This window comes from Canis lupus, chromosome 18 (assembly GCF_003254725.2).
Source record: "Canis lupus dingo isolate Sandy chromosome 18, ASM325472v2, whole genome shotgun sequence".
Classification (NCBI taxonomy): domain Eukaryota; kingdom Metazoa; phylum Chordata; class Mammalia; order Carnivora; family Canidae; genus Canis; species Canis lupus.
The window spans coordinates 40,985,803-41,129,981 of NC_064260.1; the positions used below are offsets into that span (position 1 = coordinate 40,985,803).

General features: G+C 37.0%; 11 protein-coding genes and 3 pseudogenes across 14 annotated transcripts in view; 5 read left to right on the top strand and 9 right to left on the bottom strand.

Annotated features, from left to right (window-relative positions):
• Positions 1-1,602: 1,602 nt before the first annotated feature.
• Positions 1,603-2,520, bottom strand: LOC112663608 (olfactory receptor 4A15-like). Its single transcript, XM_025452679.3, has one exon. It carries the CDS (start codon positions 2,518-2,520, stop codon positions 1,603-1,605), a length of 918 nt encoding a protein of 305 aa, XP_025308464.3.
• A 12,641-nt stretch (positions 2,521-15,161) lies between these two features.
• LOC112663606 (olfactory receptor 4A47-like) lies at positions 15,162-16,073 on the bottom strand. The gene has a single exon (XM_025452678.3). It carries the CDS (start codon positions 15,996-15,998, stop codon positions 15,162-15,164), a length of 837 nt encoding a protein of 278 aa, XP_025308463.3. The 5' UTR covers positions 15,999-16,073.
• Positions 16,074-27,527: 11,454 nt separating this feature from the next.
• On the bottom strand, positions 27,528-28,587 carry LOC112663605 (olfactory receptor 4A47-like). The gene has a single exon (XM_049096710.1). The coding sequence runs from the start codon at positions 28,455-28,457 to the stop codon at positions 27,528-27,530; it is 930 nt and encodes a 309-aa protein (XP_048952667.1). The 5' UTR covers positions 28,458-28,587.
• A 7,940-nt stretch (positions 28,588-36,527) lies between these two features.
• LOC112663348 (patr class I histocompatibility antigen, A-2 alpha chain-like) lies at positions 36,528-64,298 on the top strand. 4 transcript variants are annotated; one of them, XM_049096611.1, is made up of 8 exons: positions 36,635-36,908; positions 37,116-37,388; positions 37,595-37,870; positions 38,463-38,738; positions 38,839-38,952; positions 39,583-39,630; positions 39,755-39,796; positions 39,955-40,329. In XM_049096611.1, the coding sequence occupies exons 1-8, from the start codon at positions 36,821-36,823 to the stop codon at positions 39,981-39,983; spliced, it is 1,146 nt and encodes a 381-aa protein (XP_048952568.1). In that variant the 5' UTR covers positions 36,635-36,820; the 3' UTR covers positions 39,984-40,329. The 4 variants fall into 4 exon arrangements, with proteins under 4 accessions (XP_048952567.1, XP_048952565.1, XP_048952568.1 ...); XM_049096609.1 differs by lacking the exon at positions 39,583-39,630 and having other exon boundaries at positions 36,646-36,908; positions 39,955-40,446; XM_049096610.1 differs by lacking the exons at positions 39,583-39,630; positions 39,755-39,796 and having other exon boundaries at positions 36,528-36,908.
• On the bottom strand, positions 46,986-47,915 carry LOC112663349 (olfactory receptor 4A47-like). The gene has a single exon (XM_025452195.1). It carries the CDS (start codon positions 47,913-47,915, stop codon positions 46,986-46,988), a length of 930 nt encoding a protein of 309 aa, XP_025307980.1.
• A 1,930-nt stretch (positions 64,299-66,228) lies between the features above and the next one.
• LOC112663105 (POU domain, class 5, transcription factor 1-like) lies at positions 66,229-70,443 on the bottom strand (annotated as a pseudogene).
• Positions 70,444-72,475: 2,032 nt separating this feature from the next.
• LOC112663604 (olfactory receptor 4A47-like) lies at positions 72,476-73,405 on the bottom strand (annotated as a pseudogene).
• Positions 73,406-83,933: 10,528 nt separating this feature from the next.
• Positions 83,934-84,839, bottom strand: LOC112663104 (olfactory receptor 4C12-like). The gene has a single exon (XM_035701850.2). The coding sequence runs from the start codon at positions 84,837-84,839 to the stop codon at positions 83,934-83,936; it is 906 nt and encodes a 301-aa protein (XP_035557743.1).
• A 3,446-nt stretch (positions 84,840-88,285) lies between these two features.
• Positions 88,286-91,015, top strand: LOC112663103 (60S acidic ribosomal protein P1-like; annotated as a pseudogene).
• A 7,796-nt stretch (positions 91,016-98,811) lies between these two features.
• LOC112663603 (olfactory receptor 4C46-like) lies at positions 98,812-99,780 on the top strand. The gene has a single exon (XM_049096620.1). The coding sequence runs from the start codon at positions 98,820-98,822 to the stop codon at positions 99,747-99,749; it is 930 nt and encodes a 309-aa protein (XP_048952577.1). The 5' UTR covers positions 98,812-98,819; the 3' UTR covers positions 99,750-99,780.
• A 4,065-nt stretch (positions 99,781-103,845) lies between these two features.
• Positions 103,846-104,775, bottom strand: LOC112663602 (olfactory receptor 4C12). The gene has a single exon (XM_025452675.1). It carries the CDS (start codon positions 104,773-104,775, stop codon positions 103,846-103,848), a length of 930 nt encoding a protein of 309 aa, XP_025308460.1.
• An 18,933-nt stretch (positions 104,776-123,708) lies between these two features.
• Positions 123,709-124,656, top strand: LOC112663601 (olfactory receptor 4C5). Its single transcript, XM_025452674.3, has one exon. The coding sequence runs from the start codon at positions 123,724-123,726 to the stop codon at positions 124,654-124,656; it is 933 nt and encodes a 310-aa protein (XP_025308459.1). The 5' UTR covers positions 123,709-123,723.
• An 11,174-nt stretch (positions 124,657-135,830) lies between these two features.
• Positions 135,831-136,760, top strand: LOC112663600 (olfactory receptor 4C45-like). The gene has a single exon (XM_025452673.3). It carries the CDS (start codon positions 135,831-135,833, stop codon positions 136,758-136,760), a length of 930 nt encoding a protein of 309 aa, XP_025308458.3.
• Positions 136,761-143,352: 6,592 nt separating this feature from the next.
• The window catches only part of LOC112663599 (olfactory receptor 4C3-like), a 909-nt gene continuing 82 nt past the window's right edge, over positions 143,353-144,179 (bottom strand). Inside the window, exon 1 of the mRNA XM_025452671.2 lies at positions 143,353-144,179. This exon is cut by the window's right edge and continues 82 nt beyond it. Within this exon, the coding sequence (XP_025308456.1) occupies positions 143,353-144,179 (827 nt within the window).

The following is a 144,179-nucleotide window of genomic DNA, read 5'->3' on the forward strand; positions in this document are numbered from 1 at the left end:
TCTCACAGCTCTGGGGTCTGGGAAGTCCAAGATCAAGACTTGCAGACTCCACATCTGGTGAGAACCTACTTCCTAGTTCATCCACAACTGTCTTTGCACTGCATCCTCACATGGCAGAAAAATCAAGTAAGGTTGTGAGATTTCTTTTTTAAAGAGACATTAGTTCTACTCAGGAGAGTTCTACTTTCATCACCTAATCATCTCGCAAACACTCCATCTCCAAATACAACATATGATATAGAGTTTAACTCATGAATTTGGGGGAAAACAGATACTCACTCTATAGCAACATCCAAACGTAAATAACTTTTATCATATAATCCTTGATAAAATCAAATATTTACTATTATTTAATGAAAGTGTATGTTTGGGAAGACTTTGAGATGACATAAGAAATTTCCATGTAATAATAATTGGGATAAAAATCGGGATATAAAGTTTCTCATACAGTGTGATTTACCAATGAAAACCCTCTGTTCCCCTTATCCCTGGCACTTCATGATTCCAGACTGAATAAAGAAGGTGGAACCATGCATTTCTTTACTATTTGTTTCCTACCATTTCGGAGACTTAGTATCTTCTTTCAAGCCTCATTCAGAAAGAGAGAGGCCTATGAAAGAGGTCCCTGTTAAAGAAATCAATATATGTTATGACCTCTTTATTACCTAATAATATGCATTCCATTAAAAGCAGAGGTAAGAATGGCATGCCATATTGTCAGCATGATTCTTATCAATTATATCAAAAATATCTAATGTCAGGTTCTATATTGGATATATAAAGCTCATGAATTATGGATTATAGTATTTCAAATATGAGGAGCCTAGTTCCCTAAAGAAGGTTATGAAACACTGTAAGTAAAAGAAGAAATGAGGATACTAAAAAATGGCAAAGATATTATCAGACATTCTAAATTATTGGGAAGATCAATGGATCATCCAATGAAAATATACCATGAAACAAAGCTAACCTACTTGGAAGATAATAGGATTCTGCACTCAAAAAAGTAAGTAAATCTTACTTATTATATCTACGTCTTTTGTTCAGATATTTTTCTATACTTCACTTCTTTATGATTAATATTATAACTTAGAAGCAGCATTTCAATCTCATATTCTAAGCAATATGAACAAAATTATAGACTTAAATATTTTGCAGATACAAAAATAAGAAATATACTTCAAGTATTAATATGGATTGTCTTTGTATGGGAGGAGTGAACCAGGTTATTATGCCCCACTTATTAATTTCCCTCTCTGAAATATATAAGGAGCACTATTAATTCTGAAAAGAACAATTCTGAGAGAGAGAAAAATGTGAAATTGCACTCTAATGAAAAAGGCACAGTATTAACTATAGTATAAGTCACATAAAACACAGTTTCAACAGATACATTTTATACCTAAAAGCTAAACATCTATTTTCCTAAGATTTATGAAAATCTTAAAAGTTTATTTTGATTATTGGAAATACTTACATCTTCAATGCTTTTCATCATGTACAAGTTTATTAAACCTGAGGGGAAATTTACTACAGAAAAATAATCCTTTCCTGGAGGGAGCAACTCTTCATTGAAAAGAGGCGACACATTTTTCTTCTGCTTCATTTTCTTCTTCTGGTCCACAACTTTTTCATGGCATTTTTCATCTCTCCATTTCTCAGAGTATAGATTAGGGGATTTAACATAGGGGTGATAACTGTGTAAAACACAGTCAATGATTTATCAATGGGTAAGGTAGAAGGAGGTCTCACATACATAAAAATGCAGGGGACAAAGAAGAGGACCACCACTGTAATGTGGGAGCCACAGGTGGATAAGGCTTTGTGCCTCCCTTCCTGACTAAGATTCTTCAGGGAGTGGAGAATAACTCCATAGGAGATGAGTAAGACCGTAAAAATGACGACACAGATTGCCCCATCATTAGCAACCACGGTGAGGCCAATAACATAAGTGTCAGTACAGGCAAGTTTTAGTAATGGGTACATGTCACAGATGAAGTGGTCGATGACATTGGGACCACAGAAAGGAAGGTTGTAAACAAAGAGAAGTTGAACTACAGCATGCAAAAACCCTCCAAACCAAGCCAACAACAGCAACAGAACACACACTCGTTGATTCATGATTGTCAAATAATGCAAGGGTTTGCAGATGGCCACGTAGCGGTCATAGGCCATGACCACCAGGAGTAAAATCTCAGCACCACCAAATAAGTGCCCTATAAAGAGCTGGGACATGCAAGCTTGGAAGGAAATGGTTTTCTTCTCATAGAGTAAGTCTATGATCATATTTGGAGTAACTGTAGTAGAATACACAGCATCCATAAATGATAAGTAACCAAGAAAGAAGTACATAGGGGCATCCAGGCTTGGACTGACCACCACAGTTACCACAATGAGTAGGTTGCCCACCATTGTCACGATGTAGATGAGCAAGAACACAACAAATAATATTTTCTGACCTTGGATGCTCTGGGTGAGCCCCAAGAGGACAAACTCAGTCACATTGTTCCTGTGTTCCATATGTTCTTTTGCATGTCCTTATTTCAGAGTTCAGACAAAATTAGCTATAAATATAACTATTCCTGCTAACTTCCTGAAATCTTAACACAATCTGTTTATTCATTCAACACATAGGCATTATCATTTCTTATGTCCCGGGACTTTGAGAAATTACAATACAAGACTTGATTAAAACATGTTCCCTACCCTCACCAATCTTGCAGGTTAAGGGAGAGAAAAGTTATTAAAGACATCCTGAGAAAAGGACACATTAACAAACAAATGGGGTGCCACAACCAGCTTTCCACCTGGAAGCTAGTAAAATTGTACATAAAACAAATTATTCTTATAAAAAATTTTAAATGCATTGTTTTAATGAAAAATTAAAGCAAGACTTATATTTACTTCCCAGGTAATAAAAGAGATGACATTCCAACTTATAGACTTCTCTTATCTAATAAATGAAATTCATATATTTTACAATACTGGAATATCTTAAGGAGTCAAAAAAGATACCATATCATCAATAAATTAGATGGAAGAAAAAAATCTACATTTTAGGGAATATATACAGAGTTAATATCAAGATAGACACAGATATCTAAGCAATTAAATAAAAGACAACCAAACCAATGACAACATGAGTGAATCATATAAACAAGCAACTAAAGGATGGCCACCACACATATGCTATGATGCTGAAACTCACCTGTGGACAGAAACATAGGAAATGAAGTAACAGCCTCATTATGAAAATGAGAATTTGGATTCTTCAAAATCACTCATTCAAGTTCTGTGGACGATATGCCATCCTTAAAACTTTCACAGATGGCAAACAATGCTCAGAAAACATACCAATTGAAGCCACCATTAGGGATAGAAGTATCTGCCCATTAAAATATCCCTAAACCAGAAACTAGTTTCTAAAAACTTGATATTAGAGAAAGTAAATTTATTCTGGGTCTTTAAATATGAAAATAGCCAAAAAGAATACTACAGAACTGAGCAATGCCCATGTATTCTGGTTACTGTAAAGAATCCCTAACATGGCTGATTCTCAGAACCACACAGAACTTTTAAAAGACTGTGAATTCCCACACCACCAAAAGGTAAAATGTAGAGCCTACTTTGAAATCTTACATCTAATTTCACTTCCTGGATTACCTGAATACTGAGACAAGCATTCAATACAAGCTCTGGGTTGTAGTCCCTTCTCTGTTTTCTTTTGTACACTGATGCCATCTGTCTGCATGAACACGCAGCAAGAAAACACAGGCACCATCATTAAAGCTTAAACAGTTTCCATGTGAACAATGCTCTCCATGCTTACAGAAAGTCTCGCTGGTTTCAGTCTTTTAAAAAAAGGTTTCCTTTTAAATTGTTCAGATTTTTCAAAATGAATACAAAAGTCCTGTAACCTAAACAAGTCTAAATCTTCACTCTGAACAGAGATCCAAAATCTTCATTGTTGGTAGAATTTGCCCTAATAACAAACAAATGTTAAATCATCACTTTGAGGTTTAAAAAAAAAAAAAAGGCAAATTTGTGGGATAGAAAATTCTGAATTGTTTAAATAAAGATTGTGTGGTGTATTTTTAATGTTAATATAAGTCAAATAGTGAAACAGCCTTTACAACAGTCAATTCTCAACAAATTATACTGGTCTGTCTTTACAAAGCATAGTTAATCTTAGGATTCCCTGTATGGGGAATAATTTCATAAACATACTTCATTGTGTTGAGTCCTTCATTTCAATTTCTGCACAAGATAGTCATTGAACACTGATCCAAATACTTTCTGAGGTCAAGACAAGGGTCTGTAAAGACTTTATCTGTATTTGAAATACAACACATATTGTTGAGTCATTCAACTGGTACATCTCCAAGAGTGATTCTTCCCTAATTAAATTCACTGGGACCTTCATCATAATTTTGAGAGTAGACCTACATCTCCAGAGATGACAGCAGGAAAATTGCCATGTACAACAGAATTTGAGAAACTTGTCCTCTTAAGGGAAATCACAAAAGACCAACTTGAGTGAATCACCAAAAGAGAAATGTCAACGTGGATGGAACTGGAGGGTATTATCTGAGTGAAGTAAGTCAGTCGGAGAAGGACAAACATTATATGTTCTCATTCATTTGGGGAATATAAATAATAGTGAAAGGGAATATAAGGGAAGGGAGAAGAAATGTGTGGGAAATATCAGAAAGGGAGACAGAATGTAAAGACTGCTAACTCTGGGAAACGAACTAGGGGTGGTAGAAGGGGAGGAGGGCTGGGGGTGGGAGTGAATGGGTGACGGGCACTGGGGGTTATTCTGTATGTTAGTAAATTGAACACCAATAAAAAATAAATTTAAAAAAAATAAAGAAAGAAATAAAGAAAAAAAAAGAGAAATGTCCAGCATGGACAGAAATAAAATATGTTTTTTTTTTTTAAAAAAAACCTCTCTTCTTTAAAGCATGAATTTCAAAATATTCAAAGCTGGTTCAGTTAGGCTTAAGCTATGTCTTTGCACGAAGACACCTGAATTGACTTCCAGAAGACCATGAAACAAATTTCAGAACAAGCCATTTAAAACTTGTCTCAAATGTAGGAGCAGATTGCTCCCCTAAGGGAAGAGTCTTGAGTTTGTCACATAGGGGCACACAGGCAAGTTGTAAGAAACTGTGTTAAAATGGGAGTGGGGACAGAGAAAAGACTGTGGGAAAATTCCACTTAGAGTGCTTGGGAAACATTCACCAAAATAGACACGGGGCTGGGCCAGAAAACAAGTGCAATGCATTTCAAAGGACTTAAATTATACAGAATATATATAATTAAGTTCAACATAAATATAACAATGGGAAACAATGTTTCCCAATTATTTACAAATTAACAACATAAATTTAATTACCATGGATTAAAGAAGAAATATCAGTGAATAGCTTTTAAAATAAAGTTTCAACATAAAAATAATGAAACATGGTGTGTGTGTGTGGGTGTGTGTGTCTATGTGTGTGTGTGTATACGGGATGTAGTTAAAGGAGTGCTTAGAAAGAAATGTATAGCTTTAAATAGAAGTATTAGGAAAAGAGGTATTACAAATAAAGTAAACCTCCATCCTAAGAACCTAATAAAAGGAAAAGCAAAATTTAGCCGGAGAACATTGTAGAATTGAAATAGTAAAAAAAAGACAAAACTCATGGAAAGAAAAATTAATTGAATAAGAATTAGAATACAAAATAAAATAGAGAAAATATATAAATCCAGGAAGTGATTCTTTCAAAGATTCATAAAACTGAAAAGTTCCTAGCAAAATGGATTAAGAAATGCTAAGAGAAAGTACAAAGGATGAGAATCAAGAATGAAGAGAGTACCATTACTCCAGTCTACTGATCTGAAAATGATAATAAAAGAACATCATAAATGAATCCATAGCAGCATACATGCCATCTAAGAAAGTGGAGCTCTGTTATAAAAGATACAACTCTCTAAAGACACACAGAACAATAGTTAAATACTGGAATAATTTAGGGTGCCTGGTGGCTCAGTGGTGGAGCACGTGAGTATTGATCTCAGGGTCGTGAATTTGAGCCCCGTGTTGGGTATAGAGATTATTTTAAAAACTAATAATATTTTTAAACTAGAATAGTCCAATACTGTTAAATAAATTAATTCTTTAAAATCTTTCCTCTTTCAAAAAAAAAATCTTTCCTCTTCCAACATAAAATTTCACTCCCATATAGCTTTTTCACTAATCCTATATAAAAATTAATCAAAACATAGTACCAATCTTACATAAACATGTTCAAGGATGAAGGGAAATTAAAATACATCCTGACTCATTTTATGCACCTAGCATAACCCTTATGCCAGAATGAAATAAGAGCATCACAAGAATAATCAGACCAATCTAGAAAACCTCCCTATTCACAAACAAAATAGTTTCATACGTAAGAAATCCCAAAGAATCTACAAAAATAGCTACTAGAATTAATTAGTGGGTTAGTAAGGTCATAGGATACATACATGGTCAAAAAATTAATCTTATATCTACAAACAAACAAATACAACTTGAAAATGAAATTTTTTTAATGTACCATTTAAACTAACTATAAAAATCATGAACTCCTTAGGCATAAAATGCTTAAATATATGCTATAATATGCTTAAACTAAAAAATATTGATGAAAAATGTCAAAGGAAAACAAAACATGTGGAGAGATATACCATAGTCAGGAATTAGAAGGCTCATTATTGCTAACATCTCAAATCTCAAAATGATTGAATCTGTAGGTTCCTTGCAATTCTCAACAAAATCCCACTAAGTTTTTGTGTGTGTGTAAAAATACATTGATTCAAAAATTTATATAGAAATATAAAATAACTATAATAGCCAAAATTAATTTTGAAAAGAACAAGTTCAAGAACTTAAACTACTTGCTTTCTAAACTTAATATACATCAGCCATTAGAAACAATGAATACCCACCATTTGCTTTGATGTCAATAGAACTGGCGGGTGTTATGCTGGGTGACGTAAGTCAGTCGGAGAAGGACAAACATTATATGGTTTCACTCATATGGGGAATATAAAAAAATAGCAAAAAGGGAATATAGGGGAAAAGAGAGACAATGAGTGGAAAAAATCAGAGAGGGTGACAGAACATGAGAGACTCCTAACTCTGGGAAATGAACAAGGGGTAGTGGAAAGGGAAGTGGGTGGGTGTTGGGGTGACTGGGTAATGGGCATTGAGGGAGGCACTTGACGGGATGAGCACTGGGTGTTATATTATATGTTGGCAAATTAAACTCCAATAAAAAATAACAAAACAATAAAAATAAAAAAATAAACTTAATATAAAGTATTGGAGACAGGGTACATATGTAGATCAATGAAAATGAATGGATTAGAGACAGACCCTTATTATATGACTTACAATAAATGTGTAGAGGCAATTCAATATAGAAATGGTCATCTTTTCAACAAATGGTGCTGAAATAAAAGGATATCTATTTGCAAAACATGAATTTTAATCAATGCCTCTAGCCATAAATAAAAGTTAATCCAAAATGGCTCAAATAGCTAAATGTAAGACCTCAAACTACAAAACTGGGGATGCCTGGGTGGCTCAGCGGTTTAGCACCTGCCTTCAGCCCAGAGTGTGATCCTGGAATCCCGGGATCGAGTCTCACATCGGGCTGCCTGCATGGAGCCTGCTTCTCCCTCTGCCTGCCCCCCCATTCTCTGTGTCTCTCATGAGTAAATAAATAAAATCTCAAAATAAAATAAAATAAAATAAAATAAAACTACAAAACTTCTCAGTGAGAACATCAGGAGATCTTTGTGACCTTGAATTAGGCAAAGATTTCCTAGGTATGACAAAAAAAATAAGCATGATCAATTAAAATAATAATAAATTTGACTCTTTAACACAGAAATTCTGCTCTTTAGAGGATATTTTAAGAAAATGAAAAGATAAGACATAGACGGTGAGAAAACATTTGCAAACTATACATCTGATAAAGAGCTTGTTTTCAAAATAAATAAAGAACTTTCAACTTTCCATAATAATAAACAAGTCAGTATACAATGGTCAAAGGAACTGAACAGACATTTCACCAGAGAGGAAACATAAATGGCAAAAAAGCACATGAAAATTCGCCAACATCATTAGCTATTCAGGAAATGCAAATTAATTTTTATTTATTTATGATAGTCACACAAAGAGAGGGAGAGGCAGAGACACAGGCAGAGGGAGAAGCAGGCTCCATGCACCAGGAGCCCGACGTGGGATTCGATCCCCGGTCTCCAGGATCGCGCCCTGGGCCAAAGGCAGGCGCTAAACCGCTGCGCCACCCAGGGATCCCAGGAAATGCAGGTAAAGCCAAATGATATCATTATTTGGACACCTGGGTGGCTCAGCGGTTGAGCATCTGCCTTTGGCTCAGGGCCTGATCCCGGATTCCCAGATCGAGTCCCACATAGGGCTCCTTGCATGGAGCCTGCTTCTCCACCCTCTGCCTGTGTCTCTGTCTCTCATGAATAAATAATAAAATCTTAAAAAAAAAAAAGTAATCATTAATGACTTATCCAAAGGACAAAATTAAAAACTTGACAATACCAAGTTCTGACAGAGATAGAGAAAACCTAGAAATGTCATTCATTGCTAGTAATATGCTGCACCTTGGAAAACAGTTTAATAATGTTTTATGAAATCATGCACCTATCATAAAACCCATCTCTTCTGCTCCTAGGATTTTATCTAATTTAAATGGGAACTTACATTCATGCAAAAATTTATACATGAATATTTATAGTAGTTGCACTCATAATTCTGAATATCTGGGAACAATCAAAATATCTCTTAATTAAAGAAGGGATACATTTACATTTTACCCAAAACCATAGGATATCTAGGAAAAACCTAACCAAAAGGTAAAGGATCTGTACTTTAAAAATGGCTGAACATTTATGGAAGAAATTGAGACACAAAGAAATGGAAAAATATCCCATGCTCATGAATTAAAAGAATAAATATTGTGAAAATGTCTATGGTAATGCAATCTTTACCAAAATACCATGGGCTTTATTCATAAAGCTGGAACAAATAAGCCTAAGATTTGATGGAATCAGAAAAGATCTCAAATAGCCAGAGGAAGGTTGAAAAAGAAAACCACAGCTGGGGGCATCACAATGATTGATTTCAAGTTGTATTACAAAGCTGTAATCATCAAGACTGTATAGCAGTGGCACAAAAATAGGCACATAGATCAATGGAACAGAATAGAGAATCCAGAAATGGGCCCTCAACTCTATGGTCAACTAATATTCGACAAAGCAGGAAAGGCTATCCACTGGGAAAAGGACAGTCTCTTCAATAAATGGTGCTGGGAAAATTGGACATCCACATGCAGAAGAATTAAATTAGACAATTCTCTTACACCAGGCACAAAGATAAACTCAAAATGGTTGAAAGATCTAAATATGAGACAAGAATCCATCAGAATACTAGAGGAGAACGTAGGCAACACCCTTTTTGAACTTGGCCACAACAACTTCTTGCAAGATACATCTATGAAGGCAAGGGAAACAAAAGCAAAGATGAACTATTGGGACTTCATCAAGATAAAAAGTCTACACAGTGAAGGAAACAATCAACAAAACTAAAAGACAACCTACAGAATGGGAGAAGATATTCGCAAATGATGTATCAGATAAAGGGCTAGTATCCAAGATCTATAAAGAGCATATCAAACTCAACACCAAAGAAACAAATAATCCAATCATGAAATGGGCAGAGGACATAAACAGACATTTCTCCAAAGAAGACTTACACTTAGCCAACAAGGACATGAAAGGACATGAAAAGATGTTCCATATCACTTGTCATCAGGGAAATACAAATCAAAACCACAATAAAATACCACTTCACACCAGTGAGAATGGCTAAAATTAACAAGATAGGAAACAACAAATGTTGGAGAGGATGTGAAGAAAGGAGAGCCCTCTTGCACTGTTGGTGGGAATGTGAACTGGTGCAGCCACTCTGGAAAATAAGTGTGGAAGTTCCTCAAGAAGTTAAAAATAGAGCTACACTACAACCCAGCCATTGCACTGGTATTTATCCCAATGATAGAAGTAGTGAAACAGGGATCCCTGGGTGGTGCAGCAGTTTGGCACCTGCCTTTGGCCCAGGGCGCGATCCTGGAGACCCGGGATCGAATCCCACCTCAGGCTCCTGGTGCATGGAGCCTGCTTCTCCCTCTGCCTGTGTCTCTGGCTCTCTCTCTCTCTCTCTCTCTCTCTGTGACTATCATAAATAAATTTTTTTTAAAAAGTAGTGAAACACCAGGACACCTGCATCCCAATTTTCACAGCAGTAATGTCCACAATAGCCAAACTGGATGGAGCCATGATGTCCTTCAACAGATGAATAGATGGAACTGGAGGGTATTATGCTGAGTGAAGTAAGCCAGTCGGAGAAGGACAAACATTATATGTTCTCATTCATTTGGGGAATATAAATAATAGTGAAAGGGAATATAAGGGAAGGGGGAAGAAATGTGTGGGAAATATCAGAAAGGGAGACAGAACGTAAAGACTGCTAACTCTGGGAAACGAACTAGGGGTGGTAGAAGGGGAGGAGGACGGGGGGTGGGAGTGAATGGGTGACGGGCACTGGGGGTTATTCTGTATGTTAGTAAATTGAACACCAATAAAAAATAAAAAAAATAAAAAAAAGAATATGTGGTTTATATATACAATGGAATATTAATCAGCCATCAGAAGAGAGAGATATCCACCATTTGTTTCAACATGGGTGGAACTGGAGGTTATTATGCTGAGTGAAATAAGTCAATCAGAGGACAATCATCATATGGTTTCACTCATATGTGGAATAGAAGAAATAGTGAAAGGGACCATAAGGGAATGGGGGGAAACTGAGTTGGGAAAAATCAGAGAGGAAGACAAATCATGAGGGACACCCAACTCTGGGAAACAAACTAAGGTTTGCAGAAGGTGAGGTGGGTGGGAGAATAGGGTAACTGGGTGATGAGCATGAAGGAAGGTGCCTGATGAGATGAGATAATGAAAAAAAATTGAAGGGATTAACAAATTCTCATATAACCATAGGATGGAATAGTACTCAGCAATAAAAATAAATGAACTATTGTTAAACACAATATGCATAAATTTCAAATGCATTATAGTAGGATAAGCCAGATTTAAAATACTACATTTTGGACACTATCTTATATTTAAAAAACCCCAACATCTCCACCAAAAACTGTTAAAATTAATAAACAATCTCAACAAACTTGCAACATACAAAATCAACATACAAAAACCAGTTGTATTTATACATACTAACAACAAACTACCCAAAAAAGAAATTAAGAAAATAATCTCATTTACAATACCATCAAAAGAATAAAATATTTAAGATTAAATTTAACTAAGTAAATGAAAGATTTGCACCCTTAAAATAATATGACACTAATGAAGGAAATTAAATATACAGACAAAGGGAAAGATATCCTATATTCATGGATTGAAAGAATATATGTTAAAATTTCCATGCTATCGAAAGTAATCTACAGATTCAATACAATCCCTTTCAAAACTCCAAAGGCATTTCTCACAGAAATTAAAAAAAAATCATAAAATTCATATGAAACCATGAAAGACCCCAAACAGCCAAAAAATCTTGAAAAAGAACAAAGCTAGAGACATCACAAAATACATTACAAAATTAGAGTAATCAAAAGGCTATTATTGACATAAAAAGAGGTATGAAAAAATAAAAATAGGTATGCAGACCAATGGAATTGAATAGAAATCTCAGAAATAATTCTATGTATATGTGGTCAATTTATCTTTGAAAAGGGGGCCAAGAATAAACTACGGAGAAAGGAAAGTCACTTTGTTGTGCTGAGAAAACTGAATATCAATAAGTAAAAGAATGAAATTAGACCTGAGTTATTGTTTGAATGTTTGCATTCCCCAAAATTCATATTTTCAAATCCTAGTGTCCAATGTAATGGTATTATGTGTGCCTTTGGAAGTTGATTAGATCATGAGGTCAGAACCCTCATGAATGAAATAAATACCCTGATAAAAGCAGCATGTTGGTGAGGACATAGAAAAGGTGAAACCCTTCTACACTGTTGGACAGAATGTAAACTGGTGTAACCACTATGAAAAACAGTATGGAAATTCCTGAAATAGTTAAAATAGTTAAAATGATAGGAGTACTCTCCTATCATACAGCAATCATACATCTAGGTATTTATACAAAGGAAATGATATAAGTATCTTGAAGAGATATCTGAATCCTCGTGTTCATTGAAGTGTTATTCACAATAGCCAAAATAGAAAAACAATCTGTCTACTGATGGATGAATGGACCAAAAATGGGACATATATAAGTAATGGAATATTATTCAACCACAAAAACAGAGGAAATTCTGCTTTTTAGATATGGATGAACCTGGTGGACATTAAATGAAATAAGCCAGATACAGAAAAGGAAATACTATATGATCTCATTTATATGTGGAAGCTAAAAAAAAAAGTTGTATATATAGAAGCAGTGAAGAGAATGATGATTGCCAGGGACTAGGGGTTGGGGGAAATGTTCAAAAACTACAAACTTTCAGTTATAGTATGAGTAAGTTTTGAGGATCCAATATACAGCATGGTGGCTCTAGTTAATAATCCTGTATTGTTTACTTGAAATATGCTAAAAGTACATTTTAAGTGATCTTACCATAAAAAAAAGAAAAAGATTATGTGACATAATAGATGTGTTCATTAGCTTGATTGTGCTAACCACTTCACAATGAATACATGTATCAAATTATCATATGTCACATCTTAAGTATATGCAATTTCAATTAGTCAACTATATCTCAATAAAGCTAGAAGAAAAAAACTTTATCCTGAGGATTCAATTTATAAAAAATTCTGGAAAAGATAGAATTATGGACCAGAATTTGCCAACTCCTAGAAGCTAGAATAAAAGGGACTACAAAGATGCATGGGGAATTATTTTTGGTGATAAAACATTTGTACATCTGTTGTAACAGTGGTTACATAACCACAAATACATAATAGTATGTATTTGTCAAAACTTGGAAAACTTAGACTTAAAAGGATGAATGATGCACTGTGAAAATTATATCTTATTTAAAAGTGGAAAAGGACAGATTTTATACATTGAAACAAAAGACATCTGGAAAATACAATAGAAGGTAAGATTCTATTGGCAAAACAGCATAAAATAAATTTACTCAAAAAGACTAAATTTACAAAGAAACCTACTAGGTCTATATGAACATCAAAGAAAGCTTGTTAGGTGAAAAGACTTACCCAGTTTTTGGATAAGAATTCTCAATTCTCTAAAGATATTAGCTCTTACTAATTCAAATAATACGTAAATATTAATTAAACATAGTTTTTACTAGAGTAGCCTATTAAAAGATTTTAAAACATAAATACAAAACAATAGATATAGTTCTGATAAGAAATTACTGGATATGAAAATGTCCCATAAATTAAGTGCAATTACAATATGTCTTAAATGGCATACAAATATTTTAAAAAGTGGAAAATAACAGAGGTCTGAATTGGATCCAAGCATATGCAATATTTTTTAATACAAACTTAAGATATCAAAGCAGTGGGGAAAATAAGTACACATTTCTATAAATGCCCACCCAGAAAAATAAATAAAATTTAATCCTTAATTAAGTCTTTACATCAAAGTGTAGATGGATCCAAAATTCAACATAAAATGTAAAACCACGAAACTATTAAACAAATGTTGGAAACATGTGGAAGAATATTTTGTTAACATTGAAATAAGGAAGACTTTCTAAGCAAGATTAGAAAGTCAAAAAATGAATAGATTTAATTATGTATATGTAAAAATATTTCCAAACGGCCAAAAATATTTTGCATGATATAAAAACATCCAAACTTGTTGGCTGGAAAAATAATACACATACAAAGATGAAAAGGGATAGCTTCTTTAGTGTATGATGAAATCATAAAAATTCATATGAAAAAGATCAACAATCAAACAAAACAGGTAAAAGTCAATAAAAGATCATGCACAAAAGACAATAATTTTAAACCTGTAAATCAAATTAAATTATATTTGTTAAATTTCAATCAAACAAATGAAATATAATTTCTTTAACAATCAGATGCTCAAATATCATAAATATTCATCAAGCACTGGTTATTGAGAATGTGCACAAATGGGTATTTGTATAAACTGAGGAAAGTAGCACAGTATGGTATAAGCCCATGGATGGCATTTGGACAATTACTGTGAACACTGACAATTTTAAATACATGTACCAATTGATTGAACAGTTCCACTGATAAAAGCTCATATTTGGAAAATTTCAGAAAGACTGCACTGCAGAGCTATTTATCATAGAAAAATATTTTAAAAAAACCATGATGAAAATTGGAAACGCTAATTTTACCATATCTTTATAAAGAAGTTTTGGGCAGTACAAGGAACCTAAAAATGAGTTGTATCTGTGTATTGGTATAGAAAGATGTTTAGAAGGCTGACTAGTAAATATGAAAGTTATACACAGACACAAAGACAAAAACACATATATGAAAATATGATTTTATTCCCAAAGATTATTAATTGAACAGTCTTAGAAACAATAACAAACTTTATATAATGATACTAATAGAAGAACAGGGAGACTCTGGTGAGGGACAAGTAGGATGTTCATTCCACACCATTTCCACTTTGTAAGGATTCTATATTTATATTTATTATTATCTACTATGCTTTCAAATATATTCTAAAAAGTAAAATGTTACACAAAAAATTTAATATGAAAACAAATTAAAGAGAAGGTAGTCTATATAGCAACAAATATTTTAACAAGGACAGGAATGAAAATACAAGAGGAGAAACTGACCAGAAATAAAAATAAGAATGAGAGAAAACTTACAAAAGCAAATGCAGCAATTACGATTTAGTGTAACTCTATAAATATTTCATTGACTATTTCTTTGCACATTACTTATTGACTCTGACTAGAAATGCATTTACAGTAAAATAGACTTTAACATTTGAGGAGATTGGCCCTAATGTTAAATTACTTCCTTCATGACGGATGAAGCACTGATTTACTACTTCATGTGACATTTCTCCTCCAGAGCTTCTTTATAGCATTTGTCATCTCAGAATTTCTCAGAGTGTAGATCAGTGGGTTCAGCATGGGGGTTATGACTGTATAAAACACACTCAGGGATTTGTCAATGTAGAAGGTCTTAGCAGGTCTTGCATACATGAAAATACATGGAACAAAGAAGAAGACCACCACAGTGATGTGGGAGCCACACGTCTGGAGGGCTTTCCGCTTCCCCTCTGGACTAAGGTTCTTTAGAGAGTGCAAGATGACACCATAAGAGATGAGCAAGAACACAAACACAATAGTGCAGATCATCCCTCCATTGGCTACAACTAACAGCCCAATGACATGGGTGCTAGTGCAGACCAATTCTAGTAAGGGGTACATGTCACAGGAAAAATGATCAATGACATTGGGACCACAAAATGGGAGCCCATAAATGGTGCTAACTTGAATTACTGAATGCAGAAAACCTCCAATCCAGGATACCACCAGCAGCACAACACACACCCATTGCCTCATGATAACCAAATAATGCAAAGGCTTACAGATGGCCACATAGCGGTCATAGGCCATCACCAGCAGAAGAAAGACCTCTGATCCACCAAAAAGGTGCTCCATAAATAACTGTGTCATACAAGAATGGAAGGATATGGTATTTTCCCCAAAGAACAAGGTTGAAATCAATCTGGGGGAAATGCAAGAGGAATAAGTGACATCCATAAATGATAGGTTAGCAAGAAACAAGTACATAGGTGAGCCCAGGGTCTTACTGAGAGCTATAGTCAACACAATGAGCAAGTTGCCCACCACTGTCAAAATATAGAAGAGCAAGAACATAACACAAAGGACCTTCTGTTCCTTAGGATCCTGTGTGAGGCCCAAGAGGACAAAGTAAGTTACGTTGTTTCTTGGTTCCACCTAGTCTGGATAGGAGCTGACTTCTCATATAAGAAGCAGGTGATCTACAAAACAAGGGGGGAAACCTTTACATGTATTATTAAATCATGCTTTTATTGACCAATTCAATTAAAAGACTGTCGAAGGAGCACCTGTTTGTGTCACATGTGTAATGGACATTAAGATTCTCAAGTTGAATAGGCCATGGTTTCCAACAATCAGTAATAGTATACATAATAATTATCAATGTAATACGTGTAATTATAAAAAAAGTCACACAATGCAAAGGCCAGGGATAGGAAAATATCAACCAAAACAATCAAAGAAAGCTTCCCAAAGGAAGCATACTTCTTGAGTTTTAAAGGAAAAGTGCAAGGACAGAGGGCAAGGAAATTCCATGAAAAAGTATACAGCTTATAAAGTCACAAAAGTGAAATATTTGACCCTCAAGGTAATCGACATCAAAAGTGAGTAAATTAAACTAGGAATAGAAGGTCACTGACCTGGATTGTCTCTTCCCTCATAAAACCTCTTTCTTAGGATCTTTGGTCAGATATGTCACATTTCCTGAACAATAAATTCATTCAAAGCACTCCAGAGTTTTCTGTCTCTTAATTTTTAAACTTCATATGCACAACATCTCAACTATGAACATCTCCAAATGGGATATCAGTTCAGTTGTTATGAAACTAAATTTTTAATTTTTCACTGTAAACATAGTGTTCCACAATTCTTAATGGTACCACCTTTCAGGTAATTGCTCAGACAAGAAATATCACCATACCCTCTGTGCCATTCTTGCTCTTGTATCATATATTGATACCTCTAATAAATCTTATTAATCCTCTTTAAAATATATCACAAACTTGAACATTTCCCTCCACCCACTACTTCTCTGGCCCACTGTCTTCTCCTTTTGTTCTGACTTCCATCAGTTTGTTCTCCTGAGGCAGCACAAATGATCCATTTTAAATCTGATTCTGATCTAATCACACCACTGCTCACAACACTACAGTAGATTCCAATAACTCACAATTTAATGAATCACATTTCATATTACAGTAAGAGGAACTGTAAACCTCATTTCACAGTTGAACAAACTGAGGCTCCGAACATTGGATAAATTTTCCCAAGGTCACCCTAAATGATACAACTAGACTTTGAAATAGTTCTTGCATTATCTCAAAGTGATCTTAATTTTTATATGATAAAGCTACTCAGCAATTGCAAAACCTGATTTCCACTATTTACTGTTAGTCTTACCTTAGAAAGGCAAGTCCACAATATGAAGGAACACTTTTGACTATTCATAGGGACCTGAAATTCTTCTGTCATCCAGTTTGACAAGACAGGGCAAAAGCTGCATTATTACTTGAGGATATATTTTATTTCATTCAACTGTCTATCCATTTTCTCCATGGGCGTCTTCTGATTATATAGAATTTACATTTATGTATACTGTAGATTACTTCCTAGGAATTCCATGGTTCACACAGAAAAACAAAACTATACCACATTATGATAATTTATCAAAAAAAAGAGAGCCTATCCTTACATAAGAAGATACCAGCGGTTTCCTAGGGAGATTTTTCTCAAGTAACTTCTTTGCTACTAATTTCTGAATAGAAAATACCATTCAGTTGGTTGGTCTTTCTTATTGTATCATGTAGGTTTGACCAGAACACTTGACTTGAAATTTTGATGTGCTTTTCCTTAGGTAATGTTTTAAGCCTAGTAAGGGCTTTCTGAATAGTTTATCAGTTCTTAAGAGAATAGCATCTTCTTCCCTACAAGGTCAAAGAACACTAGACATTTCTTCCTTTCCAACCACATTTATCATCAAGTCCTAGAATTGGAAAGTTTCCAAGAATCATTCTTACTTAATTGCATTCACTGGGATTTTACAAAAGTTCAAACATACATCTAAATATAAAGATATACTAGAATAAATCACTTAATGAAGACCTAAAATATATCACATGGAGACAAAAAATAGCTTTACGGTCCTAACAGAACTTTACACTCAGGAATAAAATTTCAGCCCAGTCATTTTGTTCCAATAAAGATTAATTTGTCATTTATTTCCCCACTTACAGTAAATTTTTCTTTCATTTTATTTAATATTCAATATACTCTGCTTAGAAGTGTGGTCACATATGTTAAATATATTATACACAAATTTAATTGTAATGACTACTCAAGGGTTTTTTTTTTGTCTTTGTTTTTATTCTTTAGTACTTTTTTATTCTTTAGTATTTTTATTATATATGGTGCCTATTTAATGCCGGGAAATGTGTTATAATTAAGGATACAGCAATAAGGAAAAAAAATCATATCCTTTCTGCACGGACCCTATATTCTCATAGTAGTGTCAGACAGTAAATAAGGGGACAATTTAGTAAACTAATTATATCCTTCATCAGGGTTATTGATAGAGCAAATAGGGTGCTCAGGGAGATTTCTACTATGGAGATGGTGATCAAGGAAGACCTTTCTTCAAAGGTGATACTTAAGCTGAGATCCAAAGGATAGAAAGTGGCTACCATCAGAAACACTGGTACAGGTAATAAAAATTAATTAAGTAAAATAATCTCAGAGCTATTTGAAAAGGAAAGGTGAGCTTAGGCACTCTCATCTCGTGCCTGATAGTAGTGGGAAAGCTTTCCACCTTTCCTTGCTGGATGTCATGTTAGCTATGGATCTGTCATATGGCCTTTAGAGTGTTGAGGTAAAGTTCTTCTATATCCAATTTTTTTTGAAAGTTGTTTGCTTCTTCGCTTGTTTTCACAAAAAAATAAAAAATACTGAATCTCTGTACTACCAGTGACAACCCAGAGAGGATTAAGAAAACAATTCCTTTTACTACAGCACAACTAGAACAAAATACTTAAGAATAAACTTAAACAAGGAGGCAACATTTCTACAGTGAAAAATGACAGGGTGTTGCTGAAAGATATTCTAGAAGATATAAATAAATGGAAAGATTTTCTGCAACTGATATAGTTCTTGTTTTTGAGATGTCAGTGCTACCTAAAGTAATCTAAAGATTCAATGCAACTTCTAACAAAATCCAAAAAACTTTTGCAGCAATACCAAAATCCATCCTAAAATTCAGGTGGAAACCCAAGACACTCCAAGCAGTCAAGGTAACCTTGGGGGAAAAAAACAAACAAAAAGTTGGAGGACTTCCTGGTTCTAAAACTACAAAGCTATGGTAATCAAAACAGTGTGATATTGGCATAAAGGTGGACATAACAATGGAATCAAATACAGAGCCCAGAAAAAACCTTTGCTTATGTGCTCAAATGATCTTTGATTGGTGACAAGAGCATTGCTGGGAAATGACAGGTGGTTTAAAAATGGTGCTGTGAAACTGGATATCCACATGTGAAGGAATGAAACTGAACACTTAACAACATACACCATACACAAAATGGACTCAAAATAGATCAAAGATCTAAACTATCAACTAGAGCTATGAAATTCGTGGAAGAAGACATGAAAGAGAGCTTAATAACTTTGGATTTGGTAATGATTTCTTGAGTAGGACACCAAAAACATGAGCACAAAAAGAAAACATGCATAAATTATACTTTGTCAAATTTAAGACCTTTGCACGTCACAGGACACTATTGGCAGAGAGAAAGGGCATCTTACAGATGAGAGAAAATATTTGCAATTGATATATTTGATGAAGTGTTAGTATCCAGAATATATAAAGAATTTCCACATCTCAAAAACACATGCAAAAAAACACCATCCTGGTTTAAAATGAGCAAAGGACCTCACTGGACATTTCTCCAAAGAAGATATGTGAATGCCGTATAAGCACATGAAAAGATTTTCAATGTCACTAATCATTTAGGGAACTGTATCTTAAAATAATGATGCAATACCACTTCACATCCAACAGGACAGCTACGATCACAAAATGTAAAAATAGTAACACACGTAAGACAGTAAACAAATAAAGAAAAACTGTGCTTTGATGATGGGAATGTAAAATGATACAGCTGCCATGGAAAATGTTATGTTACTTCCTAAGAAATTAAGTAAAAAAATATTTTTTGATCTGCAATTCCATTTTAGGGTATAACACAAAATAATGGAAATCACAATCTTAGATAATTTATTTTACCCATTTTCATGGTAGTGTAATTCACAATACCTAGAAAGTAGAAGCAGCCAAAATGTGTGCAAATAGATAAATGTTTGAATAGAATGAGGTATATGCACACAACAGACTTTTATTCACCTTAAAATGAAGGCAATTCTGACACCTGCTAAAATATGCACTGATCTACAATTCACTATGCTAAGTGAAAGAAGACACTCACAAAAAGACAAACATTGTATGATTCCACAGACATAGGTACTTAAAACAGACAAATTCATAGACAGAAAGAAAACAGAATGGTGGTTGTCTAAGGCCCAGAGAGAGAGAATGGGGAATTATTGTTTAATGAGTGTGGAATTTCAGTTTGGAAGATGAAAAAAACTCTGAGATGGGTGGTGCTGGTACTTGCATAACAAATGTCAATTAACTTAATTAACCATCATGACACTCTGAAACGACTCAGTGCCACTGAACTTTATAATCACAAATGGTTAAAACCATAATTTTTGTTATTTGTGTCTTGCTACAAGTTAAAAAACACATTTAAAAATTAAGTTGACTTCATTAATAGGTGCATGATATCAACCATAAACTACAGCACAATGGCTAGAGTATATGCACTTATCATTGGATTTTCGCACACTTGTTTAGAAAATAGGTACATCATCCCAAATAAAACTAGCAAATTAAAATCTTTGGAGCTGTATCCCAACAATTTGCATTTTACCAGAACTCTAATTCCCATGGTACATTGAACTTTGACAATCAATTTGACAACACATAAATCAAATATGATATATTTACAGTGATAAATAATTTCCTCCCTGGATCTTTCCTCACAGTGGCTTTATATCAAAATAAACATAATTTGGACAAATAGTGTTCATGAGCCTCAGTACCATAGAAATTATCTTCTTTTCTCTTTTCCATTTAAAAGACAAAATTATTTTCTAAAATTATGGATATCTCTTGAAGTTATTTTTACCCTAGAACTTCCTCATGGCATTTTTCACCTCCAAGTTTCTGAGTACACAGGTTTAACAAGGGAATTAGCATGGTATAAAACACAGACCTTGATCAGTGGATAAGGTGGTGAGGTGGTGAACAGGTGCAAATACTTAAGTATGCAGGACATGATATTAAGACCACCACAGTGACATGAAAGACACAGATGGACATGGCTTTGTGTCTATCCTCCCAGCAATAGGTATTCAGGGAGCATAGGATGATCAGTTAGGAGTTCACCAAGGGAAAATTTTAACAAGCTGATGAACTCACTGTTGACAGCAACAAAGAGACCAAGAGTATGAGTGTCCATGCAAATGACTTTCAACTAAGGATTTACATCACACACAAATGGTCTATGACATTGGAGCCACACACAGGCAGCCACACTATGAAGAGGACCTGAGTCTTCTTCTGAGACAAGGACAAAGCCTCTAGCACATGCCACCTGGAAGACGAAGCTGTATCCCTGTCACTTGTGATGATTCCATACTACAAGTCTTTGCAGATGGCCACATGGATACTCAGCAAAGACATAAGTCATGCACTAGCATTTCAGGCGTCATGGATGAAGAACAGCAGATATCTAGAAGAGATGAGCCACATGGGCAGAAAAATGGAAGCAGTACCCAAGGTCATGAAAGATGATTTGTTAAATGAAAAGATCGCTCATGGATAACAGTTCTCAGTACTGGAAACCTTTAAACTCTTCCTAAATTAATATTCTTTTTTTTTTTTTTTTTTTTTTAGGATTGAAGTATGTTTATTTTTTTTTTCAATTTACTAACATACAGAATAACACCCAGTGCCCGTCACCCATTCACTCCCACCCCCCGCCCTCCTCTCCTTCTACCACCCCTAGTTCGTTTCCCAGAGTTCGCAGTCTTTACGTTCTGTCTCCCTTTCTGATATTTCCCACACATTTCTTCTCCCTTCCCTTATTTTCCCTTTCACTATTATTTATATTCCCCAAATGAATGAGAACATATAATGTTTGTCCTTCTCCGACTGACTTACTTCACTCAGCATAATACCCTCCAGTTCCATCCACGTTGAAGCAAATGGTGGGTATTTGTCATTTCTAATAGCTGAGTAATATTCCATTGTATACATAAACCACATCTTCTTTATCCATTCATCTTTCGTTGGACACCGAGGCTCCTTCCACAGTTTGGCTATCGTGGCCATTGCTGCTAGAAACATCGGGGTGCAGGTGTCCCGGCGTTTCATTGCATTTGTATCTTTGGGGTAAATCCCAAACAGTGCAATTGCTGGGTCGTAGGGCAGGTCTATTTTTAACTCTTTGAGGAACCTCCACACAGTTTTCCAGAGTGGCTGCACCAGTTCACATTCCCACCAACAGTGTAAGAGGGTTCCCTTTTCTCCGCATCCTCTCCAACATTTGTGGTTTCCTGCCTTGTTAATTTTCCCCATTCTCACTGGTGTGAGGTGGTATCTCATTGTAGTTTTTTTTTTTTTTTTAATTTTTTTTTTTTATTGGTGTTCAATTTACTAACATACAGAATAACACCCAGTGCCCGTCACCCATTCACTCCCACCCCCCGCCCTCCTCCCCTTCTACCACCCCTAGTTCGTTTCCCAGAGTTCGCAGTCTTTACGTTCTGTCTCCCTTTCTGATATTTCCCACACATTTCTTCTCCCTTCCCTTATTTTCCCTTTCACTATTATTTATATTCCCCAAATGAATGAGAACATATAATGTTTGTCCTTCTCCGAAGACTTACTTCACTCAGCATAATACCCTCCAGTTCCATCCACGTTGAAGCAAATGGTGGGTATTTGTCATTTCTAATAGCTGAGTAATATTCCATTGTATACATAAACCACATCTTCTTTATCCATTCATCTTTCGTTGGACACCGAGGCTCCTTCCACAGTTTGGCTATAGTGGCCATTGCTGCTAGAAACATCGGGGTGCAGGTGTCCCGGCGTTTCATTGCATCTGTATCTTTGGGGTAAATCCCCAACAGTGCAATTGCTGGGTCGTAGGGCAGGTATATTTTTAACTGTTTGAGGAACCTCCACACAGTTTTCCAGAGTGGCTGCACCAGTTCACATTCCCACCAACAGTGTAGGAGGGTTCCCTTTTCTCCGCATCCTCTCCAACATTTGTTGTTTCCTGCCTTGTTAATTTTCCCCATTCTCACTGGTGTGAGGTGGTATCTCATTGTGGTTTTGATTTGTATTTCCCTGATGGCAAGTGATGCAGAGCATTTTCTCATATGCATGTTGGCCATGTCTATGTCTTCCTCTGTGAGATTTCTGTTCATGTCTTTTGCCCATTTCATGATTGGATTGTTTGTTTCTTTGGTGTTGAGTTTAATAAGTTCTTTATAGATCTTGGAAACTAGCCCTTTATCTGATATGTCATTTGCAAATATCTTCTCCCATTCTGTAGGTTGTCTTTGAGTTTTGTTGACTGTATCCTTTGCTGTGCAAAAGCTTCTTATCTTGATGAAGTCCCAATAGTTCATTTTTGCTTTTGTTTCTTTTGCCTTCGTGGATGTATCTTGCAAGAAGTTACTATGGCCGAGTTCAAAAAGGGTGTTGCCTGTGTTCTTCTCTAGGATTTTGATGGAATCTTGTCTCACATTTAGATCTTTCATCCATTTTGAGTTTATCTTTGTGTATGGTGAAAGAGAGTGGTCTAGTTTCATTCTTCTGCATGTGGATGTCCAATTTTCCCAGCACCATTTATTGAAGAGACTGTCTTTCTTCCAATGGATAGTCTTTCCTCCTTTATCAAATATTAGTTGCCCATAAAGTTCAGGGTCCACTTCTGGATTCTCTATTCTGTTCCACTGATCTATGTGTCTGTTTTTGTGCCAGTACCACACTGTCTTGATGACCACAGCTTTGTAGTACAACCTGAAATCTGGCATTGTGATGCCCCCAGATATGGTTTTCTTTTTTAAAATTCCCCTGGCTATTCGGGGTCTTTTCTGATTCCACACAAATCTTAAAATAATTTGTTCTAACTCTCTGAAGAAAGTCCATGGTATTTTGATAGGGATTGCATTAAACGTGTATATTGCCCTGGGTAACATTGACATTTTCACAATATTAATTCTGCCAATCCATGAGCATGGAATATTTTTCCATCTCTTTGTGTCTTCCTCAATTTCTTTCAGAAGTGTTCTATAGTTTTGATTAATTAATATTCTTAAATTGAGTCTTCTAAAAATAATAATTGGCTTTGGTTTTGCAATTAAACCAAGATAAACTTATTTTACCTTCATTGTAAACTTATTTTAATGTTAAACTTATCTTTCTTATCTAAATGTAAACTTACTATTTCATTTTACACTTGATTTGGAAATAGAATATGCAAGACTAGTATACTGAAAGAATAGTAATGAGGGACTGTTAGTCTCATCACATATCAGAAGATGATATATCAAAGCAATCATGTTACAAATCAACTGGGACATGAATAAAGAGATCAATGAAACAGAATTGAGTCCTAAATTAGATACAAATATGTATGAGGGTTTAGAATATAATAGTTAGGATTTTAAGTCAATAGAATAAAAAAAAGCATGAAACTATTTTTAAAAACCTGAATTTTAGAAAGTAAACTAAAATTCTAATACTCTTTAACTCCTGTGTCTAAATAAATTCCAGATGGACCAAAAGTTTTAATGTATGATACACAACCTCAAAAATGTTTTAAAATTTAAGTACTAACATAAAGTTGAAGAATATTTTTATATGAATGGTCTTTTTAAAAGCAAAAATCATTACATGTTAAATTTAAAAAAACACCTATTACATGCCAAAAGCATTCTACATACTATATAAATATTAAACATACTGTTAGCCAGAAAGATAATACTTATATATATACAATAATAAAAGGGATCATTTCTTTAGAATGTAACCAATCATAAAAAACCAGTATGTAAAATATCAACGATTGAATGAAGTATGTAAAAGCATTAATAGATGATTCACAGAAAAAGGAATACAAATAATATTAAACATGAAGAGATAAACTCAATGATATGAAAAACATTACAATTTAATCAGATTGTCTTATATTGAACAATTGATTGTCTTATTGAACATTTATCAGGTATGGTTTGTTGAGAATGTGGACACAAATACTCTCACAGACTATAAGTAGAAGTGTAGCTACTGGTAAAATCTCAAGGTTGACAATTTGGCAAGAACAATAAATATTGACATTTAATCATTAATTCAAATACATATCTCAACAATTCCACTCCTAGGAGCTCATACTTACACATTATCACAAACATATAATTATTGCAAAATTTTTTGTTATAGAAAAAGGTTAGTAATAACAGGAACAGAAATGGATACATTTCTTTTAGCATATATAAGTAAGTAATATGGAGCACTAAGAGATTTCTAAGGACTGGTATGGAATATCCTCAAGATGTTACAACACTTTTATGTGTAATTTTTTAAAACCAAACAAATAAATAAACAAAAACCAGAAACAGACTCAGACATTTAGAGAACAGATTGGTGGTTGCCAGAGCAGAGGAGGATGGACGGATAGGCATAGTATGTGAAGGAGATGAAAGGAACAAAGTTTCAGTGATAAAATAAATATGTCACAAGAATGAAAAGGACAGCATAGGGAATACAGTAAAAAATGATGTGGCAACTTTGTATGGTAACACATCAAAACTACACTTATCACAATAAGTATCCCTTAATGTACATCATTGTTGTCTGTATTGTATATCTGAAACTAATGTAATATTGTATGACAATTATGCTTCAACTAAAAAATTAAAAATTAAATTATCCTAACTTAAAAGTTTATTTTATTTTACTTTTTATTTTAAAAGATTATTTATTTATTTAAGTTAGAGAAAGCGAGGAAGAGAGAGCACGAGCAGTGGGGAGAGGTAGATAAAGAGGAAGAAGTAAACTCCCCATTGAACAAGGAGCCTGATGCAAGGCTGAATCTCAGGACTCTGGGATCATGACCTGAGCCAAATGCAGATGCTTAACTACCAAAGCCACCCAGGCACACTAAAACTTTATTTTTTTAAAAAAAGAAGTTGCATAATAAAAGCAAACATTTAAATACATGAGAAAAATTCACATACATATATTTAAATCCAAGTGCATTTGTAAAGTTGTTACCTCAAGAGTCTGCAAGAGATTAAAAACTAGCTAAAGGAAGAGGAGTAGAGACCATGCTGAGAGATAAGTAGGTAATTTATTCAACATTTTATCCCATTGTATAAGCTTTGCATTTATTTATTTATTATCCATTACATTTCAATCTTTCTTATAAAAACAAGTATTACACTTTTTATTTTATAACTAAGAACAGAAATTTAATAAATAAAACAGTCTATATACATCATTAAGAATTACAGATAATATAATAAAGAGAATTACCTTATTATTTTAAGATTTTTTTTATGTCTTTATTTGAGAAAAAAGAGACTTGAGGGGAGGAGCAAAAGGAGAGGATCAACTGACTCCACACTAAGCAGGGAGCCTGATCCAAGGCTCTATCCCATGACCCTGAAATCATGACCTGAGGAGAAAACAAGAGTCAGATGCATTAACCCACTGAGCTAGCCAGGTTAAGTTATAAGAATATAACTAAAATAGGGCAGCCCGGGTGGCTCAGCGGTTTGGCGCCGCCTTCAGTCCAGGGCCTGATCCTGGAGACCCGGGATCAAATCCCACATCAGGCTCCCTGCATGGAGCCTGCTTCTCCCTCTGCCTGTGTCTCTGCCTCTCTCTCTTTCTCTCTCTCTCATGAATAAATAAATAAAATCTTTAAAAAAAAAAGAATATAACTAAAATAATGCTAAGTATCAGAAAAAAACTTTAAAATATAAACTGATTAAAACGTTGTAATCATATAAATATTTCCTCATTAATTCATTGCATATTGTTGATTCTTGCTATAAAGGCATTACACCATTAAATGAAGTACCTACAAGGTATTATGGACCTTACATTCTAGCAGTAAGAGAAAGTATAATTATAGCACAATAATCCAGTTCATTCTTTAATTATAATTAACTTGAGTTATTTTTTTTTAAAAAGGAACTCAGATTCATTTAAGAATATTTCTGGGACACCTAGGCAGCTCAGTGGTTGAGCGTCTGCCTTTGCCTCCGAGTATGATCCCAGAGTCCTAGATTGAGTCCCATATTGGGCTCCCTGCATGGAACCTGCTTCTCCTCCCTCTGCCTATGTCTCTGCCCCTCTCTCTGTATCTCTTGTGAAAAAATAAATAAAATCTTTTTTTAAAAAATGAATATTTCTGTATTCATAGAAAATGGGCCCATGTAAAAGAATTCTGTTCATGGTGGATAATACACTTATCTACTAAAAGATATAACATTTCTCCTCCAGAGCTTCTTCATAGCATTTGTCATCTCAGAATTTCGCAAAGTGTAGATCAACGGGTTCAGCATTGGGGTTATGACTGTAAAAAACACACTCAGGGATTTGTCAATGGGGAAGGTCTTAGCAGGTCTTACATACATGAAAATACATGGAACAAAGAAGAAGACCACCACAGTGATGTGGGAGCCACACGTCTGGAGGGCTTTCCGCTTCCCCTCTGGACTAAGGTTCTTTAGAGAGTGCAAGATGACACCATAAGAGATGAGTAAGAACGCAAACACAATAGTGCAGATCATCCCTCCATTGGCTACAACTAATAGCCCAATGACATATGTGTCAGTACAGACCAGTTCCAGTAAAGGGTACATTTCACAGATGAAATGATCAACAACATTGGGACCACAAAATGGGAGCCCATAAATGGTGCTAACTTGAATTACTGAATGCAGAAAACCTCCAACCCAGGATACCACCAGCAGCACAACACACACCCATTGCCTCATGATAACCAAATAATGCAAAGGCTTACAGATGGCCACATAGCGGTCATAGGCCATCACCAGCAGAAGAAAGACCTCTGATCCACCAAAAAGGTGCTCTGTAAATAGCTGTGTCATACAAGAATGGAAGGATATGGTATTTTCCCCAAAGAACAAGGTTGAAATCAATCTGGGGGAAATGCAAGAGGAATAAGTGACATCCATAAATGATAGGTTAGCAAGAAACAAGTACATAGGTGAGCCCAGGGTCTTACTGAGAGCTATAGTCAACACAATGAGCAAGTTGCCCACCACTGTCAAAATATAGAAGAGCAAGAACATAACACAAAGGACCTTCTGTTCCTTAGGATCCTGTGTGAGGCCCAAGAGGACAAAGTAAGTTACGTTGTTTCTTGGTTCCATCTAGTCTGGATAGGAGCTGACTTCTCATATTAGAAGCAGGTGATCTACAAAACAAGGGGGGAAACCTTTAAATGCATTGTTAGATCACGCTTTCATTGACCCAATTAAAAGAATGTGGAAGAGATACCCATTTGTGTCAAATGTTTCATAGACGTTATGATTTCCAATTTGAACAAGCCATGGTTTCCTGCACTCAGTGGTAGCATACAAAATAATCATCAATGAAATAGTGCCATTATAAAAATAGTCACACAATCTGAAGGCCACACGGTAGGAATTTATCAACCAAACAGCAATTAAAGAAAGTGTCCCAGAGGAAGCAATGCTTTAGCTGAATTTCAAAGGAAAAGAGAATGACCAGAAGAAAAAGGGGCAAGGGAATTCCATGAAAAAATGTGCACATTTTATAAAAGTGAAATACCTGAGACCCAGTTAGGGTAATTGACATATTCTAAGTGAGTGGATGAAACTGGGAATGGAAGGTTGCTGACCTAGATTGTCTGAAACCTCTTCCTTAGGATCTGTGGTTGGATATGCCCACTTTTCCTGACCAAGAAATCTGGAACCATTCCAATGTTGTGTCTCTCCCTTAATTTTTAAACTTTCAGTATGCAACATCTCCAACTCTGGACATTTCCAATTTGATTATCAGTTCAGTACTTATAAAACTAACTTTTTAATTTTTCTCCATAAACATGGGAGTTTCCCATCTCACTAATTGGTACCACTTTCCACATCATTGACCAGACAAGAAATATTACAGTATCCTTCACACCTCCCTTGCTCTCATATCATTTATCAATACCTTTAACAAATTATATTAACCCCCTTCAAAATATATCACAAACTGGATCATTTCCCTCCCCTCTCCATTTCTGACCCACTGCAGTAACCTTCTGCAGTGTCTCTTCCCTTTCATCTGGCCTCCATCAATTTGTTTTCCTAACACAGCCCAAATGATCCTTTTTAAAATCTGATTCTGATCTAATCACTGCACCGCTCATAATTACAGTGGATTCCAATCATTCACTTACAAATTAATGAATCACATTTTATATTACAGTAAGTGGAACTATAATCTCCTTTTCACATTTGAGCAAACTGAGGCTAGAACATCAAATAAATTTTCCCAAGGTCACCCATTTTTAAGTAATAAAACTAGAATTTGAATCCAAGCTTGCTTTATCTCAAAGTGATCTCACTTTTACATAATAAAGCTACTCATACAATTGCAAAGCCTGGTTTCCACTATTTACTGTTAGTCTTACCATAAGAAAGCGAGTCCATAATCTGAAGGAACACTTTTTACCCATTCACAGCGACCTCAAATTCCTCCACCATTCAGTTTAACAAGAGAGAGCAAAAAACTTCAGCAGTACTTGCGGGTGTATTTTATTTCATTCAACTATCTATTTTCTCCACGGAGTCTTCAGTTATTTGGAAGTTTGCTTTTATTTGCACCGTAGATTATTCCCTAGGAATTCCACTTTCCATACAGAAAAACAAAAATATGTCACGTTAGGATAATTTATCAAAAAGATGGTATACAATGGAATATTACTCAGCTATTAGAAATGACAAATACCCACCATTTGCTTCGACGTGGATGGAACTGGAGGGTATTATGCTGAGTGAAGTAAGTCGGAGAAGCACAAACATTATATGTTCTCATTCATTTGGGGAATATAAATAATAGTGAAAGGGAATATAAGGGAAGGGAGAAGAAATGTGTGGGAAATATCAGAAAGGGAGACAGAACATAAAGACTGCTAACTCTGGGAAACGAACTAGGGGTGGTAGAAGGGGAGGAGGGCGGGGGGTGGGAGTGAGTGGGTGACGGGCACTGGGGGTTATTCTGTATGTTAGTAAATTGAACACCAATAAAAAATAAATTAAAAAAAAAAAAAAAAGATGGGATCCCTGGGTGGCGCAGCGGTTTGGCGCCTGCCTTTGGCCCAGGGCGTGATCCTGGAGACCTGGGATCGAGTCCCACATCGGGCTCCCGGTGCATGGAGCCTGCTTCTCCCTCTGTCTCTCTCTCTCTCCCTGTCTGTGACTATCATAAATAAATAAATTAAAAAAAAAAAAAAGACAAGTAAGTCTTCACATAAAAAGAGAGCAACTGGCCATTTCCCAGGGAGGTTTTTCTCAAGAAACTTCTTTCCTACTAATTTCTAAATAGAAAAATACCATTTAACTGTTTAGTCATCTTCATTCTGTCCTGTTGGTTTGCTCAGATAAGCTGACTTGATATTTTAGGAGACATTCTTGTGTTTTTCTTCAGATAATGCTTAAAACCTACCTGAATCCTCCTTAAAAAATGTGTATTAGTTGCTAGGAGCATAGCATCTTCTCCCCAGTAGGAACAAAGATCATTGGACATTTTATCCCTTCTAACCGTATTCCTCATTCAGTGCTAGAATTGGAAAGTATCCAAGACTGATTTGTGTTTAATTAAATTCACTGGGACTTTCCACAAAAACTTTTAAAAACATCTCTTAAAAAGATACTAATAGGGCAAATCACATAATTAGCTTCAGAAAGATGTAACATAATAAAAAAAATAGCTTTAGAACTGTTGTGAGACTACTGCTGGTAAAGAATAAAATTTCAGCCCTGTCATGTTGTGTTAGATGAGATTAATTTATCATGTATTTCTCCATTTGTCATAGATAGTTTTTCTTTCCTTTCATTAAACACTCAATTTTTGCTGCCTTGAAGTGTGATTAGATGTTCTAGATATATATTCACAGATTAAGGCATAATAACTATTAATATTAATCTCTTTAATTTGGAGATCCTATTGTCTGCTACGAACTTTGCTATGAATGGGAACAGAGGAATTAATGAAATTGGGGGGGAAATTATGCAAAAGGTCCTTTCTGGGTGGACCTTATATTCTCATAATGGAGTCAGACAGTAAATAAGGGGAAAATTTAGTAAACTGATTATATCCTTCATCAAAGTTAATGATAGAGCAAATAGGGTTCTCAGGGAGATTTCTACTATGGAGAAGGTGATCAAGGAAGGCCTTTCTTCAAAGGTGATACTTAAGCTGAGATCCAAAGGATAGAAAGTGGCTACCATCAGAAACACTGGTACAGGTAATAAAAATTAATTAAGTAAAATAATCTCAGTTCACTGATGGCTAAACATTTCTCAGGGAGTTTTATTCCAGAGCTATTTTGAAAAGGAAGGGTGAGCTTAGGCACTCTCATCTTGTGCCTGATTGTAGTGGGAAAGCTTTCCACTTTTCCTTGCTGGGTGTCATGTTAGCTATGGATCTGTCATATGGCCTTTATCGTGTTGAGGTAAAGTCCTTCTGTATCCAATTTGTGTTTTTTTTTTTTTTGAAAGTTGTTTGCTTCTTCGCTTGTTTTCACAAAAAAATAAAAAATGCTGAATCTCTGTACTACCAATGACAACCCAGAGAGGATTAAGAAAACAATTCCTTTTACTACAGCACAACTAGAACAAAATACTTAAGAATAAACTTAAACAAGGAGGCAACATTTCTACAGTGAAAAATGACAGTGTGTCTGAAAGATATTCTAGAAGACATAAATAAATGGAAAGACTTTCTGCAACTGATATAGTTCTTGTTTTTGAGATGTCAGTGCTACCTAAAGTAATCTAAAGATTCAATGCAACTTCTAACAAAATCCAAAATACTTTTTGCAGAAATACCAAAATCCATCCTAAAATTCAGGTGGAAACCCAAGACACTCCAAGCAGTCAAGGTAACCTTGGGGGAAAAAAACAAACAAAAAGTTGGAGGACTTCCTGGTTCTAAAACTACAAAGCTATGGTAATCAAAACAGTGTGATATTGGCATAAAGGTGGACATAACAATAGAATCAAATACAGAGCCCAGAAAAAACCTTTGCTTATGTGCTCAAATGATCTTTGATCGGTGACAAGAGTATTGCTGGGAAAAGACGGGTGGTTTAAAAACGGTGCTTTGAAACTGGATATCCACATGTGAAGGAATGAAACTGAACACTTAACAACATACACCATACACAAAAACGGACTCAAAATAGATCAAAGATCTAAACTACCAACTAGAACTATGAAATTCGTGGAAGAAGACATGAACGAAAGCTTAATAACTTTGGATTTGGTAATGATTTCTTGAGTAGGACACCAAAAGCACGAGCACAAAAAGAAAACATGCATAAATTATACTTTGTCAAATTTAAGAACTTTGCACGTCACAGGACACTATTGGCAGAGAGAAAAGGCATCTTACAGATGAGAGAAAATATCTGCAATTGATATATTTGATGAAGTGTTAGTATCCAGAACATATAAAGAACTTCCACATCTCAAAAAAAAAAAGTCTTTGCCTCATTTCATTTTTTTAATAATAAGTTTATTTTTTTATTGGTGTTCAATTTGCCAACATACAGAATAACACCCAGTGCTCATCCCGTCAAGTGCCCCCCTCAGTGCCCGTCACCCATTCACCCCCACCCCCGCCCTCCTCCCCTTCCACCACCCCTAGTTCGGTTCCCAGAGTTAGGAGTCTTTATGTTCTGTCTCATTTCATGATAGCAGTGTCCTTGTTGCAGCAAGAGCCCCAAGTCAGGCTTCTTGCTCAGCAGGGAGCCTGCTTTTCCCTTTACCTCTGCCTTGCCCAAGCTTGTGCTATCTTGTGCTCTGTCTCTGTCAAATGAATAAAATCTTAAAAAAAAAACACCATTCTGATTAAAAATGAGCAAAGGACCTCACCAGACATTTCTCCAGAGAAGCTATGTGAATGCCCTATAAGCACATGAAAAGATATTCAATGTCACTAATCATTTAGGGAAATGTATTTTAAAACCATGATGCAACACCACTTCACATCCAACAAGACAGCTATGATCACAAAATGTAAAAATAGTAACACATGTAGAACAGTGGACAAATCAGAGCAACTGTGTTTTGCTGGTGGGAATGTAAAATGATACAGCTGCTATGGAAAATGTTATGGTACTTCCTAAGAAATTAAGTAAAACTTTATTTTATGATCCATATTCCAATTTGGGATATATACATAAAATAACAGAAATCACAGACTCAGACAGTTACTTCTATGCCCATATTCATGGCAGTATAATTCATGATAGCCAGAAGGTAAAAGCAGCCAACATGTGTACTGACAGATAAATGTATGAACAGAGTGAGGTATATACACACAACAGTTTTGTATTTACCCTAAAAAATGAAGGAAATTCTAACACATGCTAAAATATACATTAACCTACAATTCACTATGCTAAGTGAAAGAAGACAGTCACAAAAAAAAAAATATTGTATGATCCCACAGACATAGGTACTTAAAATAGACAAATTCATAGATAGAAAGAAAACAGAATGATGGCTGCCTAAAGCCCATAGAAAAGGAATGGGGAAGTAATGTCTGATGAGTGTGGAATTTCAGTTTGGAAGATGAAAAAGCACTTGACATGGATGGTGCTGGTGCTTGCATAACACATGTTAATTAACTTACTTAATGAATATGACAATGCAAAATGACTCAGTGCCACTGATTTATGCACTTACAAATGGATAAAATCATAATTTGGAGTAGCTAGGTTGGCAGCATAGTAGGAAGACCCTAAGCTTCCCTAGTCCATCGAACACAACTAAATAACCTTCAAATTATTCTGAGTACCCAAAAATTTATCTAAGGACTGACAGAACAAACTGCACAACTAGAGGAACGCAATAAGCCACATGGAGGAAGGTAAGAAGTATGATGATGTGCTTTGTGGGGAAAGGGATCCCAGTTCCTGAAGGGGGAGAGCCCCATTTGCAGAGAATGGTGAGAGAGAGTGGAGAACACAAGGCTACACACAAGGAGCCATTGGTAGGGATAATAAGAGGGGCTGATTTTTGTAAGTGTTTGCAACCAGTGGGGCTCAAAGACTGGGTTCCCTGGTCTTGGCTAGGACAGAGAGATATGAGGTTGCTGCCTTACTTCTGGAAAAGAGACAGGCCGGTAATCCAGGCAGATAGCACAATCTAAGGATCGCTTAAGGGGCATGGGGAGACATCATTTTTACTTTTTGGAGCACATCTTTGAGAGGTAGCATTGCTTCTCTGGGGACAAAAGAGCCAGAAGGCACCATTTCCCTTCTCCACCCATCAGCATAGGAACAGAGACACCTGCTAGGGGTGGTTTACCTGGACACTGGCTCTTTAAGCTGCTTTGCTCTAAATCGCATGCCCCTGCACTCTAACAAAACTGTCCTTCTGGGTCAAACATGCAAGGGTTCCAACACAGTGAGACCCTACTCCAGAAGACCAGTGTGGGTTTCTGTACACATCATGAAGTTTAGAGTTTTAAATGTCAGCAGGCTTGTCTGGATTAGAGCCCAAGGTGCACTGCACTGCTCTAGACAGGCAAGTAACCAGATGCAGACAGTGTGTGAAATCAGAGACCTAAAAAATACTGGGACACTTGAGGGGAAATTATTTGCTCCTCTGAAACTGCTTTCCTGAGAGCAGCAAGCATGGACCCTACTCTCTGGGGACAAAGGATATTGCTAGTGCTATTTCCCTCCCTTACCCATCAGCATAAACCAGCTTCAAAAAACAGCACATTGCCAAACTGGCTGCCTAACCTACTTATACCAAGTCCCTCTTCACTGTACCCTGATGGTAATGCTTTTCTTGGGCAAGTGTACCCAAGGACTAGTGCAACAGGTCCCTTTCCCAGAGGACCACCAGAAATCCCTGCATTCACCACACATTCTACTGACCACAGAATTCTTCAAAGCTTCACTTCTAGTGGAAATAGCATCAGGTCTCCTTAATCAAGCAGACCAGAGCATACCTAGTTAAAACTCACTGCATTCTGACCAAAGACCAAACGATCTCCTCCGGATGCAAACAGAATCTTTGCAGACAATTGACCTGAGTGACAGAGCAGCCAAAACACAGTCAGAGTACATGAAGCACACACCAAAGACATTTTCTGAAGCATCAGACCCTGGACACTATATGACCTCTTCTACATAAAGCCATTACTCTAAGGGACAGGAAACACAATAGACTTCCCTAACACAGAGAAGAAGCAAAGTCCTAGTCAAGATGCCAAAAAAGAGGAATCCATCCCAAAAGAAAGAACAAGAAAAGGTCATGGCCAGGGATATAATCAAAACAGATAAAAGTAATAAGCCTGATGTGGACTTTAAAGCACAATCATAAGGATATTAGCAAGGCTTGGAGAAAAACAGAGAAGACATCAGAGAGACCCTTACTACAAAGATGAGTGAAGAAACTATCAGGATGAAATAAAAAATGCAATAACTGGATGTAATGACTACAAGAATGGAAGATGCAGAGAAATAAATAAATGCTATAGAAGACAATTATGAGCAATACTGAAATTGAAAAAAGAAAGAAAAAAATTCTGGATCATGAGAGTAGACAGGGAATTCAGTGACTCAATCATATGTAAAAAACAGTCATATCATATGAGTCCTGGAAGAAGAAGAGAGAAAAAGGAACAGAAGGTTTATTTTAGGAGATTATAGCTGAAAGTTCCCTAATCTAGGGAAGGAAATAGTCAACCAAATTCAGAAGACACAGAGAACTCTCATCTAAATCAACAAAAGCAAGTCAACACCAAGATATTGTAGTTAAATCTGCAAAATATTGAGATAAAGAATAATCCTAACAGCAGCAAGACAAAAGAAGTCTCTAACCTACAAGGGAAGACCAGTAAGGTTTTCAACATCTCTCTGGAGAAACATGGTGAGGCAGAGGAGAGCGGGCATGATATATTCAACATGCTGAATGGGGAAAATCTGCAGCCAAGAATACCCTATCCAGCAATGTTATCATTCAAAACAGAAGAAGAGGGATCCCTGGGTAGCTCAGCGGTCTAGCGCCTGCCTTTGACCCAGGGCGTGATCCTGGAGTCCCAGGCAATATTGATAGATATAACCATAACCCCCACACACAAAATCTTTCTTGGAGGTCCTCACTAACTTGTAGATATCCTGACAACGAAATGTTTGAGAATCACGGACTGCAGCAGTGAGACCATGTGACAAGAGCACTCCCTGCGGGAGAAGAGGGGTCAAGGACAAAGTCATAAATCCCCAGGCCTGTCGCTCAGGGTGTCCGCGCAAAGGCAGTGTCTGGGGCGGGGGAAGCCCTGCTTGGGGAGTCCCCACCCACATGCGCTGGTTTCACTTCCTCTCACTTCCTGCTTCAGGTCCTTCTGCCGGGATACTCGTGACGCGACTCCGGGTGGCACTCCCATTGCCAGTCGGGTTTCTAGAGAAGCCAATCGGCGTCACCTCACCGTGGCTCAGGGCTGACAGTGTCTCCTCTGCAACTCAGTTGCTGCCTGGAACACGTGGATGCCTGTCATGCGCCCCCGAACCCTCCTCCTGCTGCTGCTGCTGCTGCTGCTGTCGGGGACCCTGGGCCTGGCCCAGACCAGTGCAGGTGAGCCTGGGGTCCGCAGAGAAAGCGCCGCAGGCGGGGAGCGGGGAGGAAGCCCTACTCCACCCGGGATGGACCCAGGCCCTCACCTCCGCCTCGCCCACACCTCGGCCCCACTCACCTCCCGCCCCTGGCCCCTTCCCCACCGACCAGCCCCTAAGCCCCCGGGACCCCCGCCCGGGAGGAGGCTCAGCCTCTTGGCGCCCGCAGGCTCGCACTCCCTGAGGTTCTTGAACACGGTCGTATCCCGGCCTGGCCACGGGGAGCCTCGCCACTGGGCAGTGGCCTACGTGGACGACACGCCGTTCGAACGGTTCAACAGCGAACGCGAGGGTCGGCGGCCTGAGCCGCTGGTGCGGTGGCTGGAGCAGGAGGGGCCTGAGTACTGGGAAGAGCGCACGCTGGACTCCAGGACCTGCACACAGTTCCTCCGAGGGACGCTGAACGAAGTTTCGCAGGACTACTCCAATCAGAGCAGGACCGGTGAGCCACGGGGGCGGGTCCAGGTCGCCATCCCCGTCTCCGCCCACGGGCCGAGGTCGCCCCGAGTGTCTGGGGCCGAGGGCCACCCCCAGGCTGCGGGACTCACCCGTCCCCGTCCCCGAAAGGGAAGGAGACTCCTGGGGACGCGACTGGGTTTTGTTTTCAGTTGTAGACTTTCGTGCTGACACACCGTGGGGCGGGGCCAGGGTCTCACACCTTCCAGATTATAGCAGGCTGCGACGTGGGACCTGATGGGCGCTTCCTGCGCGGGTACCTGCGTCACGCCTATGACGGCCTGGATTACATCACCCTGAGCGAGGACCTGCGCTCCTGGATCGTGGAGGACCCGGTGGCTCAGATCACTCGGCGCAAGTGGGATGCGGCCAGTGTAGCTGAGAACCGTAAGAACTTCCTGGAGGGCAGGTGCTTGGAGTGGCTCCGCAGACACCTGGAGAATGGGAGGGAGACGCTGCAGCGCGCAGGTACCAGGGGCCTCCCCATCTTCACTCTGCTGGGGCTGGCTTCCCCCAAGGAAGGGAGGGTGGACTCAGTGTCAGAATACTGCCCCCTCCCACAGGTGGGAAGAAAAAGATCCATCTCAACATTCATATTCCCACTACAGAGTAATTCTTCAAAAGAGCTGCTTTCCTCTAGAGGACAACTGAGGAATCCAGTCTCCCTGGAGGCAGGTGGAGACCATCCCTGAAATAACTCATCAGAGTTCTCCTCCATCCTGGAAACCACCTTGTGAACCATGGCTTTCCTTCTCAAGGCCTTGTTCTCCATCGGAGAACATTTTTGGAGGTCTGACTCCAGGTTTTCTGAGTCACTGACCCTCTGCTGCAGTCCAGACCGTTAGTGTGTTCCCCACTCTAGACCTGCACTCTCCTGTCCCGGGATCTTTCCGTGATTCTAAAATGTTATTCCAGACAACCAAGTCTAGGCTGTGTCAGGGTTTTGTGCTTTTTCCTTCTAAACCAATTGTCCTCTCCATCCTCAGCATGGTCACAAGTGCTGCTTTAATGACCCATGAAGGTAACCCAGAGTGTGGATTTTCTGATTCTTCTTCTTCAGACCCCCCCAAAACATCTGTGACCCGCCGTCCCATCTCTGAGCATGAGGTCACCCTGAAGTGCTGGGCTCTGGGCTTCTACCCTGCGGAGATCACCTTGACCTGGCAGCGTGATGGGGAGGACCAGACCCAGGACACAGAGCTTGTGGAGACCAGGCCTGGAGGAGATGGGACCTTCCAGAAGTGGGCAGCTGTGGTGGTGCCTTCTGGAGAGGAGCAGAGATACACATGCCATATTCTGCACAAGAGCCTGCCCAAGCCCATCACCTTGAGATGGGGTAAGGAGGGGTTTGGCATAGACACTCTTCTCAGAGAACAACTGTGAGGTCATGACTCAAGCCTGAGGTCTGGGCCCCTCGCCTTCCCTTCCCTTTCCAGAACCACCTCCTCAGTCCACCATCCCCATAGTGAGCATCATTGCTGGCCTGGTTCTCCTTGTGATCACTGGAGCTATGCTGGTTGGAGTTGTGATATGGAGGAAGAAGCACTCAGGTAGGGAAGGGAGTGGGGGGAATCTGAGTTTTCCTGTCCTACTGGGAGGTTTCAAGCCCAAAGTAGAAGTTTGTCCTGTCTTGTTAATAAGAAGTGCCATCTGGAGTAGCTGGGTGACTCAGTGGTTGAGCATCTGCCTTTGGCACAGGTCACGATCCCGGAGTCCTGGGATCAAGTCCTACATCAGGCTCCCTGCTCAGCACAGAGCCTGCTTCTCTCTCTGCATATGTCTCTGCCTCTCTCTGTATGTCTTTCATGAATACATAAATAAAATCTTTTAAAAAGAGACAGAAAAAGAGGTACCATCCACATACATGTGCTAGCCAGCTGCTAACATTCACTCCTTAGTAAAGACTTGTGCAAATGAAGGACAGATTTTTCACCTTTCTATTCTGGCATTGGGGACCTGAGCCCTAGCAGCTGAAGGTAGGGGGAATTCCCTGATACAGACAGACCTCCGGGAAGACAGTTGGCCCAGTGCCCCTACATATACTTTCTCTGTGGTCTCCGATACAGCCGTGAGTCTTCAGTTAACAGTCCTGGAAACTGCATTTTGGTACAGGACTAGGGTATTCCTTTGGATACCATAGCCTTCTCCTTAGCCTCTGACATGATATTTTCTTCCCACAGGCAGAAAAGGAGGGAGCTACTCACAGGCTGAAAATAAGTATGGAGGGAGTGATCCTTGAGACCCTGGGATAGTATAGATAGGACCCCATGGGGGAACTCAGCCACCCTATATAGCTCCTCCTTTAGTCTCATCTCTTGTGGGTTTTGACCACATCCTGTTGTTCTACCGTAGGCAGTGCTCAGGACTCTCAGATGTCTGTCATGGCTCCTAATGGTGAGACCCTGGAGGGCCTGAAGCCAAGGGGAGTGGTTGGGGCAGAGGGGACATGACTGGGTTATGAGGATTCTTTGAGTGGAACATTATAAGCATGTGGAGATGTCAGCACTTAACATGATTGACCTGAATTTGTTCATGACTATTTTCTTTCACAGAGCAAGCCAGCTGCCTTGTGGGACTCTGAGTGATGCAAGATTTGTTCACACTCCCACTTTTTTGACTTCAAGAGCCCCGGATATCTCCATCTGCTAATGGTGTCTGAAAGTGACTCTGTTCCTATTAGCATAATGTGAGCAGGTGGGGAAATTGGCCCACCTCTACTCATCATGTCCCTTCCCCCAACTGACCTGTGTTCTTTCCCTAATCTGCTTTCCTCTTCCAGCAGAGATGGGACTGGGTCATTACCATCCTTGTCTTTACTTCATATTTGGCTGGGAAGTAATATTTAACTTGTCTTATTCTGTATGTTAGTAAATTGAACACCAATAAAAAAAAATAAATTAAAAAAAAAGTTAAAAAAAAAAAAGAAAATCTGGATATGACTTTGTTTTTCCTATTCTTGTCATATAAAATTGGCATGGTAATAAAGTAGAAGACTCTTAAAGTTGAGATACGAAATAAATGGAAGCACTGAGAACCTTCCAGAATCTGCCAGATTGCTGTGCTGTCTGTTGTAGGTGGACCAGGAGAGGCTGTGAGGAGCCAAGTGTGGACAAAACCCTGCCTGGTCAGTACTCAGTACATTATGGGCTTTAACATGGTCACTCCCCAGTTGAGTCATCTTTGCTATAGCTGGTCACTTCAGTGGAATTTTGTCACACCAGGACCTGTGATCACAGGGACTCAGACATCACCTGTCTTTATGACTATGGGCATCAAGAGCTTCCTATGACCAGGTCAGCTTAGGCCCCAGCTTGGATCAAGCCCTCAGCCCCCAGCTTTTGGGTGTTCTTTCTCTTTGTTAATATAGAGAATTAGGTCTATTTTTACTCTCGTGTGTAAGTTCTGGTCTTATTTTCTCTGGTGTTCCCCTGTCTGTGATGGTCGCAGGAGTCCTAAGCCTCTCATTGTTTCCACAAGACCCAGTGAACCCTTGCACATAGGAGTCTCTGTGGTATCACAAGATGCATTTTCAGATCATTCATCTCTTCTCCTCCTTCTAGGGCTATTCTGGATTATTCTTTCCATTTTTTCCTCATCTTTTTTAAAAAGGCAGATTCTGGAGTTAGAGAAAAGATCTGACTGTTTCTAATCTTTATTAAATTAGTTAGTTTCTGTCTTCTCTGCTCATCTACCTGCTCCCTACCCATAGATCTAGTGATCTAGTTCTGGTTCCACTTCTAATTCATAGAGTGATAAAGCAGCGTCTAATTTCAATTCACATTTGTCTGGCATACATGACCCATTAGCCTAGGTACAACTTTTTCTGAAGGAGAACTATAATTGTTTCCTGTGCTGTGCAGGGGGGGGTGGTATGGAATAGAGGCAATCAATGGAGGTTATGGGGGGAGATCAGCAATGAGGAGAAAAGCAACACCATGTAACAGCTATGGCCTGAGGATCATCTGGAAGAGAGAGGGGGCAGTATGCTGGTCACTCATTCAACTGATAATTGTCAGACACAGGAACACTATTTTAACATCTAAGACACTTCGGTGGACTAGAAATGGGCTACATTTGCCCACCTTGTGAGGCACATGTTCTGGTAGTAAGGGGCAGAACAAGGGAAGAGTGTATGTTAGAAGTTGGGAAGTGCTTCGAGGAAGGTGACCCAGAGTAAACCTGTGTGGGGACAGGAAATATGGCTACTTTACTATAGCGGTGAGTGTGAGCCCACCAAGAAGGTGACCTCTGAGATATTTGAAGGTCATGAAACAATTGTTTAAGTGGTTATCTGGGGGAAGTCCTCTCAGGCAAGGGAAACTCTAGTGCATATGCACTAGGGCAAGAGCATGTCTTGTGTTCAAGGAAGGGTGAGGAGGCCACTGTAGCTGGAGCAGACAGCAATTGAAATGAAGTCAGATGTTAGGCCTTAACATTAGAAGGGCTTGGAGTTTCCTCTGAGTGAGCTATGGAGTTGTAAGACAGTTTTTTTTTTTTTTTGTAAGACAGTTTTGAAAGATAATCCATTCAATACAACCTCTCCTTAGAAGCATCTGTTGGCATATTAGAGACCCTTAACTCCAGGAAACAAACTGAGGGGCCCTAGAGGGGCAGTGAATGGGAGGATGGGCAAACTGGGTGATGGGCATTAAGGAGGGCACTGGATTTAATGAGCACTGGGTATTATATGCAACTAAGAAACCACTAAATTCTAGCCCTGAGATTAATAATACAGTGTAAGTTAACTAAATTGAATTTAAATAAAAAATTTAAAAAATAATAACATATATACATTTCATATATTCACTTTGAAATATACTTTAATATTTATATTTCTTGTGCATAATTCACATTTTATATTTATAATTTATAAGATATATATCTGTATGTATGTGTGTGTTTCCATATAAACATATAGTTTCAATTAAAACAACTTGGAATCTGTTGTTCAAAACAAGGAGCAAGGAATCCATGATGGTATACTTTCAGAGAACAGAAATTTTTTCCAGTTTTATTGAGAATAATTGACATATAACCTATTGTAAGTTTAAGTGTACAACGTTTTGATCTGATACATTTTTATGCTGCAAAATGATTACCACCATAACATTAGCTAACACCTGCATTGTCTCACATACTTTATTGTTTCTTTCTTTGTGTGGTGAGAACATTTCAGTTCTATTCTTTTAGCAAGGAGAGTTTTTCTTGTCAAGCTCATACCACTTCTTTAATCTGCCACCTGGCTGTACCCCTTGGGAGAGAAACCTCCCAGCACATTTTGCATTTTTCTTCCTACAAAAAATCATTTAGATTTGTACGTAAAGGAGAGGAATAAAGATGGCAGAGGAGTAGGAGAAGCCTAAGTTTGTCTCGTTCGAGTACAACTGGACAGTTGTCAAATCATGCTGAAAACCTGAGAAATCAAAGATCTAAGAACACAAATGCTGCACCTCTAGGAGTAGAAAGGCAGGAAGGTGCAGAAGCTTGGAAGGCAGGAGGTGCAGAGACTTGAACTCTGTGTGATAAAACTGAGGATATGGGGGAGGAGAATGAGCCTGCTTAAGGAGGCTACTGCAAAGTATTATAAGGAGCAGAGCCCCACACTGACACTTTTAGAAGTCTGCTACAGTGGAGGAAGGGCCTGGCCTAAAGGTAGTGAAGCAGGTGGAATCCCAGGCATGACAACACAGTCTCAGGATCCCCAGGGTCCCAAGAAGAATGAGGGTGCCTGAATGTAGTAGAGTTCCCAGACATAAGAGGGAGGAAGCCAGCATGAGAACAGTCTAGGTGCCAGCATTCTGCTCTGTGTTGCCATATACTGCAAACTGTGGCATGGTCCTAGGACCTCTCTCCTTGGATGAGTCCAGCAAAAGGCAGAAGCATGAGAAATCCTGCCCCTCTCCTGTGAGGAACAGTATGGATCCACCTCAAGGGAGTCCTTAAAATTTGGAGTACTGAAACTCAGTCACAAGCTCAAGATAAAAATGCTCAGTGACAGGCCAGATGGACACAGAGTTGACAAGAAGACAAGAGTGATTAATTGCTTTTCTGTGAGGGCTCATTGGAATGGGAGACCAATGCTTTCAGGTTAGCTCAGAAGCTAGAGAGGGCACAGCAATATAAATCCTACCCATCAGTGCTGAAAGCCTTCAGGGCCCAAAACTGTGCCACCTACTGAAGTCTAGAACTGCTTATACTGAGCCCTGCTTCCCTGTGCCCTGGAGAAGCATTTCCACTAGGGCAGAACCACTTGAGAATCAGTGCAACAGATGCTTTCTCTGGAAAACCAGCACAAACAATTCATTCTCACCAGGTTTTAATCATAGAGGACTACAAAAGCTTCAGCTCTTGAGGAAAGCAATATATAGAATTCTTTATATTTTCATTTAATTTTTAGTATAATTTTTTGTTATTTTCTTATTTTTCCATTGTTTTCTTTTTTCTTTTTTTCTTTTTTATATACCTTATTTTTTTGTTTCCTTTCATATTATTTTATTTTATTGTTTTACTTTCCTTTTGGATTCTTGTGCTTTTAACAAGACCAAAACCCTCCCAGGATCTAGTTTTTTGTTTGATTTTTTAGTTGCTGTTATTGTTTTTGTTCTTTATTTTCTTTTTCATTCATCTTTTATTTTCTAGAAAAAATGACAAGATGGAGACATTTACCCCACAAAAAAGAACAAGAGGCAGTACTCCCTGCCAGGTATTTAATCAATACAGATATAAGTAAGATGAACTACAACTTAAAACAGTGATTATAAAGACACTAGCTGGGCTTGAAAAAAAAAGCATAGAGCACACTAGAGAATCCCTTACTGTAGAAATTAAAGAACTAAAATCTAGTCAGGTCAAAATTAGAAATGTTATTACCAAGATGCAGTCCCAAATGGAGGCCATGAAAAGAAGGATAAATAAACCAAAAGAGTGAATCAGTGATACAAAAGATTAAGTGATGGATAATGAAAAAGCTGAAAAAAAAGAAAGAAAGAAAATAGATCATGAACATAGACATAGGGAACTCAGTCATTCCATAAAGCAAAATAATATCCATATTCTGGAAGTCCCAGAAATGAGAAGCAACAGGAAAAAGAGGTAGAAGATTTATTTAAATGACTTATAGCTGATAACTCCCCTAATCAGGGGAAGGAAATAGGCATCCAACTCCAAGAGGCACTGAGAACTCCCCTCAAAATTATCAAAAATAGTTCAACACCTTGGCAGATTACTGAATCTTGGAAATTACAAAGATAAAGAAAAAATCCTGAAAGTAGATTAAGGTCCTTAACCTACTTTACCTATAAGAGGTCCTTAACCTACAAGGATAGACACATAACGCTGACAGCAGACCTGCAGTAGATCTGTCCACAGAGACCTGGCAGGACAGAAAGGACTGGCATAATATATTCAAGGTGCTAAATGGGGAAATAAAGCCAAGAATTCTTTATCCAGCAAGACTCTCATTTAGAATAGAAGGAGAGATAAAGAGTTTCCAGTACAGACAAAAGCTAAAGAATTTGTGAACACTAAAACAATCCTGTAAGAAATAGTAAAGGGGATCCTTTGAGGGAAGAAAGAGGCCAAAAGTAACAAAGACCAGAAAGGAACAGAGACAATCTACAAGGACAGTAACTTTACAGGCAATAGAATGGCACTAAATTCATATCTTTCAGCAATTACTCTTTTTTTTAGGATTTTTTAAAGATTTATTTATTTATTTATGATAGACACAGAAAGAGAGAGAGAGAGAGAGGCAGAGACACAGGCAGAGGGAGAAGCAGGCTTCATGCTGGGAGCCCGAGTGGGACTCGATCCTGGGACTCCAGGATCGCACCCTGGGCCAAAGGCAGGCGCTAAACCACTGAGCCACCCAGGGATCCCCTCAGCAATTACTCTTAATGTAAGTGGACTAAATGCTCCAATCAAAAGGCATAGGGTATTTGAATGGATTTTTTTTTTAAAAGACTCATCTATATGTCATTTACAAGAGATTAATCTTAGACCCAAAGACATCTCCAGATTCAAAGTGAGGGGTGGAGAACCATTCATCATGATAATGGACATCAAAAGAAAGCTAGAGTAGCCATATTTATATCAGACAAAATAGATTTTAAACCAAAAACTCTAAGAAGAGATGAAGAAGGACATTATATCATAATAAAAGGGTCTATTCAACCAGAATATGTAACAATTGTAAATATTTATGCCCCCAACTTGGGAGCAGCCAAATATATAAACCAATTAATTAAAAATTAAAGAAACTAATTAATAATAGTAAGAGGGGACTTTAACACCCCATTAATGGCAAAGGACATGTCATCTAAGCAGAAGATCAAGGAAACAAGGGCTTTGAATGACACACTGGACCAGATGGACTTCACAGATATGTTGAGAGTGTTCCATCCTAAAGCAGCAGAATATACATTCTTTTTGAGTGCATATGAAACATTGTCCAGAATAGATCCCATACTGGGCCACAAATCAGTTCTCAACCAGTACAAAAAGACTGAGATTATACCATGCATATTTTAAGAAGACAATGCTATGAAACTTGAAGTCAACCACAAGAAGAAATTTGGAAGGACCACAAATACATTGAGGTTAAAAAATACCCTACTAAAGAAGGAATGAGTCAACCAGGAAATTAAAGAAGAATTTTTAAAATTCATGGGAACAACTGAAACTGAAAACACAACAGTTCAAAACATTTGGGATGCAGCAAAAGTGATCCTAAGAGGATGCTTATAGCAATACAGGCCTTCCTCAAGAAGTAAGAAAAGTCTCAAATACACAATCTAACCTTAACCTAAAAGAGCTAGAAAACAATCATTATATGGTTTCACTCATACGGGGAATATAAAAAGTAGTGAAAGGGATTATAGGGGAAAGGAGAGAAAAATGAATGGGAAAAATCAGGGAGGGTGACAAAACATGAGAGACTCCTAACTCTGGGAAATTAACACAAGGGGTAGTGGAAGGGGAGGTGGGTGGGAGGATGGGGTGACTGGGTGTTGGGCACTGAGGGGGGCACTTGATGCATTGGGTGTTATACTATATGTTGGCAAATCAAACTTCAATAAAAAATATACCAAAAATAAAAATGAATAAATAAATAAATAATAAAACCTTCCTTTTTTATAAAAAAGGAAATGCACACATACATAAACAGATCTATATCTTATAAATTAATATAATATAAAAAACGAATTATGCACAATAAATATTAAAGAATGTTTTAAAATAAATACATAAAATAGATAAAAATTGTTTTCTTCCTTTAAATTCCTTATTTAAATTCAATTTAGTTAATATACACTGTATTATTAGTTTCAGAGATAAAATTTAGTGATTCCTTAGTTGCATATGATACGCAGTGCTCGTTCTAAATGAAGTGATCTATAAGACACTATAAACTTCACATTCTATGAGAAAGGGAAAATGTTATTATACCATAATCATCTTGTTTATTCTTTAATTAACTTAAATTCTTGACACAAAAAGAGTCAGATTCATTTTTTAAAGATTTCTACATTCTTAGAAAATGGAATCCAATATAAAATAACTCTCTTCATGGTAAATAATACACTTATCTACTGAAAGATATAGTATTTCTTCTCCATAGCTTCTTCATAGCATTTGTCATCTCAGAATTTCTCAAAGTGTAGATCAACGGGTTCAGCATTGGGGTTATGACTGTATAAAACACACTCAGGGATTTGTCAATGGGGAATGTCTTAGCAGGTCTTGCATACATGAAAATACATGGAACGAAGAAAAAGACCACCACAGTGATGTGGGAGCCACACGTCTGGAGGGCTTTCCGCTTCCCCTCTGGACTAAGGTTCTTTAGAGAGTGCAAGATGATACCATAAGAGATGAGCAAGAATGAAAACACAATAGTGCAGATCATCCCTCCATTGGCTACAACTAACAACCCAATAACATATGTGTCAGTACAGACCAGTTTCAGTAAGGGGTACATGTCACAGAAAAAATGATCGATGACATTGGGCCCACAGAATGGGAGCCCATGAATAGTGCTAAGTTGAATTACTGAGTGCAGAAAACCTCCAACCCAGGATACCACCAGCAGCACAACACACACCCATTGCTTCATGATAACCAAATAATGCAAGGGCTTACAGATGGCCACATAGCGGTCATAGGCCATCACCAGCAGAAGAAATATTTCTGTTCCACCAAAAAGGTGCTCTGTAAAGAGCTGAATCATAGAAGAATGGAACGATATGGTATTTTTCGCAAAGAATAAGTCTGAAATCAATCTAGGGGATATAGAAGATGAATAAATGACATCCATAAATGATAAGTTAGCAAGAAACAAGTACATAGGTGAGCCCAGGGTCTTACTGAGAGATATAGTCACCAAAATGAGCAAGTTGCCCACCACAGTCAAAATATAGAAGAGCAAGAATATAACAAAAAGGACCTTCTGTTCCTTTGGATTCTGTGTAAGGCCCAAGAGGACAAAGTAAGTTACATTGTTTCTTAGTTCCATCTTCTGCATAGGAGCTGACTTCTCATATTAGAAGCAGGTGATCTACAAAAGGAGAGGGAAAACCATTAAATGCATTATTAGATCACTCTTCTATTGACTCATTTAATGAAAAGAATGTGGAAGATGGGGTTCTTGGGGCTCAGTCAGTTAACTCTCTCCCTTCAGCTCAGGTCATGATCTTGTGGATCTTGTGGAATCAAGCTCCACATTGGGATCTCTGCTCAGCAGTGAGTCTGCTTCTTCCTCTTCTATTATCTCTCTCTCTCAGTCTCTCTCAAATAAATATAAAATCTAAAAAAATAATAATAAGGCTGTGGAAGGAGTACCTGTTTATGTCACATGTGTAATGGACATTATGATTTCAAAGTTAAATAAGTCATAGTTTCCTATACTCATTGATATCATACATAATAATCATCAATGAAATAACTGCCATTATAAAAACAGTCACACAATGCAAAGAACAGGGGTAGGAATATATTAACCAAAGATAACTCAAAGAAGACTTCCCAAAGGAAGCAATGCTTTAGCTAAGTTTCAAAGGAAAAGAGTAAGGACAAGAAAAGAAGGCAAGGGAATTCCAAATAAAGGTGCACAGTTTATAAAGTCACAAAAGTGAAATACTTGAGAACCATTTAAGGTAACTGACATATTTAAAGTGAGTAGATCAATCTAGGAATGGAAGGCCACTGTCCTGGATTGTCTGTCCCCTCCTGGAGACCTCTTTCTTCTGGTCTTTGGTTGGTTATGACCCCTTTACTTGGCCAATAAATGGGAAAGCACTCCAGCATTGTATCTCTCTGTTAATTTTTAAACTTCATATATACAGCATCTCCAACTGTGGACATCTCCAATTAGAATTCAATTCAGTACTTCTGAAACTGAATTTTTTATTTTCCTCAGAAAATCATAGGTGTTTCCTACCTCACTAAATGGTACCACTTTCCACATCATTGCTCACATAAGAAATACCACAGTATCCTGCATGGCTTTCTTGCTTTCATATGGCATATTGATGCCTTTAACAAATTCTATTAACCTCCTTTAAAATATATCACAAACTGGATCATTTGCCTCCCCCCCCATCACTTATTCTTCCCCACTGCACTAACCCCCTCCCACCCCCTCCCCTTTCATTCTGGCTTCCATCAATTTGTTACCTGAAGCAGACAAATGATCCTTTCTAAATCTGATTCTGATCTATCACTCCACTGCTCACAACTACAGTGGATTCCAATCACACACTCACAACTTAATGAATCACATTTCACCTAACAGTAAAAGAAACTGTAATCCTCGTTTCATAGTTCAAGAAAGTGTGGCTCAGATCATGTAATTAATTTTCCAATGTCACCCATTTTTAAATGATAAAACTAGAATTGGAATCCAAGTTTGGTTTATCTCAAAGTGGTCTAACTTTTACATAATAAAGCTACTCACACAATTGCAAAGCTTGGTTTCCATTATTTTTTGTTAGTCTTATATGTGTCGCATATCCACAATTTGAAGGGACACTTTTTACTCACTCATCAGGACCTGAATCCTTCTGTCATCCAATCTGACAAGAGAGGGTAAAAAGATACATTCCTTGACAATATATTTATTTCCTTCAACTGTCTATTCGTTTTATCCAGGGAGTCTTCTGGTTATTTAGTCAGTTGCTTTAACTTGCACTGTAGATTACTTCCTAGGAATTCCAGTTTCCACACAGAAAAAGAAAAAGGTATCACATTAGGATAATTTATTAAAAAGACAAATAAATCTCATCTTACATAAGAAGAGAGCAACTAGCCATTTGCAGGGGGAGATTTTTTTCAAATAACTTCATTCCCACTAATTTATAAAACGAAAAATATCATTCAACTGTTCAGTTGTCCTCATTCTGTCCTGTTAGTTTGCTCAGATAAGCTGACTTGATATTTCAAGAGATATTCTTGTGCTTTTATCGGTAACGCTTTAAACCTAACTGAAACCTCCTAAAAAATATGTATCAGTTGTTAGGAGCATAGAATCTTCTTCCCAATTCGAGCAAAGATCACTGGACATTTTATCCCTTCTAACCACATTCCTCATTAAGTCCTAAAATTGGAAAGTGTCCAAGACTGATTCTTGCTTAATTAAATTCACTGGGACTTTCAACAAAAACTCTGAAAATATCTGGATACAGGATTAGGTCAAATCACATAGTTTGAGCCAAAAAGATGTAACACAAACAAAGTATATAGCATTAGAACCATGATAAGACTAATTCCAGTCAGGAACAAAATTTCAGCCCAGTCATTTTGTGTAAGGGAAGATTAATTTATCATATATTTCCCCACTTGTCATAGTAAGTTTTATTTCCTTTTATTTAATAGACAATTTAAGTGTGGTTAGATATTTTATTTACTTACAGATTTAGACATAGTAACTATTAAATTATTAATTTATTTAACTTGAAGGTCCTGTTTAGCGCCAGGAACCATTCTATGAGGGAGAACATAGCAATTAGTGAAATAGGGGGGAAATTTATGCAAAAGGTCCTTCCAGCATGGGCCTGGTATACTCATAAAAGAGTCAGACAGCAAATAAGGGGACAACTTACTAAACTAATTATAGTCTTCATCAGAGTTAATATTATAACAAACAAGGTACTTAGGGAGAATTCTACTATGGAGAAGACCTTTCTTCAAAGGTGAAGCTTAGGCTGAGATCCAAAGGATAGAAGGTGGCTACCATCAGGAACATTGTTAAAGGCAGTAAAATTAAATAAAGATGCTAAGTAATTTGTTCTCACTCCAATGATGGTATGACCTACATGCAGAAAAATGCTAAAAATTTCCCCACGATTTTTATTACACTGCTATTGTGAAATGGAATGGTGAATGTAGGCACTCTCATCTTATTCCTGATAAGAGTGGGAAAGTTTTCAACCTTTCCCTCTTGAATGTCGTATTACCCACATTAAATCTGGCCTTTATATGTTGAAGTCAATTCCTTCTGTATCCAGTTTGTTGAGAAGATTTTTTTTTCATTCTTTAAGTGATTTTTACTTTACATTTCCGTATGTTTACAGAGCATCTAATTTCTTGTGCTATTGGCAAAAGGTATGTGAGAATTCTTTAGTATTTTTGCAACTTCTTTGGAAGTTTAAATTTATTTTTTTAAGATAAATAAGATATGTTATTTTACCTTACTTTGACCCTTCTTCAGTGGACTGTATTTCTTTTCTTTTCTTTCTTTCTTTTTTTTTTTTTTTTTGATGCTTATCCTATCCTTTTTATCTCTATCTTTAATTAGCATGCAGCTTTTGGCTTTGAGACATTATAAACAAAAGTACATGTAAGTTTCTTATCAATATATGGAAAAAACATATGAATATAGAATTTCTATATTATTTATACATTATTTTTCCATTTCCATTTATTGAAGTTCTATTTGCCAACATATAGTATAACACCAACTGACTGTTCATCCCTTCAAATGCCCTCCTCAGTGCCCATCACCCAGTTACCCCAACCCCCTGCCCATCCCCCCTTCCGCAACCCTTTGTTCATTTCCCAGTTAGGAGTCTCTCATGGTTTGTCTCCCTGTCTAATTTTTCCCACTCAGTTCCCTTCCTTTCCCTTATAATCTCTTTCACTATTGCTTATATTCCCTATATGAATGAAACCATATGATGATTGTCCTTCTCCAATTGACTTACTTCACTCAGCATAATACCCTCCAGTTCCATTCACGTCAAAGCAAATGGTGGGTATTTGTCATTTCTGATGGCTAATAGTCCATTGTATATATACATACCACATCTTCCTTATCCATTCATCTATCAAAGGACATCAGGGCTCCTTCCACAGCTTGGCTATTGTGGACATTGCTGCTATAAACATTGGGGTGCAGGTAGGTGAACTGTGTTTCTTTATGTAAATTGAAGTTTCTGTTTTGTTTTGTTTTTCTTCTATTTATTTAGTTATTTAGTTAGTTGTAGGTTTTTATTTAAATTCCCATCAGTTAAAAAAATAAATAAATTCTAGTCAGTTAACATATAGTATAATGTTTGTTGCAGGAATAGAATTTAATGATTCATCGCTTACACACAACATCCAGTGCTCATCACAAGTGCCCCCCTTAATGCCTGTCAGCCATCTAACCCTTCTTCCCCGCACCTCTCCTCCAGCAGCCCTCAGTTTGTTCTAAGATTTTTTTTTAATTTTTATTTATTTATGATAGTCACAGAGAGAGAGAGAGAGAGGCAGAGACACAGGCAGAGGGAGAAGCAGGCTCCCTGCCGGGAGCCCGACGTGGGATTCGATCCCGGGTCTCCAGGATCACACCCTGGGCCAAAGGCAGGCGCCAAACCGCTGCGCCACCCAGGGATCCCTATATAAGATTATCTTATGGATTTCCTCCCTCTGTTTTTATCCTATTTTGTTTTTCCTTCCCTTCTCCTATGTTCATCTGTTTTGTTTCTTAAATTTCACATATGAGTGAAATCATATGGTATTGTTATTCCTCAAGCTGACTTATTTCACTTAGCAAAATGCAGGATAGCTCCATTAACATCGTTGCAAAAGGCAAGATTTCATTCTTTCTGATGGCTGAGTAATATTCCTGTGTGTGTGTGTGTGTGTGTGTTTATACATACACACACCACCTCTTCTTTATCCATATGTCAGTCAATGGGCATTTGGGCTCTTTCCATAATTTGGCTATTGTTGATAATGTTGCTATCAACATCAGGGTGCAAGTGCCTCTTTGAATCGGTATTTTTGTATCCTTTGGTAAATACCTAGTAGTGCATTTGCTGGGACATAGATTAGTTCACTTTTTAAGTTTCTGAGGAACCTCCATACTGCTATCCAGAGTGGCTGCACGAGTTTGCATTTCCACCGACAGTGTAAGAGGGTTACGCTTTCTCCACATCCTCTCCAACACCTGATGTTTCTTGTGTTGTTCCTTTTAGTCATCCTGACAGATAAGAGATGATTTTTCATCCTGGTTTTGATTTGTATTTTCCTAATGATGAATGATGTCAAACATCTTTTCATGTATCTATTAGACATCTGGATGTCTTCTCCCCATTTCTTAATTGGATTATTTATTTTGGGGGTGCTCAATTTGATAAGTCCTTTATGGATTTTGAATACTAACCCAATATCAGATATGTGAATTACAAATATCTTTTCCATTCCAGGGATTGTCTTTTATATTTGTTGACTGTTTCCTTCACTTGCAGAAACTTTTTATCTTGATGAAGTCCCAGTGGTTTTGTTTCATTTTGCTTTTATTTCCCTTGCCTTTGGAGATGTGTCTAACAAGAAGTTGTTGCAGCAATGTCGAAGAGGTTGCTGTCTGTGTTCTTCTTTAGGATTTGATAGATGCCTGTCTCACATTTAGGTCTGTCATTCATTTTGAATTTATTTTTGTGTATGGTGTAAGAAAATTGTCCAGTTTCATTCCTCTGCACGTGGCTGTCCAGATTTCCCAATATCATTTGTTGAAGAGACTATCTCTTTTCCATTACATATTCTTTCCTGCTTTGTTGAAGATTAATTGACCATATAGTAAAGGGTCCATTTCTGGGTTGTCTCTTCTGTGTCATTGATCAAGATGTCTTTTTTGTGCCAGTATTATACTACCTTGATGATTGCAGCTTTACAATATACCTTAAGGTCCGGAATTGTGATGCTTCCACTTTAGTTTTCTTTTAAACATTACTTTGGCCATTTTGGGATCTTTTGTAGTTCCATACAAATCGTAGGATTGTTTATTCCAGCTCTATGAAAAATGCTGGTGGTATTTTGATAGTGATTGCATTGAGTGTGTAGCTTGCTTTGGGTAGAACAGTCATTTTAACAATATTTATCCTTCTAATCCATGAGCATGGAATGTTTTTCCATTTTATTGTGTCATCTTCAGTTTCATTCATAAGTGTTCCATATTTTTCAGAGTAGAGATCTTTTACCTCATTGTTAGGTTTGTCCCTAGGTATCCTATGGATTACGGTGCAATTGGAAACAGGATCAATTCCTTTATTTCTCTTTCTCCTGCTTCATTATTGATATGTAGAAATACAAGAGATTTCTATATGTTCATTTTGTTTATCCTGTAACTTTGTTGAATGTGTGCATCAGTACTAGCAATTTTTTGATGTACTTTTTTTTGGGGGGGTGGGTTATTTATATGTATTTTTTTATTTTTAAGTTCGATTTGCCAACATATAGTCTTTAGGGTTTTCTACAGAGAGTATCATATCATCTATGAATAGAGAGTTTGACTCCTTCTTGCTGATATGGATTCCTTTTATTTCTTTTTGTTGTCTGATTCCTGAGGCTAGGGTTACAAGTACTATGTTAAATAAGAATAGTGAGAGTGGAAATCCATGTCTTGTTCCTGACCATGGAAGAAAAACTCTCAGTTTTTCCATATTGAGCATTATTTTACCTGTGGGTCTTTCCTATATGCCCTTTTTGATGTTGAGGCATGTTTCTTCTATCTCTACCCTCGTGAGGGTTTTTATCAAGAGTGAATTCTTTATTTTGTCAAAAGCTTTTTCTGCATCTATTTAGAAGATCATATATCTCTTGTCCTTTATTTTATTAATGAGGTAGGTAATGTTGTTTGATTTCCAAATACCAAACTAACTTTATAGCCCAGGAATAAACTTGTTGTGGTGAAAAATTCGTTTAATGTACAGTTTGATTTGTTTTCCTTCTATCTTATTAGAATTTTTGTATCCATGTTTCAGGGATATTGATCTGTAATTCTTCCTTTTTAGCGGGGTCTTTGTCTGGTTGTGGAGTCAAGGTAATGCTGGCCTTATAGAATGAGTTAGGAAGTTTTCCTTCCATTTCTATTTTTTGGAAGATTTTGAGAAGAACAGGGACGGGCACTGGGTGTTATTCTGTATGTTAGTAAATTGAACACCAATTAAAAATAAATTAAAAAATAAAAAAAATAAAAAATAAATGATTCATAGAATTCCCCTTGGAACCATCTGGTCCTGGACTCTTACTTTTGGGGAGATTTTTGATTTCTGCTTAAACTTCTTTGCTGGCTATGGGTCTGTTCAAATTTTCTATTTCTTCCTGTTTCAGTTTTGGTGGTTTATATGTTTCTAAGAATTTTTCCATTTCTTCCAGATTGCCAAATTTGGTGGCATATAATTTTCCCTAATATTCTTTTATGCTTGGTTATACTTCTGTGGTGTTGGTTGTGATATATCCTCTTTCACTCATGATTTTATTCATTTTGGTTCTTTCTCTTCTTTTTGATAAGTTAGCAACGTATTTATCAATTTTATTAATTTTTTCAAAGAACCAGCTCCTAATATCATTGGTCTGTTCTACTGGGGCTTGGGGAGGGGGCTGTTTTTTTTTGTTTATATATAATTTATTTCTACTCTAATCTTTCTTATTTCCCTTCTTCTGCTGGCTTGAGGCTTTATTTGCTGTTTCTTTTCTACTTCCTTTAGGTGCAAGCTAAGGTTGCATATTTGAGATTTTTCTTACTTTTGAGTAAGGCCTGTTTTGCTATATACTTCACTCTCCTGACTGCTTTTGCTGCATCCCAAAGATTTTGGATGGCTATGTCTTCATTTTGATTTGCTTCCATGTATTCCTTAAATTTCTAGTTAACCTATTCATTTTCAGTAGGATGTTCTTTAATCTTCGTGCATTACTGTACTTTCCAAATTTTTCCTTGTGGTTGACTTCAAGTTTCATAGCACTGTGGTCAGAAAATAGGCATGGTATGATCTCAATGTTTTTGTAGCTGTTCAGGCCTGATTTGCAACCTAATATGTGATCTATTCTACAGGATGTCCCATGTATACTCAAAAAGAATGTGTATTCTGCTGCTTTAGGATGAAATGTTCTGAACATATCCCTTAAGTCCATGTGGTCCAATGTGTCATTCAAAGCCTTTGTTACCTTCTTGGTTTTCTGCTTACATGATCTGTCCACTGCTGTAAGGTGGGTGTTAAAGTCCCCTATTATTACTATATTGTTATCAATGAGTTTCTTTATTTTCTCATTAATTTTTCACAATGAGAAACTTGCACTCATAACCCAAAGTCAAGACCTGAGCAGAAATCAAGAGTCTGATGCTTAACCAACTGAGCCACTCAGGTACCCCAGGCCACTTTATTATGATATAGTCCCCTTCTTCATCTATTATTACAGTCTGAAGCTTAAAATCTAGTTTATCTGGTATAAGTATGACTACTCCAGCCTTCTACTGATGTCCATTAGCACACGAGATGGTTCTCAGCCCCTCACATTCAATCTGCAGGTGTCTTTAGGTCTAAAATAAGTCTCTCAAGGGGTTAAGATGGTGGAGGAGTAGAGGGACCCTAAGTTTTTCTCATCCCTCGAATTCAACTAGATAGTTATCAAATCTTTCTGAACACCCAAGAAATCAATCAGAGATCTAGGAAAACAAATGTTGTAAGTCTACAAGTAGAAAAGGGACCACTGCTTGGAAAGTACAGGTATAGAGAATTGATCCTTCAATCCCACGTGATAGCTGAGGCTGTGGTGCGGGGGGAACTTGCTTAAGGGGGCTACTGCGAAATATTATGACAAGTGGAGTGCAAACTGAACCTTTTAGAAGTGGGCTACAGTGAGGAATGTACCAGGACTCAAGGTGCCTAAGTGGTGAACTGGGGAAGAATCCCAGGTGTGACAGCATGGTCTGAGGAACCCCATGGTTGCAAGAAGAATGGTTGGTGCCTGCGTGTGGTAGAATTCCCAGGCATAGGAGTGAGGAGGCTGGCATGGAACAGTGAGTGTAGGTTTCCGCTTTCTGCTCTGTGTTGTAATAAGCTACAACTTCTCTGAGATCATGTGATCACTTTCCTACAAAAGACTGAAGCATGGTCAGACACCCCCGCACCCCAGAAGGAACAGCGCAGGTCCATGCCGCGGAGGTCCATAGCCTTTGAAGTTTGAAACTCCCTTACGTGCCTGAGATAAAAACACTCAGTCACAGGCCAGGTGAACACAGAGTTCTGACAGAAACTGGGATAAAAGAGTGACTAATCGATTCTCTGTGAAGGCTCACTGGAATTGGGGGCAGGAATTTTCAGCTCTGGAGCAAGAGAGAGGGCACAGCCATATTCATCCTGCCCATCAGTGCTGAAATCCTTCAGGGAGAAAGAAGAAATAGACTCTCAATTCTATGGTCAATCTTCAACAAAGCAGGAAGAATATCCAAGGGAGGAAAGACAGTCTTTTCAATAAATGGTGTTGGGGAAATTGGGCCACATACAAAAGAATGAAACTGAACCACTTTCTCACACCATACCCAAAAATAAATTCAAAACGGGTGAAAGACTTAAATGTGAGAAGGAATCTATCAAATCCTAGAGGACAGGGCAGCCCTGGTGGCTAAGTGGTTTAGCACCGCCTTCCGCCCAGGGCCTGATCCTGGAGACCCGGGATCAAGTCCCATGTCAGGCTCCTTGCATGGCGCCTGCTTCTCCCTCTGCCTGTGTCTCTGCTTCTCTCTCTCCTCTCTGTGTATTCTCAGAAATAAATAAATAAAATCTTTAAAAAAAAATCCTAGAGGACATCACAGGCAGCAACCTCTTTGACATTGGCTGCAGCAACTCCTTGTTAGACACAGCAAGGGAAATAAAAGCAAAAAAAAAAAATTGCCTCACAACAACAACAACAACAAAATATTGGGAGTTCATCAAAATTGAAAGCTTCTGCAGGTGAAGAAAACAATAAAAAAAACTGAAAGGCACTATATGGAATGGGAGATGACATTCACAAGTGATATATCAGATAAAGGACTAGTTCCAAAATCTACAAAGGACTCATCAAATTGAACACCTAAAAAACAAAAAAATTCAGTCACAAAGTGGGCAGAAGACAAATAGACATCTCTCCAAAAAAGACAAACAAATGGTTAACAGACCTATAAAAAATATGCTCAACATCACTCAGCATCAGGGAAATCCAAATTGAAACCACAATAAAACATCATCTCACAGTGGTCAAAATGGCTAAAATTAACAACTCATGAAACAACAGATGTTGCTAAGGATGCAGAGAAAGATAACTCTCTTACACTGTTGGTGGGAATGCAAAATGGTGCAGCCAATCTGGAAAACAGTATGAAGGTTCTTCAAAAAGTTAAAGATACAACTACCCTATGACTCAGCAATTGTACTTGTAATACTAGGTATTTCTCCAAAGAATACAGAGTCATTTGAAGCGTTAATGCCCCCCTCCCATGTTTATATAAGCAAGGTCCACAATAGCCAAAATATGGAAAGGGAACAGATGTCCATTAACAGATGAATGGATAAAGAAGATGTGAGTTTTATATATATGCATGATATATATATATATATATATATATATATTCCATTATATATATAATGGAATATTACTCAGCCATCAAAAAGAATGAAACGTTGCTATTTGCAGTAATAAAGATGGATCTAGAGGCAAGTATGCTAAGGAAAATATGTCAATCAGAGAAAAACAAATACCACATGATTTCACTCATACGTAGAATTTAAGAAACAAAAGAAATGTACACAGGATAAGAGAAGGAAAAATAAAATAGGATAAAAGCAGAGGGAGGAAAACCATAAGAGACTCTTAACTATAGGAAACTAAGTGGGGGTTGGAGGGGAGGTAGGTGGGGGGATGGGGTAAGTGGGGGATGGGCATTAAGGAGGGCACTTTAAGTAATGAGTGCTGGTTGTTATACACAACTGATGAGTCACTAAATTCTACCCCTGAAACTAATAATACATTATATGTTAACAAAATTGATTTAAATTAAAAAAATTTAAAGTAAAATAAAATGACAAAAATGAGTCTCTTGCAGGAAGCATATAGATAGGTCCTGTTTTGTTTTGTTTTTATAGGTCTTGTTTTTTTAATCCATCCTGGTGCCCTATGTCTTTTGATTGGAGCACTTATTCCATTTACATTTAGAATGATTATGATAGATATATATTGAATGCCACTGTATTACCTGTAAAGTTGGTATTTATGAAGATTTGCTCTGGTTCTTTCTAGTCTTTGTCACTTTCCATCTCTCTTTCCCACTTAATATTTCTTACAGATCTGATTTAGTGGTAACAAACTGCCTTAGTTTTTGTCTGGGAAACTATGTCTCCTTCTATTATGAATGACATCCTTGTTGGATAAAGTATTCTTGGCCCTATATTTTTCCCATTTGGTATATAGAATATATCATGCCACTCTCTTCCAGCTTGCCAAGTTTCTGTGGACAGACGTGATGTGAACCTGATCAGTCATCCCTTGTAGTTTAGGGATATCTTTTCCCTTGCTGCTTTCAGGAGTCTTTCAATATTTTGCAAATTTGACTGCAATATGTCTTGGTGTTGGCCTGCTTTTGTTGATGTTAACAGGAGTTCACTATGCTGTCTGGATGCGGTGTCTCTTTCTTCCCTAGGATAGGTACATTACCAGCTATGTTGTGCTCAAATAAACCTTCTTCCCCTTGTTCTCCCTCTTTTTCTTCTGAGGCTCCTATGAAATGAATGTTATTATGCTTTAGGAAGCCACTGAGTTTCCTAAATCCACATTCATAATCCAATAATTTTCTTTCCCTTTTCTTTTCAGCTTCATTATTTTCCATAATTTAGTCTTCTATATCACCGATTCCTTTCTCTGCTTCCTCATTCTTACGGTCATTACATCCAGCCGGTTTTCCATCTTGGTTGTCCCATGTTTTATTTCAGCCTAACTTTTAGTTTTTAGGTCTTTTATCCCTGAAATAAGAGATATTGGTGTCTCTAGTGACTCCTATGCTTTTCTCAAGCCCAAGTAGTAGCCTTATGATTACTCTTTTAAAATCTAGTTCAGGCATATTACTTATATCTGTTTTGATTGGATCCCTTCCCATGACTCTTCTTATTCTTTCTATGGATTCCTCCATCTTGACATTTCATCTAGGTCTCTGTCTTTTGTGTGCTAGAAAGGCCTGTTATGTTTCCTGCTCCTGAGAGAAATGGTTATCTGAGGAAGAGGTCATATACTGTCAAGAGGCAGGCACGTCAGGAAGTGTTTCTGGTGTAGTCTGTCTGCACTGTGCTATTGTGTTCTGGCTTCTCTTTCCCTCAGGTGAGTCATTTGCAGAGTATGTCCTTGCGTCCACTGGGGAATGTTTGGACCTTGTCTACCATGTGTTGAGTTTGGCTAGGTGTGTTTTGGTCTGCCTATTAAAAGAGGCTAGATCCTTTATCCCCTAGAGCTGGAGCTTTGCAGCACTCTATGGTCATTAGATTTGGTGCATGCAGGGGTTTGTGCTGGTCTTTGGTGGGACACTGATGCTGACTCTCAGACACACTTGCCCAGGGGGGAAAAAAGCACCTGCAGAGTACAGGGGGATGGGGCTTGGCGTAAGCAGTGCAAGTGTCCACTGTGAGTACTGTGTTGATGGGTGTGGGTAAAAATGGCATCAACTGGCTCTCTTGTCCCTCGAGAGGGGAATTTGCACCCACCACTGTTCAGGAAGCCCTCACATAAAGAAAAATCTCCCCTCATTTGTCCCAGGCTTCCCTCAGGCCCAGGCCTTTACCCTACATCAGAATTATCTGCCCACCCAGCAGCAGAGTGCTCCTGTGTTTTATCTCAGACATTCTAGCTTGATTTCAAAACTCCAAATGTTAGGAACCTGGCATGGCAGAGTTGTGGTGATCATCTGAGGGAGGGTCTCGCCACACTATGGCTGGTGCCAATTTGTCCCAGAAGGGCAGTTGCATGAATGCACAAGCCCTTGGAGTTTATGGCAAAGCACAGCAAAAAGCCAGCATCGGTTAGCAGGAGTCTTTGCTCCTTTGCTAATGAACTGGGCAGCTCAATGACACTCTTGGGCTCTCTCACTGCTTGTAAAAACTTACAATAATCAGCCCTCCTCATATTTCCTAATAGTGGTTTGGGGAAAGTATGCAAAGCCTTGTGCTCTGTTCTCTCTTTCTCTCCTCCCTCCCTGATCAGGGCTCCCTCCCTTCTACTGGACTGACCATTCTTTTCTCCCCCAGATCACATCACATACTTTCCATGATGTGGCCTCTTTTCTCCTCCTGGTTCTGCATTTTTCTCTCAGTACTCAGAACAATTTCCTTGGTGTCCAGATAATTTGATATTTATCAAGTTGTTTTCAAGGCATCAGGCAAGCATATGCTCCCCATAATGCTCCCCCATATTAGCTCCCTGATAAGTTTTTGGTTTTTATTTTCTTGTTTTGGGTGGTGAGGAGGGAGTTTGAGAGAGAGAGAGAGAGAAAGAGAGAGAAAGTGGTGATCTGTGGAATGGCAAGTGGAGAGGGAAAGAGAGAGAACCTTAAGCAGGCTCTATGCTCAACATGGAGCCCAATGTGGGGCTCGACTCACTACCCTTGAGATCGTGACCTGAGCGGAAATCAAGAATCAGATGCTTAACTGACTGAGCCACCCAGGCACCACAACCCCAAGAGGGTTGTTTTTTCTTAAAGAAAACACATTGAATTTCTGTGTTACCAGTTATAACCCAGAGAGGTTTAAAAAAACAATTCCTTTTACAACAGCATCAAAAGGAAAAGAACACTTAGCAATAAACTTAAAGAGGAGGCAAATGTCTCCTATATTTTAAAACTACACACTGTTGGTAAGAGATATTCTAAAAGACACAAATAAATGGAAAGACTGTAATGAATTGATATGGGTCATGTTATTAAGATGTCAATACTACTTAACATGATCTAAAGATTCAATGCAATCCCTATAAAAAATCTTTAAAAAATTGTTTTTGCAGAAAAAGAAAAATTCATCCTAAAATTCAGGTCAAAACTCAAGTCATTCCAAGTATCCAAAATAACCTTGGGGAAAAAAACAAATAGTTGGACTATATCTAGGTTCTAAAACTTACTACAAAACTATGGTGATCAAAACAGTGTGATATTGTCATAATGACAGCCATAGCAATGGCGCAGAATACAGAGCCTAAAAATAAACCTTTACATAGGTGTCCAAATGATTTTCAGTGAATAACAAGAACATTAATAGACCAGACCAGCGTGTTCAAAAAAAATATGACACTGTGAAACCGAATATCTACAAAGTACTGAAACTGAACCCTTAACATACATCATATATAAAAATAGACTCAAAATGGACCAAAGACCTAAACTACTGACTAGAACTCTGAAAATATTAGGAGAAAAATTCATAACTTTGGATTTGGCAATGAGTTTGGTATGACACCAAAATCACAGGCAAGAAAAAGACATAAGTTATACTTTATCAACTTATGTACTTTGAACATCAAAAGACACTATTGACAGAGAGAAAAGGCTTCCTACAAATGAGACAAAATATCTGCAACTGATACATTTGATAAAGTGTTTAAATCCAGATTATAGGAAGAACTTTTACATCTCAAAAACACACACACAAAATACCATCTTGATTAAAAATGAGCAAAGAACTTCAATAAATATTTCTCCAAAGAAGATATGTGAATGCCCTGTAAGCCCATGAAAAGATGCTCAATGTCACTAATTATTAGAGAAATGCATTTGAAAACCATGATGCAATACTACTTCATATCCAAGCTATGACCATAAAATGCAATAAATAACACATACAAGACGCTGGAGAAATTGGAACAAGTGTGCATTGCTGGTGGGAATGTAAAATTATACAGCTGCTAGGAAAAATGTTATTATACTTCCTAAAAAATTAAGGAAAACATTATTATATGATCCACAATTCCACTTTGGGGTGTATAAAATAATGGAAATCATGGTCTCAAACAGATAGTCCCATACCCACTTTCATCGCAGTATTATTCACAAGAGCTAGAAAGTACAAGTAGCCAAAGTGTGCACTGACAGATAAATGTATGAACAGAATGAGATATATGCACACAACGGATTTTTATTTACCCTTAAAAATGAAGGAAATTCTGACACCTGCTAAAACATACATTAACCTACAATTCACCATGCCAAGTGAAGTAAGACAGTCACAAAAAGACAAACATTCTATGATTCCACAGACACAGGTACTTAAAATAGCCAAATTCATAGACTGAAAGAAAACAGAATGGTGGTTGTCTAAGGCGCAGAGAGAGGGAATATGGAATTAGTGTTTGATGAGTGTGATATTTCAGTTTGGAAGATGAAAAGGCACTGGACATAGATGGTACTGGTGTTTGCATAACAAACATCAATTTACTTAATTAACCATCATGACAATGTGAAATGACTCAGCAGCACTGAACTACGCATGTAGAAATTTTTGTTATTTGTATCTTACTGCAAGTTGAAAGCTACATTTAAAAATTAAGTTGATTCATTAATAATTACATGATTTCAATATAAACTGCAATGGCTATTTATCATTGGCTTTACAGACACCAGTTTAGAAAGTACATATGTCATCCAACAAGAAAACTGGTAAATTAATCACCAGAGCTGTGTCCTGACACTCTGCATTTTATAAGAACTCTAATTCTCACAGTACATTGAACTTTGACTATCCATTGGACAATAAATTCATAAATCTAAGTGGGATATTTTTACAGTGATAAGTAATTTCCTCCCTGGACCGTTCCTCACAGTACCTAGATGTCAAAATAAGCATACATTGGACAAATAGTGTTCATGTGCCCCTGTACCCCAGAGATTCTTTTCTCTTTTCCATTTAGCAGAAAAATTTATAAAGTTGTGGATATCTGTCAAAGTTACCATTTTTACCTCAGTACTTCCTCATGGCATTTTTCTCTTCCAAATTTCTGAATGTGCAAGTTTTAAGTTTAAGTTCAACAGGAGAGTTACCATGGTATAAGATACAGCCAAAACTTGCTCAGTGGAGAAGATGGTGTTTGGATGCAAATATATAAATATTCAGGACACAATACTAAAACCACCACAGTGACATGTGAGATAAAGGTAAACATGTCTTTGTGTCTGTCTTACAACCTACAGGTCCTCAGGGAGCATATGATGACCAGCTAGGAGACCATCAAGAGGAAAATGTTCACAGGCAGATGAACACACATTTGACAGCAACAAAGAGACCAAGGGTATGAGTGTCCATGCAGATGACTTTCAACCAAGGATTTACATCACACTCAAGTGGTCTATGACATTGGAGCCACACACAGGCAGCCACAATGTGATGAGGACCTGAGTGGTTGCAAGGACAAAGCCTCTAGCACATGCCACCTGAAAGACAAAGCTGTATCCCTGTCACTTGTGATGATTTCATACTACAGGGATTTGCAGATGGCCACATGGGTGCTCAGCAAAGACTTCAGTCATGCACTTCTTGAAAAAGATGGTTTTTCTTACTGCAAAAATGCCAAGCAGCATTTCAGGGGTCATGGATGAAGAGCAACAGATATCTGGAAGGGTTGAGACACACAGGCAGGAAATAGAAGCAGTACCCAAGCTTATGAAAGATAACTTGTTGAATCGAAGATCCACTTATGGATAACAGGTCCCAGTACTCAAAGCAGTAAACTTAAATAAATTGAATCTTAAATCAATCTTCTTAATCTTAAATTGAATCTTCTTTAAAGTAATAACTGACTTTTGTTTGTAACTAAGTTATTTTAAACTTATTTTAACTGACAACTTATTTTAATGCTAAACTTATCTTATCTCAATGTAAACTCATTATTTTAAGTTTGAATTTGAAACATAAATATGCAAGACTAGGCATAAATCTGAAAAAGATCAGAAATGAGAGACTGCTAGCTTCATCACATATCACAATATCTTATATATGAAAGCAATTTTATTGTGTATCAACTGGCACATGAATAGAAATTAATGAAAGAGAACAGAAACTTAAATGGGATCCAAGTATGTATGGAGCTTTAGAAGATAATAGAATTTCAAGTCAATGGCAAGAAGAAAATTCTGCGACTATTTAAAAAACCTTGAAATTTAGAAAACCAACTAAAAATCCATATATTTTTAATGCCTATATCAAAATAAATTCCAGATGGAGCAAAAGTTTAATAGATACACAACCTCAAAAGTGCTTTAAAATTAAATGATAAAAAAACAGAATATTTCAATATGAATGAAGTGGGGAAGTCTTGGTAAGCAAGTCATTAATATTAAATTAATTAGAATTAATATTAAATTAATATTAAATTAATTAGAATGTTGTTTACATGCCAAGAGCATTCTATACAGTATACAAGTACTAAAAACACATCACAAGCTAAAAAACCAACAATTACTTATACAACAGTAGAAGAGATTATTTCTTTAGTATAATCGACTCACTAATATCAGAATGGAAAAGATCAACAATTACATGAAACAGGTAAAAGATGTTAATAGACAATTCACAGAAAAAGAAATATAAATTATACTAAGCATATGAAAAGATACTCAAACTCAATACTATGAGAAAGACTACAATTTATTCAGATTGCCTTATGCCATGAGTATTTATAAGATAGTTGTTGAGTATAGGAACAGAAGTATTCTCATAGAATGTGACAGCAGGATAGCTGTTAGTACAATGTCAAGGATGACGGTTTGGCAACAACTATGAAATTCAACATTTAACTATCTGCACATTGACTCAAATATATGTAACAATTACTCTCTTAGGAACTCATACTTCCACATATTCACAAATATACAATTGTAAAATTCTTTGTCATAAAAAAGTAATAATATAAACAGGAATGAATACATTTATTGTGGTACATATTTATAAGTGAGTAATATGGAGTACAAGAAAAACTAAAGGATCTACATGGATGGTGAGGGATATCTTCAAGATGTCACAAAAGATTTCACTTCCATGTGGAATTTAATCAAGAAACCAAAACAACCAAAGAACAAAACCAGACTCATAAATACAGAGAACAAATTGGCAGCTGCCACAGGGGAGGGAGTAGAGGAATAGGCGAAATAGGTGAAGGGGCTGAAAGGTACAACGTTCTGGGAATAAAATAAATAACTCACAAGAATGAAAAGTACAGCTTAGGGAATATACTCAATAATATTATAGTAACTTTGTATGGTAACAGATTGAAGCTACACTTTTCATGATTAGTATTTCCTAAAGTATTTTTTTTTTTACTGTGTCCCAGGCTTCTTTATTTAAAAACAAAGTGATAAGTGATGTGAGGATTAAAAACAAGAGCATCCTTGAACTTTACGTTCCCTCCAACCAGTTCCCCCCAAACTCTGTCCCCACACCCGTTGTAGTGCCAAACCCTTTCTACAGTGAATGGAGAACTTTAATCCCAAAGCCCTGGTACTAACCCTAGGTTCTCATTCCCTAGCTCTTCCCCTTCCTCTGCCCCCATCCCTGGGAAGGGCTGGCTCCTCAGTTTGAATGCAAGAGAGAACCCAGAGCGGTGACAGACACAGAGGAAAAGGCTTCACCCTCAGAGAGAGGCACCAAGGAGCCCAAAGTAGTAAAGTGAGGGCCCCCATAGCCTGGGGTACCAGAAAGGGGCCCTGGTGCCAGAGGGAAGGATACTGGTGCTCCTGAGAAAAAAGACCCAGAAACCTCAAAGTCCTCTCCTTGCCATTAGTCACTACTAATTACAGAAATAAGCTTGGACCACATCCTTTACACGCCCAAGCTGCGGGCCTGATCAGAAGCACAGGGGCTTTCCAGCCCTGCAGGAACATGTTCTCCAGGTTACCTCACTCGGTTCTCCATCCTTGTTCACTTCCTCTTTGCAGCCTGCACAAGGATCCTTGCTTTGTTCCTACCTCCCCTGCAGATTTTCATTGTTGTCAGCTTCCACCCACACTTCTGCAGCAGGAGCCACAGCTTACATGTGTTCGAGAAATTGCACTGTTGAGCTTCAAAGGGACAGATGACTGTTTGGGGAAACACATTCCAAAGAGAATCTGCAGGGTGAGCCCCATATCAGCCTGAGTATATCCTAGAGTGATCCACTTCTGCTTCAGAGGCTTGGCAAATTGTTCCAGGTCTTTTTGCAGAGCTTTGCTGTCCTGGAACTCCTTGGGATTTTGCTCCAGTTTTTCCTTATCTGGCTTCACAGATGGATCAGGGCTCTGCCCAGGGAAGGCACCCCCGGAGCTGACTCTCCACCTCGGAACATGGCTCTCCCTTCCACTGAGAGGACTCCAGGCTGCCTTGGGGCACCCATCCCAACCCAAACTGCAGTCCTCAGTATGCTCTCTCCTGCAGAATTCAAAACTTCATCTTCGCATTCTTTACCTCCAAATTTCTGAGTACACAGTTTTATGTTTAACAAAAGAGTTACCATGGATTCTTGGCTTGATCAGTGGAGAAGCTGGTGATTGGATACAAATATATAAACACTCAGGACACAATATAAGGCCACTACAGTGACATGAGAACACAGGCAGATATGGCTTTGGGTCTCCACTCCAAGCTACAGGCCCTCAGGGAGGACATGATGACCAGCTAGGAGACCATCAAGAGGAAAATGTTCACAGGCAGATGAACGCACATTTGACAGCAACAAAGAGACCAAGGGTATGAGTGTCCATGCAGATGGCTTTCAACCAAGGATTTACATCACACACAAATGGTCTATGACATTGGAGCCACACACAGGCAGCCACAATGTGACGAGGACCTGAGTGGTTGCAAGGACAAAGCCTCTAGCACATGCCACCTGAAAGACAAAGCTGTATCCCTGTCCTTCTGATGATTTCATACTACAGGGATTTGCAGATGGCCACATGGGTGCTCAGCAAAAATTTCAGTACTGCACTTCATAAAAGAGATGGTTTCTCTATTGCAAAAATGCCAAGCAGCATTTCAGGGGTCATGGATGAAGAGCAACAGATATCTGAAAGGGTTGAGCCACACAGGCAGAAAATAGAAGCAATACCCAAGCTTATGAAAGATGAGTTGTTGAATGAAAAGATCCGTCCATGGATAACGGTTCTCAGTACTTGAAAGCTGTAAACTTTTCTTAGATTAATCTCCTTAAATTGAATTCTTGAACCTAATAATTGACTTTGTTTTGTAACTAAACCATGTTAAACTTATTTTACTCAACTTATTTTAATGTTAAGATTATTTATCTTATTTGCTAAGTTATTTTTTTACATTTGAATTTGAAACATAAATATGCAAGACTAGGCATAAATCTGAAAAAGAATAGAAATGAGAAATGTTAGTCCCATTACAAATCAAAATGTATTATGTATCAAAACAATGTACTGCATATCAATTGGGCTATGAACAAAGAGGTCAGTAAAACAGAATAGGGGATCCCTGGGTGGCTCAGCGGTTTAGTGCCTGCCTTTGGCCCAGGGCACAATCCTGGAGTCCTGGGATCAAGTCCCAAGTCAGGCTCCTGGCATGGAGCCTGCTTCTCCCTCCTCCTGTGTCTCTGCCTCTCACTCTCTCTCTCTCTATGTCTATCATAAATAAGTAAGTAAATAAATAAATAAATAAATAAATAAATAAATAAATCTTTTAAAAAAATAAATAAAAATTTTAAAAACTATTTAAAAAAATAAAATAAAACAGAATAGATTGGAACCAAATATAAATGGAATATATAGTCAGGATTTCAAGTTAAAAGATAACTATGCAACTATAAAAAAACTATGCAACGAAAATTTAGGGGAACAAATAAAATTCAATCCCTACTTAATTCCTATGTCAAAATAAATTTTGAGGCATTTTACATCATATAAAAGAAGTTAAAAATATGACAAGCCAGAAAAATAATGCATATACAATAGTAAAAGGGATCATTTCTTTAGTACATAAATGACTCAAAAATCAGCATTGGAGAGATCAATAATAAATGAAATAAAGTCTTTAATAGTTAATCCACAGGAAAAAAAGTGCAAGTCATGTTAAATTTATGAGAAGATGCTTAAACTCAACTATATTAAAAGGATTTTGAAAAGCTGTGGTCATCAAGACAGTGTGGTACTGGCACAAAAACAGACACATAAATCAATGGAACAGAATAGAGAACCCAGAAGTGGACCCTGAACTTTATGGTCAACTAATATAAGATAAAGGAGGAAAGACTATCCATTGGAAGAAAGACAGTCACTTCAATAAATGGTGCCGGGAAAATTGGACATCCACATGCAGAAGAATGAAACTAGACCACTCTCTTGCACCATACACAAAGATAAACTCAAAATGGATGAAAGATCTAAATGTGAGACAAGATTCCATCAAAATCCTAGAGGAGAACACAGGCAACACCCTTTTTGAACTCGGCTACAGTAACTTCTTGCAAGATACATCCACGAAGGCAAAAGAAACAAAAGCAAAAATGAACTATTGGGACTTCATCAAGATAAGAAGCTTTTGCACAGCAAAGGATACAGTCAACAAAACTAAAAGACAACCTACAGAATGGGAGAAGATATTTGCAAATGATGTATCAGATAAAGGGCTAGTTTCCAAGATCTATAAAGAACTTATTAAACTCACCAGCAAAGAAACAAACAATCCAATAATGAAATGGGTGAGAGACATGAACAGAAATCTCACAGAGGAAGACATAGACATGGCCAACATGCACATGAGAAAATGCTCTGCATCACTTGCCATCAGGGAAATACAAATCAAGACCATGATACCACCTCACACCAGTGAGAATGGGGAATGTTAACAAGGCAGGAAACCACAAATGTTGGAAGGATGCAGAGAAAAGGGAATCCTCTTACACTGTTGGTGGGAAGGTGAACTGGTGCAGCCACTCTGGAAAACTGTGTGGAGGTTCCTCAAAGAGTTAAAAATAGATCTGCCCTAAGACCCAGCAACTGCACTGTTGGGGATTTACCCCAAAGATACAGATGCAATGAAACGCCGGGACACCTGCACCCCGATGTTTCTAGCAGCAATGTCCACATAGCCAAACTGTGGAAGTAGCCTCGGTGTCCACCGAAAGATGAATGGATAAAGAAGATGTGGTTTATGTATGCAATGGAATATTACTCAGCCATTAGAAACGACAAATACCCACCATTTGCTTCAACGTGGATGGAACCGGAGGGTATTATGCTGAGTGAAGTAAGTCAATCGGAGAAGGACAAACATTGTATGTTCTCATTCATTTGGGGAATATAAATAATAGTGAAAGGGAATATAAGGGAAGGGAGAAGAAATGTGTGGGAAATATCAGAAAGGGAGACAGAACATAAAGACTTCTAACTCTGGGAAATGAACTAGGGGTGGTGGAAGAGGAGGAGGGCAAGTGGTGGGGGTGAATGGGTGACGGGCACTGAGGGGGGCACTTGACGGGATGAGCACTGGGTGTTATTCTGTATGTTGGTAAATTGAACACCAATAAAAAATAAATTTATTATAAAAAAAAAGAAAAAAAGGACTTCTATTAAAGTATTAAAATGAAATAAAATAACTTTAATCAGATTGTTCTGTCCCTTAAGTATGCACTGGACACAGTTTGTTGAGTATATGGACAGAATGCATCTCAGACTGTGAGCAGCAGTGTAGCTGTTAGTATTACCTCAAGGATGGCAGTTTGGCAATTACTATGAATATCTGATCTTGACTCAAATACATATAACAAGAACTCCACTCCTCAGAACCCATCTTTGCACATATTCAAAAACATGTATTTATTGCAAAATTGTTTGTCATACAAAAAGGTAAGGAACAATCTGAAGAGAAATGAAGACATTAATTTTAGTATATACTTATAGGGGAGTATTACCTAATATAAGAAAAACTAAGAGATCTATATAAACAGGTATGGAAGGTCTTCAATGTTGCAGATAATTTGACTTTTATGTAGAATCTAAAAAAAAATAAACAGAAACAAAATAGACTCAAACACAGAGAACAAACTGATGATTACCAGAAGGGAGAGGCTGACAGGACAGGCAAGATAGGTGAAGATGATTAAGAGGTACAGGCTTCCAGTTATAAAATATTTAAGTCAAAAGATATAATGCAACATAAGAAATAAATACTGTAGTAATTACCCTTGGATGGTGACAGATGATGACTACACTTATATGGTGAGCATTCTTATGTCAGGCTATAATTGTCAGAGCACTATCTTGTACATCTGAACCTAAGACAGTACATCAAGTATACTTCAGTTTAAAATGAAAATGAGAGACTCTTAACCCCGGAAAACAAACAAGGGGTAGTGGAAGGGGAAGTGGGCAGGGGGATGGGATGACTGGGTGATGGGCACCGAAGGGGGCACTTGATGGGATGAGCACTGGGTTTTATACTATTTGTTGGCAAATCGAACTCCAATAAATATATACATATACATATATATATACACACATTATGTGTGCATGTATATATATAGAGAGACAGAGAGAGAAAATAAAAACATAAAAACAATCATAAAATTAAAAGTGTATTTTAAAGAGGTATTGCATGAGCAATAAGAAGGGTGCGTGATGTAATGAGTATAATATGGAACTGATGAATAACTGAACTCTACATCTGAAAGTAATGATATACTATATGTTAATTAATGGAATTTAAATAAAATAAGATAAAACATTTTTTAAATGTTGCATAGTAAAAGCAAACATTTACATACACGGAAAAAAAACACATTTGTATATTTAAATGCACATGTATTTGTAAGATTGTTATCTGATACAAGTCTTCAGAAACCAATCAAGTGACTGCTCCCAGGGAAGAAGACTAGAGACCATGAGAGATAAGCAGGAAAATTATGCTACATCTTATCCTATTTTTTAAAGATTTAATTTGTTTATTCATGAGAGACACAGAGAGAGAGACTGAGAGGGAGAGAGGCAGAGACACAGGAAGAGGGAGAAGCAGGTTCCATGCAGGGACCCCGACGTGGACTGGATCCCAGGTCTCCAGGATCACACCCTGGGCTGAAGGCAGCACTAAACCACCAAGCCACCTGGGCTGCCCTACATCTTATCCTATTTTGTAAGGTTTTCATTTTTGCTATAATTACCTATTACACATCAACTTTTCTTATATAAGACAATCAAAACTTAACAAGGAAGACATTCTATACATGTTTGAATATTTTAAATAGTATAATAAAAATGATGAAATGACAAGAATCTAATTAAAAATAATACCAAATTTCAGGAAAAAAACTGAAAGATAAATACATAAATTGATGACAGTTTAGTGTAATCATACAAAAATTTCCTAAATCATCACCTATTATTGAATCCTTGCTGTAAAAACATTACATCATTCTAAGTGAAGTGATACACAAGACTTTAAAGACATTATATCCTAGCAGGGAGGAAACCTTATTATAGTACAATCATCTAGTCCATACTTTAATTATAATTACCAGAAATTCTTTAAAGAAAGTAAATTCAGAATCAATTTAAGAAGACTTCTGCATTCTGGGGCACCTGGGTGCCTCAATCAGTTAATCATCCAACTCTTGGTTTTGGTTCAGGTCATGATCTCCCGGCTCGGGGATTTAGTCCCATGTCAGGCTCTGTGCTTAATGCAGAGTCTGCTTCAGATTCTGTCTCTCTCGCTCTCACTCATTCTCTTTTAAATAAATAAAACCTTTTAAAAGAAGAAGAAGAAGACTTCTGCATTCTAAGGAAATGAACCCTAATGCCAAATGACTCATTCATGGTGGCAGATGTGCTCATTTGCTGCAAGATATGATACTTCTGCTCCAGAGCTTCTTCATAGCATTTGCCATCTCAGAATTTCTCAGAGTGTAGATCAGTAGGTTCAGCATGGGGGTTATGACTGTGTAAAACACACTCAGGGATTTGTCAGGGGGGAAGGTCTTAGCAGGTCTTAAATACATGAAAATACATGGAACAAAGAAGAAGACCACCACAGTGACATGGGAACCACAGGTCTGGAGGGCTTTCCGCCTCCCCTCTGAACTAAGGTTCTTTAGAGAGTGCAAGATGACACCATAAGAGATGAGCACGAGCACAAGCACAATAGTGCAGATCATCCTTCCATTGGCAGCAACTAAGATGCCAATGACATGGGTTTCAGTACAGACCAGTTTCAGTAAGGGGTACATATCACAGAAAAAATGATCGATGACATTGGGGCCACAGAATGGGAGCCTCTAAATAGTGCTAACTTTAATTACTGAATGCAGAAAACGTCCAACCCAGGATATCACCAGCAGCACAACACATACTCATTGCCTCATGATAACCAAATAATGCAAGGGCTTACAGATGGCCACATAGCGGTCATAGGCCATCACCAGCAGAAGAAAGACCTCTGATCCACCAAAAAAGTGCTCTGTAAACAGCTGGATCATACAAGATTGGAAGGATATGATATTTTCCCCAAAGAACAAATTTGAAAGCAGTTCAGGAGAAATAGAAGAGGAATAAATGACGTCCATAAATGATAAGCTGGCAAGAAAAAAGTACATAGGTGAGCCCAGGGTCTTACTGAAAGAAACAGTCACCACAATGAGTAGGTTGTCCACCATGGTCAAAATATAGAAGAGCAAGAATATAACAAAAAGGACCTTCTGTTCCTTTGGATTCTGTGTGAGGCCCAAGAGGACAAAGTCAGTAACATTGTTCTTTGGTTCCATTTCCTTGGCTCTTTCTATTCCTTATAGGTCCTGACCTTTGTTATTAGAAACAGTTTATCTTTAAAACAAAGAAAAAACTTTTAAGTATATTATAAGCTTAATTTTTATTTATTCAATAAAAAGTGTGCATGCAAAATCTATTTCTATCAAACCTATCATAATTGATATCACTTAGTTAAATACAATGTGGTTTCTTCCTCTCATTGATTTCATATATAGGGAGTCGGACCATTATAGATCAATTTAATAAATGTCACTACAAGTATATTCATGTAGACTATGGATTCCATGTGCCTTAACACATAAATCAACTTGTGATCTGGGAAGGCTTCCCAGAGAAAGCAGTACTTTAGTTGAGTTTTAAAGGAGAAGTGAGAGAACAAGATGGAAAGGAAATTTCTTGAAAGACACACAATGTATAAAGTCCTACACAAAGTGTAATTCCTAAATGAAGAATCTCTCAAGGTAATTTACATATTCAAAGTGGGAGAACAATTTATGAATGGCTTTCTGTATACATCTACCTAATTGACATTTCCAAATAGATATCAATTAAGTATTTAGTAAGATAAGTTTTTAATTTTCCACAATAAATCTATTCCTTCCTAAATGATCTCCATGTCATTATATGGTACAAAGTATTTTAATGAGAGGAAATGGTAACACTGCAAGAACAACATCTATTATTTATCATGCATAACTCTATATCATGTGCTATTTCCACACTTACATAGGCATTTTATATGTATATATATATGTATATATATATGTATATATGTATACATATATACATCTATATCTATACATATGCACAGCTATATAGATCACAGTTAATGTACACTTTATCTTTACAGTAGCAAGCACTGCTATCCCCATTTTATAGTTGAAAAAACAGGCTTAGAATACTTAAGTTCTCAAAGTCATATACCCTTCAGTGACAGAGATGGGATTAAAAACTAACTTTGAACAAATAATTGAATCATATTTACAACAGAAATAAGCAGTAGTGTTTTTTCCTCTGTACATATGTAAAATTTGCTTATAGTTTTAGAGTAGTATTTACTGTGTTACACTGCAGATCATTAGTTAACATGTCTTCTCTGCTAGGTTGTCTATAACTCTATCATCTATGCCAGGGATTTATATTTTATTTTAATTGTATTTAAAAACATTTATATATTAAATGTTAATATGTGATACATACATAATTTTGGTAAACTTGCTTTTATATTTCTACTTTTCTTCTTCTTCTTTCTTCTTCTTCTTCTTCTTCTTCTTATTATTATTATTATTATTCTTATTCTTATTCTTATTCTTATTCTTAGTCTTCTTTTTTAGGTATCCTAACCTAAGAGGACTCTCTAATATCCAATTCTGGTTACGCGTTTAGACATTTAACATTTTTAATTATTATGGCAATTTTTTCAATTATCTATTCTCAATTCTTTACAATTCTGCATGCAAATAAAGCAGCTTATGAGTCAAAAAAAAAAAAAAAACTAACTTTGATTGACTTCAAGGCTCCCGTGAGTCTGAAGGACTTTTCAATGTTCAATTCCCATAAGCTCAAGTTTGTAAGAATTTTCTGCATAATAAAATAATTCACACAATTGAAAATCTCCACCATTAACTCTTATAGGCTTACCTTTTGAAAGCTTGCTTACAGTCAGCAGGAGGACTTTTAAACTAACTCATAAAGACCTGGAAATGCCTCTCCCATCCAGTATGACCAATGAGGTCAAAAAGCTGCATTAGTCCTTAAGGATATATTTTACTTCACATGACCAGATGTGTGCTTTTTCTGCAGAGTCCTCTAAGTACTTCAGAAAATTGTTATTACTTGGTTGTAGATCTACTTAAAAGGAAATCCATGATGCAAATAGAAAACCAAAATTTTTCCACATTAGGCTAATTTATTGAGGCAGGCAAATCTATTGGCATAAGAAGTCAAAGTCAGCAACAAGCTCTTTTAAAAGGAAAATTGTTCTCCAAAAACTAAATTCTTTTCTAGTAACTCAAAAAAAGAAAAATAATAATTCCCATTTTGGGGCCATCTTATTCTGTTTGTATGGCAAAATTAGTTATACTGAGATCTAGAGAGGACATTCTTGAAATGTTCTGAAAGAATAGTAACAGTGCTGAAGAGAATAGCATCTTCTCCCCAGTAAAAGCAAAGATCACGGGCCATTTTTTGCCTTCCAACCAGATATATTATCAAGTCATGCACTGGGAGTATGTCAAGACTGACTCTTGCTTTATTCTATTTACTTTGACTTTTCCAGCAAATTTTAAAATTTTTAAAGAACATCTAGATGTAAATATTCTTTTAGATCTATCACATTATGGACAGGTCAGATGAGAAGCACTGGTGAACTATACAGTCCCAGAGTACAAACTCACCAGAAGACTTAAATTTTATCATAGAACTCCAGAACACTGGCCCTGTTATATCACTAAAGACAAGAACAGGTGGATAATGTACTAAGAGAGAGAAATTCTAAGGAAAAATTGAAAAGAAATGCTAGAGATCAAAAACACTGACAGAATTCAAGAAAGCCTTTGACAAGCATTAATAGACTGGACACAGCCTCAGGACATGGCAATAGAAATTTCCAAAACTGAAAATCAAAGAAAAAAAGCCTGAAAAATAAAATTAGACAAATAAACAAACTAGAACAGAATATGCAAAACAGTGGGACAACTACCAAACAGGTAACATACATGTAATGGGAATACTAGAAAAAAGTGAAAATAACAGAGGCAAGATTTTAAGCAATAATGACTGAGAATTGCTCCCCAAATTAATGTTGAACACAAGATTCTGGAAGCTCAGGTAATACTTCATAAGATAAATGCCTAACAAAAAAAAAAAAAACAGATAGAAGTATGTCATATTTAAGCTTCAGAAAATCAAAGGTAAAATTTTAAATCTTGAAAGAAACCAAAGAAAAAGTATTTTACCTATAAGAGAGTGTCTGACATTAAGCCCTTTGATTGTACTGTAAGTGCTTGCTTGACATTAAGTTTTTGATTGACAAAACATCCATTTCAAAAGCATCTATCATGAATAAACATATTACCAGCTATATGACACAGCTACTAGCAAAGCAACCAGGTTAGGAATTAAGACACCTCCACTCATGAAGTTTCCTCTTTCAGAAAGCCCTGGATGACTTCAACAACTGACCAGTTTAGTGACCCTGCTTATCCTTTTCTGTGCCTTACTTCTCACTCTCATGCTTTAAATGAGCCAATAAATAGTGAACCCATGAAACCCTGCATTGGCCCCCACTGCCATCAGACCCTAATAAAGGCATAGCCCCAGGTCTGTACTCTTGCTCCCTTTAACTGCAAACTCAGATGTGGCCCTCAGATATGCTGTTTACCCTCTAAGACTAGTGCATAGAAAATCATGTACCTTGAAGCTCCCTGATCATTTTTACTGCAGTCAAGTGTAACCTGAAATCATAGTAAGAACCACAAGAACCAGTCCAGCCACAACACTGGCCTCAGAGGGGAATAGTCTGTGGGGACTTACTACAAGTAATACAAGCCCAGGTGAGTGCCACAGGCATTCCTAGACAATCACATCACTATCACTAGACTGGGACCACCACCACGAGAAGCAGAAGAAAGAATTAGATCCAACTTCTCAGAAACCATGCAAGAAAGAAGTGAATGGAGTATTTAAATGCTGAGAGAAATGAAAAGAAAAAAAATCCACCAAGTTAAGTTCCTGAGCTGTATGTAATTATCCTTCAAAATTGAAGAAGAAAAGTCGAACTCATAGAATCAGAAAGTAGAACAGTGGTTGCCAGGAGGTTGGGATAAGGAAAGACGGAGATGTTGACCAAAAACTACAAACTTCCAGCTGAATATGAGTAAGTCCTGAGTCCCTTTCTGATATTTCCCACACATTTCTTCTCCCTTCCCTTATTTTCCCTTTCACTATTATTTATATTCCCCAAATGAATGATAACATATAATGTTTGTCCTTCTCCGACTGACTTACTTCACTCAGCATAATACCCTCCAGTTCCAACCACGTTGAAGCAAATGGTGGGTATTTGTCATTTCTAATAGCTGAGTAATATTCCATTGTATACATAAACCACATCTTCTTTATCCATTCATCTTTCGTTGGACACCGAGGCTCCTTCCACAGTTTGGCTATCGTGGCCATTGCTGCTAGAAACATCGGGGTGCAGGTGTCCCGGCGTTTCATTGCATTTGTATCTTTGGGGTAAATCCCCAACAGTACAATTGCTGGGTCGTAGGGCAGGCATATTTTTAACTGTTTGAGGAACCTCCACACAGTTTTCCAGAGTGGCTGCACCAGTTCTAATAATCAGTATGGTGACATAGTTAACAATATTGTGTTATATATTTGAGAGTAAATTTTAAATGTTCTCCCCCAAAAAATGTAATTATGTGAAGGGATGAATGTTTTAACTTACCTTATTGTGGTAATAATTTCAACATATATGTATGACAAATCACATTGTACACATTAAACTTATATTATGTGCCAATTATACTTTAATCAAGATGAGAAGGAAAAAAATCTATGCATAGATGTTTCTAGCAACTTTATTCATAATTGTCAAAACATGAAAACAACCAAGACACTCTTTGGTGGGTGAGTGGATAAATAAAGCTGTGGTACAGACAGAAAATAAAGACTATTTGGCACTAAAAGGTTGACCTATCAAGTCAGGAAGGGACATGGGAGAAATTTAAATGTGTATTACGAAGTGAAAGAACGCAATCTCAAAAGGCTACATATTGTATGATTCCAACTATGTGCAATTGTGTCAAAGGAAAAATGATGCAGACAGTGAAAAGATCAGTAGCTGCCAGGAGTTAGGGGAGAGAGAAGGATGAACAGGCAGTGCACAGAATATTTTAAGGCAGTGAAACTACTTTGCATGATACTACAATGGTGGCTATATGGCACTATACATTTGTCCAAACCCATAGAATGTACAGCACCAGAGGTGAACTCTAAAGTAAATTATGTAAGTTATTAGGGCTTTGTGTGATAATGTTTCATAGGTTCATCAGTTGTAACAAATATACACAGTCTTGTGAGAGGTCCATATGGGATAAATTTGCATGTGTAGGGACAAGGATTATACAGGAACTCTCTGTAGTTCTTGCTCAAATAGCCAGAATCTGAAAACTTCTCTAAAAGTAAAGTTTATTAAATTTTTTAAGGTGACATGTGTCCAGGAAGAGGAAGCACACAGATGCATGTGGATAAGCTGAATATCCTGGAGGCCTGCATTAAGAGCCAAGATCCAACTAGATGGAGATCTGAGGTAAGATGAAATGAGTGTACCCTTTTAAACCTAGACAACTGTGGATTTTAAACAGAATTTCAAATGTGTTGGAGAGAGGTGACTAGGATTAATTTGCCTTCTTACCTACAATAGCATAACTTTGAGAACATTATTTTAAATATCCCTCAGCCTCATTTTTTAGCTCTAAGAGAATAATGTGCACTTCAAGAAATCATGATGATTGAATGATATAATGTATGCAAAGTGCCTGATACACATAGTACACAATACATTTTGGGGTGCTTTTTTAAGAAGATGAGAGTCACTAAACCAAGACAAGCATTTTTGTTTATTATTGAGAAAATTTTCCTTCTAATAAACATTTCAAAATTAAGCTAGAAGAGGTATTTGGGAAGTGCTACTGCATCATACCCTACAGTATGCTAATGCCACAAGGTGAAAGACAGTGCTGTCCATTGCGTTTCTACTTTAGCACTAACCACAACTATTAGCACAGCAGGTATAAATGATATGAATAACTCTATGGTATCAACAATTTTCCTGCCCTCAGCTTCCTTGTGGTCATTTATTTCTGCTTCTTCTCCTAGATCTAGGATAGAGACTGGGATACTCTTAAACTCTGTGGAAATAAAAAACTATCTATGGGATAAATGAAACCCATTTTGTGAGCTCCCATCCCCAATTGTGCACATCCGAGTGTGTGGCTGCCCCAAAATCTCTTAAAAGCATGCCACACATGTTAGTTTCCAAGGTATGTATCCACTATTCCAACATAAAATCCAAAGAATCTCCTTTCCTTGTTTCCCTGCAACAAAGGTGCAGACATGTGATGGGTTCCGTCAACCAAGAGTCTGTGTGCAAGTCTTGGAGCAGAAGTCAGTTATCTGGGGATAGGTAGTTCCAGAGCAGCTTTGAGGTCAGGAATGTGGTGGCACCACTGCAGTCTAGTCAGGGCAGGATGATCCTGATTAGAGCAGAGGCAGCATCTCCCTTGCATGCCAGTCCAGTCAGGTATGCTTCTGCAAGCTCTTCCTGATAGCTCAGCCTTCAATCTGTGATTCCCACTCTTCCAAATATCTTTAAAATATTTAATTGCATATCAAATATCCCTTCTACTGAGACTATCTACAGAGATGCTGGATCATCAGCTAAGAACCCCAGATGATATATTCAACTGACCTAAAATTCTCCATTTCAATTTATCACCAAGAATGGAAAGTCATCAACTTCAGGAGCTTCCAGTTAACAAGGGTCTCTTTTAAAAATGCATTTATTCTAAGAAGGTTAAGTGGAAATGATGTCCTTTTATTCAGTAAGTCTGTATGAACCATTTACCGTGTGCCAAGTCTACTCTAAGTGCTGGCAATACAGTAGGGCGTAAAATAGCCAAAACACCTACTTTTCGTGAAGCTTGCATTCTAATTGGAAGAGACAGAGAATAAACAAGTAAATCAGATAATCAGATGGCAAAGGTGCTATAGAGAAATTGTGAGTACTGTGACAGAATAACTCAGGGAGATAGAGGATGGCTTTACATGGTGATGGTGGTTAAAGACCTCTAAGGAGGTGGCCATTGTGTTGCAGACTGAGTGAGGACAACAATCCAAGCAATAGGAAGGCCTAGAGGAAGAGCATTTGGGGAATAAAGGACTAGTTCAAAGGCCTATAGGCAAAAGTGAAACCATTGCAGCTGAAGTTAGTGGGTAAGGGAGAGAATGAATATAACAGGGTCAAAGAGATGTGCTTGAGTGGGACAACTATACAGAGATGTGCAATTTAAGCAAATGCTTTCACATGGGAAAAAATTTGTGGAAATTAAAGAAGCCATGAAGAGGCAAAGTGGAGATGAATGTCATTGGCTACACCAAGTCCACCAAAGAAAACACCTGCCAGAAAGCACATACAGGTTCTGGGGAAAGACGGTTGCTTGAGTCCAGATGTTTTATTTCACTTCATCTGACTTTAATTAGAGCTGAATTAATTGTAAGGTTAAGGTTGCTTGGCGATATCCAAATCAGAAGGGAGTAGTTAATGACACTCACCCATATCAGATAAAAATCCCCTTCCCATGTACAGAAACTCCTCTCTAGTGGTTTTACTCATGGCCTTTCAGCTCTCTGCTCTCATACCTGGACACAGATAAACGCTATAAATTCTTGCTTTGAGGTCTTCCTTGAACACAAAACCTAGAGTGGCCCCTTGTCTTTAGAGTTACTATAACATTGACTACATCCTTAAATTTTTAATCACTTGAATGTAACTTTTTTCATATATATATTAACTTATTTATTGTCTATCTCCCTACAAAGTGTATGTGATCTGTCTCTATTATGAAGTATACCGTAGTGTTTAGGAGCACCGGTTCTAAACTGCATCTCAGGCATTTTCTAGCGTGACCTACAGTAAATTATTTAAATTTTCCATACTTCAGTTCTTCTAGAAAGAAATAATAATAACATTATTTCATAGAGATCTTAGGGGATTAAACAGTAACTTGCCTTTGTAGCAGCAAATGTAAGAAGTAGGAACCACTTTTACTACAATTACTAATTATTGTAATACAGTTTTTTTTTAATCACAGAAAGTGTCTCAAATTTTGGCGTTTTCTTTCACCTAATTGTAACTTCAGAGACACTCACATTTTAAGGTGAATTTTGTAGAGAGTGAATCTCATCCATCTTGTATTAATTTTTAGGGCTTTACTCTCAGAATTTGGAAAGTGTCTCATGGCCTTGTAATAGAGATATCTACCTAGAGTTGAATAACATGTATAAATCAGAGTGTTTTTTTTTAAAGTCAGACATAAATAGAATACAAATGAACAATTGACGGAGCAACAAAGACAATGACGTTTATTAGATACCCACTAAGTGACAAGCATTGTCCTGGATATTTGGCATGCAGTGTCTCATCTAATGCTTAAAACTACCATACGAAAAAATGTATTACCATTTCACTGTCCATGGGAGCTCAGATTAAAATAAGACCCTCAGGGATGCCTGGGTGGCTCAGTGGTTAAGGGCTCTGCCTTCGACTCAGGGAGTGATCCTGAAGCCCTGGGATCAAGTCCCACATTGGGCTCCCTGCATGGAGCCTGCTTCTCCCCTGCCTATGTCTCTGCCTCTCTCGCTCTGTGTCTCTCATGAATAGATAAATATAATCTTTAAAAATAAATAAATAAATAAAATAAGATCCTCAGAGTTGATGAAATTCACACAATATTACATAAACTTAATCAGAATTCAATACTAATTCCGTTTACTCCATAACTCAAATCTTTCCACATCACCCAAAACTGCCACTAACACTAACTTCCAGAGGCTGAATAATATCATAAATTCAATAAGGCTCTTACCTAAAGTTCAAGGAAAAGGTTATCTGACATAGTATTGATCATATAAGGAACTAGCTGTCTTTTTCACCTAAGGAGGCAGGGACCAACAACCATAGAGGTGTTGACCCAAACATAATGAGGACCCTGCTAGTTCAAAAAGAGATATAAGCAAAAATCTGTCCATATTAAGAGTTAGTCTAGCACTGTTTTTTTTTTATTCTTTTAAATATACTTTTATAATGTTTACTACATGCCAGGAACTTTCATAAGCATTTGGCATTTTGAAACTCATTTACATAGCCCAAATATATTATGAAATTTGTATTATTATTACCATTTTTACAGATAAAGAAAAACATTGTAGAAGGATAAAATAATTTCCCCAGGTTGCATTCAAACTCAGGAAATCTGACTCCAGATCTACTTTCACCACACCACCTCCTCTAAACAAGTAACTCACTTAATTCTGTTTACATTCTGGTTGCCTATTTTTGTTGATTTCAGGTTCATAATAAAATGACTTTTTGGCCTTTCAATTAAGACTTGTCAGAAGAAAATCATACCAAAAAATGGGCCAGCCCCAAGGCCTAGGAAGCATGAGGCTAACAGAAATGAGAAAAACAGGAGAATGTGAGAATGTAATGGTCAAGGGTGTTGGGAAACATTCCAGACACCAAGAATTTTACAAGGCCAGTGAGTATAGAATATTATTCTTCAAAGAAGGTAGAAAGATACTACGTATTATCCATTCCAATGCTCAAAAACTGGATTAAGTGGTTCTGCAATATTATAGAGACTCCAGTAATAAATTTCATAATAGCTAACAGCCTTTGAGAATTTATTGGTAATAAAAGATTTATAAAAATTATGTATTAATCTTAATAATATCTCTATCACTCACCTTTAACTCAAAGATACTGTAGTTTCCTAAAGTTCACAATGAATGTGGTAAAACTAAGTTTTGATCTCAGAACTATCTCACTTAGAGACTATTCTCTTAATGATTAGAATACACTAAACTCATTCCTACAAATGTGCATATAAAAAAATGCTACATAATATCTCCTTCACACAGCAAAATCATGACAATAATATTCTCAATGTAAATGACTGTTATTGCAATAACAATAAATTTTAGTCCAAGTAACCTAGCAAGGATAGTAGGTCTTTCCTTTGGAAGCAAGAGAGGAAAAGAGAGAATCAGACTAGATATAACAAAAGATTAAAAAGTATAGGAAGTGAAGTTAAAGAATAGAGAAATCCTTTTCTACCTTCACAGAATACTACATTTTTGTTTTGCCATTGCAAAGGTAGTGAGCTTGCACTGCATGACTTATGAAGAGTTGAGTTTCATGATGCTCATAGCATAGCAATTTCTATGAAATATTCTTCCCAGGAAATGCTCTAACAAAGTGATCTTATAATAAGGTAAGGATGCAAACATAGTCTATAGCATTATTGCTCAAAGTGTATGCATAGATCACCTGCTTAAACATATCTACGTAATTTCTTTAAAATGAAAATATGCTAATCCAAGAACAGTCCCCCAATGAGTTAGAATCTCTGGAGTCTATATCCTGGAAATGTGTGTTTTAACAAGAATTCCAACTAATGTTTGCCTTTCTCCAATTGACTTATTCCAACTGATTCTGAAAGTAATCAAAGTTTGACAACTAAATGGGCAATAAATAAATCTGAATGTCATAGTTTTAAATGATTAATAAATCCTGCCTGGGTCTTTCCTCAGAAAACTTACATGCCAACATCAACATACTTTTACATACAATGTTCACTTGGCCCTGAACCATTGAAATTATATTATCTTCTCTTTGCCATTTAAAAGATAAGGTCATTTTATGCTATTGTGATTATTTCTCCATTGAAGTCACCTTTAGATCCAGAGCTTCTTTATAGCATTTTTCACCTCTGCATTTCTCAAGGTGTAGATTAAAGGGTTTAACATAGGAGTTATCATGGTGTAAAACACAGCCACAGCTTTATCAATGGAAAAGGTGATCGCTGGACGCAAATAGACAAATATACAGGGCACAAAGAATAAAATGACCACAGTGATGTGAGAGACACAGGTAGAGAGGGCTTTACGTCTCCCCTCCAAGCTGTAGGTCCCTAGGGAGTGCAAAATGACCATGTAGGAGACCACCAAAAGGAGAAAGTTTAACAAACAGATGAACCCACTATTGGCAGCAACAAAGAGACCAAGGGTATGAGTGTCCATGCAGACAAGTTTCAACAAAGGGTTTAAGTCACACATGAAATGATCTATAACATTGGGCCCACAGAAAGGCAGCCAGACTGTGAAGAAGATCTGAATGGTTGCATGGACAAAGCCTCCAGCCCAGGCCACGCCCACAAGGAGGCTACAGACCTGTTGACTCATGATGGTTGTGTAGCGCAAGGGTTTGCAGATGGCCACATAGCGGTCATAGGCCATTACTGTAAGGAGGATAATCTCAGCAGCACCAAAAAAATGCTCAGCAAAGACCTGAGTCATACATCCCCTAAAAGAGATTATTTTTCTCATAGTAAGAGTGTCAGCAAGCATTTTAGGGGTCATGGAGGAAGAACAGCAGCCATCTATAAGGGACAAGTAAGACAGGAAGAAGTACATGGGGGTTTCCAGGGCCTTGCTGGTGCTGATGGTGATCATGATAAGCAAGTTGCCTGCCAAAGTGACCAAGTAGACAATTAAAAACACAACAAATGAAAATTTCTGAAGTTCCACATTTTGAGTCAAGCCCAGGAGGATGAATTCCGTCACATTATTCATCTTCTCCATCAAATCCGTTCAAGTGACAAGTGACATCCCTGAAAAGAAAGTCACACTCATCCTCAATAATGACACTTTCACCTAATGAATATTCATGGCATGCCTTATTTTTTCTAGTTTTGCAGAAGGTGAAAACAAGCCCCAAACCCTATTGACTGTTTCATATTTTGTATTCTCGTAAGTGACAATGTAGGTGCTATTGTTTTTGTTTTTTATAATTTTCTGATTTTTTTGAGAGAGAGAGAGAGAGAGAGAGAGAGAGAAGGAAAGAGAACACAAGTTAGGGAGAGGGGCAGAAGGAGATGGGGTGGCAGAGAATCTTAAGGAAGCTCAACACCAGTACAGGCTCAATCCCATGACCCTGAAATCGTCCCTAAGCTGAAATCAAGAGGCTTAATCTACTGAGCCACCCAGGCATCCCTTGTTTTAATTTTCTACAACAAAAGTGTGCAACATTTAAAATCAGAAAAAAAAAAATGCCATGCATCAATTTGGAAGAGCCAATCAATGATATAGCCATGGATGTGGCAGATTCACAAATACCCAAAGATTTGTGTATTTTACCTCCAAAGTGGCTGGACATGTTTACTAGTGAAAAATCCATTTTTTTCTAAATGAGGTCATGCAAAATACTCAAAGATATATAAAGATTCTTTCACAAGCCATACTTTTTCGTACTTTACCTGTCTGGTAGCTTCTCAGCTTCCTCAAGACTTAAAATAGTATTGCTACTTCCTTCCAATCTCACTGAAGTTTGCAAATCGCCCTAAAGGCTTGTGCCACATTGTCTGGTACTCATATCTCATTCTTCAACAGGGTGCATCCCTGAAGGCAAAAATGTGCCTTAATGCATTGTAATCATTCATTCTTGTATTCCCAGTGATGGCCAAAAGTAAACAGTCATAAAGCATCACTGAGAGGGAGAAGAAAAAAAGAGGCAAAAGAAAGAGGGAGGAAAATATAAGGAAAAAGAGCAAAGAGAAGTGAGCTTAAAATTCAAAGACTTAGCTTAAAATCTGGGATACACCACTTATTAACTACATAGCATCAATTTATTTGATCTCTCTGGGATTCAATGTTTTCATCTGTTAAAGTGGGGAATAAATATATCTGTATTTAGGAGTGTCATGAAGATCAAATCATTTTAAATTTACTATTGTTGTTGTTAATATGATTTTACTGTTCTCACAAGAGTATCACCAAAAAAAATCTTTCAAAATTGTCTCTGACCATCTCCAAAAGGCAAAGATGCTAAAAATATAAGCTAACCAAGTGAGAAGAAACAGGAGAAAAAGAAAAAGTAATAAATGGCAAAAAAAAAGTCATCAGATTTAAGAAAAAAATTTGAAAGCAAGTGATTAAAAGACTCTTTAATATAAATATTAAGCTATTTAATTTGCTTGCTTTGTTTCTGGAATTTATCCTCTATTCATTAATTGATTTGTTGAAGACGTATTCTAAATACAAAATAACATACTCCTTCCGAATTTAACTCTATGACCAAGCATGGATTTTTCCAGGAAACAGGAAACAATATAAACCTTGTTCATTATTCAAATAAGTGCTTTGTACAGTGTTGTGTCTTACTAGTTTTATAACCCTATTCAATTTTGCATCCACAGTGATGACCAACATTACGTATTAGAAAGTATTTGAACACTAGGGTATAAGAAATAGGTCAGAGGAGCATGAGGGGAAGGGAGGGAAAACTAATGGGAAGTCATCAGAAAGGGAGACAAATCATGAGAGACTCAAATATAGGAAACAAACTGAGGGTTTCTGGAGGGGAGGTAGGAGGGTGGATGGGATAACTGTGTGATGGACATTAAGGAAGGTCTGTGATGTGATAAGTACTAAGTGTTATAGGCAACTGATGAATTATTGAACACTACATCTGCAACTAATAATGTACTATAAGTTGGCTTACTGAATTTAAATTTTTAAAAGGCGGGGGAAGCATTTGAGAGAGAGCAACAAAGGAGATGTAGAGACAGAACAAAGGGAGAAAGGGAGAAAGAAAAAGGAGAATAGGTAAAACCAAAAAAGGAAAAGAGAAAAAAAGTCAAGGGAGGGGGATGAAAACACTACACACTAAAGTAATCTCAGACTTTAGTAAGTGTATTGTAATATTTCCAACATGTGCTACATCTGAAATCTGAACTTTTATCAAATTTACTTGCTGATTATAGTCCTCCAGGTCAACATCAGAGAAAAATGCTGACAAATCAAGAAGTCATAGGTTGTCCTTACAAACACACTGGTCAGAAAAAAAAAGTTAAAAAAAAAAAAAAAAGAAAAAAAAAGTTGCTTTTGCCTACCTTGGTGCTGAGGGTTATAAACTACAGTCTTGTCAACAGTTGGTCCTTTGCAGCTTCAGTAATACTTAACTCCATTAGGGTTATCTTCAATTCAAGGTATATGAAACCCAAGTCATAGTCATTTAATTTATGTAAATTTACTGTTCAAAGAAAAGAATCAAAATGTTTCCAGAAATCAAAAAGAAGAAAATTATGCTCTTCTTACATACACACCCTCCCTATATCTTGTATGTCTGGGACTTCTCACCGTGGCATGATTTGTTCAGATAAGAAACTATTCCCGATAGTAGACACATTCACTTTGTATTTAAAAGGAATTTGAGTTGGGAGGAATGGGGAGGAGCTTCAGCAGATTAGCACATTTCTACTTCTGTGGGATTCACATCAATCTATAGGTTTTTAAGTTTTTTGTGCAGATGTTGTTGTGAGACACTTGATACAAGCCCTAAGCACATGGAGCCAGAAAAGTAAACTCAATTACCAAAACATCAGCAGTTGACTAAGACTCTCTGAGATGAGGAATCCCTTGAAGCCAATTCTGAGCCTTTTTTCAGAGCATTTATGCTTAGTGCTGAGATACGTACTTTGGTCCTTGGGGTGCACTGCTTTCTCCCATCATTTCACTAGCTCCCCATGTCCAGGCACAGACATAGTCAAGAAGAGGTGCTGCCTTTATGGTTCACTCTGCCAAGGAATCCTCACAGTCCTACTTCTCAACTCCTTCAATTCTCACGAGAAAGGCATCAGTTTTATTTAAATGGTGACTCACCTCTATGCTATTCCCCCAAAGGAAGAGTAGTTAATTTTAGGAGTCTTTGCCAAAGTGGTAGCCAAATGCTTCTCTCTTCCTCCTATAGTCCCTCTGACTACAGAAGGACTTTTTTGACAAGGGTTAGAATTGACCTCCAGGAATAGGATAATTATTCCTAGTTAGAACCTTAGATTATTTGTTTCTTTTTTTCCCCAATAAATGTTCATGGAACATCTAAAATATACCAGGCACAGTGTTGTTCAATAATAACAACAGTAACTAGTGAGTGCTATATGCCAAGCCCTGTATTAAACACAATACGTGACGTACACCTTGTGATGGGCACTATTATTAATTTTTATTCTACAAATGAGGAAACTGGCACTATGAATATAGGTAATTTACCCAAGATCAGAAGCTGAGTAGTGACAGAACTAAAATTTATTTATTCATTCTTTTAAATATGTATTTATTTTTTTAGAGACGTCCAGAGAGCATGCATGAGGGGGAGGAGGGGCAGAAGAAGTGGGAGAGAGAGAACCCTGAAGCAGACTCCCCACTGACCATGGAGCCCAACATGGGGCTCAATCCCAGGACCCCAAGATCATGACCTGAGCTGAAATCAGGAGTTAGATGCTTCACTGACCGAGCCACACAGGCAACCCATAAAACTAAACTTTAAATACATATTTACCCCCACAGCCCAGATAGTTTCTCTGCCCTCATATGAAAGAATTCAACTATTAAAAAAAAAGAAGAGACAGCGGTGAGCATTATAAAAAAAAGAACACAGTGCCATAATAGGAACATGCCTTAAACTAGTGTGAAGATGGAATTCTTGGAGACAAAGTAATGTTGAAGTTGAACCTACAAAAACATTACCCAAGGTCTAGATTAGATACGTAAGAGAGGAGATTGAGCCAGACTATACCATTTGGTGAATGTCAACAATGAACAAGGTTTATGTTTGAGCCCACCAATGGCATTTGTGGTTTTATTCTGTTAGAGTTAAGACCAATCAACTGTACTTTTCCAATCATATATTCAAGTTGACTACAAGTTTCATTGCCACTATCAATTACCTGAAAATTACTTTAGTAGAAGAGTTAAAATGCATAAAGCAGCTGAAAAACCCCAGTTGTAACCAGCTTCTTGAAAGGAGGAATAATTAAAAATCCGATACATTACTATAAGGATATAAAATGGTCTAGAGCTCATCCGCCACCCAGTCACCCCCCCCAACCCCCGGCCTCCTCCCCTTCCACCAACCCTAGTTCATTTGTCAGTTAGGAGTCTTCATGTTCTGTCTCCCTTTCTGATACTTCCTATTCTGTATGTTGGCAAATTGAACACCAATAAAAAATAAATGTATTATTAAAAAAATAAAATAAGGGGATCCCTGGGTGGCGCAGTGGTTTGGCGCCTGCCTTTGGCCCAGGGCGCGATCCTGGAGACCCGGGATCGAATCCCACGTCAGGCTCCTGGTGCATGGAGCCTGCTTCTCCCTCTGCCTAGTCTCTGCCTCTCTCTCTCTCTCTCTCTCTCTCTCTCTCTCTCTCTGACTATCATAAATAAAAAATAAATAAAAAAAGAAAAAAATAAAAAATAAAAAAAATGAAAAAATAAAATAAATAGAATAAAATGGTCTAGAGATGAGGAAAAACAGTTGGTGGTTCTCAAAAACTTATTTGTGTATATAAAATATCCAGAATCAACAAATCTATAGAAATGGAAAACAGGTTAGTGGCTGGCTAAGGGGCTAGGGAAGGGGAGAACTAGAAATGGACTATGTAACTGGTATAGGGTGATAAAAAATGTTGTGAAATTAGGTAGTTGTCATGATTACACAGGTAGAAAAATAAGAGGAAATTAATCAGAAAGTAGAAGATAGGAAATCATAAGGATAAGAACAAAAATTGATGAAACAAAAAATGAAAAACAATAGAAAAAATCGATGAAATGAAAAGCTGGTTCTTTGAAAAGCTTAAATAAAATTGACAAAACTTTAGCTAGAATAACAAAGAGGAAGGGAGAGGGAAAGAGGAAGAGTAAGAAAGGATAAGAGAGAAAAAAGAGGCAAATCACTCATATCAAGACTAAAACATGGGGTGTCTGGTGGCTCCATCAGTTAGGCATCCAACTCTTGATTTTGGCTCAGGTTATGATCTCAGGGTTGTGAGATTGTGCCTGGGGTTGGGATCCACACTGGGCATGGAGCCTGCTTCAGATTTGCTCTCCCCTCTTCCTCAGCCCTCTCCCACCACCACTCATATGCAAGTGTACTCTCTCTCCTCTCTCTCTCTCTAAAAAAAGGAAAGAATAAAAGATAATAGAGCATTATATATTCTGCAGACATTAACAGGATACTAGGAAATATTATGACAAACTAATGCCAATACATTTGACAACTAAAAACGGAAATATTATGACAAACTAATGCCAATACATTTGACAACTAAAAACCAATTATTTTGAAAAGTATTATAAGATCTGACTGAAAAAGAAATAGAAAACCAAAATAGTCCTATATCAGTTAAAGAAATAGAATTTGTGGTTAAAATCCTTCTCAAAATAACTCCAGTCCCAATGGCTTCAGTTTTAATTATACATTTTTTTTCAAATTCCATATATTTTAAAAATAAGGAATGCTGCTTTTGCTTAGCTACTGCCAAGAGTTTCAGTCCTCAGAAGAAGGTAAGTCTACATTGGGGTGAGGCCCTAACTTCACCCAGCAACTAGAACCAACCCCAGCAAGGCCCACCCGCAACTCGCCCACACTATCACCTTGGTTTCAGACCTCACCTGCATCTACTCAGCCTACATCACAAGAAGGTGAATGTTAAGGAGGAAAATATCAATGCCATCATTAAAGCAGTCAGTGTAAATGTTCGACTTTTCTGGCCAGATTTGTTTGTAAAGGCCCTGGCCAATGGCAACATCAGGAGCCTCACCTACAACACAGGGGCTGGTGAACTTGCCCAGCAGTTCCTGCTACAACAGCAGGAGGTCTTGCTCCATCTGCCATCACTGCCCCAGATGAGGAGAAGAAAGTGGAAACAGACAAAGAAGAATCTGAGGAGAGTGATGATAACATGAGTTTTGGTCTTTTTGACTAACCCTCTTTTGTGACATGTTCAATTAAAAAAAATGACTGACTGAATAAATATGTAAGGAAATAAAACTAATCCTATACAAACTCTTTCAAAACATAGAGGAGAAAACACTATGCAGCTCATTATTTGACCCTGCATTGCCTAAATTACAAATGACATTACAAGAACATGTGCAAAAGACTTTTAACAAATTTGAGTAAATCTAATCAGTAATTTCTAAAAATCATAATGCACCAAAATCATACCCAGATTGTCCTAAGAATAAAGGTTGGTTTAACATTCGAATATCACTCAAAATAAGTCACTATAGAATAAAGGAGAACTACATGATCATGTCAAAAGATGCCTAAAAATGGATAAATTTCAACCCAGATTTAAGGTTTCTTTTAGAAGTTAGTAAGTGAACAGTAGAAAATTATTTGTTCAAACTGATAAAAATCATCTTCATAAAATCTATAGATGTCATCATATTAATGATGTATACTCCTCTTGATCTTGAAGATGGATAGGGATATACAATCTTACTATTATATATTGTACTCTAGGTCCTCATCATTGAAACAAGAAAAAAAGAAATAAAACACATAGAGACTTGAAATGAAAAAGTAAAATTGTAAAAATTTTTTGTGCAGATGGCATAATTGTGTACAGAGAAAATGTCAAGTGTGCTAAAATAAATGATTTACCCAATCAGTGAATTTGGCATAGCCATAGTTTATGTCAATATTAAAATATCAACTATACTTCTGCGAAAAACATTAAACAATTAGAAATTGAAATTATAACCAATATTTAAGAAATGAAATATTAGGTTTACATTTTTACATTTACATAATAAAAATATTACGGTGACATATAGGTAATATTTATTCAACAGGTGTATGAAACCATATAATGTTTGTCCTTCTGCCATTGACTTATTTCACTCAACATAATACCCTCCAGTTCCATCCACGTCGAAGCAAATGGTGGGTATTTGTCATTTCTAATGGCTGAATAATATTCCATTGTATACATAGACCACATCTTCTTTATCCATTCATCTTTCGATGGACACTGAGGCTCCTTCCACAGTTTGGCTATTGTGGACATTACTGCTATAAACATCGGGGTGCAGGTGTCCCGGCATTTCATTGCATCTGTATCTTGGGTAAATCCCCAGCAGTGCAATTGCATTATATGGTCTCATTCATTTGGGGAAATTAAAGAATAATGAAAGGGAATAAGGGGAAAGGAGAAAAAATGAGTGGGAAATATCAGGGAGGGAGACAGAACATGAGAGACCCCTATTTCTGGGAAACAAACAAGGTTGGTGGAAGGGGAGGTGGGCGGGGGATGAGGGTGACTGGGTGACAGGCACTGAGGGGGGCACTTGATGGGATGAGCAGTGGGTGTTATTCAATATGTTGGCAAATTGAACACCAATAAAAAATAAATTTATAAAAAAACAAATACAGAAAGCTAGGTAATTCTCAGTCTATAAAATAATTACTGTAAGTAAATTTTTGTTTTTGAAATTTAGTAGTCGAGCATGTTGAAAGTCATAACAAATAGAGTGTTATCTAAGAGAAGAAAAAATTTGGTTTCATGCCTTTCTATAAAACTGATCTTCTATATCTATAACTTAAAAAAACAGGTATATGAAAAGTAGAAAATATTGCAAAGAATATTTAATACAGGGGATCCCTGGGTGGCGCAGCGGTTTGGCGCCTGCCTTTGGCCCAGGGCGCGATCCTGGAGACCCGGGATAGAATCCCACGTCGGGCTCCCGGTGCATGGAGCCTGCTTCTCGCTCTGCTTCTCTCTCTCTCTCTCTCTCTCTCTCTCTCTGTGACTATCATGAATAAACAAATAAAATCTTTAAAAAAAAAAAAAGAATATTTAATACATAAAGGGAGATGTGTACATGTCATGGACTAGAAAACCCAATATTTTTACCGTATCATTTGTAAATTTTCAATGTGATTTCCATAAAAACCCCAACAGGATTATTGGAGAAATCAATAAATCTGTTCTAAATTTATTTTAAAAATGTATAAATTTTAAAGTGTCTATAATAGCAAATCACTCTCAAAAAAAGAACACATTTGAGGAACTTATTTGACATCTAATTTCAAGGTTTATTCTTAAGGTCCTGGAATCAATATTGTGTCCTAATTGGCATAAAGACAAACAGATAGATATGTCCAGAAACATAACAGAATGTTCATAAATAAACTCAAATGTATTTTTTTACAAAGATAGCAAAGTATTTTAATGGTTAAAGAATAGACTTTTATTTTATTTTTTATATTTTTTTAAATTTATTTTTTATTGGTGTTCAATTTACTAACATACAGAATAACACCCAGTGCCCATCACCCATTCACTCCCACCCCCCGCCCTCCTCCCCTTCTACCACCCCTAGTTCGTTTCCCAGAGTTAGCAGTCTTTACGTTCTGTCTCCCTTTCTGATATTTCCCACACATTTCTTCTCCCTTCCCTTATATTCCCTTTCACTATTATTTATATTCCCCAAATGAATGAGAACATATAATGTTTGTCCTTCTCCGACTGACTTACTTCACTCAGCATAATACCCTCCAGTTCCATCCACGTTGAAGCAAATGGTGGGTATTTTTTATATTTTTTACTTAAATTCAATCAGCCAACATTCCAGAGTGGCTGCACCAGCCTGCATTCCCACCAACAGTGTAAGATGTTTCCCCTTTATCCACATCCTCACCATTTGTTTTTTCTTATCTTAATTTTAGCCATTCTGACTGGTGCGAGGTGGTATCTCATTGTGGTTTTGATTTGTCATCTCCTGATGACAAGTGATGTGGAGAATTTTTCATGTGTCTGTTGGCCATTTGTATGTCTTCTTTGGGGAAATGTCTGTTCATGTCTTCTGCCCATTTCTTGACTGGATTGTTTGTCTTTTGGATGTTTAGTTTGATAAGTTCTTTATAGGTTTTGGATACTAAAAAAGGTTTTCCTTTATGTGTTATGTCATTTGCAAATATCTTCTCCCATTCTATAAGTTGCCTTTAGATTTGTTGACTGTTTCCTTTGTTGTGCAGAAGCTTTTTAGCTTGATGAAGTCCAAATAGTTCATTTTTGGTTTTGTTTCCATTGTTTTTGGAGATGTTTCTAGCAAGAAGTTCCTGCAGCTGAGATTAAAGAGGTTGCCACCTCTGTTTTCCTCTACAATTTTGATGGGTTCTTGTCTCACATGTAGATCTTTCATCCATTTTCAATTCATTTTTGTCTGGTTTCATTCTACATGTGACTGTCCAATTATCCAAACACCACTTGTTGAAAAGACTGTCTTTTCTCCATTGGATACTCTTTCCTGCTTTGTCAAAGATGAGATGACCATAGAGTTGAGAGTCCATTTCTGGGTTCTCTATTCTGTTCCACTGACATAAGTGCCTATTTTTGTGCCAGTACATACGGTCTTGATGATCACAGCTTTGTAATATGGCTTGAAATCTGACATTGAGATGCACCAGTTTTAGTTTTCTTCTTCAAGATTCCTCTGGCTCAGGGACCTCAGGGTCTTTTTTGATTCCATACAAATCTTAGGATTACTTTTTCCAGTTTTGTGAAAAATGTCAATGGTATTCTGATAGGGATTGCATTGAATGCGTAGATTGCTCTGGGTAGCATAGACATTTTAACATTAACTATTCTTCCAATCCATGAGCATGGAAGGTTTTTCTATTCCTTTGTGTCTTCTTCATTTTCTTCCATAAGTGTTCTATAGTTTTTAGAGTACAGATCCTTTACTCCTTTGGTTAGGTTTATTCCTACATATCTTATGATTTTGGTGCAATTATAAATGGGATTGATTCCTTAATTTCTCTTTCTTCTGTCTCATTGTTAGTGTATAGAAATGCAACTTATTTCAGTGCATTGATTTTTATATCCAGCCACTTTGCTGAATTGTGGTATGAGTTTTAGTAATTTTGGGGTGGAGTCTTTGGGTTTTCCACAAAAAGCATCATGTCTTCTGTGAAGAGAGAGAGTTTGGCTCCTTCTTTATCAATTTGAATGCCTTTTGTTTCTTTTTGTTTTCTGATTGCTGGGGCTAGGACTTCTAGTATTATATTGAACAACAGTGGTGAGTGGGCATTCCTGTCATGTTTCTGACCATAGAGGAAAAGTTCTTTTTCCTGAGTGATAAAATGTTAAATTGCTTGGTTGTGGTGATTATTTCACAATGTATACTTATGTTAACATATCAAGTTATACATCTTAAATTCACACAACTTTATTTGTTCATGATATTTCAATAAGCCAAAGAAAAAAGAGGTCCAAGAACTATAAAATGGCTGTCCATTTGCTTTATGCCCTCACTGCTCTAGCTCTTAAGGAATCATTAGTGGGTTCCTAAAAAGATTTAATATTGATTATTAAGGAGAAACTCCTCTGTGACATCAGCCTACAGGGGAACTACATCACAGTTCCACTGGAATTATGGCATCCTTCTATTTACATGGAATCTGGCTTGCTTGCTTTCTTTGTAATTTTATTTATTTATTCATGAGAGACACATAGAGAGAGGCAGAGACATAGGCAGAGGGAGACGTAGGCTCCCTGCAGGGAGCCTGATGCAAGACTCTTCATCCAAGGGTCCCAGGATCATGACCTGAGCCAAAGGCAGATGCTCAATCCCTGAGCCATTCGAGTGCCCTGGCATTTAGTTTTCTGAACAACCCAAGACACAGAGAGGAAGGAGACTCACAGGCTTAGGTTCCAAGTGTAGGAAATACAATTCTCCACCTAAGAATGAGTGTTTGTCAACACGTCTCCTTAGAATACTGTTTCTAAGACAAAGCCTTTCCATCAAAGGAGATAATTAATTCCTGGGAGAGGAAACAAGAGCTCCAAGACAAGGTCCCTGAACATTGATGCAAACCTGTTTAAATATCTTTACAGGGAAAAGTTAAAATGTTTCTGTTCACCTCTCCAGAGCAAGATTCATCATGAGCAGAATGAACCACCTGAATGTAATTTTTCCACACTGTCTGCCTCTTGCTCCACAGGACCAAAGCCATAAATAGATTATTTCTCTGTAGTGTTTCGAGTGAATCCATTCTAAATTCAAAACCAGAAAACACATTTCAAATAGATTTTCTGTGAAAAAGTTTTGAGGTGTTAGGCTCAATGGAAAGATTTGGACTCGTAAGAGTACTCTTTTATTTTAGTAGACTCATTGAGGAATAATGATATACTCCCCAAAATTGCACATATCTAATGTATACAGTTTCTTAATAACTGTTGAATTGATAGCGAATTATCTGAATAGGCCCTTCCCAAGTGTGATATATTTTTCATATTGAAAATTACTTATTACAAGTAGAGGTCAGTTTAAAGATGGGACTGTTGCTGAATATACGCGCAAACATCACTAAGATCATCCAAGACAGCTAAGGTAAGTTTTTCAATAGTGCTGATACTTTATTAAAGAGTGTTACTTCCCACATATATTACTCATTATTTTTCAACACCTTCCAAACATAGTAATAGAATAATTTATCCTTATCCCAATGCTTCAAAAGATGATTTATGAATATTATTAGCTAATATGACACTTAAAAAATTGGGGGCTCATTAAGAAAATGGTAGGACCCTGCTTTCTGACACTAGGCACCATGCTTTGACCATAAGACACCTCCTAATAATGAAGAAAAATCATAATAATTAAAAGACATTTTTATTACATTACAAACTCACAAATATGAAAATTAAATCAAAAAGATCAGCAGCTGTTTGTCCAAGCACAAACATGGAGAACAGATCCTGGGATTAACTTCTATGCATGACACAAGTCTCTATTGTTTCTTTGAGTGTAAAATTGGTGGTGATCCTTCCTAAACTCATTGCATAGTTAAATGTTTCTGTGGTATTATTACCCAAACTGTCAATTCTTCCTATCTCATAGGGGCAATCACAGTCATAAAATTAAATGAAAGTCCTTTGTGTGTCCCAAACAGTGTGGTCAATGTTTCAAATAATTGGGATAACCTGTGAGGTGGATATTATTATTCTTCCTTTATAGATGAGGAAACAAGGATGTAAGGTACTAAGGTAATGCACCCCAGATAAAATAAATTGCAAATGGAAGAACAAGGATTGTACTCTGGTCTTTCTGATTTTCAAACCAATACAATTAACCACGGGGATAACTGGTTTTTATATTTTGCAGAAGAGTGTAGCAGCCCAATTTTTAGAGGAAGATACAGTAAGAAAGACTTAGTACTTGGGGAGAGATCAAGAAAAAAGGGTTGTTCAATGAAAGAGTACCACATTTTTAAGATTTGTGAGCTCCTATATGCCATTGTGTGTGCTGTGTGTCTGCGGATGAAACTGCTGCACATAAGCTTGCCTCTAAAGTTCTATTAAAGTAGGGATCCCTGGGTGGCTCAGTGGTTTGGCGCCTGCCTTTGGCCCAGGGCGTGATCCTGGAGACCCGGCATCAAATCCCACGTCGGGCTCCAGGTGCATGGAGCATGCTTCTCCCTCTGCCTGTGTCTCTGCCTCTCTCTCTCTCTCTCTCTCTCTCTCTCTCTCTGTGGCTATCATAAATAAATAAAATAAATAAATAAAGTTCTATTAAAGTAATTACAAGTATCATGGTCATATCAAAAAGAGATGACTAATTCAACTTGTTGTTTCTTGTAAAGTAACAATAAAGGGCATGGATTAAAAATTTGGAGGGCCAACAATTAACAAGTATAACCATAAGTATAACCTGACCTTTCTTTGCTCCAGCCTTTATTAGCTGCTCAGTCATCTTAGGCAAGATTCTTAACTTCTTCTCTATGCTTCTATTCCCTAATGTGTAAAATAGGGATTAAAATGAGCCATCCTGTAGGTTTGTAGTGAGGCTTACCTAACCAAATACAAAAACACTTAAAGCACACTAAGTGTTCAGTTAGCTTTGGTTAATATTGCCATCATTGTTATAATTATTAACATTTATCTCTGAGATTGTTTCCTCATCTGCAAAATGAACGATATTAATACCAACCACACAGGTCATCATATGAAAAAGGACCATGTACACAAAGTACTTGCTACATACCATGCACACAGCAATCAATTGTTCAAAAGTATATTTCTAGCTATTTTAAAGTCATTGGACTTAGGAAACATGCATTATGATTATGTGTAGGTAGCTCTTGTATCCATCCAATACATTCCCATCACCATTGCCCTGTTACTTTTTATTCAACTACTATGAATTGTCTGCCTCTGCAATTCCTGTGTCTTCCTTCCACCCCCTAAATGAACCTCAAATCATTTCAGGCAAAGCACACAAAGATCTTTACGAGAATAAAATCCAAGCTTCCTCCCTTCACAGTCTTCTTTATCCTACCACTCATGTTCTCAGTTACCTTCCATGGTTCTCCATTTCCGAGATGTTAAAGAGAAAAGTCTGAGGTTCTGTGTTTGGAGACTACATCCATCTACTACCACACCTCAGGTTTGGCTACCGTGGTGTGTACAATCTACTACTTCAATTTAGACTCTTGGTCACCTGGGATGACTATATGTACACATGTAGTCTCTGCCTGTGTTTCCAAAAGCTCCATATGCCCATAATCTTAACAAAGACTTCAACTGAGAGGCAATCTGAATAATTTTCAAGCACCCATAATCTGTATTTCCAACACATACACAACCTCAAAAGAATTCACAGTTCAATAGAATCCATAAATGTATTATATATTAGAATGGAAAGTTTAGCAAATTCAGGGTTGCATTAATAAAAATTATTTTCTCTTTAGGCAATATAATTAACTATCAGGTGAAGCGCATGGAGATTAGGAACAATGTGACAGAGTTTGTTCTACTGGGGCTTACAGAGAATCCAAAGATGCAGAAAATTGTATTTGTTGTGTTTTTTGTCATCTACACCATCACTGTGGTAGGTAATATGCTCATTGTGATCACCATCACTGCCAGCCCATTGTTGGGATCCCCCATGTACCTTTTCCTGGCCTCTCTCTCCTTTATTGATGCCTGCTACTCCTCTGTCAATACTCCCAAACTGATCATAGATTCGCTCCATGAAAAGAAGACTACCCTATACAATGGATGCATGACCCAAATATTTGGAGAACATTTTTTTGGAGGTGTTGAAGGCATCCTGCTTACTGTGATGGCCTATGACCATTATGTGGCTATCTGCAAGCCACTGCACTACACAACCATCATGAATCGGCGAGTGTGTGGCCTGTTAATGGGAGTGGTGTGGGTTGGAGGCTTTCTTCATGCAACTATACAGATCCTCTTCATTTTCCAATTACCCTTCTGTGATCCAAATGTCATAGATCATTTTATGTGTGATCTGAATCCTTTGATCAATCTTGCCTGCACTGATACCCACACTTTAGGGCTCTTCGTTGCTGCCAACAGTGGATTCATCTGTCTGTTAATCTTCCTCCTCTTAATGGTCCCCTATCTGGTCATTCTATGCTCCCTCTGGAATCACAACTTGGAGGCAAAGCGCAAAGCCCTCTCCACCTGTGTCTCCCACATCACAGTGGTTGTCCTATTCTTTGTGCCCTGCATATTTGTGTACTTGAGACCCGCAGCTACGTTATCCATTAATAAGGCAGTTGCAGTGTTCTACACTATTATAACTCCCATGTTAAACCCCTTAATCTATACCTTGAGAAATGCCCAAATGAAGAATGCTATTAGGAAATTATGTAGTAAGAAAGCTATTTCAGGTGACAAATAAATGTGCCTGGGGCTCAACATTGATTCAGTGGAAACAAAGGCCAAAATGACATTTTGGATGATTTCCACAAGGAATGCCTAAGGGAGGGAGAAATAAATTAACCACTATGAATCATAAATTCTGTATTGAGAGTAGCACCAATGGATGCAAGAAAAGAGAAAACATAACCCAGGACGACTTTGCATATTCAGAAAACTCTACCAAATTGGGGTTTAGTTTTACTAGCTTCAACCATATATACGGATTCATAGGCTTTCCTTCTAATAACAACTTAAAGAAAGAATTTATTGCTATCCAAGGAGGTAGGCCCTGCTATCATCACTGATTATAGAAACTGATAGAAAGGGGAAACGGGTGAGGAAACAGAGAAAAGGAAAGATACCGATACATTGGAAAGCCAGTAATAATCAGAACTGGCTGATTTCCCAGATCATGTTCTTAAATGCTGTTAAATGCCAGGCAAATATACTAGTTCATTATCTACAACAAAAGCCTAATAGTTTTTCAGGAATAACTGCTTGTTTTCACATATCACAATTGATTGTACATGTTGCCTATAACACTATGACATGTAACTGTTTAGGGCTATAAAAGATTTAGCCATTTAACATCTAAAGGGGTAGGTGAAGATTAGGCCAGGCTTCCAAGTTCTGTTGTAGGTTCAGAACCATTTTTTATTGCTAATATCAGCCATCTTACACTGTTACCCTATCAGAAAGAGTAATGACTCAAAGAATATTTTGATTTCAGACAGAAAATTCTATTTATTAAATATACAGTCATACTCTCTAAAGTACTTGTCTACTACGTAACAATAGCCTCTACGAGGTAACATGATGTCTGGTGCACAATACATATTGAGTGAATGAATGAATGAATGAAAAGTATAAAGGAAGATGAATAAATTCAAAAATAAAGAGCACGAAAGTAGTACTGGAAGCTAGGGAATTCTTTCCCACCTTTATCTGATTCAACTCTAAGGAGAATTCTGGCTAGGGCTCTCAGGGGAACTACAATTTGTTTTTATTCCTGCTTATACTAAGGATGGAAAATAAATTAAAACTATAATTCTCAATATATAAGCAGATAGTTTACCTTGATATTCTCCCACCTTCGGTGACATTTTAGTATCTTATGAATGTGGCCTGCTTATGTTACGATTTTTTGTTAATCAGCTTACTTTCTTAAAGATTTTATTCATTCATGAGAGACAGAGAGAGAGAGAGAGAGGCAGAGACACAGGCAGAGCTGAAGCGGGCTCCCTGTGGGGAGCCCCATGGGGATGCAATCCCAGGACCTTGGAATCACAGCCTGAGCCAAAGGCAGATGCTCAAACACTGAGCGACCCAGGTGTCCCAATCAGTTTAGTTTTTGGTACCACATCATTATTAAAATATGTGGCTCTTTCTAAACACAAGTCTCAGGATAAAATATCCCATTCGTTCTTTTGTCCTTCCTTAATTTATCAACAAATATTTTTGAGCCCAAGAAATGTATCAGGCATGTTTATAGCTGCTGGGGCTTCAGTGGTAAATAAAAAGAGAACCAGATTCTCCCTTCACAGACCTTAGAATCCATTGAAAGATTCCCAGGAGGAAGTTTTACAAGTGTTACGAATGTAAGAGAGTGGAGTCACGAGGTGCTATGAAACTACATTGGAGAGACACATAGGATCAGAAGATTCCTGGATGAAATAACATAACAAACAGAACCCAGTGGTGGAAATAAGTCAATTGGCAGAGTGTCCTGGAAGATGGAATATGTAAAAAAGGCCAGGAGGTAACAAAGAGTACGGAGGAAACCTAGTCAATTCAATATGGCTAACCAATTCAAAAACATTGAAAGTTTGTTTTTAATCCAGGGAGTGGTATAGTTAGATTTGAGTTTCAGAATGATAACTCTGGCTACAGGGTGGGAAATGGATTGAAGGGGATAAGACTAGCAAAGGAGAGTAGTTAGAGGTTGCAGTGATGATTGGGATGTGAAAGTTTGGAGGCCTACACTCTGGTAGTGTAAGAACTTTGAGTATATAGATGGCAATTAAAGCCATAAAAGTATCAGATATCAGTTATGGAAAGTGTGATTTGGTCAACTATGGGTGGTCTTCAGTGGTCTATCAAGTAGCCATTTTGACATTTTTAGAAAGAAAAAAAGCAAAAAAAATATCCAAAACTCAAACTATAAAAGTGTCAATTTGTCTATTATTATAAATCCAGTAGGATACCAAATTTATAAAACAAAAAAAAAGGCTATGAAAGAAATTTTAAAAATCAGATTGGCATCAGAATTTTTGTTAGCAAAAGTAGAAATTAGGATCTAATGAAAAAAATCTTTAATGTTCTCAAGGAAAAAAGCTATAACCAGTAATTCTGTATCATGCAATATAGGATTCAAATATGAAAATAAAATTCATTTTCAGACATGCAAAGACTCAGAAATTTTATTGGTCAAAAATTAAACCTCAGCAAAACTGAATTCAAGGCATTCAATACCATGCGCCATGACCAAGGGGGATTAGCCCCATGATGCTAGATTTGAGTTTAAAATATGCAAATAAATTTGATATTGATATTTTTATTTTTATTTTATTTTTATTGGCTAGACATGTTTAATAAGCCAATAATGTGACAATATCATGAAGAATCAAAAATCATGACATGTAAATAATGGTTATAGTAACTGAAAATATTTAATCTAGAGAAGAAAAGACTTGAGAAACACATGATAGCTATTTTTATATATACTTTAAAGGGCAATCACAGGGAAAAAGGACTAGATTTCCTATTTACATGGTGAAATTTATAGAAGCATACTCTTTGACTTGATATAAAGGAAGATTTTTTTATTTTTTTATTTTTAAATATGTAGTCTTTTTTTAAAGATTATACTTATTTATTTATTCATGAGATATATATATAGAGAGAGAGAGAGGCAGAGACACAGGCAGAGGGAGGAGCAGGCTCCATGCAGAGTGTGTACTTGAGGGAAGAGGCTGGAAAGACATCTAGTCATATTGACACTGCCACCTCCATGGATGACTTCCCAATGAGTTTCAGTGGCACTTCTGCAGACAGGTTCCAAGGAATCTCACAGGCACCCAGAAATCAGGTTCTCAGTTCAGTCGACCTGCACCATAATTGGGGCGTTTTCCACCAGCCTTGGTCCAACTGCAGCCTTGAGGGTTGTTTCCTGCTTGCCAGTCGAGGCCACAGTCCTCTGTTTACCTGCCTCAGACAACCAGTGACCCAGTGGGATGTTCCCACCTTACTAGTCCCTTTTTTGCCTGTCAGTCTCTCTCCATCTACCATGAACTAGTTCTGGCCCAAGACAAGCTAGTGAACTTCACCATCCAATGGGCAACAACTACTCCTCCAAAAGATGAATCCCTGCCTTGGGGAAGGATTCCACCTTCTAAACATGTTCCTTTCTATGATATTCATCTCTCAGTCCCAGGGCGTTCTTTGGAGTAATCATTAGCCATTTCCAGTTAATGCTCTGCTATAACAAACAATTGTATGTAAACATCCCCTTTTCAAATTACTGTGTTATCTGTCTCCTATATGAGCCCTGAGTGGTATAGTACCTAATACACCTATAGGCCTTATAGGCATTTGATAAATACTATCTCTTTTTACTGTATAATAAAAATTTAATAAACAAGAAAATTCACAAAAGAAAGAGGTTATATTGATACCAGAGCCCAAAATAAAGGAACATCATTAAACCTGTTATTCTCAATAATCAGTAGTAATCAACATCTCACTGTTACATAAGATTATTTTAATACCTATCCAATAAGATTATTTTAATACCTATCCAATATTCTAGATTCATGTGTTCTAGCTTCTAAAGATATTTGAGATTTTCAAGTAATAGGTAAGTATTTATGGATTAAAAAGCAGTAAGTTGTAATGACAAGAGTATAGGATAAGAGACAGGAAGTTTGGATTCCAGCTCAAGCCCTAGTTCTGTGCTTAAGTGGTTATCTGCTGATGTTATTCAGCTCCTTGTTAGAGTTGATGTCTTCATCTGTAGATCAAGAGGCTTGCACTAGATTACTTCTATTACTTCTAGATGTGGTGCTCAAAGGTTCTGCTTATTCATTATCTGAAGTCACTTTTTTTCTCCAGAGCTTCCTCATAGCATTTTTTACCTCAACATTTCTGAGGGTGTAGATTAAGGGATTTAACATAGGGACCACCATAGTGTAAAAGACAGCAACAGCTTTATCAATGGGCAGAGTGGTCACTGGACGCAGATACACAAATATGCAGGGCACAAAGAACAAGACAACCACTGTAATGTGAGAGACACAGGTGGAAAGGGCTTTGCGCCTCCCCTCCAAGCTATAGTTCTTTAGGGAGTACAGGATGACCACATAGGACACCACCAATAGGAGGAAGTTTAAAAGGCAGATGAAACCACTGTTGACAGCAACAAAGAGACCAAGGGTATGAGTGTCCATGCAAACAAGTTTCAACAAAGGGTACAAGTCACACATGAAATGATCTATGACATTAGGGCCACAGAAGGGCAGCCAGACTGTGAAGAGGATCTGAATGGTTGCATGGAGAAATCCTCCAGTCCAGGCCACGCCCAGCAGGAGAATGCACAACCTATGGTTCATGACAGTAGTATAGTGAAGAGGTTTGCAGATGGCCACATAGCGATCATAGGCCATCACTGTCAGCAAGATGATCTCTGTAGCACCAAAAATGTGTTCTGCATAGACTTGAGCCATACAGCCACTAAAGGAGATAATTTTCTTTTCATGAAGGGAGTCCACAATCAGCTTAGGAGCTGAAGAGGAAGAATAAATTGTGTCTATCACGGAAAGATGAGTCAGAAAGAAGTACATGGGGGAGTTCAGAGCCTGGCTGGTGGTAATGGTAACCACAATGAGCAAGTTGCCTGAGAGTGTTACCATGTACAGAATCAAAAATCCCAGAAATACTATATTCTGCATTGTGGGGTTCTGTGTAAGACCTATTAAAATAAATTCAGTCACATTTCTTTTATTTTCCATCTATGTGATATAGGTGATTAGAACTCCAGGGAGGAATGCTTTACCTTTAAAAAATGAAAGAAAGAAAAAAGGAACCATAAAATCATGAAACAGTCCAAAACTCTGACCTTTAACAGTACTCTAGCAATCTCACAGATGATTCCTTCCTTTTCTAAAACTCTGAAGGAATAGGTACTTCAAAACTTCTCTTAGTGGACACTCAATTAAACTTCAATATGGTATTTAAATATAGTATTCAAAGCTAAGTTTTGCCGCTTTTTCCTGGACCTCAGATTGCTTTATTCTCTGTATCTCAATGTACTCTTAAATGCCAAAGGCAGTGAAGTGTAAGATAAACTGTCCCTGTTACACATGGGCAAGGTACAGAATGAGGAATATGGAAAGAACACCTCTTCCAGATGATCCCACAAATTCTTCACTGAGAAGCTCGCCTTAGAGTTCCAAGGCCCAAGATAGTGGTCTCCATTCTGGAAGCCCAATGCATCAGAGAATCTTTCCAGGGACAAGAACCCTTAAGAAGAAAATTGAGCACACTTCTAATAGCCAACTCTTCTCTAGAGGAGATGGCCTTTGGGAGAACCAAAAATCAACTAATGTGTTTTTATAGCTTCTTGAAGGTCCAGGCTAAAAATGGAGTTTCATGGTCAAAATCAGACAGAAAACCCCAACTTTGACTAATTAATTATCATTATTTCATTTATTATTTCTTTCTTATCAATCTTGAAGTAAATTAAGTATATTTTTAAATGATTGTCTATTACAATTTTCATCTGTCTCATACCATATAGAAACAAACATACAAGCAGAATAACTTGGTCTTATGTCAAAATTGATGTATTTAATATCCGCTATTAATAGACAGACTCAAGCACAGGATCAGTTTCTTTTCTTGTCATAGTCCAAAGACCAGTAGTGTAACTATTACCACTCAAACCCTCTAATTCCCACTTTTTTGGATAAATGAGAACTACAGAAAGGTGTTGATCTAGCAGGATGACCCTGATCTTCCATAAAATAACCCTCAGATTGCAATTGAAAGTAAGGACTGAAGCTGACAAACTTCTTCCAAGCACAGAAATCTTTGTTGTTTAAATTCCATATACTCAAATATTCCAAAACGGAAACTTTTGTTTTATCTCTGTTTTACCCCATTCTTAATAGCAGGCAGAGATTTGTTTTTATACTATGTAGTTCCTACAATAATAGTTCATTTTTTGAGAGTTGATCATGTGCTAGGCATTATACTAAGTACTTCACATGCATTATTTCACTTAATCTTCAAATAGTGCTATACATGGTACACTGTTATCTATATTTTAAGTAAAATGAACCTCTAGTTAAGTGGAGATAAATGACTTGTTGAAAGTGATAAGGATTTTTTAAAAAGAAACAACTGTTTTTAAACCCCGAATGCCTGTCTCTAGCTCTTCAGCACTAAGTGCCTCTCCAGTACAGATACAGTTTACTTCTGAGAATCAGCCAAAGTCAGAGTTTGGACAAGTGGGTTGGTACCGAAAGCCACCACCTGTGACCATATAAAATCCATGAAAGTTCTTTTGCTAAGCTATTAAATGTAGAGTCAGATGTTAATGAGTTCAAGGAGGCATAGAACACTAAAATTGATATACGTTAAAAATGCACCAGTACTTTGCATTTTATCAACATATATGCTCCTAAAAGATGAGGATGCTGAGGTCCAGAGAAACAAAGTCCAAGAAAACACAGCTAATTGATTAGTATCAGACCACAAGAAAAAGTCTTCTAATGCTCAATACAATGATTTTTTTTTCTCCATCTTGCCTCCCTTAAGATGAATGTTTCCAAGGAAAAACCACTGTAAGGTGACAAAAAGAATTAACCTTCATCTCTTATCTTTAGTAATACCTATCTTGAATCCATAAGAAAATGGGCTAAGTCCAAGTTAAGAATGCAAAAATTCCATCATATTGTTGAGACTACATCCACTATATAAGAAATAAGGTCTTACCTAAGTTAGAACAAAATCCAAGAAAGTTTAACAGTCAGAATAGCAAGTGTCCCTGAGCCTGGAGTTTAGTTTAGTTTCCCAATTGCAGCAGGAGGTACATTCTTTTGTGTAGATTTTATATATTAACCCATTCTCCTTATGGTTCTCAGTTTTAGGGCTTAAGATTTCCCTTAAGAAATAGAATCCAAATGTTGTCCTTCTCTTCTCTCCCATGCTGACCTATCTTGACCACAGTGAAAGTCATACACCCTATATTGGCTTCATCTTAAATTTCCTTTTCTGTCTTTTTCAGTTGCCTCTCATCTCTCCTTCTATCACTAGAACAAATTCCCCCCACCACCGCCTCTTTCACTAGAAATTATGAAAATCAGAGCACTGCTTCAAGAATATGAGTGACCATACAAAAGCCAATCTCCATCTCTCCAAACCATCATATCATATGCCCTATCACTGACAGAAACTCTTCAGGGACCATCTAGCTTCAATCTGCTGCCCTGCTGCACTGTCTCCAGGTTCAAGAATCCATAAAATGTGAAATTATTCCTGATACATTATATATATATATATATATATATATATATATATATATATATACACATACAGTGAGGAGAACAAATATTTCTGCAAAACATCCTATATCATCCCAAAGTGGTTCCCCATAAAATATCGAAAATAATATTTCAATGATTTTCATTATAAACCCTTTAAGGGAAAATGGAAATATAAGAAACTGGATTAAAAATCAGCAGTTCTAGTTAACTTACCATGGTTACCTCTGTTGTTAGGGAGAATGCTCAATGTATTTAAGAAAAAGAAATAACCATTATATACCATTGTACAAATTTCATGGTATGTACATGTATATTTCTCAATTTCCCACTGACTAGACAATGGCATTTTCAAAATTCCAATGCCTTGGAAATTCAAGTCAAAGAAGAAGAAAATATTGAATTTGAATTTGGAATCCAAAGTCCTTAGGTACTAAGGAGAATCTTCTGATCTTCAACACCTAGTTCTATGGCTATAGAAAAAAAAGACACAAATATTTCTATCACTTAATACCCCCCTCTTATTCTACCCTTAAAATAAGAAAACAGTTTCTTCTTGAACCATCACGTTTAGAGATGATACTGAGAACATCAAGGCTTTCTATCTAAGGATTTGCTCTCTCAGGAATTAATTATAGATGTTTTTTCTTTTAAGATTTTGCTTTAGAAATAGATATTTGGGAGAATCTGTCTATGAACAACACATCTTCACCTGAATGGCTCTTTTTCCTGAACGTTAAGTTCATGTATTAACAGCCTACATTCCTGGTCTATAAATTGTGTTGTAAAGCACTCCTCCTCCAAGCCCTTGAGTATTACAAAATGGAGCATGAAGGATGCTAAAAGCTGTAAAAATAACATGGGGTTTCATTCAGATCACATATCCCTGAGGAAATATCCTCCCTGGCTGAGGTCATTAGAGGAGGTTGAGATACTAATCCAATCTATTGACTGTACTATAAACAAACACGTAAGAACCTTGGGACTTAATATATTTTCAGGCAGAGTGAGATCTAGAGTTGGAGACCAAATTAAGGTAAAAATCCTTGTCCAATTTGTCTGATGTAGAAATCTAAAAAAAAAAAAAAGATTTGTATACCTTTTCAATTACTTTTTTTTTTTTTTAGAAGTGTAGGAGTTCCACTCGCCACCTGAAAATAGAAACCTTACCTAGGCAAACAGATTTCTTCAAATTTCTTCACACATAGTATTCTCAGGACAGTGGAGATGAGAACAGCCAAATATGTTCTGCAATCTTGCAAATGTGTACTGTACAGCCTGAAAGAAAGGATAATGTTAAAATCACTTATTGTGAGAATTGAAGCAGCTGCTATATTTAAATGTATGGCTAGGCAGTTGATAGCAGACTGGGAAAAATGTAATAGCTATCCTTACTGAGCATTATGTCCTTCTTCCCTTAATTTGGTGTAGTACATTGATTTTCCTATCTTGAACCAACGTTGCATTCCTGGATCAATCCCACTTGCCCTTGGTATATAACCCTTCTTATAGACTACTGGATTCAATTTAGTAGTATTTTGTTGAGGATTTTTGTATGCTTACATAAGAGATCTTGGTTATAGTTTTCTAGTGATAGTATGGTCTAGTTTTGATATTAGGGCAATACTGGTCTTATTGAATATGTTCCCTCCTCTCTTATATGTTGGAAGAGTTTGTGAAGGACTGGTGTTAATTCTTCCCTAAACGATAAAATTCACTTCAAGGTGAAGCCATTTTGGAGTGAGTTTTTCTTTGTGGCAAGGCTTACTACTAATCCAATCTATTTGTTATAAGTATATTCAGTTTATTCATTTATCTTGAGTTACTAGTTTGTGACTTCGAATTTGTTCATTTCATCTAATCTATATAAGTTGTTGGTATAGAACTGTTCATAGGATCTACTTATTTTTTTTTATTTTTGTAAAGCTGATAATAATGTCCTAGCTTTTATTTCTGATTTTAGTTATTTGAGTCTGAACTCCCTTTTTTTTTAAGTCAGTCTAGCTAAAGGTTTGTCATTTTGGTGATCTTGTCAAAGAATCCACTTTTGGTTTGATTGTTTTTCTCTTGTCTATTCTTTACTTCATTTTTTTTTCTGTTCTAACATTTATTTATTTCTTTTTGTTTGTTTTGGTTTTAGTTTGTTCTTCTTTTTCAAGTGTCTTAAGGGGGAACGTTAAACTATTTGAAGACTTCTATTTCTTATTCTTTTTATTTTTATTATATATATATTTTTTTATTGTAGTTCAATTGCCAACATATAGCATAACACCAGTGCTCATCCCGTCAAGTGCCCCCCTCAGTGCCCGTCACCCAGATCACGACAAATACCAAGGAAATACAAATGATGTTGAAAACCCCCCACCCACCTCCCTTTCCACCACCCATTGTTTGCCTCCCAGAGTTAGGAGTCTGTCATATTCTATCACCCTCTCTGATATTTCCCACTCATTTTCTCTCCTTTCCCCTTTATTCCCTTTCACTATTTTTATATTCCCCAAATGAATAAGACCATATAATGTTTGTCCTTCTCCGATTGACTTACTTCACTCAGCATAATACCCTACAGTTCCATCCATGTTGAAGCAAATGGTGGGTATTTGTCATTTCTAATGGCTAAGTTTTATTCCATTGTATACATAGACCACATCTTCTTTATCCATTCATATTTTGATGGACACCGTGGCTTCTTCCACAGTTTGGCTATTATGGACATTGCTGCTATAAACATTGGGGTGCAGGTGTCCCAGTGTTTCACTGCATCTGTATCTTTCTACAAATGACAGATCTAAGCACAACATCTCCAAAAAAACAAGAGCTTTAAATGATACACTGGACCAGATGGATATCAAAGATATTTACAGAACTTTACATCCAAAAGCAACTGAATACACATACTTCTCAAATGCACATAGAACGTTCTCCAGAATAGACCACATACTGGGTCAGAAATCAGTTCTTAATCAATACCAAAAGATTGGGATTGTCCCCTGCATATTTTCAGACCATAATGCTTTAAAACTAGAACTCAATCACAAGAAATTTGGAAGAAATTCAAACACATGGAGGTTAAAGACCATCCTGCTAAAAGATGAAAGGGTCAACCAAGAAATTAGAGAAGAATTTAAAAGATTCATGGAAACTAATGAGAATGAAGATACAACCATTCAAAATCTTTGGGATACAGCAAAAGCAGTCCTGAAAGGGAAATATATCGCAATACAACCATCCCTCAAAAAACTGGAAAGAACTCCAGTACACAAGCTAACCTTGCACCTAAAGGAACTGAGAAAGAACAGCAAATAAAACCTAAACCCAGCAGGAGAGAGTTAATAAAGATTGGAGCAGAACTCAATGAAATAGAGACCAGAAGAATTGTAGAACAGATCAACAAAACCAGGAGTTGGTTCTTTGAAAGAATTAATAAGATAGATAAACCATTAGCCAGTCTTATTAAAAACAAAAGAGAAAAGGCTCAAATTAATAAAATCACGAATGAAAAAGGAGAGATCACCACCAATACCAAGGAAATACAAATGATTTTATTTTTTTTTTACAAATGATTTTAAAAACATATTACGAGCATCTATACTCCAATAAATTGCGCAATCTAGAAGAAATGGACATATTTCTGGAAAACCACAAACTACCAAAACTGGAACAAGAAGAAATAGAAAACCTGAACAGGCCGATGACCAGGGAGGAAATTGAAGTAGTCATCAAAAACGTCCCAAGAAACAAAAGTCCGGGGCCTGATGGCTTCCCAGGGGAATTCTATCAAATGCTTACAGAAGACACAGGGCAGCCCAGGTGGCTCAGCTGTTTAACGCCACCTTCAGCCCAGGGCCTGATCCTGGAGACCTGGGATGGAATCCCACATCAGGCTCCCTGCATGGAGCCTGCTTCTCCCTCTGCTTGTGTCTCTGCCTCTCTCTCTCTCTGTGTGTCTCTCATGAATAAATAAATGACATCTTAAAAAAAATAAAGAAAGAAGAAACAATATCTATTCTATTAAAGCTGTTCGGAAAGATGAAAGGATGGAATACTTTCAAACTCGATCTATGAGGCCAGCATCACCTTAATTCCAAAACCAGACAAAGACCCCACCAAAAAGAAAAATTATAGACCAATATCCCTGATGAACACAGATGCAAAAATTCTCAACAATATACTAGCCAATAGGATCCAACAGTACATTAAGAAGATTATTCATCATGACCAAGTGGGATTAATCCCTGGGATGCAAGGCTGGTTCAACACTCGTAAAACAATCAATGTGATTGATCATATCAACAAGAGGAAAAACAAGAACCATATGATCCTCTCAATAGATTCAGAGAAAGCGTTTGGCAAAATACAACATCCATTCCTGATCAAAACTCTTCAGAATGTAGGGATAGAGGGAAAATTCCTCAGCATCTTAAGAGCAATCTATGAAAAGCCCACAGCAAATATCATTCTCTATGGGGAAACACTGGGAGCCTTTCCCCTAAGATCAGGAACATGACAGAGATGTCCACTCTCACCACTACTATTCAACATAGTACTAGAAGTCCTAGCCTCAGCAATCAGGCAACAAAAAGAAATAAAAGGCATTCAAATTGGCAGAGAAGGGATCCCTGGGTGGCGCAGCGGTTTGGCGCCTGCCTTTGGCCCAGGGCGCGATCCTGGAGACCCAGGATCGAATCCCACATCGGGCTCCCAGTGCATGGAGCCTGAGTCTCTGCCTCTCTCTCTCTCTCTCTCTCTCTCTCTGACTATCATAAATAAATAAAAATTTAAAAAAAAACAAATTGGCAGAGAAGACGTCAAACTCTCCCTCTTTGCAGATGACATGATACTGTACATAGAAAACCCAAAAGACTCTACCCCAAGATTGGTAGAACTCATACAGCAATTTGGCAGTGTGGCAGGATACAAAATCAATGCCCAGAAATCAATGGCAGTTATATACATTAACAATGAGACTGAAGAAAGAGAAATTAAGGAGTCAATCCCATTTACAATTGCACCCAAAAGCATAAGATACCTAGGATAAACCTAACCAAAGAGGTAAAGGGTCTATACCCTAAAAACTACAGAACACTTCTGAAGAAATTGAGGAAGACACAAAGAGATGGAAAAATATTCCATGCTCATGGATTGGAAGAATTAATATTGTGAAAATGTCAATGTTACCCAGGACAATTTACACAGTTAATGCAATCCCTATCAAAATACCATGGACTTTCTTCAGAATGTTGGAACAAATAATCTTAAGATTTGTGTGGAATCAAAAATAAATAAATAAATAAATTTGTGTGGAATCAGAAAAGACCCTAAATAGCCAGGGGAATATTAAAAAAGAAAAACAGATTCGGGGGCATCACAATGCCAGATTTCAGGTTGTACTACAAAGCTGTGATCATCAAGGCAGTGTGGTACTGGCACAAAAACAGACACAGAGATCAATGAAACAGAATGTAGTATCCAGAAGTGAACGCTCAACTTTGTGGTCAACTATTATTCGACAGAGCAGGATAGACTATCCACTGGAAAAAGGACAGTCTTTTCAATAAATGGTGCTTGGAAAATTGGACAGCCATGTGCAGAATGAAACTAGACCATCCTCTTACACCATATACAAAGATAAATTCAAAATGGATGAAAGATCTAAATGTGAGATAAGAATCCATCAAAATCCTAGAGGAGAACACAGGCAACACCCTTTTTGAACTTGGCCACAGCAACATCTTGCAAGATACATCTATAAAGGCAAGGGAAACAAAAGAAAAAATGAATTATTGGAACATAAGATAAAAAGCTTCTACATAGCAAAAGACTCAAACTCAAAATGGATGAAAGATATAAGGTCTTTTAACTGAATCATTTTACCTTCTTGCCTGAGGTATTCATGGGTAAAAATAGAAAATGTGTTGCTAACCTGTTTCTAACTCCTGACTTCCTAGTCCATCCTCTGACCTCAATCAATATCTCCTTTCTACATATTCTCAACTATCTTTTAAAATTAATCTCATAAAAAAAAATAAAATAAATAAAAATAAAATAAAAATAAAATTAATCTCATAACGCTTTCAACAATAAATTATATAGAAGAATAAGCCTAGTAATACTTCAGTGACCACTAGTATTGACCCATTCAACAGCAAATAAGAATTCTGCAAACACAGCAGACTGCTAGTGATCGAATTCCTACAAAAGTCTTTCAATATTTACTTCTAGGCCAAGTACTCTTTCATGCATTATCCAGTTATTTTAAATGTTTTTACAAATTAATTGAGTCATTTCATACAGTTTTAATTTCTCTAAGGCCAAATTCATTTCTTCTTTGCTCAATCCAATTCCATAGGGATTATAACAACTGTGGGATTCAAATCAACATCTCAAAATATTTTTTCATCAATGAACTTACACATCCTTTGTTCCACCAAAAAGCCATGTCAGGAGGATTACTGTTCCACACACCATAAAGCAAGTGAAGTTGCAGGATCATTCTTTTTTCCTTCCTAACAAATCTCCATGCACCACATGTTCCCAGTGACTGGAAGAGTGACTAGAGTCATTGTTTACTAAATTCTGGATTCCCTTGGTTTGTGGATATCATCATATTCCAGATATCAAAGTACAGAAGTACTGGCTTCCAAGTGTCATTGTGTAACACTATCTATCTGCCATCTCTTCCCTAATAGGATCAACACAGTCTCTTTCCTTTATCTTTTCAATCCCAACCAGTTGAACCACAGGGAAGATAAAATTGACAGAAATATCAGTAGTATCAGGCCATTACAAAACAATAAAGGCCAAACTGTGAAATAACATCCTGCCATAAATTAAGCTTACCTTAATGTTCCCATAAAAACCACCTCTTGGCCTTGGCCCTCTAGCACTCCTGGCTACTAGAATTCATAACCATCAGATTACACAGTGATTAAAATAGCCAGTATGTTTTCCTGCATAAGGTACAAGTCTGCAAGTCTTCTCCCATCAAAAGTGACAGGTATGATATTCCATTATAGCAAATATCCACTTTGTCCCCTCATTATTGCTTCATTATTCCAAGCCAACTTCTAGCCATAGTCTATCTCCTGCAAGATATCCCTCTAGTGTCCCTGTTTGGGGAAATAAATCTTTCTTATCATGAAACACTTCTATGAACATTATTTTGGACGGATTCAGTACCCCCAAACTCAGCAACTAAGATCCTTGCAGATTATAAAGAAAAGGTGGTTATTAAGTAACAGTGCTAATTAAATCACCAGATATTTTGTTACCATTGGACATGGATGGGTTTGTGCAGTTTGGGAAAAAGATATCACCAAAAAATACTGCATGCTCCTATGAGATTATCAATTGGCTATGTTCCATCCCAAATACTGTTCCATCTGGTATGTCATAGCAATTTCCATAAATATCTTTTACATAACTCCAAAGGAGAGAAGTCAGACATACTGGGCCATTAAAACAAACCCAAGTTGGCCTCCCTCAAGTCTGTCTGAGTTTCATTTCTGCTTTCCTTAAACACATTCTTTCCACTTCCACATTTTGTATATTCAAAGGATCAAATCAAGCTCTGTCATACCTGGAAGTCAGCAAGATTCTACTTCCCATCATATCAGTCAGCTTAGCAACTTATCATATCCATCTGTGGCCACGTGGAGTGTATCTTATTCAACCTTATATCTCCTATGTGATTAATTGGTAGTGCTTCTCAGGTCAACTGAAAAATGAGCACATGGTAAATATAGCCTATAAACCCCAAGCCAAACTCTAACTGTCCATAAATTGGGTTATCAATGTGTAACCTCACTTCTTTTCTCCAAATGATCAAGTTGAAGTTTTTAGGTACAGCCTGAAAATCAGGGTAAGTCCCCTACCATGAAGAAAACAAGTCTGCAGGTTTTTCTAGAGTCAGTCTTTCCTCATTGACATATGACAGAGGTGGTAAGAATACTCTCTTGTTCCAAAGTGGTCTCTTGAAAATAGCATGATTGCATTCTGCTCTGGAATCATGAGCCACTTATAAATGCTTCTGTCTGTTTCTATTTATTACTACTTTTGGCCCACAATCTCTCCCTGTCATCAGATTTTCTAGATCAACTATACTATTTTTTCCACAGGGCTGACTAGAACGGCAGTTATGTTAACACCTCTTTGGGTACACACCCAGGCAGATTGTCTAAGCTCTGATAGGAAAAGAATCACAGGACTGACCTTGCCACTTGGTAATGGAGCTACATTTACAGTTATCCCTAAATTGGCTACAGGAGATGAAGTTATGATCTTCCTTAAAATATCTTAGGAAAACATATTTTCAATTTTAATTGCAAAGATATTGTGTCTCGGGCATCAATATTAGCTTCCTTCAGTACACATAAGTTTAAACACATAATAATCTGCACTAGGTCAGGCAATACAACAGAAAAATGTTGTGAAATGGTGAAAATGTAAAATTGTGGAATTGTATCATTGTTCATCTCATTTTATGCTACTAACCCTAAAAATATTTCTAGGGGAGTCATCAACAGAAAAGATTTCACAAGTTTGCCTGTTTGAAAGGACTCACAAGCCCCACAAAACATACTCGCATAATGCTTTTTTTTAAAGACCAATGATACTGTGAAGCAAGCATCTGGCAAACACTGAAGGTCCAAGAGATATCCAAACAATCTCTCAAAAGTCCTCGTTCACACAGACAAGCAAGCGTCATCTTCAGTTGAACCACCAAGACCAGCATGAGAGAAATCTTAGCTTCAGGAGAACTCAAGGCATAAGTTTACAATGAGGTGTTTATGTCCCTCTGGTCAAGCCAGTTATACCAACTAAAAGCCATCAGGAAAAAATGATTCTTGGAGTCATCAGGGAAGTTTGGGACCAAAAATCCTACTGGTCTTATTCTAGCCAAGGGTCAAAGATCTGCATAACCAGAAATAAGAACAGACTTTCCTGTTGAGTAGTAAAATAACTTTCTTACACAGTCCACCCTCTGATTCTTGGTCAAGATTAAATCACTCATAATCATTCCTTCTCCTGCATGTTTTGCACCATTGATAGAACAGGCAAAAAAAAATCCACAAGTTCCAAAGTGCTAATAACTTGTGTCATCAAATAGGGAATGGGTATTGTTTTAAAGAAACATTTCAGTTAACCAAATATTCCACCACAAACTTGTTCACCATCATGCACAAGTTTAAAAAACTATTTTATCTCCTCCCACTACTGAAATTAAGATTTTATGAAAAGTATCAATATATTGATTTAGTATAACAATTGACTCATTGTTAACTAATTCTAGTCCCTCCTCTAACCAGATTTCACTGTATGGACATCATGGGGAAAAGTTAATTCAATTTCCCAATACATTTGATCATATCAGTATTATAGATTTTGTTAAAATAAAATTAATCCTACCAGTTACACCAGTATTAAACAAAATAACAGGTACATTATCATTAACTGATTGGCTCCCTTTCTAGCAGCAATTACTTCTCACTATTAAATTAATTTTCACTGGGATCCTTCATTTGATATAACCCAGGGTTCTCCTCATCTTTTGGTCATTCAATGACCCTTTTGCAGTCTGCATTGCCAGTCCATTGACTACTGCCCAAGCCTCAGAAAAGCCATACCATATCACGATAGCAATAATCTAGTTCTTCTGGTGCTACAAGGAACACCGCTCTTAACCCACTGAGTGGATTTAGTTTCCTCTTCAATTAATCAGCCTTTACACAGCTGCTTTCCAGACTGAGTGATGGCTCTCCAAACTCAAGCCATCATCTATAAACCATACTGTTTATTAGGCATCCCCCAAAAATTGATCATAAGGAAGGACCCATTTAGCAATGAAGTTAGGTAACTCCTCAGAAGGAGCTAATGTAGGGCTCAAAGGCAACATAGCCACTTGTTCATGTATTCAATAGGTTCCCCCTTTTGCAAGTTCTCTATTTACATTTCAATTTAATAAAAGAAATATTCTGTTCATTTCTCTACCTACTAGAATGATTATCTAATATAATCTGGGACTTATGGATATTTCAGATCTCCAAATAATGTTATATCCTTCCGTAAAAAAGCAAGGCAGTTTCAAATAAAGTCCAATAACAAGCAAGCAATCACCTTGCAAACAGTGTGCACCCTTTGGCTGTTTAAGGCAATTTTCAGTTCACATGCCCACTGATGCACCTCTAGGTGGCAATTCCAGCATCCTTTACAGAAGGCATTCTTCAGAGAAGAGAAATTTTTCTCATGATTCTCTTTTTAGGAACAGAGAAGCAACACCCAGAAAAAGTTCCATAGTTTCTATCTTGTTGCATTGGCCAGAATTGTGTCACATGCCCACCTTTAAACTGATCACTGGAAAAGAGGAGAAAATCACCTTAATTGCCTTAGGCTAATCCAGATTCACAACTCTGGCCTGGGAATGGACCACACTTTACCCCAAACACCTGGCCACCTAAACCAGAAGAAATGGAGTTTTGTTACAAAGAAAGAAGCTGCAAAATAGCCACTCTGTGGTGCCTCCGCTGCACACTCCTCAGATCTGTAATCAAACTCTCTGCCCCTCCCCCACCCTCTCTCTTAGCTCTACCCCACTAGCATTTAAACATGATCAAGTTTCTCCTATGCTGAAAAATATTCACCCTCAATCTCATATCCCATTCACTGACTAATTTAATTCTGATAACAACTCCATGACATAACATTCTCTATTTTGCAGAAAAGGAAACCAAGCTATGGAGAAGATGAATAACTTAGCCAAGATCACACAGCTTGGCCAGGATTCAATAAATAATAGCCAATAGTATCACAGTTGTATAAAATGCAAACATTTCTCTCAATTTATTTCAGAAAAATATTTCCCAAGTATTTTCTATGCATAACACACTCATTGGACGATATTATATTCAGTCTCTCAGTGTTCTTCCCAACAAACCAAATCTATTTAGGGCTGTTTTAGAGGCTCTACTAAGTGAAGTAACATATACAGAATCTTGTAAATAGAAGAACCAAGTATCACACCCAGGCTTATGGCTTTGGTGCATTATTTCTCTAGGACCCTACCACATCTCATTCATGTAGAGGATGTCCTTGGTCCTAACATCTGCTCAGTCATTCTTCTATTCTACAGGCATCAGAAAATTCCCAGAAACAAAACTTCCAAGATAATGTCTAGGCATATCTCCCATATTGGAGCCAAAAGCAGGAAAGGAAGATTAAAAATGTTTTTCTCTCTGTGGCTCTCCTCATGTCACTGCTACACATGGGATCTGTCTGAGGAATGTGTCCTGCCAGCCACTGGTGGTAGAACCAGGGCCTCTAAATAACCCACCAGGGTCTAGATCAGCACCCCCACACCCATCATTCCTAGTACATGAGACACATCACAGAATCAGTGTCTAACTGCTACAACAGCATAATTGCTACAGTTCAGGCTTAGAATTAGATTCTTGTATTTAAATACAAGCTCTACTAAAAAAAAAAAAGTGGGAAATATCAGAAAGGGAGACAGAACATGAAGACTCCTAACTCTGGGAAACGAACTAGGGGTGGTGGAAGGGGAGGAGCGTGGGGGGTGGGGGTGAATGGGTGACAGGCACTGAGGGGGGCACTTGACGGGATGAGCACTGGGTGTTATTCTGTATGTTGGCAAATTGAACACCAATAAAAAATAAATTTATTATTAAAAATAAATAAATAAATAAATAAATAAATAAATAAATAAATAAATACAAGCTCTACCAAAGATTAGCTTTTCTGATCTTGACCAAATAATGCTCACGTGAGCATCAACTTCTTCACACATAAAATATAATTACTAATATCTTCTTTATGGGGTTTATGTGAGAATTATATGAAATACCATACTTGGCATAAATTTATTATTTGTCAGTTCTCATTGTGTCCACATTTCCTTTATTCCTACAACCTTTTCAAGGACTCCCAAATTCCCTGTCAGATTTTTAGTGATGACAAGGTCAAATATTCGTAGCAAGATTTTGGAATTATACTGACTTATGAATCAGTATTTGATACTTTAAAACTTTCTTCTCTCCTTTCTGTATGTAGCCAGATTCTAGCAACCATAAGAGTAAGAAGATAAGTTATATCTATATAGCTTGTTAAAACAGAAAAATTAGGGATTGCAAGCACCATACTATATATTTATTATATTATATTATATTTTTATATTTATTATATTATATTATATTATATTATATTATATTATATTATTATATTAGTTGGGGCAATTCTTGCCAGAGACCCAAACTGGTCATACCATGAGCTTTAATGTTCTGCACAGAAAATGGCAGACAGCAGTGTGCCTTTGCTCAATGCCAGGCACAATTCCAGCACTTCACATGCATTATCTCGTAAAACCTCACAACAGTCCTATGACGGGTACCATTATCACCCACTTTTTTATAGATGTGGGAACTTGGGTAAAAAGAGGCTGAAGAACAAAGTCACACAGTTAGCAAATAGAAGATACAGCAAAACATTTTCTTTTCAGCATGATTCAGATTTTTATTATTAAGAGCACTTTCTCTAGCCTACATGTGTCCATCCTTGGGGCATTAGCAATAGAATAGCAGTTTTTCACTGGTTTAGATACTATCATGTGTTATCTTGCTCAATCCCCACCCCACTTCCAGACCTCTGTGAGATAGGTAGTATTAAGGCTATTTTATAGACTCTCACTGACTCATGCATCCATACTCTCATGACTAGAATATTCTGTGCCATGTGTCCCATACTCTAAGATCATTTTCTAGACACAGTCATAGAGGGGCTGCTAACCCAACCCAACTGGTTCTCTCCTATCCCTTTGGTCACAGATGCCATAGCAACAAGAGAGAAATCATGAATTGGTGTGGCTACCATCTTGATTGAAGTTGCTAATTCTAATCCTTTGGGAGCTGAGAGGACAGAGCCTCCTTAACTCCTTGCACTTGAGTAATACCTATTTAAATACTTCCCTGAAACCACACAGGAAAATATTGATAAAGATAGATCCAGCTGACCACATAAAAATAACCAGCCACACATCACGGAAGCTGTTTTGTTCTGAGTTTCCAATACAGTTGGATCCAGATTTCCAAGACCAAAGGAGGTATCTCTGACTGAGCATAGTCTTACTAAGAAAAAGGCTTAAAGAGCTAACTTCAGCTAACTTTCCTGCTACTCCAAGGCATCTTTCATTTGTTGCTGATAGGATGGTGCTTGCAATCCCTAATTTTTCTGTTTTAACAAAGTTTACTATTATCAAGGCTTTAGATCAAGTGGCCTTTATAATATTCCTCATCTAGTCACCAAAAAAGTACTGGCAAATAGGCAGTAAGCTGGCTTGGAAAGAGATGTCCCCCCAATGGTTAGATTTTTTTTCCCTCTATATGGTATGAAGTCTAACACTTTGGAAGCTAGGTAAAGAAATTTATGATCTGAGCTGAGATGTTCATGTGTCACATTCAGAGGAAGGTACGACCCTAGGAAGCAAACCTAAACCTAGCCAATGAACTCAGAATTATTTAGGAAGTTTCTCTCTGCAATCATTTTCAAGTCACAAAGTGAATTAGAGAAATATTATACCTAACATAAAAATGAATGAACTTGCAAAGAAGCCACTAGGAATGGGTCAGTGATTGCTACCTCCATGTCAAGTGTGCTCCAAATTAAGATGAATCTGTTACTTTTTTCTCAAATGCATTCATGCAGGTAGGTACAACCTGTAATTTTTTAATTAATATTCTGTTCTCCAGGTGATACTAGGGTCCTCCATTTTAAGGTGAGTTAGATTTAAATATCAGTATCTACTGTCACATATAAGGTCTATTAAGAAAAGCAGTCACTCAGGATATTATGAACCCAAAAAGAGACTAAGAAAATATTTCTTTTACTAACTTGTTCCACTGATTATAAAAGTAATCTATTCTCCTTGTAGAAAATTTAGATTAAAAAAATTTAAAGAATATAAAAATTGCCCTTAACTTATAATTCAAGTAAGCACTATTAGTCTTTGCAAGGGACTTTTTTCAGACACTTTTCTATGTATATATGTCATTTGGAACAATTTAGATCATAATATATAAACTGTTTCATATCTTGTAGTTTCCACTCAATATGATTTTGGAAGGATCTTTCCACACTATTAACTTTTCTTGTAAATAACTTCAATGTCCACCTGATATTTCATCACTATAATTGCTCAGTTATTCATCTCTATGCAGAAATTTGGATTATGTTTAATTATTATTTAAAAAATACAAAATACTACCTGTATGCATAATTTTTGTCCATATTTTTTAACTAGAATAGATTCCCAAGCGTAAGGAGTTCTGGACATTACCATTTATAAAGCCCTTATTACATAGAGTCAAGTTTCTTTCCCAAATATTTTATATCAACACACAGCTGCCAGCACTGCGTAATATAACTGTCATAAATTTTTGCCAACTTGCCAGTTAAAAGCATCTCACTGTTTTTATATGGTACTTCTTTGATGACTTGTGAAATAGAGAATTTTTAGGTGTCTATTACTTTAACCTGAGAGTGATATTTTTATTAGCTTTGCCCTTGTTTTCATAATGGTATAAGTAGACCTTTTTAGTAAAAAAAAAAAAAAAATTCTATAATAATGGTTACTTGTTATACTTGTTGTAAGTATTTTTCCAGTTGCTCTAGATCTTTATGTAACTGAATCCATTTTCCTGTATCTCATACCAGTGCATTTTGCTTAACATACTCTTCCCCATTCAGAGATTATATATTTATTTCTTTGTGTTCTGTTTTTGAATGAATCTATATTTTATTTGAACGTTTAATACACTCTATTCTTTTTGTTCTCTCTTTTACCTCTTTTTTTTGGGGGTGATGTCATGAAGATTTATTCTATTTTGAAAAATACCTATCCAGATGTTGAAAAATGTTTTATGAACTACACATATCCTTTTAAATATTCTTTAAAAATAAGGTACTTTTGTAATATGATCACACTTGCTTCTTATTAAGCTTATTTCATTATCAGTTGTATTTGTGCATAGTTATTTGTACTTTTGAAATATTAAAAAAACTTTTGAATGGATTTATCAAATCTAGTATTTTTATGATATACTGATTTCTGCATTCAATCTTTTTTCTGGATATAACTGGCTGTTTTCTAACTTCTTCAATACTTCATTTATTTTATCTTCATGTATGTTCTCCCTTAATATTATGTCAATCAAATATTTCAAGGATAAGAATAATTATATGTGAAGTCTTTTCATTTTTATTCTTCTTTCAAGAATTTGGAGTGTGTAAGAAAGCTATGTTTTACCCTTGGGATAAAACTTTGGTCTATGTAGGAATGATATTCTTCAATCCCCCTGTGCTATTTGTTATTTTTCCTATTTTATAAGTGAGAAAGTTTAGACGCAGTAAGACTAAGTTCTGTACATATCATTGCATGACTGCTAAGCAGCGAAAACAGAATGAAGAAGCAGTCTATCTGACTGTAAAGAACATCCAACAAATTATATGCTCTTGCTTCCTTGTCTTTAAAAAATGTGTTTTCTAAATACATCCAGAGTTTCTCCTAGCCTTCCTTAAACTGAGTTTTTATATGCCAAATACCCTTGAAAACTACATAAAACAAATTCTCCCCACAGGGAATTCTAAAGTTTCTAATAAATCTGGAGAATTTTGCATTGAATCATGTTCTTTCATCCTCTTCAGGATATTCTCCCTTTTTCTTGTTTGATGATGTTCTTAGACAATTCTGTTTAAATGTGGTGTAAGCTCACCAATCTAACTGCCAGATAATCTCAGTGGAACCTCAAACATACACTCAGTTTTTTCTGAAATGTGACTACTTTATTCTTAATTTCAAATTGGAGTTGCCTGATATTTTATAGTCACCCTGAAACAAGTTACAAGCAACAAGAATAACAAATTGCTGCTTAGCCTCAGCAGCACAGGTGACAAGAGAAGAGACCCAGGGCAGTAGCTTCTCATGAATTCAAGCCTTTGCTCCTCCTTACAGGTCCTCCTTTCATTCCAGTTTTCATATGGGAGAAAACACAATCGCAATTGTTCAGAGAATATCCACCAGTGCGCAATTACAGGAAGGAGCGTACAATTGTAAAACTGTATTTATGTCTATGGATGAGTGTATGTGAATGTGTGTGTGCATATGTCTACGTATCTGTATCTGTCAGAGGCTAAAGAGGCTATGTTATGTGTTCATTATATGACCAGTAATAAGGCCCAACTTTATTTATGTATGAATTTATCTGCTTGGGGTTTCCATAAGTTTCACAAAAAACAATCCTGACAGAAATCATTTGCTGGATCAAAATGTGCCTGCAACAATTGCAATCCCTGTGCTGTTTGCAGATAAATCAATTATCCAGATGCCAAAGTAGGTTCACAGAACAAATGAACAACGTGACGGAATTCATCCTGCTTGGCCTGACACAGAACCCAGATGTGCAGAAACTCTTGTTTGCTGTGTTTATAGTCATCTACTTTCTCACTGTGGCAGGCAACTTACTCATTGTCGTGACAATCAGCACCAGCAGAGCCCTGGGCTCCCCCATGTATTTTTTTCTGTCTTTCCTGTCCTTCATAGATAGCTGCTGCTCTTCAACTATGGCTCCCAAAATGATATTTGACTTACTTGCTAAAAAGAAAACTATCTCCTTCAGTGGGTGCATGACTCAGCTCTTTGCAGAACATTTCTTTGGGGGAGTTGAGATTATTCTGCTCACAGTGATGGCCTATGACCGCTACGTGGCTATCTGCAAGCCCCTACACTACATGATCACAATGAACAGGCAAATGTGTGCCAACTTGGTGGCCATGGCCTGGGCTGGGGGATTTCTTCATGCTCTGATTCAAATTCTTTTTATAGTCTGGTTGCCCTTCTGCGGCCCCAATGTCATTGACCATTTCATCTGTGATCTTTTTCCTCTGCTAAAACTCTCCTGCACTGATACTCACATCTTTGGACTTTTTGTCGCCGCCAACAGTGGACTGATGTGTCTGCTCATTTTTTCTATTCTTGTCACCTCCTATGTCCTCATCCTTTACTCTCTAAGAACTCACAGCACTGAAGGACAGCGTAAGGCTCTCTCTACTTGTGCCTCCCATGTTACAGTAGTTGTCCTATTCTTTGTACCCTGTATATTCGTGTACCTTAGGCCCATGGTCACCTTCCCCATCGACAAAGCAGTGGCTGTGTTTTATACTATGATAACACCCATGTTAAATCCTTTAATCTATACCCTCAGAAACTCAGAAGTGAAAAATGCCATGAGGAAGCTCTGGAGCCACAAAGTAATCTTGGGTAATAACAATTCATGTGACTAGAAAAGAAAAATAAGACAAACGTCATTCATATTTTAAGAACAAGTATGACTAACAGAAAGATCAATGGCCTTCAGGTCAAAATATGTGAGTTTAAGTATATTTTGCTTCCCTTGCTTTCTGTAATCTTTTTTTATTTGAATTCAATTAGTCAACATATGGCACATTATTAGTTTCAGATGTAGAGTTCAATAATTCATTAGTTGTGTATACCATCCACTTGCTCATCATATCACATGCCCTCCTTAATGTCCATCCCCCAATTACCATATCCCCCATCCACCTCCCCTTCATCAACTCTCACTTTATTTCCTATACTTAAGAGTCTCTCATTGTTTTTCTCCCTCTCTGATGACTTCCCATTCAGTTTTCCCTCCCTTCCCCTATAATCCTGTGCACTATTTCTTATATTCCACATATGAGTGAAACTATATGATAATTGTCTTTCTCTGATTGACTTATTTCACTCAGCATAGTACCCTCTAGTTCCAGCCACATCAATGCAAATGGTAGGTATTCATTTATTCTGAGGGCTGAATAATATTACATCATCTTTATCCATCTATATGTCAAAGGACATCTTGGCCTCCTTCCATAGTTTGGCTATTATGGACATTGCTGCTATGAACACTGGGATGCAGGTGTCCCATTATTTCACTACATCTGTATATTTGGGAAAAATACCCTTGTGTAATTGGTGGGTCCTAGGTAGCTCTATTCTTAACTTCTTGGAGAACCTCCATCCAGTTTTCCAGAGTGGCTGTACCAGCTTGCATTCCTACCAACAATGTAAGAGGGTTCCCTTTCTCCATATCCTCATTAACATTTGTGGTTATTTTAGCCATTCTAACTGCTGTAAAGTGGTATCCCATTGTGGGTTTGATTTGTATTTCCCTGATGACACATGATGTTGACCATTTCTGTAATCTTTGATGGTTCATCTTTCATACCAGTAATTGATTAAATAATCATTTAAGAGACTAAAGTCTCTTCCAATTAGAAACCCCTCTGTATTTACAAGTTGTTGATCAAAAGGCATTGCTTATCAGCATAAAGTGTCACAATATATAGAAAATCTCTCAGCTTAAGAAACAATTCTCTGTAAAGCTTTGGGTATAGATTATATAACCAATAGGACAATTAAAATATTTAAGGTAAAGACATAATGGTGGGACACCTGGGTGCCTCAGTGGTTGAGCATCTGCCTTTGGCTCAGGTTGTGATTCCAGGGTCCTGGGATCAAGTCCCGCATTGGGCTCCCCACAGGAAGCCTGCTTCTCCCTCTGCCTATGTCTCTGCCTCTCTCTCTGTCTCTCATGAATAAATAAATAAAATCTTTTTTTTAAAAAAAGGCATAATTATTATGTGTTTTACTGAAAATTCATAGCTTTAATCCCAACTATGTAGTCAAAGTAGATTTATTATGCTGAGAAATAAAGATCAAACAAAAATGAATTTGTTTTGAAAAATGAGAGAGGATTCATCCCAAAATAAATGCTGCCTTGTTGCACGATTACAGGGGCACCATTTACACGGTAATCTGGGCTCTTCCTAGAATAAATTATTTTCTCTGCTTAAAGACAAAAAAATGATATGAAATTCTTCTAGATATAGCTATAGAACAATCTCACACATGATTCCCCAGAAAGATAATTTCCGGTCAAAGACACACTTCATCTTGATGAAGTCTCAGTGATTCATTTTTGCTTCTGTTTCTCTGGCCGTCATGGATGTATCTTGCAAGAAGTTGCTGTGGCCAAGTTCAAAAAGGGTGCTTCCGCACAGCAAAATAAACACTCAACAAAACTAAAAGATAACCCACAGAATGGGAGAAGATATTTGTAAATGACCCATCAGATAAAGGACCAGTGTCCAAGATCTCTAAAGAACTTATTCTACTCTACAGCAAAGAAACCAACAATCCAATCATGAAATGGGCAAAAGACATGAACAGAAAAGTCACAGAGAAAGACATAGGCATGGCCAACAAGCACATGAGACAATGCTCCACATCACTGGCCATCAGGGAAACACAACTCAAAAGCACAATGAGATACTATCTCACACTAGTGAGAATGGTGAACATTAAGAAGACAGGAAACAACAAATGTTGGAGATGATGTGGAGAAAGGGGAACCCTCCTGCGCTGTTGGTGGGAATGTGAACTGGTGCAGCCACTCTGGAAAACTGTGTGGAGCTTCCTCAAAGAGTTCAAAATAGAGCTGCCGTGCGACCCAGCAATTCCACTGCTGGGGATTTACCCCAAAGATACAGATGCAGTGAAATGCCGGGACACCTGCACCCCGATGATTATAGCGGCAATGTCCACAATAGCCACACTGTGGAAGGAGCCTTGGTGCCCATCGACAGATGAATGGATAAAGAAGATGTGTTCTACCTATGTAATGGAGTATTACTCAGCCAATAGAAATGACAAATACCCACTATTTGCTTCAACGTGGAGGGACCTAGAGGGTATTATGTTGAGTGAAATAAGTCAATGGGAGAAGGACAAACATTATATGGTCTCATTCATTTGGAGAATATAAAAATTAGTGAAAGGAAATAAAGGGAAAGGAGAGAAAATGAGTGAAAATATCGGTGAGGGTGACAAAACATGAGAGACACCTAACTCTGGAAAATGAACAAGGGGTAGTGGAAGAGGAAGTGGGTAGGGGGTTGGGGTGACTGGGTGATTAGAAGTGAGGGGGGCACTTAGTGGGATGAGCACTGGGTGTTATGCTATATGACAGCAAACTAAACTCCAATAAAAAAGTCTTTAAAAAAGAAAGACACACTTCACCTCTGAAATAGCTGTTATATAGATTTCTGCCTCAACTAATAGGAACAAAAGTATCTGGTACAAAAGAGAGCGTTAATGATAATTGAGTAATCAAAACAAAAAGTCTACACATTCAAATTTGAATGCCAACCTTTAGACCAATTACAGACCAATGCAATGGGAAATAATCTGAGTTACAGACACAGTGCCATTCTAAGAGAAAGAACCCATATAAAAGGAGATCCAGATTTGACTGAGAACAAAAGTTCTACAAAACAAAGAGAGAAAATCATGAAAGCATATCAATACTAAAGAATCAACAAAATACAAAGGAAGGCAGTAAGAAAGGAAAAGAGGGACGGAAGAACTACAAGACACACAGAAAACAAAATAGCAAGAGTAAGTCCTTACATATGAATAATTATTTTATATGTAAATGAGTTAACTCCTCAAACAAAAGACACAATGACTAAATGGATTTTTTTTAATATGACTATATGCTGTCTACAAGAGACTCACTTAAGATTTAAGGGCACACATTGTCTTCAAGTGAAGTGATGAAAAAAGATATTTCATGCAGTGGCAACTGAAAGAGGGCAAGGACTATACTTAGGTCAGACAAAATAGACTCTAAAACAAAAAATGTCATAAATAAGGACTTTATATAACTATAAAAGGGTCAGTTTACCAGGAAGATGCATTATAAATATTTATGCACCCAGCATCAGAATACCTAAATATATCAAGCAAATATTAAAGGATCTAATGGGAGAAATAGACAACAACACAATAATAGTAAGAGATTTAAATACTCCACTTTCAGTGATGGTTAGAACATATACACAGAAAATCAGTAAGAACACAATGGACTTGAACAACAGTGTTGACCAAATGGACCTAACAGACATATATAGAACAGTCCACCCAATAGCAGTGGAATATATATTCGTCTCAAGTGCACATGGAAGATTATGCAGGATAGATCATATGGTAGGTCACAAAACAAGTCTTGAAAAACTTAAGAAGATTAAAATCATACAAAGTATCTTTTCTGAACACGATGAAATGAAACTAGAAATCAAAAACAGAAGGAAAACTGAAAAATCACAAATACATGGAAATTAAATAACACATTATTGTACTATCTATGGGTCAAAGAAGAACCAAAAGGGGAATTAGAAACATTTCAAAATAGGGGATCCCTGGGTGGCTCAGCAGTTTGGTGCCTGCCTTGTCCCAGGGCATGATCCTGGAGTCCTGGGATCTAGTCCCACATCAGGCTTCCTGCATGGAGCCTGCTTCTCCCTCTGCCTGTGTTTCTGCCTCTTTCTCTGTGTGTCTCTTATGAATAAATAAATAAAATATTTTTTAAAAAGAAACATTTCAAGACAAAAATTTTAAACTGTACACCAAAACCTATGGGATGCAATACTAGAAGAGAAATTTTTTTTTAATTTTTTATTGGTGTTCAATTTACTAACATACAGAATAACCCCCAGTGCCCGTCACCCATTCACTCCCACCCCCCGCCCTCCTCCCCTTCCACCACCCCTGGTTCGTTTCCCAGAGTTAGCAGTCTTTACGTAGAAGAGAAATTTATAACAATTAATACCTACATTTAAAAAGGAGATCTCAAGTAACCTAAGAGTATACCTTAAGAAATCAGAAAAGAACTAACAAAAAAGAAAAAAAAGAAAAAAGAAATAAAAGAACTAACTCCAAAGTTGCAGGGGAAGGAGTGAATGAGATTACAGCAGAAATAAATGAAATAGACTAGAAAAACAATATAAAAAATCAATGAAACTAAGAGTTGTTTTTTAAAGTAAAACAAAACTGACAAACTTTAGCTAGACTGAGAAAATATCAGAAATGAAAGACTCATGCCACAGAAATAAAAGGATTATAAGAAATTATTACAATTATATGGTAATAAATTGCATAACCTGGAAGAAATATATAAATATAAATATACATTTTACCAAATCTGAAGCACGAAGAAATAGAAAATCTGAAAAAAACAATAATGAGCAAGAAAATGGAATCCATACTGAGAAACCTCCCAAGAAAGAAAAACCCCACACCAGAGGCTTCACGGGTGAAATCTAAAATTTAAAGGATAAATGCCAATTCTTCTCAAATACTTCTAAAAATCTGAAAAGGAAAAAACACTTCTAAACTTGCTTTATAAGTCCAGAATTACTGTTACCAAAAAAAAGAATTAAAAATTTAGAAATAAAATGAACTAAAAAGTTTGAAGATTTGTAAACTGAAAATGACAAAACATTTATGAAAGAAAGTAAAAACAAACAAAAAAAAGGCCAAAAAATGGAAAGACATCCTGTGTTCATGAATTGTAAGAGTCAATGCTGTCAAAATACTCATACTATCCAAAGTGATCTAGAGTCAGTACAATCCCAATGAAAGTCTGAATGAAATTTTTCACAGAAATGAAAAAACAATCCTGGGGCACCTGGGTGGTTCAGAAGTTGAGCATCCAACTCTTGGTTCCAGCTTACATCATGATCTCAGGATCATGAGATCAAACCCCAAGCCAGAGTCTGATCTCAATAGGGAGTCTGCTTGAGATCTCCTCTCCTTCTGCCCCTTCCTCCATTCACTCATGCCCTCACTCTTTCTAAAATAAATAAATAAATCTTAAAAAAAGAAAAAAACAACCTTAAATTCATATGGAACTACAAATTACCCCAAATAGTCAAAGCAACCTTAAGAAAGAACAAAGCTAGAAGCATCACACTTCCTGATTTCAAACTATATTACAAAGCTATAGTAATTAAAACAGTATGGTACCAGCATAAAGATAGACATATAGACCAATGCAACCGAATAGAGAACCCACAAGTAAAACCATGCATATACATATAGTCAACTATGTTTGACAGGGGTGGCAAGAATACATAATGGGAAAAGAATAATTTTTTCAACAAATGGTGCTGGGGAAAACTGGATATACACATGCAAAAGAACGAAATTGAACCCTTATACCTTCACAAAAAATCAACTTAAAATGTACTTAAAATGTAAGGTCTGAAACTATAAAACTCTTAGAAGAAAACATAGCAGAAAATCTTCATCACATGGGAATGGACTACAATTTCATGGATATGACACCAAAAGAACAGACAACAAAAGCAAAAACAGACAAACAGGACTACATCATACTGAAAATCTTCTGTACAACAAAGGAATAATTAACAGAGTGAAAAGACAACATATAAATGGGAAAAATATTTGCAAACATATATTTAATATGGGGTTAGCATCCAAAATGTACAAAGAACTCATACAACTCAATAGCAAAAATAGTCCAATTTAAAAATAAGCAAAAGAGGGACACTTGAGTGGCTCAGTGGTTGAGTGTCTGCCTTTGGCTCAGGTCATGATCCGAGGATCCTGGGGATTGAATCCCATATCAGGCTTCCCACAAGGAGCCTGCTTCTCCCTCTGCCTATGTCTCTGCATGTCTCTCATGAATAAACAAAAATAAAAGCTTTTTAAAAAATAGACAAAAGATTTGAATAGGCATTAGCACAAAGAAAATATGCAAATGGCCAACAAGTAAATGAAAATGTGCTTAACATTACTAATTATCAGGGAAATACAAAACGAAACCACAATGATATGTCATTTCACATCTGTTAAAATGGCCATTATCGATAAGACAAGAGAGAGTATTAGTAAGAATGTGGAGAAAGGGAACGCTTGTTCACTAATGGTATGAATGTAAATTTGTACAGTCACTTTGGAAAACAGTATGGAGGTTCCTCAAAAAATTAAAAACACCATATGATCCAACAATCCCACTTCTGGGTATAATCCAAAAATACTGAAATCAGGATCTCAAAGAATTCTTTGCACTCCTATGTTCATTTCAGCATTATTCACAATAGCTAAGCTGTGGAAACAACCTAAATGTCCATCAACAGATGCATGACTTAAAAAAAAAAAGAAACATAGTATAAAGATATAGATATAGATGATATAGATATAGATATACGGAATGCTTTTCAGCCTTAAAAAGGAAGGAAACTCTCTCTTTGTGACAATATGGATGAAACTTGTGGGCATTATTCTAAGTAAAATAAGCCCATGATAGAAAAAACAGTGCATAATTCCACTAATATGAAATATTTAAAATAGTCCCACTCATAGAAGCAGAAATAAATGTTTTCCGGAATCTAGGGGAAGGGAGAAATGAGCAATGATTGTTTAAAGGATATGGATTTTTAGTGTGGAAAAATGAAAAAGTTCTAGAGATGGTTGTTGGAGATGTTTGCACAACAATGTGAATGTACTTAATGCCACTTAACTGTACACTTAAAGATAGTTAAAATGGAAAAAATTTTATTATGTGTATTTTACCACAATTAAAAGAAAAACAAGGGAGAGGGACAGCCATAAGTGAGCAAAATTGTTAATTGTTGGGGACAGAGCTGAAGGCACTGTTTCTCATTCTGGTTCTGGAATTCGGGAGTGTATCAGTTTCATTAAAGGTAAAGGTTGATTTTTTTAAAGATGAGTCTGTGCAGGATTTCAGCCAGCTCTTCAATCCCTCACAAGTGGAGGGAGAAAAGATTGTAGTGGAGCCTCCTTTCTATAGTGTTTCCATCCTCTACCTCTGAATGTCCATATATAATGTTTAGCTATGATTTTTCTCAATAGCTACCATGTGGAACCATTCCTCTTTACTGTAGATCTTCATAATTCCTTTTGTGTGAGATAAAGAGAAAAGCTATATTCCCCTCAACAATCATGAGACCCTTCCATCTAGACACACGCCACCCAAAAGGAAATTGATAGATATATGTTTCATAAATTACCCAATCTTTGGTAGCTGAAAATTTTGCCATCTGAGTCTCCTTGTCAGCCACTAAAAGTCACAGTTTCCCAGGGTAACATGGCACATAACCTTAAAAACTGGCATTTCTATCCTCAGGACAACTATATTAGTTAGAACAATCATATTTTCAGAGAGAAATCCATTCTCTGAACTCTGACCTATGCCTAAAACCACCCCCGATCCTGTACCAGGCTCACCAATGTCAAAATGATCAACAAAGCCCTATCATGAAGCTTTCCGAGTTATCTGACCAAAATCTCACCCTAAACTACAGCCAGAGATACCTGTTTAACCAAGGCACAACTGCATTTCTAAAATTGGCCTCCTAATGATGCTGCTGGGTGCCAAGTAGGAGAAAATGAAAGACTATAGCAGTTGCTTCCAGCAAAGATTCCAACAGGACCAATTACTAATCCTCTGAGGACTTGAGAGATCAATGCATTACCAAATCCCATACTTAGTGAAAGTCTATTTAAATACTTCTCTTAAGTCAATGAAGAAAGAATTATTGGATATTTAAGTAAATGACAGAAGCAGCATAGATAGATAGATAGATAGATAGATAGATAGATAGATAGATAGATGATAGATAGATAGATGATAGATAGATAGATAGATAGATAGATAGATAGATAGATAGATGATAGATGGATATACCAACAAGCTTAAAATTTATATGGGAGACACTGCTTCCAAGCTTAGTGGTTTAAAAGCAGGAATAAAAAGAATTTTCTCCCTACTGCTCACGAACTTGTTGGGAAACATAAATTTGGCAGGATTTGAAAAAAAAAATTCAATCAAGTGGATCCAATGCACCTATACATTTTATAGTTCCATATACTAGCTTTTTCTGACTTGAAGATTTTTCTTTGTTCCCATTATTTTTACTTTAGATTAAATATAGTTCTGAGATCTGAAAAAATATGTGTATTTTGATGATGTGCTTATACTTTCATAGAAGGCCAAGAAAGTGAGTAGAAATTAAATCCTAGAGCTATTGAAGTTTCCTAACATAAAATGCTCATTTTTGTGGATAAGTTCAGACTAATAATGGGAACCAAAATAAACTAAAATGACCAAGACTGGAAGAGTTGTCTAATAGAGAATTCCAGTGTCCCACTTGTTAGTTCACAGAGTGTATTTTCAGCTGTGGAGCTATGCCCTCAGGAGAAGAAAATAACTGGGTATGGTCTAAAAATAGTGGAATCCACAATCAACTAGATCCAGGTTGGTAATAACTAAACCTTTTCCCTCAAATTAGAAGCAGATCAACTTAATTTAGCCATGTATTTTCACCATATAGTTTTTATAGCTATGTTCTGTGAATTGAATGTAATGTTTTTCCCTAAAAATGAATTTGAACATGATGACATGAAAATACAAGTAGAAAATGTAATCTATAATGCTGCAACGCAAGATGCTGTTGAGAACCACTAATGTCACTTTTTTAACATTGTAGTTAACATGTATGTAGAAGTGGATTGCTTGGGTAGGTTTCTATATGTGATAAGTTGAAATTGTTTCCCCTTTTCGTGACCTTCATGTTGCCACAGTAAAGTTAGAATTCATGAATTAAATCTATTAATAATGATTAAGCACATACTTGCCACCTATAGGAGCCATGAGAAGAGAAGAAACAACTAAAGAGACTGAGATTTCTGGAAAACAAAAGATATCTTTCCTTATCTTTATTGAAGGTGAGAGGTCATGATGCTGACTTCTGTGCCCTGAAAGTTTTGAGGAAAAAATATGTGGTTGTATTTTTTGGCAGGGATTGGGGAAGGAGAAATAAAGGGGGAGAAGGAATAAAATATCCCATGGTCATTTGTAACATGTACTCCCTATTTAAAATCCAAGCACAGATCATTCAAAAAAGAATATATTCTTGTATATGTTCAATTTTTTCACCAATTGACAATTAAAACTTCAAGTTCATCTTAACTGATTAAACTTATGTCAAAAGAAAAAATTGTATTTATCTTAGTACTTCTGTCTCAATAGTAGGAAATTCAGGGAAACCTCATGACTCATTTAATTCCATTTGTAAAATTGACTAAAATTATTTATCTATTCTAGAGCATTATTCTATATGTGATGAAAGAACAATTGCACAGAAAATATTACTCAGCCATTAGAAACAACAAATACCCACCATTTGCTTCGACGTAGATGGAACTGGAGGGTATTATGCTGAGTGAAATAAGTCAATCCGAGAAGGACAAACATTATATGGTCTCATTCATTTAGGGAATATAGAAAATAGTGAAAGGGAATAAATGGGAAAGGAGAAAAAATGAGTGGGAAATATCAGAAAGGGAGACAGAACATGAGAGACTCCTAACTCTGGGAAACGAACAAGGGGTGGTAGAAAGGGAGGTGGGCGGGGGGTGGGGATGACTTGGGTGACTGGCAATGAGGGGGCATTTGATGGGATGAGCACTTGGTGTTATTCTATATGTTGGCAAATTGAACAACAATAAATAAATAAATAAATAAATAAATAAATAAATAATTCATTGAAGAAATATTGAGGACTTTCAGGGATCTTTGTATCACTTACACATCTGCATGTAAAGATGTGGGAAGAGTGAGTATGTAATAGCCATGTTTAGCCAGATACAACATCCAGGGCTGCCAAGTGAATGCAACTAAGAGAGCTGTTATATAGTTCCTTGGCATTCTGAAGGGGAAACACTCCATCGGCAACTCTGTCTCTCTGTGTGTATGTGCATTCGTTTGACAGAAAGGAATCACAGCTCAAAGAACAATGCTTGTATAGACATAGTAAGGATGGCACTTTCCTATCTGATATACAGTTGACTTTTTAAAGAATGTTGTGTCATATACCTATATTCATGCCAATGAGCAAATATAATTTCAAAATAATTGCCATTGATGAAATCTGTCCCAAAAACAATGAAAGAAAGCCATCTGTAAGGTTTCAGAACCAGAGTCTGGAAGTCAATCATAAGTCAACATTCATAATAACACGTTGCTTTTATTCTAGAGTTTATGACATATTGTCACTATTTAATGTATGTATGTGAATAAGAGAAGTTTAACCTTTTGACTCTTTTTACAACTATCTCCAAAGCAGTAGAGGTGATGGAAGGTGTGGTCCATCAATCCCAGACACCAGGACCAAAGAAGTGATGGAAGATTTTAGTGTTGAATTAAAAATACTAGTCAAAAGTCATTATGTGGTTTCACTCATATAGGGAATATAAGACATAGTGAAGGGATTATAGGGGAAAGGAAGGAAAGTGAGTGGGAAAAACTAGAGAGGGTGACAAAACATGACAAAACCCTGGGAAACGAACAAGGGAAAGTGGAAGGGGAGGTGGGCAGGGCGATGGGGTGACCAGGTGACAGGCACTGAGGAGGGCACTTGATGGGATGGACACTGGTTGCTATACTATATGTTGACAAATCAAATTTCAATAAAAAAATACATATAAATAAATATATCATTTTTTTAAAAAAAGAAATCTATGATCTTTCCAGATGGACCATGTGCTCATAACCCAAGCTGACTCCATGGAAAGGATGAACAATGTAACAGAATTTGTTCTGCTGGGCCTGACCCAGAATCCAGAACTGCAGAAATTCTTATTTGCTGTATTTTTAATCACCTACTTGATCACACTGGCAGGTAACCTACTCATCTCGGTCACCATCTTCATCAGCCCAGCTCTGGGTTCTCCCATGTACTTTTTTCTATCCTATTTGTCCATCATAGATGGCTTCTACTCTTCTTCCATAGCACCTAAAATGATCTTTGACTTAATCTCTGAGCGGAACACCATATCCTTCAATGGCTGCATGACTCAACTCTTTGCTGAACATTTCTTTGCTGGTGCTGAGATCATTTTATTAATTGCCATGGCTTATGACCGCTATGTAGCCATCTGTAAGCCATTGCATTACATGACCATTATGAGCCGACCTGTCTGTGGTTTCTTGGTAGGAATGGCTGGAATTTTAGGCTTTGTTCATGGAGGGATCCAGGTTTTGTTCATGATCCAGTTACCATTCTGTGGCCCCAATGTTATTGACCATTTTATGTGTGATTTAATACCTCTCCTGGAGCTAACGTGTGCAGACACTCACACTTTGGGGTCCCTGGTTTCTGCCAACAGTGGATCACTATGTTTGCTCACTTTTTCTATGCTGGTTGCTTCTTACATTGTCATCCTGCGCTCCCTGAGGACTCATAGCTCTGAAGGGCGTCGCAAAGCCCTGTCTACCTGTGCTTCTCATGTCACTGTTGTCATCTTATTCTTTGTACCTTGTTCATTCCTGTACCTGAGACCCACGACCTCCTTCCCTGCTGACAAAGCTGTGACTGTGTTTTGTACCCTAGTAACTCCTATGTTGAATCCTTTAATCTATACCCTCAGAAATTCAGAAGTAAAAAATGTCATGAAGAAACTCTGGGGACAAATAATGAAAACTGGTGATAAATGAATATTATGATTAGAGTATTTACATTAAAAATCTAGTAATAATTAACAGATATTTATTCCCTTTATTAGTTGATTACACTTGGGACAATCAATATCCTATCTGGGTCAGTATTCTTCAGGAATATTTATATTATGGGCAGGGTCAATGTACCCATTAAAAAGCACAGTAGGCACAGTGCCTAGAGCCCGCAATAACTTTTGGAACCCTTGAAATGGTTTAATTTCTTTTAAAATATGAAGAAAAAATAAATATAAGCTAAACCCCACTTGGAGTATAGTCATCTTTATGCTAACACAGTCATAAAATATAATTTTTGATATTTTTATGGAGGAAAAGGATTCATAAGGATGAAAGGAGCAAAGGGCCACAAAAGTCATAATGCTGTCCTGATTGTGGGTATGAAACAGATCAGCAGCAATATTATTGAACACACTTTATATCCAGCACTACAGCTAGAATTAAATGTTATTTTAAAAAAGGAAAAGCAACTATACATGCAAAAAGGTATAGAACACCAGGGAGTCTTCAAGAAGTACTTTCATCCAAATACATTTTTTCTTAACTTCTTAAATTTGAAAGGATAGATGTTATAGATGTTCCTGCACAGCAACAATAAAAAAATACTTTTTATTTGTCACAGTCCTAAGAAGAGAACACTTGCATACAAAAGTATCTTTTAAAAATTACATCACCACCATTCCCTGTAGTATACAATTGTTTACAGTACAGAAAGAATTAGAGGCAGAATGGGCTGATGCAAAAGAAATACAATTGATCAAGTCTTCAGAGTTAAGGCAGAAAATATCTGTATGTTAAAGTCATGTTTTAGATGTGGACAAAGGAAGATTCTGAACAGCTGGGGCAGGAAATCACCAGTAGTGTCACAAAACTGAACAATGACCACAGATCTGGATTACAGAAAAGAATTCATAACCTGTACATAATGAAATTCTAGGAGGGATTCAGAAATAGTCAGATGCTTTGAAGTTAGAGATTAAGAGCTTTGGACCAAATAGGCTTTTTCGTCTTGTCTCCTACATAAATTAGCTTTGTGAATGTAAGCAAATTGCTTCATCTCTCTACAGACTTAACCAATAAAATTAAAATAGCATTACCCACTCTCTTAAGTTGTAAGAATTAGATGACTTAGATTGAAAAAAATGAATCTGCTAAAAATTAGTGAAACTGCTCAGACATGGTTACAGCCTTCACAGATGTCAAGCACAGAAAGTGTGCCAGGGACTATAGCTGCTGACAAGAGGAGGCCAAGAACACTGCCACTGTCATTCATGAACCATCATCACAGAAGGACCAAACATCTGTGCCAGCCCCACTTCACTTCAAAATAAGTCACATGCTTATGAGTAAGGATAGTATAGAAGAGAGTTATCTCAGCAAGGAAGCTAATGGAACCTGGGAGCAGATCTCTGGACACTAAAGCTAGCCCACCAACAACTCCCTATTCTGGGATAAAATGCCCTTAACACCGCTACAGTAACAAACGGGGAAGCTGGATAGAGCAAGTGTGAGATGTTTGAGCAGAACTTATTTCAAAAGCTCTCACTAATGATGGATCCCACTCTGGTGCTCTGGAAGGAGAAGGGAGAACCCAATGCCAGGGACCAACAGACACATCTCTGTACAGAGCTTGTGATTCCTGAGGAAGAGCTCAGAAGCATGTCTTCAGAAAGTGATTTCACAACCAGGGACTTGAATATCATATGATGCTAACATTTCTCATGTTCTCAGGACTTCATATCAGGTTAGATCTCATTCCATATGAAGGCCTTTTAAAAATAAATGTTTTGCCATAATAAAAAAAAAGATAGTTAACAGATAAAATAACACCTGACAGAGGTGGTTGTGGGGGGAAGAGTGAAATAGGTAAAGGAGATTAAAAAGTGCAAGCTTTGTTATAAATCAATCAATCAAGGGAATGAAAAGCACAGCATAAGGAATATAATCAATAATATTGTAATATTGTTGTATGGTGACAGATGGGTGACTACATTTATCTTGGTGATCACTGAATAATGTACAGAACTATCAGATCACTATGTTTTACACCTGAAACTTCCTAACGTTGTATGTCAATTACCCTTCAATAATAAATTCCAAAACATAGATGTTTTACCAGAATTTCCTGTGATGACCACCTTGTAGATATACACAAGGAGCAGTATGTTTAAAATATCAAACTTATCCTTTTGGATGATCTGCCTGTAGTTCCCATCAAAGATGGGATGAATGGGATAATGATAAAATAAGAATGATGATGCTCATGATCCTGATGATGACAGCTTATGTTTCCAGCACCTTCTGTGAAATATGTCCTAACCTGCACTCTCATTTGTATGCTTTGGAGGCAGTAAATTTATGTCCTTATTTCTTTCCTTAACTCAAGTCTCAAACTGTGGAACTTACCTCTGTTTAAAACGTTTATTTGAACATAATGGGGAACCTGCCCACGGAATGGTGTGAACATCAATAAAACAATGCTAGTATAAATCATTATGATAGCTTATTTTTATTTTTATTTTAAATTTTTAAAATTATTTTTATTTACTAGGTTTAAAGTGCTTTGTATTCACTTTTTTTTTGTTAATAAGTTCTTACTATGGCCCAATAACTGCAACAATCCTGATTTCCCCTATTTCATGAATTAAGAAACAATGGGTTGGAGAGGTTAATTATATATATAGCTCAAGATCAATTAGCTAAAATTTTCCTACATCATAATTCAAATCTAAGCCTGTCTGATCCAAAGCCTTTGAGCATTATCAAATCCATTGGTATCTGCTCAATACAACCGGAGAACAAATTAAAATTTTTACATTTCTCTTCAATCTTTGAATTGAATTTTCTTCTTGGAACCCTTTGGGTCTTCACTGTTTGGACCAATTTGAAGGTGGATTTGCCATCATAGATAGGCCAGGCTGAAAATATAGAAGTCTGCAAAGAACCAGTTAGTGACTAGGCAGTAGTCTGTAATTCCATAAATGTTTTGATTCCCACATAACAGGAAATATTTTGAAACTATCTTCTCCTCCATTGGCAATAGTTTGTACATAAAGAAGTGACCTGTGGCTTATATAGCACTGCTTTCTCCTGATAAATAAATATCAAATATTTTTGACATGAATATGTGCTCTTCTGCTATCATCCATTAAAAAAGAAAGGAGGAATAAACTTCACTGAGGGAAGAAAGTTCAAGATAGATGAAAAGCTATTTTTTTAAAGAAGATGTGGTTTATGTATACAATGGAATATTACTCAGCTATTAGAAATGACAAATACCCACCATTTGCTTCAACGTGGATGGAACTGGAGGGTATTATGCTGAGTGAAGTAAGCCAGTCGGAGAAGGACAAACATTATATGTTCTCATTCATTTGGGGAATATAAATAATAGTGAAAGGGAAAAGAAGGGAAGGGGGAAGAAATGTGTGGGAAATATCAGAAAGGGAGACAGAACGTAAAGACTGCTAACTCTGGGAAACGAACTAGGGGTGGTAGAAGGGGAGGAGGGCGGGGGGTGGGAGTGAATGGGTGACGGGCACTGGGTGTTATTCTGTATGTTTGTAAATTGAACACCAATAAAAAAATAAAAAATAAAAAATAAATGAAAAAAAAAATAAATAAAGTAGCTTGCCAGTAGCCACATAACAGTAAGCTCTGGAGTAAAATTCTCAAATGCAGTTCTTCTGTTTTTGCACCACAAGCTCATTTTCAACAGTAATTAAAATTTGGAAGCTAAACTATTTTTAGCCTTTCTTCCTCTGTTGCCCACTGGGCATGGAAGGGCACCAACATTAGATGCCATCAACCTGTCAGGTGCTGTGCTCTTCATGCACACTTACCTTTCACAAGGGCATATACTAAGAATTAAAATACTCATTTTTGGACAAGGAAACCTATGATAAGGAAAGTTTAAGATGGCTTGTAAGCTGAACAGAGAAATCAGTTAGCCCCAGAGAGTACCTTTCAGGATAGCAGAGCCTTAACCAAGTTTATAGAACAAATCGAGGGAGGAGTGGTGGGACAAGAAAAGGGAGGAGGTGAGGGAGGAGGAGAGAAGCAAAAGACAACCAGGATAACCAGTTATCTACCAAAACACTGATAGGGACTATCTCTGGGTAATGGCTTATAGATGGATTTACACATGCACAATTGTGTGTGTGGGCTCACACATGTGTGGATTGCCCACCTTTGTTTTCCTAGATTCTGAATTTTAAAATAAATGTGTATTTGGGGAGAAAGGTGTTTTACCCTAGACTCCAAAATGGAGACACTGCTACCTTTGTAAATAAAATTAGTAATAATTTTTAAATGATATAGAAAATTTCTGGTGATATTTACTCATGTGTTTATTCTAGCAAGTTGAAATTTTTCAAAAATAGGGAGCATTCATAACTTAGTTGGGCTGTTGTTAACCATGATTCAGGCAACAAAAAACAAGGGAGCATTAGGATCAGTCCATTATGCTAATTGATATCTTATCTTTACTAAAAGGTGCTTGTCAAATTTCAATGAAGTAAGTATGCTTTTCTAGAAAGTCTCCTGAGTTAAAATTGTGGGACATTGTGGCGATTGTGGTGGAAAAATTGTATTTTTTAATAAGCTACATAGTGACTTCATATTTATTAGTTGATTGGAAAATTGGCTCAATGGTACTTTTATTATCCAACAATAGAAACGAATAGGTAGAGAACTGAAGGTCTCCATTACACCTAGTTTTATTAACTAGAGTATTGGAATGTGACAAAATGAAAGATGGTATTGATTTTTCCTAGGAACTTTGAAAGTTTATTTTTGTTATACATAGCATTTGGGAATAAAATAATAACTACTTCTTTTTTTTCAATTTTTTTTATTTTTATGATAGTCACACAGAGAGAGAGAGAGAGAGGCAGAGACATAGGCAGAGGGAGAAGCAGGCTCCATGCACCGGGAGCCCGACGTGGGATTCGATCCCGGGCCTCCAGGATCGCGCCCTGGGCCAAAGGCAGGCGCTAAACCGCTGCGCCACCCAGGGATCCCTAATAACTACTTCTGATGAGCTCCTGAATTTATTGGTTCTTGGAGACTAATTGTTGAATATTTGTAGTAGACAGATTATTTTTCATATTAATTCTTGGTTTGTTTTTTCTTAGTGTAAAAAGTAGATATGGTGCAACAGGATGAATTACAGATTATTTTTGAAACAAAGGAGAAGTTTATTATAAATTATAGGAGCCTCCTAACTCTTAAAGAATGAAATCTGAGAAGGGATGGATCAGAGTTCTTTTTTTTTTCTTTACATTTTTTAAATTTAAATTCAATTTGCCAACATATGGTATAACACCCAGTGCTCATCCCATCAAGTGGATCAGAGTTCTTAAAAGCAGGAAAAGAATGGGGCAAATGTGGACATACATTTCAGATTCCAGAACACAGGCATCCCTTGGAATATGAAAAAAAGAGTAAAGAAAAATAAAAAGAAATGCCACTTTGTATCACTTGCCCAAAAACTAAGCCAATCTACTCTAAGCACAGCATGTATTTCACACCTAGAACAGATAGAAAAGTGAAAGAAGGCAGCCTCTGTATGGAAGGTTAGGAAAAGTTGAGGAACAAATCAAATAAAACATGCTGTGAGTAAATATGCCAGAACCTGGATTCTGAATTTGACACAGATTTCCTAATTTAATTCTCACAATAACACTTTAGATATGTATTATATTTATTTTTATTTTAAAGACAGACACCAGAGGTCAATAGAACTTCTGTCACTTAGGGGCACCTGGGTGGCTTAGTGCCTTAAGCGTCCAACTCTTGCTTTAGATTCTCTCAATCTCCCTCCCATCTGCCTTTTATCCTGCCCACACATGCACACACACATGCTCTCTAAAATAAAGAAGTCTTCAAAAAAAAATGAGAAGAAGCAGAAGAAGGAGGAGGAGGAGGAGAAGTAGAGGTGGTGGTGGTGGTGGTAATTTGGTTACTTATTCAAGGTCATGCTACAAGTAAGTGTAGGAAATAAAACAGAAACTCAGGTTCATCTGCCTCCAGAGCTAAAGTCTTATAGAATAGCACCTATGCCAGGGATGTCATACAGGGTGATGAGAAGGAATAGAAGCTCTGCCTAGATGGACACAGACTGCTGTACACAGCTAAGCATGAAGTGATTTGCTTTAAGTTGTGTTTTGCCTCACATTTTTACAGCTCAATTATCACATAGACTTGAATGATACAACATGGATTGCTATTGAAAGATATGGATGATGGATCAGAAAAAAACTAATTTTGAGTGCTAGCTTAGGCACTTCAAAGCCAGATAATCTTAATTAATCAATTAATCATATGAGGAGACAAAAATTTCCTCATTTCTAAAAAGGCATAATAATCATTTGTGCCCTATATATTTCATACAGCTGTTTTATCATAAAATTATGCAATTATAGGAAAACACTAGACCATAAAAATCTATGAAGATGGACACATAGGTAAAATGGAATAAGGTGATATTCAATAATATAAACAGGTTTCAGTTTGTTCCACTTACAGAAATAAACCCTGCAGTTTATTTTACACATTTTACACCTGCAGTTTCTTACTGAGTGAAGAGCTTTCTCATGTCATTTTTTACCTCTTCATTTCTTAGGGTATAAATGAGTGGATTCAACATAGGTGTCAAAATACCATAAAAAACTGACACTATTTTGTCTATGGACAAAGTAGATGATGGCCGCATATAAATAAATATACAAGGCACAAAGAACAGGGCAACAACAGTGAAGTGAGCCCCACAGGTGGACAGGGCTTTACGTCTCGCCTCCGCACCATGGTACCTCAAGGAACGCAGGATGACAGCATAGGAAGCAACCAGCATGAGGAAGTTCAACAGGCAGATCACACCACTGTTGGCGACCACCAGCACGCCGATGACATACGTGTTGGTGCAGGCGACTTCCAGCAAGGGGTACAAGTCACAGACAAAGTGATTGATCACATTAGGCCCACAGAAGGGCAGCTGAAGGACCAGGAGGAGCTGGACCAGGGAATGCAGGAAGCCTCCGAACCAAGCTACCCCCACCAGCAGGGCACAGAGATGCCTGGTCATGATGGTCGTGTAGTGCAGGGGCTTGCAGATGGCCACATAGCGGTCATAGGCCATGACCGTGAGCAGAATGATCTCAACACCTCCCAGAAAATGGGCTCCAAAGAGCTGAGCCAGGCAGCCCTCAAAAGAGATGGCTCTCCCCTCACACAAGGAGTCAGCAATGAGTTTAGGAGCCATAGAGGACGAATAACAGGTGTCAATAAAGGACAAGTTGGCCAGGAAATAATACATGGGGGAAGCCAGCATGGGACTGGAGGTGATAGTGACCACAGTGAGCATGTTGCCACACACCGTGGCCACATAGATGATCAAAAAAA

Coding starts and splice junctions, on each gene's coding strand:
- LOC112663601 (XM_025452674.3), top strand. CDS start 123,724: ATGAACAACGTGACGGAATTCATCCTGCTTGGCCTGACACAGAACCCA.
- LOC112663600 (XM_025452673.3), top strand. CDS start 135,831: ATGGAAAGGATGAACAATGTAACAGAATTTGTTCTGCTGGGCCTGACC.
- LOC112663605 (XM_049096710.1), bottom strand. CDS start 28,457: ATGGAACCAAGAAACAACGTAACTTACTTTGTCCTCTTGGGCCTCACA.
- LOC112663348 (XM_049096611.1), top strand. CDS start 36,821: ATGCCTGTCATGCGCCCCCGAACCCTCCTCCTGCTGCTGCTGCTGCTG. Junction 36,909..37,115: donor CCTGGCCCAGACCAGTGCAG/GTGAGCCTGGGG, acceptor TGGCGCCCGCAG/GCTCGCACTCCCTGAGGTTC. Junction 38,953..39,582: donor ATGGAGGAAGAAGCACTCAG/GTAGGGAAGGGA, acceptor TTCTTCCCACAG/GCAGAAAAGGAGGGAGCTAC.
- LOC112663602 (XM_025452675.1), bottom strand. CDS start 104,775: ATGGAAAATAAAAGAAATGTGACTGAATTTATTTTAATAGGTCTTACA.
- LOC112663606 (XM_025452678.3), bottom strand. CDS start 15,998: ATGTTCTTGCTCTTCTATATTTTGACAGTGGTGGGCAACTTGCTCATT.
- LOC112663603 (XM_049096620.1), top strand. CDS start 98,820: ATGGAGATTAGGAACAATGTGACAGAGTTTGTTCTACTGGGGCTTACA.
- LOC112663349 (XM_025452195.1), bottom strand. CDS start 47,915: ATGGAACTAAGAAACAATGTAACTTACTTTGTCCTCTTGGGCCTTACA.
- LOC112663104 (XM_035701850.2), bottom strand. CDS start 84,839: ATGGAGAAGATGAATAATGTGACGGAATTCATCCTCCTGGGCTTGACT.
- LOC112663608 (XM_025452679.3), bottom strand. CDS start 2,520: ATGGAACACAGGAACAATGTGACTGAGTTTGTCCTCTTGGGGCTCACC.